Source organism: Neomonachus schauinslandi, chromosome 16 (genome assembly GCF_002201575.2).
Source record: "Neomonachus schauinslandi chromosome 16, ASM220157v2, whole genome shotgun sequence".
Taxonomy (NCBI): domain Eukaryota; kingdom Metazoa; phylum Chordata; class Mammalia; order Carnivora; family Phocidae; genus Neomonachus; species Neomonachus schauinslandi.
In genome coordinates, this window is record NC_058418.1 from 10,293,383 (window position 1) to 10,424,318 (window position 130,936).

Below are 130,936 nucleotides of genomic sequence, written 5' to 3' on the forward strand. Positions count from 1 at the left end.
ACCTGAGCAGAAGGCAGACGCTTAACGACAGCCACCCAGGCCCCCCAATACTGTCGTCATGAAGGTGGGGGTTGTATGAATCAAGTTTTAGAAGGACGTGGATGCAAAGAATCCCAAAGTAATGGTAGCTTGCACAAGAGAGAAGTCTTTCTCTCCCAGGTAACTTATCTAACCTGGCGTGGTGGCTCTGTCCCCGTTGCTGTCCCTGCCCCAGCTCCCTCTGACCTGGCCCTGTGCGCCCCTGTCCATGTGATCCGAGATGGCTCTCACCACCCCATCCTCAGCCTCTGGGAAGGGGGAATGCTCTCCCTTTAAGGGTGTGACTTGAGGACTGTGCGCAGCTATCACTTCTGCTCACATCCCATTGGCCGGGAGTTAGTCACATGGTTATCTCAAGCTGCAGGGCAAACTGGGAAATGTAGTTTTTCTGCTCAGCAGCCATGCTCTTGGTTCAAAACCCTATTACTGAGGAAAAGGAAAGAACAAATACTGGGGTTTGACGAGGGGTTGCTGGAAAAGAGGAGAGGAAGGCAGACACTCTGCACCAGAGTGGCCAGTGCTGGGGCCGACCCTGCCCATGCCTTGACCTGGTTGACCTTCTCGGAAGCAGGAGATCAGGGTGTCCCTAGAGGTCTGGGGATGGAGAAATCCTTACAGGGAGTATTCGAGTATTGAGTCAGCAGGAGATGCAACTTCCCTTCCTGCGAATTCGTCCTCATCCTCTACGTTAATTTCCCGTGGCAGCTGTAACAAGTTCCCACAAGTGTGTAGTGGCTTAAAATAACAGGAATTTATTCGATTCCAGTTCGGGAAGTCCGAAGTCCGAAATGGGTCTCACGGGGCCAAAATCAAGGTGTCGGCGGGGCTGGGTTGCCTTCTGGAGGTTCTGGGGGGGGGGGGGATATGGGTTCTTGTCCTTTCCAGCTTCTGGGCTCTGCTCGTGGCCTCTTTCTGTCTTCCACGCCAGCAAGGGCCCGTGAAGTCTTTCTCCCATCACGTCACTCTGACTCAGTGTGGCCTTGGGGCCCTTCCTCCATCTTTAGAGTCCGGTATCACTCCAATCTCTGTCTCCTTTCTTACAGCTCCTTCTCTCCCCCTGGGTCCCTTTCACAAAGACCCTTGTGATTATATTTCAGGCCCAGAGGGGTCATCCGGGATAATCTCCCCATCTCAGGATCCTTCACCCCATCACACCTGCTCAGTCCCTTCTGCCGTGTAAGGTAACATTCACAGGGCGTTAGCACATACAAGACTTTATTCAACCTGCCACATGGTCTTTTTAAAAAGATTTTATTAATTTATTTGTCAGAGAGAGAGAGAGAGAAAAAGAGCACAAGCAGGGTGGGGGCAGGCAGAGGGAGAAGCAAACTCCCCGCTGAGCAGGGAGCCAGATGTGGGGCTCGATCATGACCTGAGCCAAAGGCAGACACTTAACCGAATGAGCCACCCAGGCATCCCCGGCCACACGGTCTTTATTTTCAGCTCCCAGAGCAAAAGTGACAGTCTGCTGTGCCTTATGTGGGGGGACTCTGTGCCCTGAACTATCTGCTGCTCCCCATCTCCCTGACCTCACCTCCCACCCTTTCCCCCTTCCTTCCTCCGCTCCCACTACCCTGGCCTCTTGCTGCTCCTCGAACTCCCCAGGCATACTCCTGCCTCAGGGCCTTTGCACTTGCTGCTTCCTCTGCCTGGAATGCTCTCCCTCCAGATCCCTACGTGGCTTCCGTACGTTGGTTACTTTGATTGCTGACTCTCTCCTCTGCCACAGTGTTCCTCTAGGAGAACAGTTTTTGTCTCTTTTGTTCCCTGTCAAAGCTGCAGGATCCAGAACTGTGCATAACACATGGTTTATTTATTGCTGAATGAGTGAATAAATTAAGGGGCGACAGACTGGGCCCACATTTGGGATGGGGGTGCTGGGAGGGGGTAGGAAAGGGAGCTGTTGCCCTGAGGGCCTTGGTATGATTCAGGGTTGGGGGCAACAGGCAGAAATTGGCCACAGGTTCTGAGAGACTGACTCTCAAGCAGGGAAGGGGTTTCACAGCTGTGGTCACTGGTCAGGACTGTCATCGGGGGCCACGGGCCTGGGAGGCCAGACCTCCCTGCGCCTTATCCTTTGGGACCTGTGTGGTGGGGGGCTGCCTTGTCCCCAGGGGAAGGGGTTCCAAGGACAAGCAGGGAGCAGGGGTGGGGCGCTGTGGGCCGACAGGTAGAAGCCCAGAGAGTAGGAGCCTGTGAGGTCTGGCTTGAGGCAGGCCTGAGACCACTCTCCTCACCCCCAAATATCCAGTGTGTGTGTGTGTGTGGGGGGGTACTTTGGGTTAGGAGAAGGCAAGAGCCTGCCTTTCCCAGGCACGAGGCCCAGGCCAGCTTGCTGGATGGACCAGAGTTGAGGGCGGGTTATATACTCAGAGGGTCAGAGAGGCGCTGGGCCCATCATGATCTCTTGCCCGTGCCTGATGCTGTGCTGAGTCTTCATTTGAGTCCACCTTGTCAGCCTCTGGCCGTGGTGGCCTGGTCCTGTGGGGTCTCTGGTGTGGCTTCTCTGTGGGCACCAGGCCCCCAGGGGAGGGCTGAGGCTTTCGCTCTTCCAGGGGCCTCTTCAGGGGGTTGGCAAGAGTTGGCAGTAAGGGGCAGGGTCAGGGTTCAGCAGGTCCTGGGGGGGAGGGGAAGAGAGGGATTGTGGGTGGGGGTCAGGGGAGCCAGGCAGAGGCTGAGGGATGGGAGAGAGGGGGAGCAGAGAACACACCCAGAGAGAATGGTGGAAAGAGAGAGGCGTGCAGAGGCAGGAAGCACCAGGTACCGGGAGGGCCAGAGAAAGGGGTGGACACAGGGCGACGGGGATGGAGAGCCAGGAGGGACAGGAGCACAGAGAAGGAGAGAGAGTGAGAGAGACATCAAGAAACAAAGATGGGTGAAGAGATAGAGAGAGAGAGGGAAAGATAAAAGGACATGGGGAGCCAGAGAATGACAGCAAGAGCAGGAGATGCCCTGAGAGGTGTACAGAAATGCAGAGAAACATAGACAGACGCATGGACACAGAGATCCAGGGGCAGACAGGAGGGGATGGAGATGGGCTGGGACCTGCAGCCTTGGAATCCTTCTAAGAAGGAGGAAGGTACAACCCCAGAAGGGGAGAGACTGTGCTGTGCTTCCGGGGGAGCTACAGCTCAGAGAGCAGGTGGGCGGTTGGTGAGGATGCCCCCCCCATCGAGACCCCCTCCCTCATCCCGGCTCCACACCTGGTTGGGGTGGTTCTCCGGCTCTGGCTGCTGCTGGGGCAGGGGCTGCGAGGGAAGAGCATGGGTGAGCCAGGCCCCCAGCATCCTGACACCCTCCTACCTTGGACCTTTGCTGTGAGGACAGACCTGGCTTCCCAGTCCCAAGTCCCCATCGCCCCAGAGACTAATGCTCCTTATGTTGTGTCCTTCCAGTCCCTTTTCCCGGTGGTTTTAAAGTAGGGAGCATCCCAGGGTGAGCCACGTTCCTGCAGTGTGGGGACAAGGTGCCAGCGCCACAGCGAACTCCTGGGGGAAGCAGCAGGTGGGGCTTTGGGGAAGGGGGTGGGACTCACCATGGAGGTGTTCATGGACCTCATGTCACCGGGGGGAGACACCAGGAGGGTCGGAGATGACATCACTTCATAGATGTTCTGGTCACCTGAAACAGAGGACAAGGGCGGACCTGGCTGACGCGCGGCCCACAGGCCCATGCTAGCTGCTGTCAGTGGTCATTTATTCAGCTAACATTTGTGCAAATCCCTCTCCTTGCCCAGCCCTGTGCTGGGGACACAGCCGAGACTGAGGCAGCGCTGGCCCTGACCTCCCAGGGCTCAGAGTCCAGTGGGGGAGACAGATCTGTCCCCAGATAGGGATGACCCAGAGTGGGTAGGGCCAAGTGGGGGAGCCCAGAGGGCTCCTGGAGGGGAGTCAGGGATGGCTTCCTGGAGGAGGGGACATCTGAGACTGGAAAGAGAAGCGAGAACCATGCAAATGCAGGAGGGAGTGGCTGGCAGGAGATAGCCTGCCATGTTTGAGGAGCTGTGATATACTTGGTCTGTCTGGATTATATATAGTTTATTTTATATTGTTTTGTTTTTGAGGATGGGATTGTTACATGTGGGAAATGAAGCCAGGAAAGACAGTGGGGACCAGTTTATGGGAGTCTAGAGAGCCATGTTAAAGAGGCTGACTTTGTCCTAAGGACCCTGGGGAGCTATGGAGGGCCTCTGAGCAGAGGAGTGACAGGGTGAGAGTTCTAGAAGCACTCTGCCTGGGGATGGGGTGGAGGCCAGCCTGGAGGCGGGGAGCCCAGCAAAGAGTTGGGTGTGGGGACCCGGGAGTGGAACCATCGAGACTGGATGTGCCAGGCACTGAGAAGAGGAGGAAAAGCAGGTTTGGCGTGAGTGCTGATGTCCTCAGAGTCTGTGGGCTGAGTCTGGGGGGCCCCAGAGAGGTCTGGGTGGGGCAAGTGATTGGGAGACCCCTAGTGAGGGAGGGCAAGGGTGTGTGTGGCTGGTGGGGAGAAGAGGAAGAAGCCTGGAGGAGGGGCTTTAGCCACAGGGACCTCTGGCTTACTGGCATTGTGATTGGGGTGCACCTCTGGCTTCTCTGTGGGTGTCAACCTGGGGACATATGGAGAGAACCAATATTAGGGTAGTAAGCCGCTCAGGTGGGTGGAGAGAGACTCAGAGAAACTGGAAAGCCCATCAGTCCATCAGAGAGAGAGATGGTCCCTGCTTCAGAGTGAGCTAGGACAAGACCTGCCCCATCCCCGCCTCTTCTCCCACAATCTCCAGTCACAGAGCCCTTCCTCAGTTTCCCCAGCTGCCACCATATGCCAGTGAGTAATGTTTCCCTAATGTCACTATTTAGGCAGACCATCTAGATGATTCTGCTCCATCCACCTGTTTCACGATTTCCTTAATATTTCTCTTTGAATCAGCTCTTTTGAATACCTTTATTTAAAAAGTACACTCAGCATCACTGCAGCAAATTCATTATTTCACTGAACACATATTTACGGAACATGGACCATGGGCTGGATCCTGTTGAAGGCACTGGGGACACAGCTGGGAACAAGACAGACAAAGAGCCCTGGCCTCCTGGAGTGGGCACTCTAGGGGGGAGAGAGAGAGAGAGAGAGAGAGAGAGAGAGGTCCAGTAAATGACTGACAGTAGAATGTCAGGGAGTGAAAAATGCTATAGGAAAATGAAGATGGAAAGAGGCAGAGGGTGGAGGGGGTGTGTGTGCAATTTCAAGTAGGATGGTGTGGGGGTGCCTCACGGAGAAGGCGACATTTGAGCAAAGGCCTGATGCAGGCAAGGAGACCAGCTTTGCAGAAATCATGGGAAGAGAGCTCTAACAGCATGTGCAAAGGCCCTGGGGCAGGAACAGGAACAGCAAAGGGAGGCGTATGGCTGGGACAGAGAGTGAGGGGGAGAGGGGCTAGAGGTGAGGTCAGAGGGAGGCAGCAGGTCAAGCTAGGTCTTGTGTCCACGGTGAGGACTTTGGCCTCAACTCCGAGGGACCTAAGCTGACTGATTTTCACAAGATCTTTCTGGCTGCTGAATGGGGAACAGACTGTGGGGGTGGGAGTGGAAGCGGGACACAGTCAGATGCTGCCATATTGTAATGAAACCGGACGTAAATAGAAAGTGATGGGGAAAATGAAGAAAGGCCAAACAGTGGGTTAAATCTGTGTCTCGATAGGGTTGTTAGTTTTCTCTTGGGAAAAGCTAGCAAGTGTTAGAAGGGCATTAGAAGCTGACTAGAACCAGAATGAGATATTCTCTTGCCATAGTCAGAATGCTACAAAGAGAATAGGAAAAGGAATTTCTCTTTGGAAATATTTCAGACGTATAGAAAAGTTGCAAAAACGGCACAAAGAACATCTGTGTAATTTTTCTCACATTAAACAATTGTTTTTATTCCATTTGCTTCAGTGTCTGCTCTCTCTCTCCTTCTGTTTCTCCCATGCATATTTTGTTTTCCTGAACCATCTGAGGGTAAGGTGCATGCATCACGGCCCTTCATTTGTAAACATTTCCACGTATTGAAATATTTTCATTTTGCGGTTTTTTTTAAATTTTTATTTATTTTTTAATACTATGGCCCAGAATGCCACATCAAGTTGCCTCTGGCCCTGCCAGCACTTTGAGGATCTGTGAGATTCTCTGAGAATCACTGGCAGTAGCGGAAAGAAAGCCGGCCAGCAGGTCCGGACGAGTGGAGTCCAGTTTTGGTTCTTACAAGTCACTCAGGTGTGGGTTCCCATCTCAGGGACCTGCTGCCACTCACAGGCCAGTTCTAAGCCATTTGGCAAATGATTTCATGTCTCTAAGCCTTAGTTGTCTCTAGAGACCACGGCAAACTACCCACCGAGGGGGACAGGCATGAAAAAGATGTGACCCCTGATTGACCCGTGAACCAGACACGGGCACTCGGAGGCTTCTCACCACCTCCCCTGTCCCTGGAGTGTGGGTTCCTGCCTTTTCCGCTCCCAGAGGCTGTTCCAAGGACGTGGCCTTGAGATGGTGTATGATGCTGAGGACAGCTACATGGTGTGCCTGGCTGAGCCCAGTTGGGGCTTCTTTATAAACTTGTAAGATTTGGAGGGTCAGGCGCCTGGGTGGCTCAGTCGTTAAGCATCTGCCTTCGGCTCAGGTCATGATCCCAGGATCCTGGGATTGAGCCCCGCATCGGGCTCCCTGCTCGGCGGGAAGCCTGCTTCTCCCTCTCCCACTCCCCCTGCTTGTGTTCCCTCTCTCGCTGTGTCGCTCTCTGTCAAATAAATAAATAAAAAATAAAATCTTAAAAAAAAAAAAAAGATTTGGAGGGTCGGTGTGGGGATCCATTCATCTTGCTGCCCCCGGAGCCTAGTATGCAAGTTCCCTTTGCTTATTGAAACTACCATATGCCAACCTGGAGAGGCCTGCCTCTCCAGCCCTCTGTGTTTGGGGGCTGGTTTCAGACTACACCTGGGAAGCTCCCAGGAGGGTTATGGACCAGCATTGCCTCTTTTCATACCACCTGCAAGCTAAGAAAGAGGGCTAACAGGGATGGCTTAGGTTATTCCAATACCCTTGTTACAGCCGTGGCAGACATGATTAATCAATCACAGCATCCGTTCCCACTGCACTCAGACACCACCTCCAACTCCCTTTCCACCAAGCTCTCTAGGGCACATAGTAGGAAGTGAAAGCTGTTTGCCACCCCTAAATGGGAGCGTGTTGGGAGAAAGAGATCAAGAGACCACAGCACCTAAGGGAGAGAATAGGAAGAGGAATTTCTCTTTGGAAATATTTCAAACTTATAGAAAAGTTGCAAAAATGAAGGAGGCGGCGGAGGAGAAAAGGGTGCTGCCTTCATTTCCCCGGGATTAGAGAGAGCAGAAAAACTACACATTTGCAAACAGCTCAGAACCAAAGTCAGGAGACAAAGTTCTGAAGAGGCTGATCTCATAAGGAAGGAATTTTCCATGAATAGACTGTTTCCTGGGAAAAATAGGCCCCTGCCTCTCTCCCCCATACAGAAGTAGGCACCATCTGATGCTTTTGCCTGCCCACCATCCACTCTGCTTCTTTGGCAATAGTGTCTGTTTCCCCACCCTGCTTTGGGTCCAGGGGGTGGGGGTGGGTGGGGGTGGGTGGGGAACCCTCCCCACCCTGAATCCATTTAGTCATGTGGAGCTGGGTTGTTCTCTGACTCCAGAGCTGTGCAAATAGCCCAGGTTTGGCCAATCAGAATATTCCAGCACCTGGCCACAGTGGTTGGTCCACGTAAGGACATGTGATTTGAGTTAAGCCAGTGAGAAGCAGCCCTGGGGTTTTTGTTGGAGGTGTCAGGAGCCAGGTGTGGTCTTCCCTCTGTGGCTGCTGAGCTGGTGGGATATAAGCCTGGAGCCCCTAGGAGCTATCTTATCACACACAAGGGGAGGTTCTGACTGAGAATGAAGCCACCACAGAGAAAAGCAGAGTTGAGAGGTGTATGGAGGAGTCTCTTGACAAAATCGAGTCCCTGGATCCAGCCATACCTGAAGCTCATGCAGGACCAAAACATTTTCTAATTTTTTGTAAGCCCATTCAAAGGTGGGGTTTCTGTCCCTTGCAGTGCAGAATTCTGTCTAATACAGGATAGAAAGATCATTTTCACTTCAAGAGTTCCAAGATTTGATGAGATTGTGTATGAGTCAGATGACATGAATCATGGAAGAATCAGTCAGTGGGACCCAAGGGGTGGGGAAGAAGAGGAAGAAGAGAGGAGAGAGAGGCCTGGGGCCCCTGTACCTGTGGCTCTGGCCCCTCCAGTCTCTTGTTAACAGGAGATGGGCAATGCACCCAATGAAGAGGGACCCAGCAACAAGGAACCCAATTATGATGGCAGCCATGATCCCAGCACTCAGGGGCAGGTGTGTAATGGGCAGCTCCTTAAGCTTTTCTGAGGGTATGAGAGAGAAAGAGAGGTCTGTGAGATGTCCTGGAAGGATCTCCCCAATCCCCTCACCCCTGCATCAGTGACTGTCCATAGAGCACTGATGTGCAGTTTCCTTTCCCCAACCCAGAGCTTTCTCCTGCTTTTCAGAGCTGAGCATCCAACTATCCAGTTGATTCTGCTGCACATAAAACTCAACATCGCTGGCTGGAACTCCTCGGCTCACCCCACCTCAAAAATCTCTGCTTTCCTAAGATTTCCTACCATCTTCAGCACATCTAAAACCTACCTCCTGACCCACTCCCCCACCACACTCCACCTGCCTGCTTTTTCTCACCTCAGTTGATTGACACCTCCATCCTTTTAGGGAAAGAATTCGGTTCTGGGCCCTGTTTTGTGCAGGACATAGGGTCTTGATGCATGGGGTTCTGAAACACTACCTGCCAGGTTTGGGATGAAGCCTACCTGACTTCTTACCCCCACCATGAGGACCTCGAGCCTTTAATATCAAGCTGAACACCTGTTATATCCCAGACCTTCTTGGCAGCTAAGCTCATAGACTCTGAGGTCAGAATGCTGGGGGTTCAAGTCCTTGAGCAGATCACTCAACCTCTCTGTGCCTCTTCCCATTTGTGAAATGGGGACAATAAGAGTATCTACCTTGTAGGGTTGTTGTGAAGATTGAATGAGTTTATACACACACACACACACACACACACAGAGTTCTTTCAATTATCCAACAAAGTAGGATCTGTGCCATTTTAAGGTGAGTAAACTGGAACTTAGCAATTTTGCACCTTCTACCTTTTAATTATTTATTTATTTTTAAGTTGGCTTCACACCCAACATGGGGCTTGAACTCAAGACCCGGAGATCAAGAGTCACATGCTTTACCGACTGAGCCAGCCAGGTGCCCCCATCTTCTACCTTTTTGAATCCCCACAACAGCAAGTGGAAATTCAGTGGCTTCTGTGAGTGACTCAGGAGGTGGGGTGGGGCCGAGGCCAGGTCAGCTGACTCAAGGAACCCCCCCCCACTTCCTGTCCTCCCCACCCCGACCCTGTTGCCCTGTCTTCTTATAGCATCCAGAGCCCCTTCTCCTGGATCTGCTCACTCTGGCCCCTGCTGCCCCGTCCAGCCACGCAGTTCCATCACCCACAGCTCCCTTCCTCACTCTCTGGGCTGCCCAGCCTTTGTCCATGCTGTTCCCTCTGCCTGGCATGCTCTTCTCCACACACTATATATAACTCCTGCTCACTTTTTCATTCCCAGCTCCCTCTGGGAGGGAAGCCTTCTCTGACAATCCCAGGCCAAGGAGGTGCCTCATAGGCATTTCCTTCATAGCTTACTTGCTTAATTATGCAATTAGTTGATTCATGTTGGTAGACGGGACATGAAAGAACACTTCAGGGGCGCCTGGGTGGCTCCGTGGGTTAAGCATTGACTCTTGATTTCGACTCAGGTCACTATCTCAGGCTCATGAGATCGAGCCCTGTGCTAGGCTCCCTGCTCAGCAGGGGTCTGCTTGAGAGTTTCTCTCTCCCTCTGCCCCTCCCCCTGCTTGGGGGTTAAATAAATAAATCTTAAAAAGAAATAAATCTTTAAAAAAGAGCACTTCAGGGCGCCTGGGTGGCTCAGTTGGTTAAGCGACTGCCTTCGGCTCAGGTCATGATCCTGGAGTCCAAGGATCGAGTCCCGCATCAGGCTCCCTGCTCGGCAGGGAGTCTGCTTCTCCCTCTGACCCTCCCCTCTCTCATGTGCTCGCTCTCTCTCATTCTCTCTCTCTCAAATAAATAAAATCTTAAAAAAAAAAAAAGAGCACTTCAATCACCTCCATTCTGACCTCAGTCTGTACTTGCTAATTATTAAGTTCTTCTTTCCAGCTTTTCTCTTAACTCATGGAAAAGACGCTGTGCAAGGCATCCTGTGATGGGAGCCGAAACTACCCCCTCAAGCAGCAAGATCCCTCCCAACTGACCCCAAGACAATGACTGACCTGACGACCTTTACTGCCCATCTGCAGGTATCCACTGACCTGTGTCCCACATTTTCCTAATATAAACCTAGAAGTACTTTCAGCACTTTGGAAGCAGTGTTTGGGATGCTAGTCTGCTGTCTTCCCGGGGTTGGCTTCACTGAAATACATCCCTTTCTTGTTTCACCACCCCTCCTCTCTCTCCCTTTGGATTTTGTCTGCAGAATGGCCAAACCTGGTCTGTTTGGGATCCCAGGAGCCAGGTGCTTCTGCACCCCTGTGCCCCAGCTACAGACATGTACTGTCTCCTCAGCTCCTTCCATTCCTCCACCATTGTGAAGCCTCCAGACCTTCAGGAGGGATGGATCCCGCCTCCAGCAACCTGGGCGGGGTGGGGGTGGGGGGGCTCCCTTAGCTTATTCCCTTGTCACACTGACTGCATCAGGAAGGGCCGTCTTTCAGACCTAAGCCAATCAGCGTGCTGCATTCCTTTGGCCTTCCTGATTCGTTCAGGTTGGCCCAATCAGAGTGAAGTGAAGGGGTGTGGTTCAGAGTGGGTAGGAGAAGGGATCTCTTGTTCTGGAAGCTGAAAGCTAGAGGCTTGGCAACCGTGCAGTCATCTTGCTACCTTGAAGGCATTAATCATGTCTCCCTGAACTTGAGCTGGGCAGAAATAAAGACATTTCCCAGCCTCCTTTGCAGCCTCCGTACATGGACAGCTAGCTCATTCAAAGGTGCCTTTAGAGCATGGTGTTGAACATCGCTGCTAACATTGGAACCCCAGGCAAGTTTACATACATTCCAGTGATCTCATTTTAACTTGATTTCCTCTATAAAGATGCTATTTCTAAGTAAGGTTATATTCTGATGTGCTGAGGGTTCGGACTCAGTGTCTTTTTTTGAGGGGACAACATTCAACACACAACACCTCCAAAGCTCGGTTCCCTGCTATCCTGGAGAATCTTTGGGCTGTTCAGGATCCTTGAATCGATTTCTTTTCTGCTTAAATCAGCGAGAAGCAGTTTCTGTTGCTGTAGCAAGAACCCTGCCTGAATCACATGATTAAGTGTCCTCTTTTTAGAGCCTGTTATATTTTCTGCCTTTTATCATAGACCTGTGAATCACTGTCTTTTCCAAAGTTGATTGCGACAGGATCTCTTCTGTGATATGATCTTGCCATTCTCCTATCCAGTAGAAGGATCTAATACCCCTCCCTTAAATCTGGCTAATCTTAGTGGCTTAGTTGTAATCAAAAGAATACAATGTAAGTGATGCTGTGTGACTTCCAAGGCTAGGTCAGAAGAAGCCACGGAGTTTCTGCCTTGGTCTTTTGGAACACTCGCTCTCCACTTGGCCCTCCCCAAGAACCCAGTCTCCATGTTGTGAGGAAGACCGAGCAGTCACATTGGAGAGACCACCTGACAAAGATCTGGTGGATAGCCCCAGCTAAGTTTCCAGCTGACAGCCAGGGTGAGCCTCCACATATCTGAGTGAAGGCACCTCTGAATGATTCCAGCCTCCAGCATTTGAGCCAGTCTCAGCCTTTTGAGTCTTCTCATCTGAGGCCCCAGACATCATGAAGTAGACAAGCCATCTCTTTTGTGCCCTGTCTGAATTTCTGATCCCAGAAATCATGAACATAATAAAATGGTTGCTGTTCTATACCACTGAGTTTGCTCTGCACCAAGAATTAACTAGAACAGAGCCCCGCATTCTGTTTCTTCTTTCAGGACTGAAGGTTTTCTTTTTGGCTTTTCGCTTTCCTGGGCACTGGGATCATCTATCAGTTCTACCAACAAAGAATCATCTGGGTCTTCTTCTGTGGGTCAGATTTATCCACGTGTATTTTTGAGTAGATACAAACACATCTGAAAAAGTGCTTTGAGAGACCATTATAAAAGTGGACAATGGTCAGACTGTATACAAAAATAGAATTCCAATCCACAACCTGCAGCAAAGACCAACGTGCCTAGAAGACCAGTCGTCTTACAAACAGCCCACGACACCAACCTGCTTTGAGTCAGACTTGCAGGAAGCCAGATTGCTATCTCCAGTGACAATCCAGGAAGACAAACAGTGACTTCTGTAAGGATTGACCCTAAATGGCCAGGACTTGATTAATAACCAACAGCTTCCCTAATTCTTGTCCCTGCATCTAACTTAGGACCAGCTCCTAAGAAAGCCAAATATGCACTGTAACCAGTTGCCTCCAGCTTCCCCGTGCCAACAACCTCCAATCAGGGCACAGCTGAAGCCTTCTCTTTTTTCCACTATGAAGCTTTCCCATCCGTCTGCCTGTCTTTGAATCTCTGCCCAGATGCAAATGACAGGGGCTGACTCCCTTACTCCAGCAAGCTCTGAGTAAATGGCCTTTGCTTTTCTCATTGGAGGGACTTGGTTGATTTCCACAGCTTCACATGGATTTGTCAGCCAGTCCTCACAACGATCCATGTGGGAGGTGTGATTGCCCCCATCTTACAGATATTTTAGGGGAACAGAGGCTCTGAAAGGTTTGGCCATTTGACTAAAGGTCATATAAACCCATGACACCAGCCATTTAGTGGTTGTTAATGATGAGGCAGAATAAAGTCCTAAAAGTGTGGGCTCTGGAGCCCGCAGGCCAGACTTCAAGTCCTGCACCTGCTGCCCCTTAGCTCAGTGACCTGGGCCAGTTACTTAAACTCCCCGTGCCTCAGTTTCTCCAACGGTGTAAGAGGGATCATCTTGCTGTGGCAGGGAGGACACAAAGGAGAAATGTGTGTGAAGCACTCTGCACATGTTCAGTAAAGGGGTGCCGGGCTTGTAATTAACTGCCTTGGGTGTCAGAGGCCCCAGAAGGCTTTGGGGAGCCCGCACAGGGTTGCCTGAAGGCCCCCAAGTGCCCACCACTGGATTTACAGGAGAACAGACACCAGCTGTCAATGACCGTGATCCCGCTCTGGCTTCCAAGCCTGGTTTGGGCTGCTTACTGGCTGTGGGACCTCTCTGAGCCTCTGTTTCCTCATCGGTACACAGGGGACCTATGTGTCCTGGGCCTTTCTTGTGTTTTCAGTCTGCCCTGAGCTGTGAATCCTCCCCTTTGGGAGTTCTGCCAGAGACTGGCTTTCTTAGCTTCTTTTTCCATGGGACAGTGTCATGTGACCCAGGTCCCTGGGCAGGGACATGCCCACTAGCAGATAAACTTCATGAGGGCAGAGATCTCTGTCTGTACCTTTCGTACCCTCAGTGCCTGGCACACAGGAGGTGCTCAATAGATGTTTGTTGAATGAATGCAGCTTCCCAGTGCCCAGGCGGGGGTTCTGGACCCAGGGCTGACCCTTGGGCAATGCTGGCCCAGGCAGGAGAATTCTGCAAGTAGTTTACATCTTGTTTCCGGTTCCCAGCCTCCTTGGGGTCCTGCGAGCCTGCAATACCCTTCGTTAAGCCCTTTTCTGTACATGCCTGCTAGGGTTGGCTCCTGTTGCAGCCACTGAAGACATACCGAATCCCCTCATGATTGAGACAGGTAAAGTGTGGGAATTACCCGGGACACAGGAAGAGCTGCCAGCCAAGTCCATCCCCCCCACCTTGTGTCCCCACCGCCAGGGGCTGGATTTGGGGCCAAAGCTGTCCTCAAATAGAAATGCCCTGGCTGCTGAGGTGACCCAACCTGACATGAGGACGTGCCCAACCCTATGGCTCATCCCCTCCGCCTTTTCCTTTGCTCTTCCTTTTGCTGAATCATTTTGCTTCCCTGCTCCCTGTGTTCAGCCCTCGGGAAGCCAGGGCATTTCCCATGAGGGAGTGGATTCCACTGGGGCTGGGAAAAAGCCAGGTGGCAGAGGGCCAGGGACATGGACTCAGACCCAGCGGGGGCCTCGGTTCCTGCCTTCCCCGGCTGCGTGGTGGTGGGCCCTCTGTTTGCCCCTCTATAAAATGGGGATCATCCCAGGGCCTGACGGGGGTCTTGTGGGAATGCAATGAAGTGAGGTCAGCAAAGGGCTTCGCTTGGAGTTGCCTGGGAGTAAGTGCTCACAGCTGGGAGAAGGAGTTACAAGTATTTACGGAGTAACTAATGTGTGCTAAGCATTGCTCTGCACTGGGGGTTCAGTGGTGAACAAAACCATAATAGATATATATGTTATGATTATTATGAGGAGAGCAGGTGTTGAGTCCTTGCTCATCTTCCCCGCCCTGATCCCCGGCATCTGGCTCCCCATCTTGTTTGACCTACTTGATCCCACCCCCTTGGACAAAGGGTGGACCCTTCACTCAAGGCGAAGGAAACCTCAGGCCAGGTTGGACTAACCAGATTATTATTATTATTATTATTATTATTATTATTATTATTATTTTTTTTTAAGATTTTATTTATTCATTTACTTGAGAGAGAGCACGGGAGAGAGAGCATGAGCGCGGGGCGGGGGGCAGGGAGCAGAGAGAGAGGGACAAGTAGACTCCCCGCCGAGCCTGGAGCCCTATGCAGGGGGCTCAATCCCACAACCCCGAGATCAAGACCTGAGCTGAAACCAAGAGTCGAATGCTCAACTGACTGAGCCACTTTGGCGCCCTAGACCAACCAAATTCTATCTTGATCTGTCTGTCTATCTCTCCAGCTGTCTTTCTGTCTCTGCATTTTGGAAGAGGAGATTCAGAATATGCAAAGAAGCCTGGGCTGACACCCAGTTCAGGCCTGGCAGGAATCCCTGGTCATGAAGAGGAGAATGGAGCCCCTGAGCCAAGATGAGGCCAGAGGTGGCGCCCTCTGGAGGAGCAGGGGACACTTGCCTTTCTGACAACTTCTATTTCCCATCAGCTCTGAAGGGCTCCCCACCCATTCATTTATGCAACAGCGTGTCTGTCCCTGTTCTAGGCTTGGAGGAGACAGCTGTGAACCCAGGGCTCTTGGAGCCAACATCCCAGGAGGCTACCCTGGGGTCCTACAAGGCTCCCTACACTGTGAGTCAGTTGCAGAGAGCTTCTGTCCTTACAACGTGAGCCTTGGCTTGAATACATCCCGCTGCTCTGGCCTCCGAGGATGCCCCTCCTGTTCTTTTGCCTCAGTCATGCTGGCCTCCTGCCAGCTCAGTTCATGAGCCCTACAGCTTCCTGCCACAGGCCCTTTGCACAGACCAAGCCCTCTGTCCAAACACCTCCCAAAGCTCCTTTCCCTTCTACTTAGGACTGCTAGTCATCATTGAAGCTTTGTTGAAGGATCACCTTCCTAGGGCAACCTCCCTTATACCCCCCGATTTACACTCTCATCATCCCCGTATGTGCCTTTCCTTCACGGTCCCTGCACTGTGCATAATGATCTATTTTGTGTGTGTGATTATTAGTTAATATCAGTCTCCCCCACTGGGCTGTGAGCCCTGGAAGGGCAGGGCCAGGGCAGCCTCAGTCTGCACTGCGTCCCCAGCACAGCCCAGTACAGTCTGGACGCAGAGGCGGCCTTGAGGAAGAGGCACTGGGGGAAGCTTTGCTGAAGGAACAAGTGAATGAGCAGCTCAGCATCTGCAGAGGCAGCTATGTGTCTCATTCAGGCAGTCCTGCATTCGAATCTCAACCCTGCTGCTGATTCGATGGCTGGATGCCTAATATTCGGGGCATGCCTTAAACCACCCGAGCCTCAGCTTCTTTCTGGATAGAATGGAGATTCAGCCCACACTTAACCATGGCTGGGTTAAACTGGAGGAATCAGATCACTCCTCTGTTTAAAACCCTCTAGTGGCTTCTTTCAATCTCGCCACGGCCAACAAGCCTGGCCCCTGTGTGCCTCTCAGATCTCAACTCCTAACACCCAACTTGCTCACTGCTTTATAGCCATGGCATCCTTCCGTCTATATGCTTTGAACACACTAAGCTAGCCTTACCTCAGGGCCTTTGCACTTGCGGTTCCCTCTGCTAGGAACTCTGTCCCTCAGAAATCTTCAGGGCTCCCTTCCTTTCCTCTATTCAAATGTCACTCCTTCTTGATGACTTCCCATCCCATATCACATCATCCTGTTTAATTTTTTTTTAAACTGGGGAAATTATAACCTCTCTGTGCCTCAGTTTCCTCATCTGTAAAATGAGTCCAATAATATTACCCACTTCACAGGGCAGCAGTGAGGAGTAAATGAGTTATACATACAGTAGGCATGTAATAAACACTAAATAATGTTAGCGATAACTATTATTGTTAATGTCTCTGAAATATGATCTTAATTTATTATTTACATGCTCGTTATTGGCATCCCACATATGAATGAAGGCAAGGAGACTTTTTTTCCTTCTTTCTCTGCTTTGAGAGGAAGTAGTTAAGCTCCCAGACTCTGGTATTGTGACTTCATGGGATCAAATCCCAGCCATACCACGCTCTGTGCCTCAGTTTCCCCAACTGTAAAATGAAGACAATAATGGGGCTGCCTCATGGAGTTTTTGGTTTTGAAAGTTTTCATTCAGGGCCACCTGGGTGGCTCGGTCAGTTAAGCGTCTGCCTCTTGATTTCAGCTCAGGTCATGATCTCAGGGTCATGAGATCGAGCTCAAGTCAGTCTCCATGATCTGCTTGAGATTTTCTCTCTCCCTCTGGCCCCCTGACCAACTCTCTCTCTTCAAAAGAAAAGAGAAAGTTTTCATTTATTTCTTTATTCAACAAACATTAACTGAAAACCTACTGCGTGTCCCCCCCCCCGCATCCCCCCGCACCGTGGTAGATGCTGGACAAGTATGTTTTCACTCTCTCACTTGAAGAATTACTCTCCTAGTGAGACATGTTTGGAATGTGATGCATCAGAGCACATTATGAAAATCACAGAGGTAATGGGCTGATCAGAGTCCTCTGGGGACATGGATGGTTAATGACCAAGTCTGCCCGGGAGGGTTGAGAAGTTATTTTATTCCTGCAGCTCTATTGAGATGTAAATGACATATCACATTTCATAGGGTTTTAAAATTTAATTTAATTTTAAAGATTTTATTTATCTGAGAGAGAGAGAGTGTGTGTGCGCACAAGTGGGGGAGGGGCAGAGGGAGAAGCAGGCTCCCCACTGAGCAGGGAGCCTGACACAGGACTCGATCCCAGGACCCCAAGATCATGACCTGAGCTGGTCAGACACTTAACCGACTGAGCCCCCCAGGTGCCCCTAATTTAATTTTAAAGTTTATTTATTTGTTTATTTTTAAGTAAGCTCTGTACCCAGTGTGGGGTTCAAACTCACGACCCAGAGACCAAGAGCTACATGCTCTTCCGACTGAGCCAGCCAGGTGCCCCTCATACTTTTTGTTTGTTTGTTTTGTTTTTAAAGATACAAATGAGTTAATATAGGGCAGTGGTCCTGACCCATGGCAGGCGTCGGGGTGCATGAGCCTACCCACTTTCTCCCTCAGCAGCATAACACTCACCGTCCACCTGGACCTCGGTCTTGGCCCTCATGGTCCAGTCAGGATTGATGGTGACAGCTACCTGGTAGGTGCCGCTGTCTGTGGGCTGGATGCGACACAGCAGCATGGACCCACTGGGGAAGCCAACGATGTCACGTTGCCCCATGGCGCTGCCATCCCTCTGGGGCCGCTGGAGGTCAGGGAAGTAGGTGAATAACATCGTGCCACCATTGGCCTCCTTCCCCAGGTACCAATTGAAGTCCTGAAAGTTGCCTGGGATGCCCTGGACGGACAGGAGAAGGTTCTGGTCCTTTTGAGGATGCTCTGGAATCTTCTGGATGTGGAGGGCAGCCCAGGAGCTTTGGGGGATCCAGAGGGCCAGGAATGAGGCTGTGGGGAGTTACAGGGGTGGCCTGAGGTCAGAAGCATTGGGCAGGGACAAAAGCATTTTCTTCCCTATATGTCCTCATCTGGGGACAAGGACTCTGACCGCTGTCATTGGAAACAGGGCTGGGATTGATGAGTGATGTCTGCACTGGGTTCAGGAGTGGGAGCCCAGATAGGAAAGCCACACATTTCTCATCCCATTAGTCCAGCGGATCTTGGGGCAGCCGAGATGATGTGTGGTCTGCCTCTAAACAGTTGGGCTCTCTGAATTTATTCATTCATCCATCTAACCAGGACTTACAGACTTACATATTATTTATGCTACAGTACCAATTATATATGATATATCTAAAATTCCCTAGATTTCTAGGCACTTGGGATATAACAGGGAAACAAATACAGATAAATTCCTGTCCTCATGATGGTCTGGCTTTGTACCAGGCAGCCCGACCCTGACCTCAGTAAATTCCCGGGAAGAGTTTTCCTTGGAGTTTGAATTTGCAGTAATAGGTGTGAACATTGTAGCAGCAGTTTGATGATTATGTATGATATTGCAAATAAGACAAAAGAATAAAACACCCCTCCTCCAAAGAAACCCCACAAACAAACAACATTCTTATCTTCCTGGTCCTGATAGTCTAGAAAATTCCATAGGTAAAATTGGGTATGGGGCTGTGATTCTACAGCTCAAACCAGCACCCCCCCCCATTTTACTCTAATAATTTCATCTTCCCTGGCAATCTTTCCCTTCTTCTGAGAGGAGACCTCAACCCCTGGGCTGAGTCCCACCTTCCCCCCTCAGCCCTGGGGTGCTCCCCCTGAGAGCAGGAGGCCCTTTGAGAAGTGGCACTGGGCCCTCTCGGGAATCTCCATCTTGGTGTCCCGTGGAGATGCCAAGGGGCCACTGCGGACACTGATGGGGCTGGAGGGCTGGGCCCTGGCTGTCGGAAGTAGGCCAGCTCAGTGGGGGTCTTGGGGGTGCCTTCTAGACATGGCCGAGGCCGGCCAAGCCCCAGCACCCCCTTTCCACAGGCTCCAGAGGCTTCACCTGTGCTCTCTGGGATGGGCGCAGACACCAGTTGAACCAGTTTTCCAGGGTGACTGGGGACCTTCCTGGGGTTTCCCTGGACTCCTCCCTTAATCCCCTCAACCTCTTCTTCCCACTCGTGTGACTGTCAGGAACACTAGCAGTAATCACAATGGGAGGGAGTCGTGGCAGTCTCTGCTTGAGCAATCCCCCTGCGCCAGGCAGGTCCCTGCAGAGAGGCCCAACACAACTGCTTCATCCAACATCCAACCACACATAACTGCGTCCATTTCACAGATGAGGGAACAGAGGCTCGAGGAAGGAGGCAAGTCTACCAGTAGGTGGAGATGGGACTTGACCTTTGGCTGGCTCACTCTAAAGCTTTTAGCACAGTTTTTCAAAAGCATCCACCATTCATTCATTCATTCATTCATTCATTCATTCATTCATTCCAACAACACTCCCTATGCTCAACGCTGTGCTGGGTGGTGCTGCAGACACAGTGGTGATTGAGATAGTTCTTGCTTTGTCCTCAGTCCACAGCGGGGCTCACAGTTCTGTGTCTGTATTGCGGGGAGCAGACCGATCCCCAGGGCAATGATCCACAGTGATCAGCAGTGGGACGGAGGAGCCCAGGGGGCCGGGAGAGCCCAAAGGGGTGCCTCACTCAGCCTGAGGGGCAGGGAAGCCTTCCTGGAGGAAGAGACATCTGAACAGAGACCTGGAGTGGGAGTAGCAATGAGACAGATGGTGGGGCACAGGGGCGGGGGGTGAGGTTTGCCAAGCAACGTAAATAGGACATGCAAGGCTTGGAGGCTAAAAATCCTGGCTGAGGGGGCACTGAGTAGGAGGGGGTGAGGCTGGGGAAGAAGGAGGGATTAATTGGAATTTTGAGCTCTGTTGGGACAGGGTCTAGGTGATGGAGGGTTCAGGGTTGTGCTAATACTATAGACAGTCACCTAAGGTGACTGAAATAGACCCTTAAATTAATTAAAATTCAGCGCCTTCAAAATTAGTTTCTCGAGGGGCGCCTGGGTGGCTCAGTTGGTTAAGCGACTGCCTTCGGCTCAGGTCACGATCCTGGAGTCCCGGGATCGAGTCCCGCATCGGGCTCCCTGCTCGGCAGGGAGTCTGCTTCTCCCTCTGACCCTCCGCCCTCTCATGTGCTCTCTCTCTCTCTCTCATTCTCTCTGTCTCAAATAAATAAATAAAATCTTTTAAAAAAATAAACAAATAATAAACAATAAAAAAATAAAAAATAAATAAATAAGGGGCGCCTGGGTGGCTCAGTCGGTTAAGCATCTGCCTTCGGCTCAGGTCATGATCCCAGGGTCCTGGGATCGAGCCCCGCATTGGGCTCCCTGCTCAGCAGGGAGTCTGCTTCTCCCTCTGACCCCCTCCGCCCTCTCATGTGCTCTCTCTCTCTCATTCTCTCTCTCAAATAAATAAAATCTTTAAAACAAACAAACAAACAAGATTAGTTTCTCGACCTGATCACTTTCAAGTTAATCAATGATCCCATGTGGCTATCACATTTGATAGCGCAGCTACAGAACATTTCCTTCACCATCATGGAAATCTCTGTTGGACAGCGCTTGTCTACGGATCTGAAGGGGGCAGCGCCAGGGGAGGTTTCTGGGTCTATGGGAAGAACGCTAGGTTGGGGTGTCATAACTCAGTAGCAGTTTGCCTGTGTATGTCACCAGATTGCCGGAGGTGATGGCATTTACCAGGGTCCCCAGGTTGGAGTGAGAGAGAAGTCTTGACTTTGATCCACCTTGGGGTGGGGTGACGTGGCCCAGGAGGGCTGAACAATTGCAGAGTCCAGCCCAGCCGTGTGGCGAGCTGGTGAGCCTCACTCTCAGCCTGCCTCTGCTACGACTTGGCTGTGGGATCTTGGTAGCAAATGACTTCACCTCTCCTCTGGAGAATGGGGACAAGCATCCCCACCTCACAGGGCTGCTGGGAGGGGTAAGGAGATGCTCATGCCCCAACAGCTGTCTCCTGGTGGTAGTGCTGACTTTGTCTTTGGACCTGAGCTACCTCCTGAATTCTCCCTGCCCCTCTGGGACGCTGCTCAAGGGAAGTGCATTTTCTCTGGAGGAGTTACTGATCCCCCACCTCCTGAAAAGTCCCTAATGTCTGTAAGGTTTTGTACGATGTTTACTGTAGTGTTCACAGGGATTTACCTTCAGTCCTCTGGCAGCAGTTTGGAAATTTCCTCTATCTGCTTGAGGGAGAGAGAGATTTTTGCAAACCCAGCCATTGTTTCCAAGTGGAGCCGCCAAGGGGAGACAGTTCCAAGTTTGGGCTGCAACAAAATTGCCCAAACCAGCCTCATTCTGGTAGGAATTTGGTTGTGCAGCAGCAGTGGAGTTTAGGGGATCAGAGGGATTCTGATACATTATCACCACTAACCCCCTGGAGCAAAGGCTCTGTAAGCAGTGCTAGGCAGCGTATAAAGCAAAGCCAGTTATTCTGAATTTTCCAGGTGCTGAAGCTTCTCTCTCTGTCTGTCTCTATCTCAAATAATGACTTTGATTCCTTTCACATTATTAAAAGAAAAGTCAAGGTGTAATACAGGAAATTTAGACAGGATGATCTCCAAAAGAAGAGAGTAAAATTCACCCACCTTCCAACTACCCAGAGAGAGTCACCGCTAATAAATACCAGAGGTCCAGACTTCCGTCCTCCGTTCGGCAGCCTTCCTCTGGGTTTTTCCCCAGCCCCAGAGGACAGGTCCTGATTGGTCCAAGCCTCCCTGGCAGTCTCCTCCTTTTGGCTAGGGATTGGTTGAGCAGTGGGCGATGCTGGCCAATGACAGCTGAGAGAAGGCTGCTGGGAAAGTTCACGCAGCACAAGGTGGTCTGTTTTTCCAGGTCTGGGTCTGGTTGCAATGGCAGGAATGCAGCAGCCATCTTGGCGCCAGCCTGAGGGTGATGCCAATATATGGTGGAAAACGGAACAAACAGCAGAGCAGCAGAGCTGAACTCCACACATGGTGCCTGGAATAGAAACAGACACTTTGGTTCCTTGTTTTTAAATCCCAGCCTGGGGAGTGTCGGAGAGAGAGGGCACTCTCTGCTCTTGGCGCCTGAAGCATCCTCACCATCACATTTTTATATACTGATGGAGATTCTCTCATTGGCTGGACTCGACCTAGGCTCCCATGCACTCTTCCTACGAAGCCTGAGTTTTGGACTTCTGTGTTCATGTCTGTTTTGCCCAGTTTTGGCAAGTATCCTCCTAAGTCAGTTTAATTGGACAGTTAACCCAACTTTCATAGCTGCTTGCTCTCCATGTCTGATCAGGTTCCTCATCCTCCACCCCCCACCCCCCACTCTCCGGGTGATGTCTGATCACCCTGGCCTGCCTTCAGCAAGAATCTTGTCAGGTCAGGTTAGCCAGGATCCCCCTTATCCCTGATGTTACCTCTTAGTAAAGTCCCACCCGCTGCACCCCCACCCCCTGCTCCTTGGTTATAAAGTCCCACTTGCCCCTGCTGTGTTCAGAGCTGAGTCTAATCCCCTGCCAGTCCCCCACAAGATCCCATTGCTGTGATCCTATTGCAATAGCCCCTCCCCTTGAAGAAAGTCTGCCTTATTGTGCTTTAACGGGGGTCATTAAATAACTGTTTTCTTTAAAATTTAGGTTACGGGATGCCTGGGTGGCTCAGTTGGTTAAGCGGCTGCATTCAGCTCAGGTCATGATCCCAGGGTCCTGGGATCAAGTTCCCCATCATGCTCCTTGCTCAGCGGAGCAACCCTCTCCCACTCCCCCTGCTTCTCCTTCTGTCTGCCACTCCCCTGCTTGTGCGCTCTCTTTAACAAATAAATAAATAAAATCTTTTTAAAAAGTTAAGATACTATTTTTTTTCTTTACAATTCACCCATCCTTCACTTCATGAATTTAATTGGTTCCTAAAAATTCTGCCCCTAAGAGCTGGGAAATGGAAACATTTTTTTTCTATAAAAATTTAAAGTTTTTTTTAAATTGTGGTAAATTAACACATAAAATTGATCACTTTAACCGTTATATTTTATATTATATATTATATTATATTATATTATATTATTATTATATTTTTTAGTTTTAGAGAGAGGGAAAGAGCAGAGGGACAGGGAGAGAATCTCAAGCAGACTCCCCACTGAGCATGGAGCCCCACATGGGGCTCGATCTCACGACCCTGAGATCATGACCTGAGCCAAAATCAAGAGTCAGATGCTTAACTGACTGAGCCACCTAGGCGCCCCTCATTTTAACCATTTTATTTTTTTAAAAGATTTTATTTATTTATTTGACAGAGACAGCGAGAGAGGGAACACAAGCAGGGGGAGTGGGAGAGGGAGAAGCAGGCTTCCCGTAGAGCACGGAGCCCAATACAGGGCTCCATCCCAGGACCCTGGGATCATGACCTGAGCTGAAGGTGGACGCTTAACAACTGAGCCACCCAGGTGCCCCTCATTTTAACCATTTTAAAGTGTGCAGTTCAGTGGCATTTAGTACATTCACAGTGTTGTGCAACCATCACCTCTATTTCCAGACATTTTTTTTTATCATGCCAAAGGGTAACCTTGAACCCGTTAAGTGGTCGCTCCTTGTCACCTCCTTCCCCCAGGCCCTGGCAACCGCTAATCTCTCTTCTGTCTCCATGGGTTTGCCTGCTCTGAACAGTTCCTATAGATGGAATCCTACACTCTGCAGCCTTTCGTGTCTGGCTTCTTTCACTCTTTCAGGGTTCATTCCTCTTGTAGCGTGTGTGTGTGCTTCCCTCCTTTTCTCGTGGATGACATTCCACTGTGTGAATAGATCACATTTGGTTTCCCATCCATCTGTTGACAGGCATTTGGGGTGTCTCCACTGTTGGCCATTGGGAACAGTGCTGCTGTGAACATTCGTGTGCAGGTATTTGTTTGATGACCTAGCTTCAATTTTTCTGGGTACCTGCCTGGAAGTGAAATTCACTCAAATTTAAATAGCCCAGCATCCTCAGCCTGAGCTGTCTGCCACCCAGAGGTTTCCAGAACCTTGAAGCTCCTCGAGGTGGGGTAGTATTGGCTTGGAACTCCTCTTCTTCCAAGTCCAAGCAGTGCCCATGGAGGGTTTGGGCTGTTTTAGTCTCTCCATCAGACCCCCTCCCCTTCCTTGTCCAGTATTGATGATCGTGGTTCTCTCAATCGTGTGTGAAGTTTATACAACTCCTACACCAAAATTCAGGGTCCACTCTCGACTCCCGGCTCTTGTGGAATCCACAGATGTTTCCCCCACTGAAACAAGTGGTCGCATCCATCACTGCCGGGAACAGAGACTTTTTTTTTTTTTAAAGATTTTATTTATTTGACAGAGAGACACAGCGAGAGAGGGAACACAAGCAGAGGGAGTGGGAGAGGGAGAAGCAGGCTTCCCGCTGAGCAGGGAGCCGATGCGGGGCTCGATCCCAGGACCCTGGGATCATGACCTGAGCCGAAGGCAGACGCTTAACGACTGAGCCACCCAGGCGCCCCGGGAACAGAGACTTCTACAGGGACAAGTTGTTAGTATCTATTGCAACAACAGAGGCACATGCTCTTTGACTAGCAATTTCACCTCCAGGGGTAAAGGGGCAGAAATACTACAAACACCTGTCCAATAAGGGGTTGGTTGAAAAATTCCTGGATGTCCCCCTGTGGAGTACTTACTATGTGGCTTAAAAATTTTTTAAAAAATATTTTATTTATTTGACAGTGAGAGAGAGAGCGAGAGCGAGCAAGTGTGCGCCCATAAGCAGGGGGAATAGGAGAGGGAAAAGCAGGCTCCCTGTTTCGCAGGGAGCCCGATGTGGGACTCGATCCCAGGACCCTGGAATCATGACCTGAGCCGAAGGCAGCTGCCTAACTGACTGAGCCACCCAGGTGTCCAACTATGTGGCTTAAAAAAGAGATTTTATTTATTTGGGAGAGAGAGAGCACAAGTGGAGGGGGGAGGGGCAGAGGGAGAAGAAAACTCCTCAATGAGCAGGGGTCTGATGTAGGACTCGATCACAGGATCCTGGGATCATGACCTGAGCTGAAGGCAGACACTTAACCGACTGAGCCACCCAGGCGCCCCACTATGTGGCTTTTTGTAAAAAGACAGAAGACACTCTCTCAGAATTTCCAGAAACCCTAGTAATAAAAGTAAGGTGCAGAACGGTGTGTCTGAGATGTTACCTAGTATGGAAAAAAGAATATATATTTGTTCTCTGTGCAATAACCTCACCTGACAAGCAATGCCATGGTTATCCTGGTGGGAGTGGTAGATAAGATATGTTCACTTATATGGCGAAAGGACTTTGCGGGTGTGATTAAGTTCAGGACCTTGAGATGGGGAGCTTATTCTGGATGACCCGAGTGGGCCCGGTGTAATCACAAGGTTCTTTAAAGGGAAGAGGGAGGCAAGGACGTCAGAGGAGGAAGGAGCGAGGAGGGAGCAGGAGGAGGAAAGGCACGTGATGGGCTGTATGCTAAGGAATGCTGGCAGCACCTCTAGAAGCTGGAAAGGCAGGGAACGGATTCTCACCCGGAGCCTCCAGAGGAACCAGCCCTGCTGACACCTTGATTTTAGCCCAGTCAGACTCTGGACTTCTGACCTCCAGAGCTGTAAGAGAAGAATTTTGTGTCTGAAGCCACTAAGCTTGTGGTGACATAACTCCCCCTCTAAAATGTACTATTCGGGGGGGCGCGTGGGTGGCTTAGTTGGTTGGATGTCTGCTTTCGCCTCAGGGTCTGAGATCGAGTCCCGCATCGGGCTCCCTGCTCAGCGGGGAGCCTGCTTCTCCCTCTCCCACTCCCTGCTGCTCCCCCTGCTTGTGCGCTAACAAATAAATAAATAAGATCTTTAAAAAAATAAGATGTATTTTTGGTGGGTTTTGGTATGTTACATTATTTTTAAAAATTGTAGGAAAATAGAGATGACAAAAATTGGCCATTTCCGGCATTTTTAAGTGTACAGTTTTGTGGCCTTAATCACATTCACAAGGTTGTGCAAAACTGGATATCCGTAAGCAAAAGAATGAAGCTGGACCCTCACCTTATTCTCTATGTGCAAAACTCAAAGTGGACCCCTGATGCTTTTTATAACTTTGGATTTGGGGATGTTTATATAGGACCTAGTTAAAAATATTAAGAGAGAAATAAGATGAGCTCTCCCCAGGGCATCTGAGAAACCTGGGGGCTCACGTCCCTGGGGTCTTCTTTTGCCTTTTTCTAAGTGGGCTCCATGCCCAGTGTGGGGCTTGAACTCATGACCCTGAGATCAAGACCTGAGCTGAGATCAAGACTCAGTCACTTAAGTGGCTGAGCCACCCAGGCGCCCCCCCCCCCCGCCCAATTCACGTTCTTGCTCCCACACCTCTGGTTCTGTCCCACATGCTGGAAATCCACACAAAACTCAGCCCCTCCCCAATTCCTACAAAAGTCCTCCCTTGCACACAGCCACTCAAGGTGTAATAAATTAAGTTTAATAAAGTATTTGTGGCTGGGGATGGACAAGGGTTTATGTAGCAGCATCTCCCTGACACTGTGGAGCCTGATGGGCCTTGCCACACCCTTGCCCCTCACTCCTCCCATTCTTCTCTGTTCACACTCTCCCTTCTGTCCAGAACAGATCCCAAGGACTTGTTTTCTCTTGCACAGCAGCTCATGCCTCATGCTCTAGTTTAGCATCCTGGCCCACGGTCTTATTTCCTGCCAAGTACTTCCCCAACAGATGGGTCTTGCTGTAAGAGGAATTCTGGTGCCTGATCCTGAGATCAGAGTCTGTTATAAAGGAAACGGGTCCGTTGCATCTGAGCAGCTCTGCTTCCGGAACCTTAGGCTGTATCCTCCCTGGTCTGAGGGCCGTCCATTGTCTTGCACAGCTGTGGCTTCTGCTCCTCCAGGACCTCTTCCTCCTTGCTTTGCTTTCCTTGGTGGGTGACTGGCTCCCATTCTCCGGGGTCCTGCCAAGCCCAGCACGCTGGCTACAGATGCTCTTCCGGGACCTGAGTCTTGGCAGAAGGTGCCAGGACCTCACATCCTTCAAGTTCATGTCCACCATTTTTCCTGCTCCTTGAACAGCCCTGAGCAGCTGAGCTCCAGCCTCGGGTTCTCTTCTGGACAAGGGTCGGTGGCTCTTTCTTGTAACCACAGGGATGCCACGGATACACAGATTTAGAAGCTCAAGGCCAGAAAATCAAATTCTTACAAAAATTCTCTGGCAGTTGGAATAGTCTGTGGGGCCCCACCTGGAAACCAAGGCTCAGGTGAGCATCTCTGGTTAGCGAGACTCTGTGTGCTGTCACACATCATTGCTGGGAGAAATCAGCACTGTCTGTGTAACTGATAGCTGGTGGCGGGACTCTCCTGGATGGTGCCCCATGTGGCTTTTCACAGGTTAAGGCTTTTCACCTTAACCTCATCTGTTCATTGTAATAAACCGTAACCGTGAGCACAACGGCTTTCCTGAGTGCTGCGATTCCTTCTAGCGCATGACTGCACCCGAGAGGGGTCATGCGGGCACTTGAACTTGCACCTGCCACTGCAATGCAGGGCGGAGGGGACATTCTTGAGGTCTGGCATGAGAAGGGTGGCCAGTCTCTTTGGAGGGAGACTTCATCCCCTGGGGCCAGGGGCCAGCTGCGAGGTCCAGGTCCGCCCCAGCCACAGTGTCTCTCTCCAACAGTCCTGACGCTGTCACCTTGTGCTCTCTGTCGGTGGATCCTGGGTAGACCTGGCATCGATGTCCACAGCCGTGTAGGAGGCATACTAGAAGGCAGATATTCAGACTTTAGCCTCAGGGCCCTTCCAAACAGAATCTGCCCACTGGAGCCCAGCGTGCAGGCCTGTCCCCTCCCCTCTCCCTGGAAGTCAGGGCAGCGCCTCCTCAGTTGATCTTAGCCAAAAGGCCAAGAAGTGATTGGGGCAGCATTTCTTAAGGTGTGGTCATGAGTGGGGAGGGGGAGGGGCACCTATGGAAATGCAGATCCCCAGGCCCCAGCACAGACCCACCAGACCAGATGCTCACGGGACAGGGCCTGGGAACCTGCATTTTTTAAGCAAACTTTTCAGGGGAGTCTGCCCAGCAGGAAAGGTTGGGAAGTACGGCTCGAGGCATCGGGAGAAAAGATCCGGGACCTGGCTCCTGATACCATGCTGGCTTTTGACTAAGCAATGCAGGTGCCCAGAGATGACTGTCCCCTCCTTGGGAATGTCCATGCACTTAGTCTGGGGTTCGTGCAGACCCCCACACCCTCCTCAGCCCCACCACCACACTTACGCCATTAGCAGAAGAGCTGCGTTGGTCCCGACCTAGGGAAAGAGGAGGAGAAGTTGTCAGGAAGGAATGACAATGCTGGACAGCATGGCGAGAGGACACATGTGGGTGGCAGAGCCCCTTGAATGCTCAGTCCCAGCTCTGCTGTTGACATGGGGGAGCCACTCTCCACAGTGGTTATTTGTAAAACAGGACTGGGGTATGTGCCTCACCCAGCTATGCATGCAGTTATCAAGTATAAATGAATATTTAGGGCACCTGGGTGGCTCAGTTGGTTAAGCGACTGCCTTCGGCTCAGGTCATGATCCTGGAGTCCCAGGATCGAGTCCCGCATCGGGCTCCCTGCTCGGCAGGGAGTCTGCTTCTCCCTCTGACCCTCCTCCCTCTCATGCTCTCTCTATCTCATTCTCTCTGTCTCAAATAAATAAAATCTTAAAAAAAAATTTTTTTAAATGAATATTTATTTATTCAGCATGGGTTCTGGAACCTGATAGAAGGTTTCAAATCCCAGCTCTGTCCTTGAGGAGCTGTGTGACCTTGGGCAATTGACACTTTGTGCCTCAGTTTCCTCAACCATCAAACAGGGATTTATTCAGCAAATAGGAAATGTCTACTTTGCGCCAGGTGCATTCTAGGTGCTGGAGATGTAGCTGCGAGCAAAACAGCCCCGAATCCCTGTTCTCACGGAGCTCCTATTAACCATGGTGATCATACTGGAGGCAACAGGAATCTGAGCCTACATGCACCTAGTGCGTGGCTTACAATGTGCCAAATGCTGCGCTAACTGCTTCACCTGCATGATCAGGGATGCTTACTCCCATTTCACAGAGGAGGAAAGAGATTAGGTCATTTGCCCTTGATGACAAAATAAAGCAGTAGAATGCGGGCCCAGACACAGGCAGTCTGGCTCCGGAGCTGCCACGCTTGGCACTTCCTCAAGTGGTAGGCGGGGCTGGGGACATAGCTGTGACCATGACAGTTCTAGCTCTGTCCTCCTGGGGATCACAGTTCACTGGAGAGACAGATGAGCCCCCACACAGTGGCATGTCCCAGAGTGGGCAAGGGCTGGGGCTGGGAAGCCCAGAGCAGGTGCTTGGCTCACTCTGGGAAATTGGGGAGGGCTTCCTGGAGGAGGCGGCCTCCAGCTGGGACGTGAGGAGGCAGTTTGGTTTAGTGGCTGAGGGAACGAGCTTTGTAGTCCACAGAACTGCCCTCCCACTGGCACACCTCCTCTCTCCAAGCAAACATTTCCTCATCTATACAGCAGGGCTCGGCGCTTGGCACGCAGAAAGTCCTCTGCAAAACGTAGCTCTTCTGCAGCTCTTCTTATGAAGCCAAAGGGCTTCACCAGAAGGAGCCGTGGGGAGGGTGGTCCAGGCAGGGGAACCGCCTGTGCGGAGCCCTTCAGTCAAGAGCATCGGGCCCTTAAGAGCTGGGATCAGGGCGCCAGCTGCGGCCCCTCTTCCCTAAACATTTGTAAAAAGGAATCAACGATCCAATGAACAGGAGTCTCTGAACTTGGTGTCCTCCTGTGTCAGATGGGGGAAGCTCACGGTACTGAGGATTCAGCGGGGGGCTGCCGTACTCGGGGCTGAGTCTAGATCATAGTAGGTGGCCAAGCATGGCGGCTGTGGTGACGCTCATTCACGGCCGACAGGCAGGAGATATGCCAAAGAGGAGGGACTCACGGGGGCGTCGGAATAGCCGGAAATAAATCAGGAACCCCAGCAGGGCCAGACCGACCACGACTCCCACAGTCAGGATAATGATGTTCTCGATGGACAAGCCTTGTTGTAGCGTCTGGTTGGGAGGTTCTTCTGGAAAAGAAGGAAGCAGGGTTAGGTTCAGAGGCTCCTGGGGTCTTCACCTGCCCCCAAAACATGACTCCTCATCCTTTAAGTAAGTTACCGCTCGGCCTCTCCTGGTCACGGTTCAGGAGGACTTGACTCCACCCTCTGGTTCCTAGGATGGGACTTTGACCCAGGCCTGGCCGATCGGAGCATTCTATTCTCCTTGGCTGTTGTGATAGATTCACGGGAGTGCCGGGACCCCAGCTAAGCCAATGACACTCAGCCCTGGGACTTTGGCTAGAGCTAATGAAAGTGGTGTATTCTTTCCCCTGGGATTACTAAACTGGTAAGACGGGAGGCTGTAACTGCCGAGGGACATCTCACCTCCCTGAGAACACAGAGAAAAGCAGAGACAAGAGATGGAAAGGGAAGTTCCTGGGATTCATGGCTGGAGCATCTGGATCCAACCCTACCTGAAGGTGCATTTTCAATAAAGTCCCGTTTTTTGCTTAGATCATTTTGAGTTGTGCTTCTATCATTTGCAGTTGATAGAGAGTCCTGCCTCAGATGCTTGGAAAGGCCTTTCTGAGTCCCTGGGGACAAGCCTCACACAGCTACCCAAGCCTGGGTTTGCAGAGGGGGTGTATCCAGGGGGCTGTACAATAGTTCTAATGGTATAGATGGTGAGTTAACAGAGAGTAGAGCTGGTCTTTTCATGGTCCTTTCACTGGTCCTTTCATGAGGGGGGTTAGGGGAAGGATGGGAATCAGAAAGCATTCTTGTGTCTGAGGACTCCCTTAATCAGGAACCACCTCCTAACTCCTCCCTCAGAGGGAATCCTGCTGTGACCTCCTCCTTCGGTCCCTCTATTCTCGCCACCCAAAGGGCTCCTCACCTCTGACCAGGATGGTCAGTTCTGCCTGGCCAGTCCCTAGGGCGTTGGTGACATGGCAGATGAACGTCGTGTTGATGGACTCGTCCACGGTCTGGATCAGGAGCTGAGAGCCCTGGGCCACAGCAGAGGGTGGCAGGGGCCCGTTGGTCCTGGGAGAGACAGATGGGGGAGGAAGTGGCAGGTGTGAACTCTCACTGTACACTCATGCCATCTCCGATCTCAGCTGAGAGCAACCCTGGAATTTCCCGACTCTTCCTCTCATACCCACATCCCACTTATCAGCAGGTGCCATCCACCCCAACTCCAAAACCTCTCCAGACTCTGACCGCTCTGCAAGGCCTCCCCGGCCACCAACCCGGGCTGATCCCCCTGCTCCTGGGCCTCCGCGGCCACCTTCTCACAGGGCTCCCTGCCTCCACGCCACCCCACAGCCCCCTCTGTTCCCGCATGCAGCGGCTGGAGAGATCTTGTTAGAACTAACTTGTTCACATCCCTTCACTGTTCAGAGCCCTCCCGTGGCTCCCACCTCACTCAGCGTAAACCCAAAGTGCTTATGCAGCCACAGACCCCGTGCGCTGGCTGCAGATACCACCAACCACAGTCTGTGACTCTCCCCTCTCCTCTGTGTCCACGGTGGCCTCCTTGTTGATCTTCGAACACTCCAGTTAGGCTCCCACCTCAGCTTCCTCTGCACATGCTGTTCCCTCTGCCTGGAATGCTCTTCCCCTGGGTATGCACCCAGCTCATTCTCCCTTCCTTCAGGCCTCTGCTCAGACGTTACCTTAGCGACACCTTTCTTGGCCACCCGATTTTAACTGCAATGCGCCCCCACCCTCTGCTTTACCTCTCCCGCAGCCTTTATCCCTTTATCCCCATCTGACGCACCATGGACTTCACAGCGTTGTTTTGTTTCTTGTTTCCCTCTCCCACTAGAGTGGAAGCACCAGGAGGGGAGGGAACTTGGTCTGTTTTATTTACCGGGGCACGCTGGCCCGTGCGATCTGGCACACAGCACACAGTCAAAAACGCTTCGGTTTAGTGGACAGAGAAGACGCAAGGATTCTGGGCGTCCTGCAGAGCCGGCCTGGAAACCCAGCCCCGTGGCGCACGAGCCTGGATCACGGTGCTTTGAGGCAGGACAAGGAGAGGCGTCTGCCAACGCCACTGGAAAACCTTTGACCGCGATTCCTTTGACTGACTGTAGAGACACGGCTGTGGCTATCCACAGAGGTGGCCGGTGGGGGATGGGCGCCACCATGCCATCTGCGTGGTTGCAAGTGGGGACAAGCGAGCCCCGTATCCCACGTCCGGGGTTAGTTAAGTAACTGATGGCATGCACATCGGATGGAATGGGATCCCAGCAGCACCAAAAAGGGGGCTGTGGGGACTCTGACGTGCATAACAGGTAGAAGACAGATGGATGGGGAGAGGGACAGACTGATGGATGCGACTGGGCAAATCCAGTAAAAGGTGAGCAGGAGAATCCATGGGGTGGGTTCTTGAGTGCTCGCTGGGAAAGTCTTACATCCTTTCTGTACATCTACAGATTCGCCTGACGAACTGTTGGGGGAAATGGGGGTGGGGACCTACGTGCCGTGATGCGGGAAGGCGATCCTGAGACCAAGGCAAAGTTTCAAAACGGTGCCTACGGCAGTTTTTGTTGAGAAGCGTAGAGAATAAAAGGTGGGAGGGGTATATAACAAAGGGTAACGGTGGGTATTTCTGGACACTTTGTCTTATTTTCTTCTTTTTGCTTATAACTGGATTGTCTTAAGTTTCTACAATGGCCACAAGTTATTTTGTAATAAGAACAAAAGCCTGATACGAATTACGTAAAACAATCAATCCCTTTGCCTTTTTCTTTCCCCATTCTTCAGCCTAGTCTTGCTATGAATTTGAGGAAATCTGAGTGCTCTGCGCCTCAGCTTCCTCATCTAGAGAATGGGGACAGCACCTGCTCCGTCAGAAGTGATTGAGTGGGTTACATGAGGTGACCGAGGAGGTGGAGGTGGCACAGCTCAGAGGTTAAGAGGATCAATTTGGAGCTGCTTGGGTGCCCTTGCGGCAGTCGGACCCGTGCAGAGCGGTCCCTACTGGGGCCCAACTTATCTTCGACCCCAGGCACGGTGATGGTGCTGCCTGTGCCCGGAGTGTGGGGGTCACACGGGATGAGGTGACCACCGACCCGCACACAGCAGACAACTGAAAAGAGCAGGTGTGACGGTGAACCTGAACTAAACCTCCTCATAAACTGTGCATACAAGACAGAAATTTTACTGGGGCCTAACGTCGACTTCTCTCTTTTCACTTTCTTGTACCTGTCTCCTCCCTCAGACCCAAGAGTCTGGGCCCCCAGCCCCTCCTCCCTCAGACCTGGGAGTCCGGGACCACCCAGGACTCACGTGCTCCAGTCATAGCCCGTGGGCTCCGGTTTGCTGCGAACGTCACAGCTCAGGGTGGCCTCGCTGCGGCCAAGGTACCAGTTGTCATCGTAGCCGGAGATGGAGACCTCAGGGGGGTCTGGAGGAAACAGACACACAGGCTCAGAGACAGGGACCCCTCACAGGGGCCTGAAGATACGTGGGATCATGTCGTGATGAGAAAAGGCCTCAGTGGGTTTTCAGGAACAGCCCAAGACAGAGAGGCCCGTGAGGAGTCTGGGGCAATGGATTCCCCCAGAGAACAGGCCAGAAGTCCTCGGCATGGTGGGAGGTAGCAGGGTGCTGAGAAGGCTTCTGGGGACCTGTTTCTCTCTAGCCATTTTTCTGGGTAGCCAGGTCCTGGCATGCCATGGGTGTCCTCTTAGAAAAGGCCTTTTAGACACCCATAACACACAGGAGCATATTCAAGGCTCTGACGAGTCCTGCTGGGAAGAACCCTGGATGGCCCTGCTTTAGCTGCTGTCGATCCATCCCAAATGTGATCGACAGGGAAGACTTTCCAAGGTCCTCACGGGGAAGGCCAATGAGACAGAGTGTTTTTTTTACGGAGAGGAGCCAGTGTTGATCCCCTCCTCCCTCAGACCCAGTGGCAACGTTGAGGGTGTCCAGGGTAGACAGTGCCGGAGGGAACTGCCCAGGAGGCAATATTCAGACACCCAGCGTAGACGATGGTGAGGCAGTGTAGCAAATGGACAAGGGAGTTGTAGACAATGCAGGAAACAGCGTAGCGATGTGGGCAAGGCCAGTGTAGACAGCTGCCTAGGGAAGCAGGTGGAGGCAGTGTGTGTAGGCCATGTTCAAGGGAGCCGGGAGAGACAGTGTGGGGTGTCAGTGTAGACAGAGGCCAGCAGGGCCAGGGGAGACAAGCCGGGCTACAGCATTGACTGTGGCCTCAGAAGCTGGTACAGACAATGAAGGACAGTATTTGTGGTCCAAGGGGGCCCCATGTAGACAATGTGGGGGTGGCGGTGGGGACAGTCGGGGAGCGGTCCTCGTCCTTGCTCACATTTGGGTGCACTCACAAGGCACGGCGAGAGTCACGCTCAGAGGGACGGGCTCCTTGAAGCTCTCATGTTCCACTGTGCAGATGACAGTCTTGCCATCTGTCTGGCTTGAGGGTGTTAGGGTCAAGAGGCTGATGACGGTGAACGTGCCAGGCAGGTGTCCTGGCACCTGACTCTCATTGGCCTGCCCATCCAGGTGTGACCAGGAGATCCGGGCGGGCGGGCGACCTTCACTGGAGACGCAGCGGGCCACAGGCACAGGATCTGGGCTGAGCGGGCTGAGCGGGACCTCCTGGGTCTCAGCCTTGTTCTCCGGCTGGGCTGTGGACAGGAGCAAAAGGGACCGGTCAGTCCCCGCCTGCAGTCTGTCAACAAACAGCGCAGCAGCAGAACGGGGCAGCCCGGAGGGCTGGGTTCAAATCCCAGCTCTGTCCCTGAGCCGTTGGGTGGCTTTGGGCACGTCCGTGCTCAGTTTCTTTGTCTGTCAATGGGAGATAATGATAGGATCCCAGGCAATGAGAATAGGCAGCTAAAACTCCTAAAATGGTACTTGGCACATAAGAAGTGCTCAGTAAATGCTATTATTATTATTGGGAATTGAGTACATTGCCTGGCTGGAGGATGGGCAATGTCGGGGACCCAGCAATGCCCAAGGCAGCCCCAGCCCTGCCGTCAGAGGGTATACAGTCCAAGGGGAAGACAGATTTCCCCAGAAAGTGGCAACCCAGAGCGGGCAAGGCTGGGATGGGGGAGGCCAGAAGGGGTGCCCCAGTGTTGGGGGAGTGATGAAGGAGGGCTTCATGGAGGAGAGGAGGTCTGAGCAGTGCTCTGGAAGTTGAGAAGGGGAGGCAGGCTTGAGGTCACAGTTCTTTGGGACAGAGCTGGGCTTTCACACGAGGTCTGACTCCAAACCCACCGTGTGACCATCTCTTCTTCATTCTTCTGGTGATTCCCAAACCTGGGGCTCCGCTTGGTTCCTTCCTCATTATTACTTGTTAGTGTAGTGTCATTATGGACTGGAGATTTCTCTTAAATTTGACTCACTGGTTGTGGGGTTTTTTTGGGGGGGGGGTAAAATCCTGGTAGTTTTAATTTTACATAAAATTTCCAAAACAATGATTACACAGTATAATAGGCATCTGCAATGAATAGGTTCTTCATGGAAATTTTAAGTTAAAATCAGCTTCTAAATTTAAATTAGTCATCTCTGGCTAATGAAGAGAAAAAGAAATCACAGGTGCTGGGAATAATCTAGTAGGTTATCTCATTTTCCACATCTGTTAAAGCAAATTCACTTGATCACTTGGGCTTAAGGTCAATTTATCTTGCTTTTCCTGACTTGTACTTCACTCGGCACGTCTGATGGATTTCACAGCTGAACTCAGTATTAAAACTACAGCCAAACGCGCTTTTCAACACATTATTTTATAATTTGTAAAACGCCATTCAATTTTATTCACAGTGTACCAGCAAGGAGGCAGCAGAGAACTTGACTCTCTGGGGTAGATACTCCCTCCCAGCCCTGCCTAACTGATGAATATTTTTAAAGGCATGGCATAAAATCTCAGCTTTCCCTTTCTTTGGGTCTCATCATCTTTCACAAAAATAAAACAAAAGACATAGGCAAGGCTTAAGGACTGGCTGCCATTCCACATCTTTCTTCCTAATTAATGTACAGTAGAGGAGGGTTGGTCCAGGTCTATCTATGTTGGCAAGGAATTGGGGAGGGATTCATTCCAGACATGAAAAGCTGTGTTTGCAGCTGCTTCTGATTCACCTAAGGGATCATGGTAGATGCTCCAGAATGTGGCCTACAGTCCAAGGGACGCTCTCACAAAGTAAGGAGGTAGATTAATTTTTTTCGTCTGCTGCTCCATATTTCCCAGTTGTTCCTAAGATACCCGGAATGCTGACATTCTGAGCCCCACCAACATCTCCTATCATAATGGTCTCCTCAGGTTCATGATGCCTCCAAAAGGACGTTTGCTCTGGTTCTCCCGCTCTGGTGGTCTTGGTGTCTGTGGCCTACTCTAAAGCAGTCAGGAACGGTCCAGGGCCCAGGGCTAGACCCTCTCTGCTCTTGTACTACCTGGCTGGGTAGATTGTTATCAGAGGCGCCCCGTCCGGGGGTAACCAGAATGCTCGATTCAGATTTTGATAATGAAATTGTTCTGGTGCCAATCCTCTGGCCACAGCGTTAGGATGACTTGTTCATATTCCTTTGAAATCAGGTAGCGTCTGATCATCTCCTAGTAGCATGGGCCCAACCTGTTTCTGCTCTACTAAAATTTTTTTTTTTTTTTGAGAGAGAGAATGGGCATGAGTGAGGGATGGGGCAGGGATGGGGCAGGGGCTGGGGGAAAGAGAGAATCCCAAGCAGGTTCCATGCCCAGCATGGAGCCCGACGCTGGGCTCAATCTCACGACCCTGAGAGCATGACCTGAGCCAAAATAAAGAGTCGGTCGCTCCACCAACTAAGCCACCCAGGTGCCCCTCTGCTCTACTAAATTTCTGGCGGCAGCCAGAGAAGATGATATCTCAGCTGCAGAGATCTCAAACTGCAATTTTTTCCACCTTTCCAATTGGTCTTGCTTGCTCTCTTGGGTGGTCCTGGTCACACATCTAACCACGATGGAAGTACCATGTAACCTTTTAAGAGCTCCCCCCGACCTGGGACAGCTGCACCTTCAGTGTGAAGTGGGCCACTGAGAGCCACCAAAACAGCTTTGAAGCCACGGTGAGCTGCCATCCTTCATTCCCCCGCTCCGTCCTCCGCAGAGGCCCCACTAACAGGAAAGTCAGCACAGCCTCCTCCAATCCAGCCCAGGGCGCCCGTGAGGCTAGATGCCGGGAGCTGGTCCCCCCGGGGCCAGTCACTGGTTCTGTGTTACTCTCATCCCGAAGCCCTGAAGTCCCAGATTTGCTGAAATGACAAGTGCTGCCTCTGGCTGGGTGCTGTGGGCACCATTCCAAGCACTTCACAGGGGAGTCATTCCTGTAAGGGCCTGGATCAGTTCCTGGCATGCACTCCAACGGTGAGTCAACTCTTACTAATCCTCAGAGGGATCTCCTCTTCACAGAGACTTAATTTCAAAGGGGAAATGTTCTTCTCAGGAACATGTACCATGCGTCCATGACAATGCCTGGGAGGGCATTTGGGCCCCCGCTGGGGAAAGCCTCCTCTGCTGGGTGTCAGAATCAGCCTCCTTCCCGTCTGTGTATTTCAACTCTCCCTTCCTCACCAAAGGGAGTAACAATGATTGACAGCCATCAGGAGCTCACAGGGGCCCCTGTTCTAAGGTTCAGCTGGATAAACTCCCGAGACCCTCGGGATAGCTTTCTGAGGGCAGCACTCGTGTTACTAACCATATTTTACAGGCGAGGAAAGGAGAATCTGAGATGAAAGCATTTGCCAAGCTGGTGGTAGCCACCTGGGAGGCAAACCCTGGCCTCCGTGCTTTCTAGGCCCCGGGGAGGACTCTCCCTGCCCCGCCCCCGCCCCATGCTCTGCCCTCAGTCTGCAAGATCTTAACCGTACTCTCCAGGATCCCAACTCTCTTCCTAGCCTCCAGCCCCTTCCGCCGCTATCTTTGCCCCATCTCCTCCTTTTGTCCCCACAGAATCTCCCCGCTCCATCCCTGCGCCTCCTCCTCCCCCAGCGCCCCCCCCCCCAGCAGCTCTCTTCTGTCCCCACTCCTCTGCTCACCGAGCACGCGGAGCCAGGTGCGGGCGCTCCTGCTGCCCTCGGGGAACATGGCGAAGCGGCAGGTGTAGTTGGCTTCATCATCGGCGCGCAAGCCCCGCAGGGCCAGCGACCCGTCCCGCAGCTCCTCGCCCGGCCTGGCGGCCACAAACTCTAAGCGGCCGGGCTCGGGGAAGCTGGGGCCCTGTGTGGGGTGGAAGACCGCCACGTTGAGGTCGGCCCCCGCCGCATCCCGCCGTGTCCACGTCACCTGCGTCACGCGCACCTCGTGCTCCAGCGGCTGCAGTTTGCAGGGCAGCTCGACCGTGCCGCCCAGGAGGCCGCGCATCTGCGCGGGTGCCACCACGCCGACCGTGCCGGGCCCTGCGGGGAAACGCGGGGCGGGTCAGACCCGGGCGTCTGCGGGGCGTCCGCGGGTCTGGATGCCAAGGGGCGCCCGGGAGGCCCTTCCGGGGCTGGACCGGGGCTGCTGCTACCCGTCCGCGTCCGCGCAGCTTGGCTGCGCTGTGATTACCGTATTTCCCCATTGCTGCTTTAAATTGTGGGCAATACTGTGGTTAAAAACTTGAATCTGCCATTTAAACCATTTTAAAGTGCACAGTTCCGTGGCATTACGTTGTGTATGTAAGTATCACCACTATCTAGTTCCAGAACGTTTTCATCAGCCCAGGGTCACCAATACCACTGTTACAGCACCTCCGACTGAGGGGTGGGAAAAGGGGCAGAAATTCTAAGCCTTAGGATCCATGAACTATGGGATGATGATGATGATGATGATGATGATGATGCACGGACCCCGATTGGGAGAAGGTTTGTAGGGGATCCTGGCACAAGAAGCGAGGCGATTATAACTCAAGGATTTTGGATCCCTTCCGACCTCTGCTGTGAGGCTTCAGGCAGGTTACTTAACCTCTCCGATTCTTTTTCCTAGTTTGTAACGCAGGACTAATAACAGTTAACACAGGCTGTTCTGAGTGCTTCACACATTTCCCAGCATTTAGTCCTTAAACAGCTCCTTGAAGCAAGCACTACCATCAGCTCCACTTTATAGATGGGGAGACCAAGGCGGAGGGTTGTTTGCCGGTTGTTTGCTCCAGGTCACAGAGAGGGTAAATGGCAGAAGAGGGATTTGAACCCTGCGGTCTGCACTCAGGAGTCCTGACCTCTAACCCACCAGGCTCCATATTAAAATCTTTCAGCCTCAGGCCTCAGCACATAGTAGGTCCTCAATATGTCCTGGCTCTTACTGCTATAAATAAACACAATGCTATCCATTCTTATTATTAATAATAAAGATAGTGGAGAAGGTGGGAAGGAGGTAAGTTCTTTGAACCCCGGTACTGCTATTCAGCAGCTTGAGTCTGGGTGTAGGTGGTTTCACTCCCCTGAGTCTCAGCTTTGCCATCTGTAAACTGCGGGTGGTTACAGCATAATAGGGTTGCTGGGTGGACCAGGCAATGAAATCTACGTAGAGGATTAGCGTGTGCCAATGACTCTGTCAAGGTGAATATTATTGTTATGAGGAAGAGGAAGCTGGGAGGTAACGGGCAGGGGTGCTAGGAGCGTGCTGTGTGGAGGAGGCAGGGTTTGGACACAGGCAATCGGGGAGTGGTGAGCATGCTAGCGTGGGTCTGAATGCTCACTCTGCCACTGATGTGCTGCGTGGCCCTAGGCATGTGGGGCTCCTTCTCTGGTGCTTTCATCCACCAGATGGCAGGTCTCCTCCCTGGCAAGGTTGCCATGAAGATGACATTGGGTGAAGTTTAACGGCCACACTCAGGTCCTTCTCTGTGCCAGACACTGAGCTGCTTCCTTACAAGTGGCCTCCTGCAACCCTCTCCACGGCCCCATGAGATGTGCACTCATATTTTCATCCCCACTGGACAGAGAGGTCAAGCGCACCTCTGAGGGTCAAGCCACTTGCCTAGGTCTACCCTGCACCCTGGCTCCTGGGCACCAGGCTCTCCTGTCCTGGTAGAGGGGGCTCTGTCCACTATTTTGGTTCACTCACTGGACCTGCTACTTCTTGCTGTTGCCTTGGGCAAGTCGCTTCCCTTCTCTGTGCCTCAGTCTCCTCATCTGTAAATGGAGATTACAGTGGGACTCATACTGGGAATCTCCTTGAGAGGTTTGAGTTGGTGGCCCTCCGTGAACTCCTCAAGCCTCAGGCCCCTCTTTTCTGGAGAAGTGCTTGGTGTTCTTGGAATCACCTTTTGGGAAACGATGAGATGAGCGACTGTGGCTTCCCCAAGTCTGCATTCAGTATTAATAATGTTCATATGAATTATCATTATCATTATTGTTCTGAGTGCATCCGACTTTGCTCAGCATCCTCCCAAGACACAGTCTTACAAGGTAGGTAGAATCTCCACCCCACCTCCCCCCACCATCCGCAACACATTTTAGGGACACAGAGAGCTTAGGAAGCTCTCCTGAGCTCACATAGGTATTAAATGCCAAAAGCTCACTTGAAACCAGGGCCATCTGACTTCAGAGCTCTATCCCCAGGGCCTGCAACACTGCCCAACACACAGTAAGCGCTCAGTAAACGAGTGTGGGATGAACGCATGCATGCATGAAGGAATGAATGGCCATGCTCTTAGAACCATACATTTGGGGTCAGAAGGGGGAACGGGTTGTGTGCCCCGCCCTCTTGACCCAGCCCCTTAAAGCACTCTCTGACGAGGTCAGCGGGCACAGCCTGTTCGGGTCTGGCCAAGGCGAGCAGGAGCGGGAGGTGAGGTGTCTGGGCATGAGTCATTCATTCTCGGCTGTGGGCTAGGACTTTCCTAGACTGATGGCTCTACTGTAAGGAACTCTGGCAGCTTTCTGGGAGGCTGAGCCCCCGCCCCGTTCGTTCCTCCAGCCCCGGGGGAGGCCGACCATCCCGCCAGTGCGGACGGAGAAGGGGAGCATCGGCCGCCGCGCCGCGGGGCGGGGGAGGGGGTGTCACTCACCGGCTTCCGCGGGCACCCAGGGCAGCGACAGCAGAATCAGCCACAGCAGCGGCGGCCACGCCATACTCGGTTCCTCCGGCGGCTGGGTCGCCGCTCCCGGCGAGCCTCCTCCCTGGTCTGCTGGGCTCGTTCTCCCTCGGCCGCCGCCGCCGCCTCCTGGGAGCGGCAGCCTAGAATCCGCAGCACCCCAGCCGCGGTAGCGAACAGGCGCGTGGGAAGTTCCCCGATTTTCACCACCAGACCCGGCCGGCCGGGGCAGAGGGCGGGGCGGGGCGGGGCGAGTGGGCGGGGCGGGGCTGCCTCCGCGCCTGCGCGCCGCCGCCGCCGCCGCCGGAGAGACCCGCCCAGGCTACCGGGGACTTGGCGGGGGCTTTCTTCTTTTTCCGTGAGGTATAAAGAAGCACAGAGTGTTGTATTAATTTCAGGAGTATAGTATAGGGATTCAGCACTTCTCGACATTTCTTGGTGCTCACCGCGACAAGTGTACTCTTAAACCCCCTCACCTGTTTTCCCCATTCCCCCTCCACCCACCTCCCCTCTGACAGCCCCCAGTTCCTTCTCTGTATTTAAGAGCCTGTCGCTTCCCTCCCCGCTACCTGCGTTCTGTTTCTTAAATTCCACCGAAGTGGAATAATTTGGTGTTTGTCTTTCTCTGACTGACTTCACTTTTTATTTTATTTATTTTTTTTAAAGATTTTATTTATTTATTCATGAGAGAGAGAGAGGCAGAGGGAGAAGCAGGCTCCCAAGGAGCAGGGAGCCCGATGCGGGACTCGATCCCAGGACCCTGAGATCATGACCTGAGCCGAAGGCAGACGCTTAACCATCTGAGCCACCCAGGCGCCCCTGACTTCACTTTTTAAAGGTCAAGGCGGCTAAGTGCCACAGCTGACATTCCAACCTACAATCAGGACAGATCCCAGAGTTCTTTTTTTTTTTTTTTAACTTAATTTATTTGTTTGTCAGAGCGAGAGAGAGCACAATAGGGGGAGCTGCAGGAAGAGGGAGAAGCAGGCTTCCCGCTGAGCAGGGAGCCCCATGTGGGACTGCATCCCAGGACCCTGGGATCATGACCCGAGCCGAGGACAGGCGCCTAACTGACTGGGCCACCCAGGCATCTGCAGATCCCGAGTTCTTAACCAACAGGCCTAAACCCTCTGGACTCTGAAGGCAGACAAGGCCTGGGCTCATACTGGGCAAACTGCTTCCCCTCGCTTTCCTCCTCGGAGAAATGGACATGATAACAGTACTCTCCTCACGGGAGGGTTTGTAAGGCTTAAGCAAGTAACTGCTTCGCCCAATTCCAGGTATTACAGTCTGTACTCAATAGACAGTAGCTGTAACAATAACAACTAGTATCAATGTTTTCACAGATTATCACTGAATAATAATGTTGGTGAGAATGATGATTCACCCATTCTCCATTCAACATAAATTTATTGAACCAGGCACTATTCCCGGCACAGGGAAGGCAGCAGAAAATAACACAGACAAAAATCTCTGCCTCTGTGAAGCCCACTTTCTACTGGAGGGAAACAGATGTTAACAGATTAATGCAGAGAACACCATCCTGTCTGGTGATGATGATGGTCCTAGAGCCACATACAACAGAGAGAAGGATGAGAGAGAGATGGAGGGAAAGAGAGAGAGAGAGAGGGAAATAGAGACACTCAGAGGCAGTGATTGGGAGGTAGGGAGAGAGAGAGAAACAGATACAAAGAAAGAGATGCGTATGAGGGACCAAGAGAGGAGAGGAAGACAAGCATAGAGAGAGTGAGATGTGAGAGAATTGAGAGGTGACAGAGAGACCCAGAGCGCCAAGTACTCAGACACAGAGCTTGGGAGACTGCCTGCTCCCCAGCTGTGCCCATCCTGGCTATGGTCCCCACCAGTACCCCCTAGCAGCTCTGACCCTTGTTCTGTGACATCCCTCTATCTTTCTAGACAGTTCCCCTTTTAGGCTTTGGTCAGTTTGGAGGGTTTTGTCTCCCGCTGACGTCTCTGACTTGGAGCTGGTGCCCACTCATGGCGCATGGCTGTGGGAGGGTGGTTCTGATGCCTGGTGTCTCTCGCCCTGGATGTAGGTGAATTTCTGAATGGAAACATAGACACTAGTCTCTGGGAAATCTCTGAATTTTCTGGCACTCTCGTTCTGGTGTGCTGAGTTCTCTCTGAATCTGGAACCTGTGGCCCCTGCTCTGTTCTTCCTCTGGACCATGCTGTCTCTCTCTGGGGTTCCCCCTCCTCCAGGGCTCCCCAGCTACTGCACATGGGGAGCCTCCTCTCAGAGCTCTGGATGGTCAGAGGCTGCCCCCTCCTCCACTGATGTTTGAGCTTCAGATTTGGGGCCCACCCTACTTCCCATACTCATCCCATACTCTTCTCCACTGGACATCTGACTCCTCTTTGACAGGAACGGAGCCTTGGTCTGAAAACAAGCCATCAGAGCCCTGGTCTTAAACAAAGTCATGTAAAGGGAATGATACAGGCCCTCAGAAGCTCAAAAGTGGGGTCAAGGCAGAGCCCGGGGTCAGGGATGGGGTGAAGGTTAAGGATGCAGCAAGAGATAGGGTCAAGAAAAGGAAGGGTTTCAGGGATGGGGCTAGGATGAGTGGAGGGTCAGTGGGAGGGGGAGGGCCTTCGGTGGCTAGTATTCCTCGCCTTCCTTTGCCCCCCCCCAAAAAAGTTGGGTCAATAAATACTTGGGCAGGCCAAAAGCACCATGCTATCAAAATCGCTGAATTCAAGTAAATGCCTTCTTTCAGGTCTCGATGAACCTCAGTGAGGGCATGATGGGGGGAGACTGTTGCCAGTTGGAATGGGTGGGTTGAGGCAAGATGTTCTACCATTCCCTAGAGAGCCCCTCCTGGAACCCCTCCCCACCTCTGAGCCCTGGGGGCGGTCTGGGATCTCCTTGAAACCACTCTCCTTTAGTCAAAGTGTTCCTGTGCATGAACACACCATCAGTTTTGAACCTATCCTCAGTGCATGGGCCTTTTGGGCATTTCCAATGCTTTGCCTGTGCAGAGGGTGGCTCCCCGAGTAACCACGTCCACGCCATTTGCCTGGTGTGGGACTGTGGGACGGAATCAGTTCCACGCATTCCTAGAAGCTGATTGGCTGGGTCCAAGGGCATGCACATTTGTGGTTTGGGAGGATATTGCCAAATTGTTAGCCAGTGCTCTTGCCAGCAAGGTAGAGGGTTGCGGTGCAGTGCTTACTCCCCGGAGACCCTCAAGGCAGTAAACTGGAGCCTCTACAATTTCAGATGCGAAGCTTTGTCCCAAGGGTCTGATCTAGGAACTGGAGGCTGGGGAGGGGGGGAGGGGGAGGGAGGGGGCAGAAAGAGTGGGCAGGGGAGAGAAGAGGGAGGGGAGAGGGGAGGAGTTGGGGAAGGGAAAGAGAGCATGGAGAGGGAAGGGAGGGGAGGGAGTGGGGGTCCGGAGTGTGACTCTTTTGCTTCAAATTCTCGTTTCACCAATTAGGAGTAGCTGGTGATTCTCAACAACCCGGATCATTTCTCTTGCCTCCTTTCTTCTCATCCGTAAAACAGGGGAATCTAAAAACCACGTGGTGATGGTTAAATAAGTTATTTGAAAGTAAGTTATATGGTTAAACAAGTAAATTTGTTCAGGTGTTCCACAAACGGCAGAAACTATTCTTGGTGTCCCGGGGCAGACTTTTCATCTTCTACACTCTGAGGTTAGGAGGGAAAAAAGATGGAAAGAAACCCCCAAACCGCCACCACCCTGCCTGTCCTTCCCCAAGAACAGGCTGGCCACCAGAGTGGGCATTTCCTCTCTGTCATCTCCGGCCAGCTCCCACCCCCACGTCCACTGAGGTGCAGGCGGGTAGTGGTACCTCTCCCCAAGGGGGTTCCCTCTTTCTTCCCTTCCAAATCCCGCAGGCCTCTCACAGCCCACGGTAGGATATGAAACCTGCCCTCCCCAGCCTACTTCTACCACTGGTGACTGATCAGAGCCGTACCCTCTGAGAGGCAGCTCTCTGTTGTACGAAAGACAAGGTCTGGATTGTAGCTCCCACATGACCTGGCCCCTGATGACAGCATGATGTCACTTCTTCTTCCACTTTACAAGTCAGCCAGACCAAAGCCCTTGCCATCCCTCTAAATATATGTGTTTGCTCACCTTCAGACCGGGACACGTTTCCTCTGTTCTCCACCTGGCAATGGCTACTCACACTTCAGTTCACAACTGAGCTGGTGCCTCCTCCTAGAAGCCTTCCTGGTGCCCCATGCTGAGCAATCTCTCCTCTGGTGTTCCTGAGCCTCCTAAGCTGTAAGTTCCATGGAGGCAGGGCCCAGGATAGTGAGAATTCAATTTCCTCATTTCTATTTTTTTTTAAAGATGTATTTATTTATTTGAGAGAGAGAGAGAGAGGAGCGCGAGCTCGGGGCAGGGAGGGGCAGAGGGAGAGGGAGAGAATCTGAAGCAAACTCCCCGCTGAGCTCAGAGCCCCAGATGCAGGGCTTGATCCCACGACCCTGAGATTATGACCTGAGCCAAAATCAAGGATTGAACACTTAACTGACTGAGCCACCCAGGCGCCCCAACTTCCTCATTTCTAAAATGGACCTAATAATAGCATCCACTTTCCAGGGTTTGGGTTAATAAACAGAAATGATGCATTAAAACCCTTTAGCATAAATAATACCTTCTGAGGGACATGGTTGCTCTTGTTTATCATCTTAATGTGTTCTGCAGCACAGCCGACCCCTTCCCCAGGAAGCCCTCTTGGACCCCCAGGCTGGATCTGGAGGCCCCTCTGGGCTCCCACATCCCAGCCTGAACTACTCTGGGTTGTCACTGCTGGGGATAGTTCTGTCTCCCCCACTGTATGGTGAGCCCTGGGAGGGCAGGGCTGCAGCTGCTGTGGTCAGCCCTGGGTCCCCAGTGCTACCCAGCACAGGGCTCTACATGGACCAGGGGCCGGAGGAAGGCATGTTGAATGAATGAATGCATGAATGAATGAATGAATGGCTTTAGCAATTATTTGATCTGTTATTTGTCTGTTAGTCCTCTTTCCCACCTTAGCACATACAATTATGTTTTCTGTCAATACTGGAATTTAGAGGAAACTTACTTATAAAGTTGTGTGTGTATGTGTGTGTGTGTGTGTGAGAGAGAGAGAGAGAGAGAGAGGGACAGTGCAAGCTTGAGAGCTTGAGGAAGAGAGTTTGGTGTGTTCCAAGAGGGAAGAGATGGTGGGGGGAAGCAGGGAGGGCTGAGGACTTCAGCAAGGAATGGGCTGGAGTTTTGGATTTTGGAGATGCAGTCTTTGAACTCTGTGAGGGCAAGAGGCCATGTCTGTCTTGTTCTGGGCCATGTCCAGCATCTAGTCACACAGAAGATCCTCAATAAATATTTGTTGGGTTAATGAATGAACAAGATGTTGTTAAAGTAGCCTAGGAATCTTGCTGTGCCTCTATAATTGTGGATCATGGTATACTTTGGGCAGGTCTTGAACCGGAAGTAAGTTCTTTTTGTCCCTTTCTGGGTGACAGAGAGTCTGACTCATTGCTGGTAAGCATGGGAGACAAATATGAGACTGCCGTCACCACTCTATTCCAGGCTCCCGGGAACATCAGTCTTGATACTTGATACCAGCACTCCTTCCTGGGGAGCATGGGTGGGTTTCCAGAACTCTCAGTATACTTAGAGTAGCCACTCCAATCTATCAAAAATGGTAGTTGAGGGCGCCTGGGTGGCTCAGTCGGTTAATTGTCTGCCTTCGGCTCAGGTCATGATCCCAGGGTCCTGGGATTGAGCCCCACGTCGGGCTCCCTGCTCCACGGGAGGCCTGCTTCTCCCTCTCCCACTCCCCCTGCTTGTGTTCCCTCTCTCGCTGTGTCTCTCTCTGTCAAATAAAATAATTTTCTTATCCTGCATCTCCTACTTTTGACAGCACTTTCCACCCCCCTGGGGGGACGTTGGGGTATGATTTTGCTTGTTCTCGGCTCACATTTTCACTGTGGCCCAATTCCTCCACACCTACGTGTGGTCCAGGCTCCCTCCTAGTCATGCAAGCTTTGTTTTACCAAGTGTCATTTAAATCCTTGACTTTATTGCTTAAATCTTAGGGTTAGATGTATCCACGGGTATTAGACGGGCTGCAAGGAACCACGGAATTAAGGCAACAGTGGCTTAAATAAGAAAGAGGGGTGTTTCTTCTTTCATGTACAAAGAATCCAGAGGTATTCAAACAGGGCTAGCTGGATGGCTTCATGAAGTCTCTGGGCACCCATTTTTCAGTGCGGTGTTGGTAAATTGGCTCTCTCCAAAAACCCCCCCCAAACCCCCCAAAAAACAACACAAAACCTGATTTCCATGGTGAGCCTGCTGTAGCAAGGCATACCATGTAACAGATACAGATCTTGCTATCGCAGAGCTGACAATCTAGTGGATGGGATAAATATTAAATATTCACACCAATAAATATTTAACAACATAATATGGTTAAATGCCATTAAGCAGAACAGTGCTCGGACAGAGTTCCACCAGCAGACTGAATTTATAACAGGGGTCGTCAGGAGGTCTCTTTGAGGAAATTTGCCCAGTTTATCTTTAGGAGTGGGGAGGGACTTCACAAAAATTCTCAGTTGTTCCAGCGGGCAAGGGAAACAGACTTGCTATAGGCTTGGCTGGAGGACAGCTTGTTTGGGGGGTGGTTGCCGTGTCATTGCTGAGACCTGGCCAGATTTGGTGCTGCAAGATCCTGTCACCCTGCAAGCAGGAAATGACTGACTTCTTTAACAGTGGAGGGAAAAGGGAGGAGAGAAGGGGGTACAGCAGGATGTGTTAGGTGACAAAGGAACTGGTTAGATATTAGGGATTTCCAAGCAAATCTGAAGCCTTGGACAGACCAGGGCAAGGACCCCAGAGTCAGTGATCTACACATATGGGTGCTGGGGGGGCTTATTTATTTTTATCAATGAGGAGTTAGAGTTGCACTGTCCAGTACAATAGCCCCTAGCCACAGGTGGCAATATAAATTAAAATTAAATTGAGTAAAAAACAAGTAAAAATTTTAGTTCCTCAGTTACGCTATCCACATTGCAAGGGCTCAATAGCCACATGTATTGGACGGTGCAGATATAGAACATTTCCATTACCACAGAGACTTCTATTGGACAGCACCGGTCTAAGGCACGTGTTTTGGAATTGGGTAGACTCAAGTTGGCATCACGCATGGTTGTGTTACCTCAAGTGAGTCACTTGCCCTTTCTGAGCATCACTTTTATTCTGTGTACGCGAGCAAAATGACCACTACCTGATACAGTAGGTGGGAGCTCATGAAAGAAGGGGAAGGGGGCTCTGGCCACAAGGAGCAAGCAACAGGAAAGTGCAGTGATTGGAAACAGAGCCAGGCAACCTGGCTTGGAGAACAGCTCCCCACCTTTTGCTACCCATGTGACCCTGGGCAAGTCACTTACCCTCTCTCTGAGCCTCCCCTGCTTTGTCAGGAAAATGGGGGTGGATTCTCCTTTCCTCAGTGGGTTCGGTGAAGATGATATGACCCATGAATCACCTAAGGTATGTAGTGTAGGGGCTGACACAGAGACAGCCCTTGGCAGACAACGTTTGAACTCAGGTCTGCTCCTATTACTGCTAATCATCATGACGTGATAGGTGGCTTTTTGTTGGTCACAAAAGCACTGATGTTCCTCAGATGTTAGATGCATCCACAGCGGAGCTTCATCCATACGCCTTTCCCCTCAGCCTGCCATCTACCAGGATTCTCCAACAGCTCAAAATCAAGTGGTCAATCTTATTTACAAATGGGCCATGGACTTCTGAGGGTTGTAACCACCTCCCCCACTTCTCTGCTCTAGTTTATTATTTTTTTCTTTTTTGAAAAGTAGCAAAAATAAGCTGCATGTGTAGAAGACATTTTGGGGTGTCCAGTTTACAAGGCAAAACCTCTCCTGTTTTCTGGGCAACGAGCCCCCACAGACAGGGCTAAGCCCCTCGAACTCTGCTTATACGAATCCTCCTGGCCCCCATCCCAGCCACAGGAATGGGACCACGGTTGACACCTGACCCGAGTGAGACAATCAGATGCCTTCTCCAGGGGTTTTGGGGACAAGGCGAAGGGATTCTGTGGACTTAGAAGTTATGGGATTGAGTCTTTTCCCACGCGGATGGAGAAACACTGAGCACTCACATGCAGAGAGAGACAGAGAGAGAACTGTGGAATCCCATGTACCCAGAGAAGAGGATGACAAGGGGCGAGGGCTGGGGGCCGAGAGGGGCAGCAGGCTACTGCCCTGCCCTGGTTCCAGCAGCGTTCCTGTTTTCTGATCACACACTGGCTTCGGTGGGAGCTTGAAAAAAATGGCCACGGATTCTTTCCTTTTCATCAAGAAGTGTTGTCCATTTCCCACCCCTCAAATCTGGGCTGGCCACGTGACTGGCTTTGGCCAGCAGAATGTGGCAGAAATGATGATGTGCCATTCTTCTTCTTCTTCTTCTTCTTCTTCTTTTTTAAAGATTTTATTTATTTGAGACACAGAGAGAGCACAAGTGCGGGGAGAGCAGAGGGAGAGGGAGAAGCAGACTCCCTGCCGAGCAGGGACCACCCCCCCACCAACATGGGGCTTGATCCCAGGACCCCGGGATCATGACCTGAGCTGAAGGTAGCTGCTCAACCAACTGAGCCACGCAGGTGCCCCAGAAATGATGATGTGCCATTCTTAACCTTGGCCCTAAAAGGCATTGCCCCTCTGCTCTCACTCCTGGAATCCTACCTCTGTCATGTGAACAAGGTTGGGTCGGCCTGCTATGAATGATAGATGATGTGGAGGACAGGTTAATTGTTCCAGACAACTGTCCTAGTCCAGACAGCCCCTGGGTAACTGCCAACTCATCACAGGTGCATGAGTGGGCCCAGCAGAGACCAGAAGAACGGCCCAGCTGAGCCCAGCCCAAACTGATAACCCTGCAGAATTGTAAGCTAAATCCATGGCTGTCTTTTCAAGCCATTAAATTTGGTGGGGGATAGTTTGTTACACAGCAGGTGCTAACTGATACACCCTTGGAGTTTTGGAAGTCTTCCTGGATCCTTGAATTAAATTCCTCCTTTTGTTTTTATTGACCCACTTAAGTGAGTATCCTTTGCTCTCAGCCCACAAATTCTATGAAATATGGACTGCTTGTGTAGGTGGTTTCCAGGCATTTGGTGAGCTGGGCAGGTGGGACACTGGCAGCTGGGGAGAGGGAGAGAAAGGCAGTCTTTGGGACTCTCAGCAAGATGAGAACATCCCAAAGACAAATGATCAGGAGGGAGGAGGTCTCATCTGGAGCCCCCAGGAACTTCATCTTGTCCCAGCCCCAGGATTCTCTTGCTGCCCTTCCCAGCATCACCTCTGAGGCTGACAGACAAGTGCCCACTTCAGCAGCATATCCGTATTCTTTGTCTGTTAGTCCTATAATGAGAGAGAGAGAGAGAGAGAAATCGTCATCATCATCATCACCATCATCATCATCATCATCATCATCATCATGTTGATGGCTGACATTTTTTGAAGGTTTACCATTGCCAGGTACTATTTGCAGTGCTTTACTCCGGCTATGTATGTAATCTGCACACTTTCCCTTTGAGGTAGGAATTACCATTATCCTTGTTTTACAGATAGGGTAGGAGGTTAGTAAGCCTGGCTTCAGGGCCCAGGGCCTTAACTGCAAACAACAGGGATCTCTTTTGGCCCTTGGTGGGTGTGGTGGATGTGTGTGGGGCTTCCCCTCAGCCCACACCCCTCTTTCCCGAGGACTGCTCCTCCCCACTGGGAGGGACAAGACAGCCACGCCTGTCCTCATGACCTCATCTCCAAGGTTGCCATGATTGGAAAAGGCTGGTTCCTCCTGGCTGCCGTCAGCGTCTGTCCGTCATCATACGTCTTGGCCAAAATTGTGGGAGGACAGGAAATGACCCCTCCTGCCTGCTCGTGGAGGCAGGGACTGGATGTCTCATCCTTCCCCTCTAAGAACATGATTTTGGATTTGAATCTGGGTTTGGTTCAGGGTCAGCCATTTGTCAGCTGTGTCCCTGGGCAAGGTGAGTTTCTCTGGTTTACTCACTTGGAAAATGAGGACAAGAACGTACCCATCCCTTGGAGTAGCTGTGACTTGAAGGCTCTTGGCACTTACTGAGGGCCCAGGAAGTTGCAGCTGCTACAGTGAGGAGGAGGATGCAGGGGATTCAGGCAGTAGCCTGGCCCTGCCTCACCCCTGGAAGGTTCCACATGGGACTCAGGGACTGGAGACTTGGCCCCAGCCTCTGCCAGTTGATCCACAAGGCCTTTGCAAACCGTGTCAGCTTGCAGTACATAAGCTATGAAGGCTTGTGTTGTTATGGCAGGAGAAGAGGCAGTTGAGGTTAGGGGCGAGAACTAGGAATGAGGCAGGGTTCTGGGTTTGAATTCCTCTCTAGCTGTGGGGTCTGGGGCTAGTCACTTCTCTCTGAGCCTTAGTTTCCTCTTGGACAAAAACAAGATTTTCTTTCTTATCCACCACCGCCCCTCCCCCTTCCCCCCAACACCTGCAGAGCTCTTGTGGACATTAAATAGAATAATGTTTAGCAAGCACATAATAGGTGCTCAATACATGGTAAGATATTATAGTATTACAGTAATAGCTAATACATCTAGGAATGAAATGCAAGTCGGATATAAGTCAGATCCCGTCCCTCCTCTGCTCTAAACCCTCCATGGCTCTCATGTCACTCAGAACAAAAGCCAAGTCCTTATATGGCCCGCAAGACCTTACACTTTCTGTCCACCCCCACCCCCATTCCCTCCCTGATCTCATGCCCTATTTCTCTTTCCATTCCTCACAGCACTCCAGGCACGCTGCCCTCCTTGCTATTGCTTGAACACACCAGGGAAGTCCTACCTCAGGGCCTTTTGCCCTGGCTATTTTCCCTGCTGGCTATGCCCTTCTGCCAGGCATCCACTGACATCCATCCCTCCTTTGCTCAGTGTCTTTGCTCAGATGTCACTTTCTTGGGGAGGCCTTCACTGACTTAATTAAACCCTACCCCACCCCAACCCTGGCCTTACTTCCCAGCCTTACTCCACTGCTTAGCACTCATCATTATCCAACATGCTATCTATATTTTACTTGGTCGGGGCACCTGGGTGGCTCAGATGGTTAAGCGTCTGCCTTCGGCTCAGGTCATGATCCCAGGGTCCTGGGATCGAGCCCCGCATCGGGCTCCCTGCTCGGCGGGGAACCTGCTTCTCCCTCTCCCTCAACTGTTCCCCCTGCTTGTGCTCTCTCACTCTCTCTGTCAAATAAATAAATAAAATCTTTAAAAAAATAAAATAAAAAAAATATTTTACTTGGTCATCACGTGAATTGCTGGTGTCTCTGACTAGGATGCAAGTTCCTGAGGTCCAGGACTCCGGCTGCTATTCCCAGGGTTTTCCCAGCGCCGGCAGGGTGTGCACTGGATTGATATGTGTAGAAGGACTGAATACAGCACTGACCACATGCCGGGCACAGGTGTGGATGCTTTAGAAATAGTAGCTTGTTTCATCCTCACAACAGCCCCAAGGATGGCATTTTGCAGATGGGCAAACTGAGGCACAGACAGCGGGAGCAACTTGCCCATGGCCTCACTGCGGGTAGGGAATAGAGCCAGGATTCGAAGCTAGGCAGATGAGCTCCGGAATCCTTTCCTGTCTCTTTGTTCCCCGGTGTCACTTCGGGTGCATGCATCAGGGGTAGGTATCCTCCTCCCTGAGTCTAAAGCTTCTTGGATGAGGCTGCTGGTTGGGTTTCTGTCTTGCTGCAGAGTGAGCTGTGTCTTGTGGGGGCTGAGCGGATGTCAGGCAATGGACAGAGGTGAAGGGCAGCACATACCTTATGCTCTGGACGATGGTGAGGCTTATGCCCCCTATCAGCATCATGGCCCCTATATTTCCAGCCACGAGGAGGCCGATAGCAGCTCCTCCTGACACGGTGAGAATGGGGTCTGGCTCGATGGGCTCAGCGTCTGTGGGATCCACATTGTCTTCTGGGGACCAAGAAGGGGCGAGACTGGAGGAGCCATCCTCCCTCCACACCGCCGCCTCCCACCATTTCCCCTCCTGAGCATGTCTTCAGTCTACCCCCTCCTTCCCATCCTCTGGCCTCCACCCCAGCCTCCTCCTGGATCTCCTGCCCCAGTCCCTTCCCCTCCCACCTCCCCACCCCTAGAAGCCAGAGGGGTCTGTGGAAAGCTCAAACTTGACCCTGTTCGCCCCCGGCTCAGAACCTTGCTGTGGCTTCCCAGGACCTGGGGAGGAAGCATCCTTCATTTTGGCCTTTGAGGCCCTGCCACTCGGCCAGCCTCAGCTCTCTCTCTCTCTCCCTACCTTATTAACTTAGTTCCATGGGACTCTACTCAATTTCTGAGCTCACCTCTCTCTTCTACCTCCTGGCCTTTGAACCCCCTAGAATGCTATTTATGCCATTTTCCTCCCCTTGGCCTGGATAATTCCTATGTATCCTAGTACCAGCTCAGATGTCCCCTCCTCCAGGAAGCCCTCCCTGACCGGCTTGCTGGGTCAGGTGGCCCCTTGGCTCCCCCACCCCAGTCTTGCCCACTCTGGTCATTACTGTTTGTGGACGGGTCTGTCCCCCACCAGTCTGTCCCCCACTCAAACATTACTGTTTGGGGACAAGGCCCGGGCTGTCTCCAGAATGTCCCCAACACCACCCAGCACGGGCTGGTCATGTAGTAGGCAGCCAATAAACATTTCCAGAATAGTTGATGGACGAATAAAGGGGGACCTGAAAGTCATTCTCAATGAACATATCAGAGTCACCTGCTGCTACAGGATTTAAACTTTTTTCTCCCAGTGAATCACCCCCAAACCAAATCCTGAAGCTCCTACTAGAGCCTGGCTGGGAAGAAATGGCAGCTCTCTGGGACCCAGCCAAGCCAGACTTTCCATCACCCTTGCCTTTTCCATGCTCTGGACCTTTGCTCATGTGTTCCCTGCTGCCCAAGTCCCTCCCCTACTTCTCTACCGGCCAGGTCCTCTGTACCATTTTAGCTGGTTCCAGGCCTCTCGTCCTCCATGCATAAATACACGAAAAATAATATTCGTGAGGATAGCTGCTATTTAAAGGACCTGCTTTCTTTCTTCTTCTTCTTTTTCGGTAGGCTCCACGCCCACCGTGGGGCTTGAGTTCACGACCCCAAGATCAAGAGTCTCACGCTCCCCCGACAGAACAAGCCAGGTGCCCTTTAAGCACCTCCTTTCCAACAGGTGTTCTGCTGGCCTCATTCATGTATTATTTCTGCTCCTTATGACAATCTTGCAGAGGTATACACAGTCACCCCCATTATACACAGGAAGAAACAGAGGCTCAGAGGAGGGATGTCACTTATCTTAAGTCACCTGGCCAGGAAGGCACAAGGGCGGGAATTGAATCCAGGTTTAACCAGCTCCCAGACCACTTTCCTGATCCCAACAGGCTGTTCTTGTTACTGCCCCCTGGGGCTCCACACGTGCCACCGCATACAGTAATAGTCACAAAATTAATAATAATATGGATAATGGTAATTGCAGCCACAATACTAGCTCATGCTTTCTGAGCACTCACTCGTGTCCAGTAACACTGGGCTCTATTATTATTTATTTATTTATTTTTAAAGATTTTATTTATTTATTTGAGACAGAGAGAATGAGAGAGAGAGAGAGAGAGCACATGAGAGGGGGGAGGGTCAGAGGGAGAAGCAGGCTCCCTGCCGAGCAGGGAGCCCGATGCAGGACTCGATCCAGGGACTCCAGGATCATGACCTGAGCCGAAGGCAGTCGCTTAACCAACTGAGCCACCCAGGCGCCCTGGGCTCTATTATTTTAAGCTGTTCACCTCCTTATCTCATTGAATGCTCACAACTATACTTCAGGGTGGGCACTATTATTTTCCCAATTTACAGATGAGGACACTTGAGACACAGAGAAGTCAAGGCAGTGGTCTAAAGTCACACAGCTAGGAAGTGGTGAAGCCAGAATTCAAACTCCAAAGCCTGTGCTCAGAACCACTCATTATCACCTGCATTTTTTTTTTTTTTTTTTTTTTTTTGCAGGTATGTGCTGAGACCTAGAGAGGTTAAGTTCACACAGCCAGGCAATAGTTGGAGCCGGAATCCAGATCGCTGGCTCTAGATCCTGAGCTGAGCTTTTGTTCGAGCTCATCTCTGTCAGCTGCAGCCTCTGTAAAATGGGCTAATAATCCCCACTCTGCCAGGCAGATGGAAGGACGGGTTGACATCTTGGCTGGAGAGGGGCTCAGAGTGGACCGCTCTGTAGGTGGCTCAATGCAACCAAGGAAGCAGAAGTCTGGGGTGGGGGCGGGGGGACTCACGTGGCAGCGAGAGGGTCACAGGATAGGAGGAACACTGTCCCTGGCTGTTCTTGGCCGTGCACACGTAGGTGCCCAGATGTTCCAGGGACAACCTCCGGATGATCAGCATAGCCCCAATCTTGTAGGGCTTCCCGTTGAAGGTCCAGTGCAGCGTGGGCTTGGGGGTGATAGAAGGAGCCAGGCACTCCAGGATCACTGAGTAGTTGAGGTCACTCTGGATAACGCCCTCGAAGACATAAGGGAATGTCAGCAGCATCACTCCGTTGGAGCTGGCTGTGCAAACAGAGAGCAAGGCCACATGGATGGAGGCCCCTCAAAGAGGCTGAGCACTCCTTTTGTCCAACACAGGGACATTCATTCATTCATTCATTCATTCATCAACAAATGTGTTTGGAGTTCCTGATGGGTGCCCAGTGCTGCTCCAGACACGGGGCGTGGAAGGGCTGTTGGTGCCCCCACCCCAGCCCCTTACCCTCACCCTCACCGCTTCCAACTGCCACATTGCACCTGTTGCCTGGGGACTTTCTCCGGCTGCCAGAGCCTGCTCTGGCCAAGGTGGAAGCAGGCCAGGGCGCTACGCGATGACTGGCATGGGCTGGTATATAAATATCCCAGCTGCCCAGCCCTCAGCTGACCCAGGGTGAGGCCGAAGAGCTGGGAGAAGTGGCTGGATTCTGGATTAGTTTGAAAGCAGAGCCCACAGGATTTGCTGATGGATTGGAGAGAAAGAGAGGAGTCAAGAGGGGGTCTCCAAAGGCTCGGGGCCTGCGCCTGGCTGCTGGGAACCCTCTTTACAGAGATGGGGCATCCATAATAGTTCTCTTCCCAGGTTAAAGACTTGAGGTCCAGGGGTTCTTAGGCTCAGGCTTCATGGTCAGAGAGAGGCACAGCGAGTATTTGAGCCTGGAAGTCTGATGTCGTGGTGAGTACCTGGAGCCTCCACACTGAGCTGATTTCCAATTTCAATGCAATATGATAAAGTGAAAAGAACTTTAGCTCAAACCAAGAACCCATGGAAGGCTTCCTGGAGGAGGTGGTGAATCAGCTAAGCCTGGCAGGAGGAGAAAGAGCCCACCAGGTGTAGAAACAAGAATCAATGTAATATCCACTTGGATCTGGCTCTTACTAGAAGCCAAACACCATTCCAAACACATGCTAACTCATGGCCGGTTATGAGTGAGTGAGACCCATCCATGCTTGGACGAAATCATTTGGAAAGTTGTAATCAGGGGCTCCTGGGTGGCTCAGTCGTTAAGCGTCTGCTTCGGCTCAGGTCATGGTCCCAGGGTCCTGGGATCGAGCCCTGCGTCGGGCTCTCTGCTCCGCGGGAAGCCCGCTTCTCCCTCTCCCACTCCCCCTGCTTGTGTTTCCTCTCTTGCTGTCTTTCACTCTGTCAAATAAATAACTGAAATCTTTAAAAAAAAAGTTGTAATCAGCACTTGAAATGTGACATGAACTATAATATGATAGAAAATATCAGAATGCATTGCTCGTAGCAATAACTGTTATTTTATGACATGTGTCTTACGCGCGCACGCGCACGCGCGTGTGTGTGTGTATACAAGTACACACCAGGTCATGATGTGAAGTTCATTTCTCACTGTGGGTCATGACTGAAAAAGCTTGAAAAACACCAGATTTGCTCACTGAAATCCTCAACACAACCCTATGGGGTAGGTTCTACCATGAGTCCATTTTACAGATGAAGACACTGAAGTACACAGATGGGAAGTACCTTTGCAAGGACATAAGTCACTGGTGGGGCAGCCACGTCTTTGCAAGGCTGTCCTGGTCTCAGAGGCTGCACAAGCTCCGGGCTGAGCATGGCTTGGGCACGGGAGGTGGGGGAACTCTCCCCACCTTTGGTACCCTGAAGATGGTGCTGGGCTAGAGAGGCCATGGGAAAGGAGATAAGCTCCAGGACCATAGAGAGTCCTGTAGAATCCCAGCTTGGCCTTTTGCTTCTAGGTGACCACAGGCCATTGACATCACCTCTCGGTCTTAGTTCCCCACCTGTGCAGTGGGGTTGGTGCTCGGAGCATCTACTTTCTTGGGTCGTTGTGAAATCCCCTGTGTTTGGTGAGTAGCGAGGGCTCAGTAAGTTGCAGCCTGTCCTTCCTGCTTTTTGGTGTTGACTCCAGCTGGTCTCTCTAAAGGAGAACTTTCTCCCACTCTTCACGGGGCAAACTCCTGATTGGCTTTACAGGTCCCAGCTCGGATGGCCCCTCCTCTGGGGAGCCCTACCTGTCTCCTAGGCTAGGTTCTTGCGTGTCCCTGCCCACGAGCCCAGCCTCACCCAGGACAGAGAAGGCACTAAAAAAGGATTTGATGCATATGTAAGAATCAGCGTCGGTAAGTGTTTTGTTGAGTGGAAATCTCAGGCCCCGCGTGGTCAGCCCTGCATGGTCAGCCCCGCAGACCACCAGCTCTACCTGCCTTCCAAGTCACGCTGAAAAGCCAACGGCCTCGCATGGCCTGCACCCCCTATACGGTTCTGCGCACAATTTCTTGTGCTCTCCAGATCTCTCTTGCCCCTCTAGCCTTGCCCACGCTGCTCTCTCTGCCGGAGAACTCGGTCCCTCTCGGCCCCACTCACCCTGGCCAAGTATCTGCTCTGTCGCACTCCTGCGTCCTCTGCTGGTTTCCAGCACTGTGTCTTGAGCTGTTGCATTTCCGATGCTCAGTCTGCTTCGGGTATCCAGTGTCTCCTGGCCGATGTGGTTGGGCCCTGGGAAGCCCTCAGGGGAGAAGATCATGGTTTCTGGCCGGGCCTCGTGCCCTTGGAACCAAGAAGTGGAGAGAACACCATTCGGGCTTCTGGGGACAGGCAGGCGGGCACTGGCTCCTTTGGTCAAGGGGTGTGGAGATGCGGGGGCAGGCAGGTCCAAGGAGGCAGAACAGGTGCAGGATGCGATCAGGATGCCTTGGAGGATGTGGGAAAGGAGAGGAGAGAGCAGAGGGAGCAAATGGGACCAAAGGCGAGATGATGCCCCAGCAAATAAACCTTCCCGAGCTGGCGAGGAGTGTGGCACATCAAGAGCTGATAACAGTGATAATGACAGAAATAGTGTAGGGGGGGCGCCTGGGTAGCTCGGTTGGTTAAGTGTCTGACTACTGATTTCTGCTCAGGTCATGATCTCGGGGTCCTGGGCTCGAGCTCCATACACAGCGGGAAGTCTGCTTGAGGATTCTCTCTCTCTCCCTCTTCCTTTGCCCCTCCCCCTGCTTGCTCACTCTCTCTCTTTCTCTCTCTCTCAAATAAATAAATCTTAAAAAAAAAGAAATAAAAGGGAACATTCACTGAGCACCTCCTACAATCCAGACACTGTTCTAAGCAATGAACATATATTATCTTACTTACTCCTTCATCGACCCCACCAAGCACACATTATTCAGGGTATCCTGCAGATCCATTCTCTGACCTCTGCCCTGCTCTGCCTCCTGAAAGGCTGACTTCTTTGAGCTGCATCATCAGGTCCCCATGTCTTTTGCTTCGGGTTGGCTCCTGCCACTGGGAGTGACCTTGAAGTAGCTGGTCCCACAGCTCCCTCCCTGCTCCATCAACATGGGTCGGCTCTGTCCCTCTAATAAGGCTGCCGTTGGTGTCCCTCTCCATACACCACTGTCTTTGGGTTTTGGGGTTCTGCTCTTCCTCTTACACGGCTTCTAGCACAGAGGTAGTAACGGCTTTCTGCTGTGGCTAGTCCCTGGGTGTTGCACAATCTCAGGTGGGTTTACCTATGTCCTGCCTACACCTCTGCAAATAGTCCCTTTATTAACCCCCATCATTACTCCTTTTGAGTAGACCATTTCCTACCTCAACCCTGAGTGACACAATTATTATACCCCCAGGAGGACTGAGGAAATGGAAGCTCAGAGAACTGAAGACCATTGTCCAGGATGTCATAGGTGATAAACAGCAGGGCTGTGAGCCACACCCAGGCAGGCAAAATTCTGTCAGTAAAGTAGACTGGTGAGTGTGCCCCACCATCCCCAGTTGCTCTCACTTCCTTTAATTAAATTTCCACATGGCTTAGTGCTTGGAGTGAAATCCTCAGGGTCTGGCTCCAGACCCTATGCACTTACCCACCCCACTCTTCTGCCTCTCATTGGATTGATGGCTGTTGCAGTAAGAACACAAGGTCCAGCCATAAAAGACTGAAACACCTGAGATGCAAATGTAAAGAACTTCAGCCAAGTGGAAAAAAACAAATACCACCCACCAAGTCAGAAGAACAATGACATACCGGGAAAAATGATTTGCAACAGATCTCACAGACCAAGAGCTTATTTTGCTAATATGTAAAAAGCTCTGAGATATCAATAAGAAAAATATCAACAACCTAACAGAAACATATACAAAGGATATGGGTAGGCCATTCATAGAAAATAAAATAAAATAGAAATGTCAAATATTCAGCCGTGCTCATGGTAAGAGAAATGCAAATTATTATTATTATTTTTAAAGACTGTATTTTTATTTGACAGAGAGAGAGAGAGAGATCACAAGCAGGCAGAGCAGCAGACAGAGAGAGAAACAGACTCCCCGCTGGGCAGGGAGCCTGATACAGGACTCGATCCCAGCACCCTGAGATCATGACCTGAGCCGAAGTCAGACACTTAACTGACTGAACCACCTGGGTGCCCTCCATATCCTCTGACCCTGAAATTAAATGTCAGGGAATGTGTTCTACAGATACACTTTCTCAATATAAAATGACTAACGGGCAGGGTCATTTGTCACACCTTAGTTATAATGGCTAAAGATTGGAAATATCCAAGTGCCCGTCCATAGGGAACCAATTTAATAAATTATGGTCCATTCACACAGTGGAACGATACACCTGTACAAAAGGATGAGGAAGAACTCCGGAATGGCATGAACCGAGAGGTAAAGATCTCCAGAGTATGTAGTTAAGTTACAAATGCATGCTGCTGGATAATTCTTATGGTATGCTACCTTTGGTGTAAAAACAGGAGAAAAGTAACTATATATTTGCATTTCTTATAAACACACAAAGAAACCCTGGAAGGATACACAAAAACAGTGGTTCTCTGTGTGTGATGGTGGGGAGGGAAGGCTCAGAACTGGGTGGGTGGATAGGACAGAGACTTCCCTCAAGGTCTTTTCTATATCTTTGAGATTTAAACCGTGGCAATATACAACCCATTCAAAAATTAAGTAAAATTTGAATAAAGGAAATAAGAGAGCATAAATGTTCTCCATAGTCTTTCACACACACATGCACACACACACACGTGCACACACACACAAATGCACACACACCAGAATGTAAGATCCGGAATTGGACTGCCAGCGAGCAAGTCCCAAAACTTACTAGCTCTGGTGACTTTGGGAAAATTACTTATCCTCTCCGAGCGTCAGTTTCCTTATCTATAAAATGGGAATGATGATGCCTTCAGTGATTTTTCTTTTTTTTTTTTTAAAGCTTTTATTTATTTATTTGAGAGAGAGAGAATGAGAGACAGAGAGCATGAGAAGGAGGAAGGTCAGAGGGAGAAGCAGACTCCCCGCCGAGCAGGGAGCCCGATGCGGGACTCGATCCCGGGACTCCAGGATCATGACCTGAGCCGAAGGCAGTCGCTTAACCAACTGAGCCACCCAGGCGCCCGAGACCGGGTTGTTTTTTTTGTTTTGTTTTTAATTTTTTTTTAAAGATTTTATTTATTTATTTGAGAGAGAGAGACTGAGAGAGAGAGAGCATGAAAGGGGGGAGGGTCAGAGGGAGAAGCAGACTCCCTGCCGAGCAGGGAGCCCGATGCAGGACTCGATCCTGGGACTCCAGGATCATGAGCCTGGAGGCAGTCGCCCAACCAACTGAGCCGCCCAGGCGCCCCTCCCTGAAGTTTTATAAGCAGACCACATCTCGTAAAGGCCCCTCCCCTCCCCCAGTTTTATTCTCCAAAATGATTTTGGCTGGTCGTTTCCTCTCTAGTAGTGGATCATTTTTTTTAAATATATTTTTTTAAAGATTTTATTTATTTATTTGAGACAGAATGAGAGAGAGAGAGAGCACATGAGAGGGGGGAGGGTCAGAGGGAGAAGCAGGCTCCCCGCCGAGCAGGGAGCCCGATGTGGGACTCGATCCAGGGACTCCAGGATCATGACCTGAGCCGAAGGCAGTCGCTTAACCGACTGAGCCACCCAGGCGCCTACTTTCTTCTTTTTCATATATTTAAATATAAATTTCCCTCTCAGTGTTACTTTATTTTATTATTATTATTATTTTTAAAGATTTTATTTATTCATTTATTTGAGAGAGAGAGCACATGAGATGGGGGAGGGTCAGAGGGAGAAGCAGGCTCCCTGCCGAGCAGGGAGCCCCATGCGGGACTCGATCCCGGGACTCCAGGATCACAGCCTGAGCCGAAGGCAGACGCTTAACCGACTGAGCCACCCAGGCGCCCGCCTTCAGTGATTTTTCAACTGGGGATGATTTGCTCCCCTCGGGGGACATTGGCAATGTCTAGAAGTCTTTCTGGTTGTCATGACGTGGGGTGGGGGAGGTGCTACTGGCACACAGTGGGTGGAGGTCAAGGAGACTGATCAGCCTCCTACCATGCTCAGGACAGCTCCAGCAACAAGGAAGCATTGGACCCCAAATGTGAGCAGTGCCGATGTTGAGAAGTCCTGGCCTAATGCTTATAAAGGGCGCTTAGAACAGTGTACCAACAAGGTGACTGCCAAATCAATGCTTGACATTACATTTATAATTATCATCACTGTTACCATTCTTGCTTCTGTAATTGCAAGTCCTTGGGGTGCTGTAAATATGTCTTTTAAAGATTAAAAACAAAAGCAATACAGTAAGTGGTTACATTCTAAGGATCAGAAATACCCACTTACAGAACAAACGTGAAAACATCAGCTCTCTCCTGGAATGAGAAGTGGTAGCGAGGGTAATGACTCCCAGGGCAGCAGCACCAGATACAGACAGTGCTGGGCTCTGGAACCGGGTGTGACAGGTCGCAGAAGGGCAGCTTCTGGGGGAGGGGGTCAGCTGACACCCCATGCTGGCTGTGTGCCAGGGACTGTGCCAGATTCTCCCAACCACAACCTCACTGGTCCCCTCTACAACTCTGAGGTCAGCACTAGTCTGTTTTATAGGCAGGGAAACTGAGGCACAGCGAGCTTGAGTCTCAGAGCCAAGGTCAAAAGTGGAGAGCTGGGAGTTGTCCCATTACAGGGCCTTCTGGGTGGGTGAGGGGGGCTCACTGCCCTCCTCGTACCTCCACTGGTTTTATCTCTGAGTCGGCAGCTGGTGTCATTGTTCTTTTTAAAAAGATTTATGTATTTATTTGAGAGAGAGTTGGGGGGAGGGGCAAGGGGAGAGAGAGAATCTCAAGTGGCCTCCCCGCTGAGCATGGAGCCCCACAGGGGGCTCGATCTCACGACCCTGAGATCATGACCTGAGCCAAAATCAAGAGTCAGACACTTAACCGACTGAGCCACCCAGGCGCCCCTGGTGTGACTTTTCTATTCCCCTGTCCATAAGCCTTCTGTGGCTCCCCAGTGCTCTCAGGACACAGCGCAGATCCCCTTGCCTGGCACCCTCCTACATCTCCACGCTCTTCTCACCACTCTTCCCTCATTGTCTGCATCAGGCAGACCGAACTCCGTGCAGTTGCCCTGGCCTCTGGGCCTTTGCACATGCGGGTCCCCCTACCTAGAATGCTGTTCCCCCTAACTCTTCATCTAGCTGTGATTCCAGTTTCAGCTCAGGCACCCCCCTTCTGAAGCCTTCCCTGACCCTCAGGGATGCTTGGTGATAGACACTACACTTGTGTCTGGGCAGGGACCTCAGGAGATGGAGTGATGGAAGCTCTAGCCGCAAAGTGATGGGAATAAACAGGACCTGCTCAGGGTGTTGCTTTTTTATCTTGATGGAAAAAAAATTTGCATTCTTCCCCTTTTATGAAACAAAGGGCACAGGGATGCAATTTGCATAAGCGACGCCACCGTTCTCTGAGCTCTTACTTAGATTTTGACAGCTTTGAAAAGGGCCTTCCCTGGGCAGCACCTCCCCAGCTTCAGACTCAGCCCTCTTCTTTGGGCCCCCACATTCCTGCCCTACCCACTGGGGGATGGGTCTGTCTTCTCCCTGGCCTGTGAGCCCCAAGAGAGCAGGGCTGGGGCTGTCTTGGTCACCGCTCTGTCCCCAGCACCACCCTGCACAAGCTGGGCCCCCAGCAGGCGCTCAGGAGTGTTTGTTGAATCAGTGATTGAAGTAGAAGATCTTGGGTCACCCAGTCTGCATTTGGGGATGGAGTTCTGATTCTGACACCATTGCAGGTGCCTGGTGATTCAACGAGTGTCCCCAAGGCACCTTAAGAAGACCTCACGTCTTGGCAACCCTTCCTCCAGCTGCTGTAGAATCACGGTTTCACTTGGAGACTTTGAGGCCACTAGACCCGGGTTCATAACCCAGACTCTGCCACTTATTATTTCTGGGCTCCGAGCCTCAGTTTCCCCGCTCATCAAGGAGGGTGGTTGATAGCAATCATTTCACAAGAGTGCCTGAGATTCAATGAGATCATGAATTTTCAGGGCTGAGGACAGTCTCATTTAGGTATTATATAGATTTTATATATATGTGTGTGTGTGTGTATGTGCACATATATTTTAAGCCTGTGGGATGAAGGATGGAATTTCAGAGCTGGAACCATAGAGATAATTCAGAACTCTTAGGTTTTGGGAGCGTGGCTATTTCAGTCAGGGACGCTTCCTGAATCAGCAGTTATATATATACAGACACATGCCAGATGTTATACTTGACTTCTCCCATGCTCTCAAAATTTCCACAGAGGTACCAGAGGCTGAGAACAGAACAGCGGCTGCCAAGAACCTTCATGCCCAACTGAGGTCTCGAAAACGGATTATAGGTCACCAGCTCTGCCAGCACCAGCCTCTCGACCCCCCCGCCAGGCTGTGGGAAGGGAGAAGAGGGGGAGGCTCAGAGTGAGGTTTTCTGGGGCAGAGTTGAGAATGAACTGCGAGTCCCCGCCCCCCCCAGGGGGAGGAGAGGGGAGGCCTGGGGCTTTCTTCCTCCCCAGGCCAAGTGAGGGCAGCTCCAAGGGAACCTCTCCCAGAGAGCTAGAAATGTGTCCCCTGGAATTTGCGGGAACTTAGACCTCTAGGTGTCCAAGTGAGGGATGGAGTGGAAAGGGCCTGTGGGGCAGAGGGAATAGAGGCTGGAGTGGAAATGACCCATGCCTCTAGCATTCCGTGTGATGACAAAGGTGTCCTCGTGTTTCCCATGAGGCAGTGGTGGATGCCACGCCAGGGAGCTGGCTGGAGGCTGTCTGGCAAGGCCCCTCATGGGACAGGGCTCCCAAGGGCAGACCTTGGCAGAAAGAGGCTGGAGGGAGCCAGGAGATGCTGGTGAGCCTCTAGGGGGGCCCAGTTCATGGAGCCACAACAACATACTCTGCAGTGACGAGGGTCCTCAAAGTGCCCCCCACCCAGATGAATCCAGCAATGGTGCCTCAACCACACAGAAGGGCTTGACTCCACCCTACAAGTAAAATAGCCAAGTAGAAACTTTCCTGCCCCCTTCCTGGCCTTCCTCCCCTCTGCCCGTGGCCCTGAGAGGGCCACAGACCACATCTCTGGGTGGGGAGGAAGGACACAAAGAGAAACAGGCCGAGGCCCACCATGTCCCCCTAGAATCTTACTGCAGTTGGACATGGTCCTCAGCTGGGGATGAGGCGAAGCTTTAAACCAGGTGGAGTTTGGGGTTTTGAAACTACACGGAAACTGACCTTTTTAAGACCTGGAAAAGGAGGCAATTCATTTACTTTCTGAGAGGTGCATGTGTGTCATCTTTGGAAAGTGTGGTCTTGGTGGTCAGACCATCTGGGTTCAAATTCTCCCTCTGCCATTTCTAAGCTGTGTGGCCTGGGGGAGGCACATAACCTCTCTGTGCCTCAGTTTCCTCCACTATGAAGTGGGGATCATATAGCCCTTACCTCATAGAGTTAAGAATTAAATGTTACTACATGAAAGCTCTTAGAACAGCCTGGCATGTAGAAGAAGTCAGTCATATGACCTCTTGATATTATGACTTGTTATTTTATAATCATTATTATTATTATTTAAGATTTTATTTATTTATTTGAGAGAGAGAGAGAGCATGAGCAGGGGGAGGGGCAGGGAGAGAGGGAGAATCTCAAGCAGACTCCCCACTGAGCAGGGAGCCCGTCCCAGGGCTCCATCCTAGGACCCCGGGATCATGACCCAAGCTGAAGGCAGATGCTTAACTGACTGAGCCACCCAGGCACCCCTATTATTATTTTTTAAAAAAAGATTTATTTATTTATTTGAGAGAGAGAGAGAGAGAGTGCATGCGAGTGGAGGGAGTGGCAGAGGGAGAGAAAGAATCCTCAAGCAGACTCTGCGATGAGAGTGGTGCCCCAGGCGGGGCTCCATCCCACAACCCATGAAATTGTGACCTGCTCTAAAACCAAGAGTCCCACACTCAACCGACTGAGCCAGCCAGGCGCCCCTATCTTATTATTATTTTTTAAAAAATTATTATTAGATGTAGATAGCTGGGGTGAGCCAGGGAGCTCGGTGAAAAAGGGCTGGCGGGGGGTGGGGGGTGGTCCTGGTCCTGAATTCTGATTCTACCCTCACCAGCCAGCGATCTTGGACAGGTGACTCTCCCTCTCTGAGCCTCCCTTCCTTGGTAAAAAGGGTCAATAGCACGGCCTCTTGGGGGCACTTCAGGAGCTCTTGTGCATCTTTCAACTGACTAGAGGCAGAGCTCTGAGAGGGGCAACTCTGACTTGGATAGAGACTCTCCCTGGGGGTGTCCTCTCCCTGTCCCCAACCTGTGGGTGAAGCCACTGTTCCTTACGCACCTGTTAAAAGTAGCCTCTTCCAGGCAGGGCTGTGGCCGGGTCCGGCGTCCAGAGGACACCTCATGCCTCGTTTTGTCCAGGCGCTGCGCAGGGGAGGTGGCCCTGTCGGGAGTGGGGCCTCCTAGACCTCAAAGTCAAGTACGCAGCTTTGGCCCCGCCCCCCGTCCTGGCCACACCCCCCGCTTCCCTGCCTGGCTCCCGCTCTTGGCTGGGAATTCACCTCCCCGACCTGCACTCTTCCCTAGCACCGGGTTTATGGTAGTGGTGGGTGGGGAGCACGCAGGGGCGGGATTCTGGGAGAAGGGGTTCTAGGGTTTCGCTTGTTCCCTCTTTGCCCCCGCCCCTTTCCAGCCCTCCTGGCCTGGAGAATGATGAAGATGGAGGGTGGGGCAGAATTGTTCTGCTTCTGTCACTTCACATCAGAGGAGAGGAATGGCCAAAGGTCATCAGGTAGGAGGTGGCTGGGGCCTCGCTTGCCTCCTGACTTGGCTCCAGACTCCCTGACTATCAGCTCTGAGACTCCACGTTTCTCCTCTTTAAAATGGGGGTGTTGATAATAGTGCCTGCCTCAGAGTCAGAGGGTCCCATGGACATCAGATGCCCAGCAGAGTGCCTGGCATAGAGTAGGTGCTCGATGAATGGCAGTAGTTATTAAAATAATGCGAAGTATTGTTATAGGTATCCAGGATGTCCTGGAGGCATGTTCAGAAGCCCTTTCTCAGGGCCTTGCTCCTACTATATCCTGAATTTTGGATTCTGGAAGAATAAGCCACAAAAACTTCTTTCTCTCATCCTTTGGACCCATTCTTTCCTCCTCAATAATTGTATTGCTCAAACAAACAGCTGGCGTTTATTGAACACCTACCATATGCCAGGCACAGCACTTGACCTTTAAGGATTGTTGTTTAATTGAATCCTCATAGCAACCCTGCGGGGTCAGTATGATTATCTTTTTCCAGTGGCTCACAGAGGCTAAGTAGTTCACCTAACCTCATACAGCTATTCACAATGGCTTTTGTCAATTCTTGGAGAGAGTCACCTCAGGGCCTTAGCACTTGCTGCTCCCTTTTCTTAGCACCTTACACAAGTCAACTTATGGCTGATTGCATCTCATTGTTCCAGTCTCAAATCAAATAGCAACTCCTCCAAAGGGCCTTCCCTAATGCCTGCTACAGGTGAAGCCCCAGCTTCTTGCTAGCAAAGCACACTGTTTTCTTTTCTTTCCAATATTTACTACTGTCTGAAATTATTCATTTCTTTGTCCATTTCTTTATTATCTGTCTCCCCATTCCCACACCCACCTCTCTAGAACATCAGGAGGGAAGGATTTTGTCTGGCTGTGTCCACAGTGTCTAGAACAGTGCCGGGCATATCATGGGTGCTCAATAATTTTTTTTTTAAGATTTTTAAAAAATTTATTTGACAGAGAGAGAGATAGTGAGAGCAGGAACACAAGCAGGGGGAGTGGGAGAGGGAAAAGCAGGCTTCCCACGGAGCAGGGAGCCTGATGTGGGGCTCGATCCCAGGACCCTGGGATCATGACCTGAGCCGAAGGTAGATGCTTAACGACTGAGCCACCCAGGCGCCCCTCAATAATTTTTTTTTTATAGTGAATGAACAATGTGTAAGTGTGAGTGTCATGGGAGTGTTGGAACTTGAACTCCTATCTGACTCAGCAGCTCATGCTTTTCCCTCCCAAAGATGTCCAGGTTTCTACCCTGGGGCAAAGTTTCACACACAAGTCTTTGAAAATAGTCGTTATCAAGTGACTTGGTAATATCTTTATTAACATTACCCACACTGCCTTTTTTTTTTTTTTTTAATGATTTTTGTGAAGGCTTGCTGGGGCAATTAACCAGGCCAGGGGACTACCAGTGGGTGATAAGCAAATATTTGCAACACGATTAATAACCGTCTGTGGATGAGGAGTCTGGTGTTTCAGCTTATCCAGCTTTCAGGCTCTTTTATTGGGGCAACAGCATCTGGAGTTTGCTTTGAGAAACCAGCCTTCTCACGGTTCCAGATCAGAGCACTTCATCCTCCAACCACAGTGATTGGGGGAGGGTTGGGCACGTGACCCTAGCCTAGCAATAAAATCATTTCAACCGCGTGCTTCAGTGATAGCTAGACACACCACCAACACAGGCCCAGGAAAAGCAAACAGAGGTCTTCTATTGGAACTCTGGGGAATAAAGCATTTTCTGGGGCGCCTGGGTGGCTCAGTTGGTTAAGCGACTGCTTTCGGCTCAGGTCATGATCCTGGAGTCCTGGGATCGAGTCCCACATCGGGCTCCCTGCTCAGCAGGGAGTCTGCTTCTCCCTCTGACCCTCCCCCCTCTCATGCTCTCTCCATCTCAGTCTCTCTCTCAAATAAATAAATAAAATCTTTAAAAAAAAAAAAAAGCATTTTCTTTCTGTCTGGCTTGCAAAGCTGAAGGGACCTAAGTGTGGAGCACCTGGGGGCCCTCTTTCTACCATGAATAGAAAAGCAGCCTAGAATGAGGCCAACGCATAAGAAAGCATGGCAGAGTAGATGGACAGATTTCTGATGACATCATTTAAACACCTAGACCCATCTGTGCCTGAAGCTGGCCCTAATATTTCAGCTTTTGTGTCATCTGAGTCTATATGTTCCCCTTGATCTTTCTGGAAGTTTGATTTGCGATTTAGTTACTTGCTTCCCAAAGAACTCTGATGGAAAGGAAAGGTGAAAACAGAGCTTTTTGAGAGCATATGATTCAGGATCTAGTGGAGACTGAGGATGGGTAAGGGATGCCTTGGGGGAGGAGGATTTAGCAGGTCTTCGTATCCCAAACCTCAGCCTTTCTCATACCACATCTTAATTCCTTCCATATGTACACCACATCTGCACTTTTATTTATTTATTCAATATTTTACTTAAAAACAACTCATCTAAAATAAGCTTGACTCAGTTTTTAAATAATAACACCCACAAAAGTACCTCCTAATAGGCTACTTGCATCAATGCAGATGACAGCAAAAATATAATGATGAAAATGAAACATATCTGTCCACATAACTGTGCAAAAAATTTTGGTGTGTCACTGAAAGAACATGAGCCCTGATCTGCAGCACAACAATGTGAAGATACTTACTGCTGAACTGTACCTTAAAAATGGTTAAGACGGTAAATTTTGTGTCCTGAGCTTTTTTTATTTTTTTTATTTTTTAAAGATTTTTATTTATTTATTTGAGACAGAGAGAATGAGATACAGAGAGCATGAGAGGGAGGAGGGTCAGAGGGAGAAGCAGACTCCCTGCCGAGCAGGGAGCCCAATGCGGGACTCGATCCAGGGACTCCAGGATCATGACCTGAGCCGAAGGCAGTCGCTTAAGCAACTGAGCCACCCAGGCGCCCCTGTCCTGAGCTTTTTTTAAAACCACCATTAAAATTTTAAAAAATTATTTAAAGAAGAAGAAGAGAGAGAAGAAGAAGACAAGGAGCAATGATGTACATAGCTTGCCTTTATGGTCCAGTCAAGGTAGGATGGAGTTGAAATCAACCCTTGCTGATACTCCAAGAAATAGCTAAGTTACATTTGCAGAAATCATAACAAACCATCATCAAGCCCATAGATAACTTGGGGAAGGGATTAACTAAGTAGGAAAACAGAATACAAATGGCAGATATAACATCTAATGAGTCACTTCTCTTTCATTAGAGTCAGATAGCTTAACCAATGGAGCAAGTTCAACCTGGCTAGTGATGTCATGTGGATATTATGTAGGCCCTGAAATGATATGATAAGAAGGGCACTTCAGGGAGAAGAAGAAGAAGAAGAAGAAGAAGAAGAAGAAGAAGAAGAAGAAGAAGAAGGAGAAGAAAGAAGAAGAACAACAACAACAAGAAGGAGGAAGAGGAGGAGGAGAAGAAGAAGGAGGAGGAGGAGGAGGAAGAGGAGGAGGAGGAGAAGAAGAAGAACAACAACAACTACAACAGCAACAACAACAACGAGGAGGAGGAAGAAGGGGGGAGGGGGTGTTGGAGGAAGAGGAGAAGAAGAAGGAGGAGGAGGAGGAAAAGGAGGAGGGGGAGGAGAAGGAGAACAAGGATGGGGAGGAGGAGGAGAAGAAAAAGGAGGAGGAGAAGGAGAGGGGGAAGGGGAAGAAGGAGAAGAAGAAGAGGAAGAGCTCCTTCAGCTCTATGGTATTCTCCCCCACCCCCAAACCCAGAACCCCAGTCTAAGTATGAGAAAAACTTAGCCAAATCCAAATTGAGGGACATTCTACAAAATACCCTGTGTTCCTTAAAATGATCATGGCCATGAAAAAACGAGGTAGGACTGAGAAATTGTCACAAAGGAGATTCAGGAGACATGAAAACTAAATGCAACGTAGGATCCTGGATTGGATCCTGGAACAGGAGAAGGACATTAATGGAAAGATTGGTGAGATGTGAATAATGTCTAGAGTTAAAAAAAAAAAGAACATGAGTCCCACTTGGAGGAGAGAATCATGACAATTGCTAGCATTTACAAAAGAAAAGCAGTCCCGCTTAGAGGAGACAGTCATGACACTGACAATGACAAATGCTAGCATTTATGGAGAACTTGACTCTGAGTGGGGCACAGAGCCGTATGGCAGGGGTTGCCATTCTCCAATTACAGAGGAGGAGAATGAGGCACAGAGAGGGTAGCTAGCTTATCCGAGGCCACGCAGCTGGTACATGACTGGGCAGACCCAGGTGCTGGTTTCCAGAGTCCGTGATCTTAAGCATCATATACACCAATCTTTTAGTCGCTTGAGCTTCCTAACATCCATAGGTATTAGATATTGTTTCCACTTCTTCACACGAGGAAACAGAAATACAATGAGTGTGGTTAAATACATTGTCTAAGGCCAAACCCTGTAAGGCACACTCACTCCAAGCCAGCCTCACGTCCTCCGGTCCTGGGATGATGAGTTTCCTGAGACACTGGTCAGGTCCTCCGTTACTGGCTCCGTGAGCCCTCACAACATCATCATTCATGTCTCCTGGTGCGCGTTGTGCATGCGCATGCGCACATGTGCAAGGGCTCGGTGTGTTGGAGGGGAGCAGTAAAGCATCATTTCACTTATAACAGGACAGATAGCCAGTGCTGGGCGGCTCGGGACAAAGCAGAATTGTAAAAGGCGGCTGGAAGGCCAAAAGGACCCCCTGTCCCGCCAGGGGCTAGGTTTGGATAGGGAGAGGTCTTATCCCACGTGTTTCATGTTTCCATGGAAAGACTGGTCAGAGGCAACCCCTGCTCCTCCCAGGGGGTTTGGAAATATCTGCCTACAAACGTAGGTTATCACCATGCCTGAGGACAGAACAGTACTGCTGTTTAACTGGGCTAAACGTCCTGCAATAATAGGCGGGACTGTCCTCTGCGACACAGACTCATCTCACTTAAAATGCCAATAGTGCCCCAGTTAGAAACCTGGAGTTGAATAAGGCTACGGCTTTTGGCCCACTTCCTTGTTATGAAATTGATGAGTCTGGGAGAGGATACTGATTCTTCCCTCCGTTTTTGGATTTGCCTGTCTCTTGAAAGAATCCATTGTAGCCTGCTACCTCCTGCCATGTGATAAAGGGCCTCCCAGAAGTATGATTATATGGAAGAGAAACTAGTGGTGCCCTCACCCCTGATCTATTAGCCCCTTCTTTCACAGTTAAAGAAGTTTTCCCTGGGCACATGGTTGCCTGGAATAAAGACTACATTTCCCAGCCTCCCTTGCAGCAAGTGTGGCCCAGAGGCCACGTTCTGATCAATGAGATATGAGCAGAAGTGCAGTTTTGGGGTCCTGCCCTTAAAGGAATGGGCCCTTCCTTTCTTGTTTTCTCTTCCTTCAGGCTAGGGTGGGGACATGGTGGCATGGCATCTTGGACCATGGGGACAAGCACAACACCATAGGGGTGGCCAAGAACAGGATGGAAGAGCCCAGGCTCCTGACACCTTCACAAAGCAGAGCTGAACACCAGCTTGCACTGTTACAGCAGAGAGAAATACATTTACATATATTTATATGTAATTAAAGCTATTCTTATTTTGAATCTGTTACACACAGCCAAATTTATATCCTAAATTAAGCTGCTCAATTTAAGGGAGCAGAAAAGAGGGGGAGGTGATGTCTAACCCATTGGGCCACACAGCTCAGTCATGTTTCCTGATACTCTTTATTGTTTGGGTAATTAAGCCAACATGTTGCCTCCTCTCTCTCTTTTACTTCTGCATCTCACTCTATTGGTTCTGCCTTTAGGCTAGGATGAAGGGTGATATTCATTGAGAGCTTAAGTCTCCACCCAGCTGATGCTAGAAAAGCAGTTGCAAAGAAACCAGAGATTATCTGGACCTTTTTCTGCAAAGCAGGCCCTATTATGCAGGGGAAAGGCCAGATATGGGTTTCCCCCTGGATGCAGGAAGCTGAAGAGAAAATGTCCCAGGGGTTTTAGATTGTGAATTTGTTTGCTCAAGCCTTCTTTCTTCTGGTGTGACTTTCCATGCTACAGAGGCCAGGAAACTAAAGCCACACTTCCTCACTTCCCTCGAAGCCAGGGTTCTGCCAACGTGACATACTTCATGAGATTTGGAAAGGAGAAGTGAAATGGGGGTGCTTATGGTGCTTCTGCCATGGATTCTGACAAGCACAGTCATGGAGAGGCTGGTGTCTTTTTCTGGGGCACCACCAGTGACTGGCTTTGTGCATTTTGAGAGGCTCTTATCTGTGTGAATCTAGCAAGTGTGGCATGGTTCTGGAGCCAACAACTCCATAGTAGCAACTTTTTGATTCCCCACTTTTCTACGATGGTGGCGGTAGCAGCTCCCCCAGTGGGTCAGTTCAGCAGCTTCAGATCTTCAGCCTGCGGGGCCTGATGGAATCGGCTTCCTTTTCCTTCCCATCAGAGAACACCCAGCTAGCTCTCTTTCCCTGGGCTGGCTCTGTCCCCTTTGAGCCTCTCAGAATTGGAATCACTCCAGTCCTAAATCAAATCAGATGCACAAGAATGTCACAGCACCAGACCTACTCTCCCAACATTTAGAAAATACAGGTGCGCCAGCATTTCCCATGTGAAAGCAATTTTCTTGTGTTGCTATTTCAGCCACAGCCCATAGATCAATAGGAGGAAAACATGAATTAAACTATTTGCTTGAATAAGAAGGTTTAGCAGAATTATGATGCTCTTTTTAGCTCCACGAGGGTGGGAGAAGAAAGAAGTGACAATGAAAACTCCCAAGTCTTTGTACTTTTCAGGAAAAGGGAGTGTTGGTGTACATATTATTAGCAAGGGCAACAGATTATTAAGACAAGCAGTCCAGGTTTTAGAGGTGTTATGAACTAAATTGTGGTGCCCCCCATTCATATGTCGAAGCCCTAAATTTCAATGTGACTGTATTGAAGACAGGACCTTTAAAGAAGTAATTAACTTTTTTTTTTTTTAAGATTTTATTTATATGACAGAGAGACACAGCGAGAACAGGAACACAAGCAGGGGGAGTGGGAGAGGGAGAAGCAGGCTTCCCGCTGAGCAGGGAGCCCGATGCGGGGCTCCATCCCAGGACCCTGGGATCACGACCTGAGTCGAAGGCAGACGCTTAACGACTGAGCCACCCAGGCGCCCCATATTTTAAAACATTTTAATGAACATTCTATCTTGCCACCTGTGTCCCTGCTCCTCACTCCATCCCATGCTTAACTGAGTGTGGGCTATGATCAGATGAGCAAAGCAGCCTTCAAAATAACAGTTTGGATGCTTCTGGCTGCATAAAATGGGTGTCCGAACTCAAAAGAGTTTGGAAACTCTGACATGTAATATCCTATGTAGCAGGGATTCCTATGATGGGGCAGTTCCTGGGCTGTCAACACGGTGGCTCAGTGGCTCAGAAACCCCAGCTTCTGCATTTCCTTTGCCCGCTCTCAGCACGCTGCACCCCGAGGCCGACTCCCTACACAGACCAAGATGTGACCACCACGTGCGCCATCAATGTAGGCCTAAAGGCGGAAAACGCGAAGTGCTGTTCCATTCCTAGCTCTCTTCAAGATCCAATAAAATCTTTCCCATCACCACCCAGGAGACTTCCTCTCACTCGGCATTGGCCAGAGCCATGTCACATGACTGTTCCCAGGACCGGAAGCATCTGATTGGCTCAGCCTTCGGCCAATCAGGATTTGTCCTTTCTGAGCGGGCTTTTGTCTGGAAGCCATGGCCCAGAAAGGGAGGGAAGAGGCTTTCACGCAGGGCTAGGGCTCGTCCCACGAAGAAAGCAGGGAGGAGGGGGGGTGCTGCCGAGGCTCCCCGACAGCGGCCGCCAGCCTCCCAGCTCTGCCGCATCCGAGGCGGCTCCCGGCCCTCCGAGCCTTGTTCACAGCCTCTCTTCCCGCGGCCCAGCCTCAGGCTCTTCTGTCCGCACTTCCTCACCCCTAAATGCAGCCCCATGAAGAGAGGGTTCTGCTGGTGGGGACTGGCGCCTCCTGCCACCAGCCACGGGAATGAGCCATCCTGAAAGTGGGTCTTCTACCGCAAACACACCTTCGGTTAAGTTAACTGCAGCTTCGGCCCTCGTCCTGCCTGAAAACTCGAGAGGCTCTGAGCCAGCACTGCCCAGGTAAGCGGCCCCCAAATTCCCGACACAGAAACGGTGTGCCATCATAGCTTTTTAAACCGTGAATATTCGGAGTAATCTGTTACACAGCAGTGGATACACCCCTACACAAGGACACCAGGCAGGTTCAGTGAAGTAATATGGACGCATATGTGCTTGGCGTATGGGACACACTCATTTTCAATGCTACCCATTACTATTTTAATTTTTACCATGGTTTATCAAACTCTCCCCCCCCACCTCCCCCGCAAAAGTTTAAAATCAATCTCATATGTGTACGCTTAGGCTGAACTGAGGCATTTGTCAGCCTTTGGGAAGTGGGAAGCAACACTGAACAATGAAAATATAATGTGAGCCATGTGTGTTTTAAAATTGTCTAGTAGTGGGGCGCCTGGGTGGCTCAGTTCAGTAAGAATCTGCCTTCGGCTCAGGTCATGGTCCCAGGGTCCCGGGATGGAGCCGTGCATTGGGCTCCCTGCTCAGCGGGGAGCCTGCTTCTCCCTCTCCCTCTGCCTGCCGCTCCCCCTGCTTGTACTCTCTGGGGCGTGCTCTCTGTCAAATAAAATCTTACAAAAAATAAAAATAAGGGGCGCCTGGGTGGCTCAGTCGTTAAGCGTCTGCCTTCGGCTCAGGTCCTAATCCCAGGGTCCTGGGATCGAGCCCCGCAACGGGCTCCCTGCTCTGCAGGAAGCCTGCTTCTCCCTCTCCCCCCCCCGCCCTGCTTGTGTTCCCTCTCTCGCTGTCTCTCTCTGTCAAATAAGTAAAATCTTTAAAAAAATAAAATAAAATAAAATAAAATTGTCTAGTAGTTACATTAAAAAGCAAAAAAGACAAGATAATTATTTTCACCTGTTTGGCACTCCGTCTATAAAGTGGATTTCAGGTGGTCATCATTTTGGTGGATTTGGATTAGTAATTGAAGCTAAATGTAATATATATTTAGTTGGGAGGATCCTTGGAAATTGTATCTTGAAACTTGGGTATTATGAGCTATTGTAAGAAAAACTAGGTGGGAAGATAATATTCTTATATACATGGAGAGTCACTGTTTTAGTGTTCCTTACCAAAAATGGATTGTCTTGACACGCTATTATTTTTTTTTAAGTTTTTATTTAAATTCCATTACTTAATGTACAGTATAATATTAGTTTCAGGTGTACAATATAGTGATTCAACACATCCATACAACACCTGATGTTCATCACAACAGGTGCACTCCTTAATCTCCATCTCCTGTTTGACCCCCACCCCCCTCCCCTCCAGTAACCATCAGTTTGCTCTCTATAGTTAAGAGTCTGTTTCTTGTTTTGCCTCTTCCTTTCATTTTCCTCTGCTAGTTTTCTTTCTTAAATTCCACATATGATTGAAATAATATGGTATTTGTCTTTCTCTGACATGTCGCTTAGCATAATATTCTCTAATTCCATCTATATCGTTGCAAATGGCAAGATTTCATTCTTTTAAAAGGCTGACTTACACTCCATTGCATATATATGCCACATCTTCCCCCCCCCCCCCCTCTTTTCTAGGGTTAGAGTCAGGATGAGGGTGAGGGTATGTGCCTGGTATCCTGCAGTTCACAGACTTCTCCAGGAAGTTAAGGTTAGGAGTTAGGGGTTTGAGGTAAGAGGTAGGGTTAGGGTATTTGCCTGGCATCCTGTAGTTTGAGACCTTTCCAGTAAACAAATCCTCAGACTTCCGCTGGGGTGAGTGTATAGGCATGGCTCCTATCTACCCAGCGGAAGCAAGGAAGGGATTTGGGACTCTAAATACTTTTTATTATTTTATTTTTTAAAAGTTTTATTTTCTTAGAGGAAGTGTGAGTGGGGGGTGGGGAGTGGGAAGGGCAGAGGGAGAGGAGCAGACCCCACCCTGAGTGCAGGGCCTGACTCAGGGCTCAGTCTCACAACCCTGAGACCATGACTTGAGCAGAAATCAAGAGTCGGCCGCTTAACCAACTGAGCCACCCAAATACTTTTTAAATAGGTATTCAGTTGGTTGTTGTGTTTTTATCTCTACTCTCACATCATTTTCAGAAATATTTCTAATTCTTTAATATTTGGGATCTTCTTTAGAATAACTAGCCGCCTTCTCTCTCTTTTTAAATTGTCTGTTGAGGAACCCATTTTCTCAGATCTAGGGTGAGGGTGAGTGTATGTTCTTGATATACTGCACTTCAAAGACCTCTCCAGAGGGTTAGGGTTTAGGACTTAGGGGTAGGGTTACGGTTAGGGCATGTGACACACTGCTATTAATAAAAATGTGTGGGTGCTCATAGAAATTCATACTCAGAGATTTCTATCCTATGAATCAATGCCGGAAAACAACTATATTGAATGCTTCTTCCTTAAATTATTTTCTTTTGTCCAGAGGAAAACGGTGACATCTTTAGCCTGGTATTTGAAGTTCTTTGTATCCTGACCTCTGCTGACCTTTCCATTCTGACTTTCTGCCAGGGTATACGGAGGCATATACTCTGTATGTGGCCACAACCACAATACCCTAATTACTGAGCAGGCAAAATCCAGTTCTTCAGGGGCTCCCTCAACTTCCTCTACCATCCCTTTGATAACCATCCACCACCTGCCCCTGCTCCCAGAGCATTCCGCTCCTGCTTTTGTGGTGCTCGTCACATTTAGTTGAGGGAACGCCTCCACAGCTACTCTGAGCTACCCAGAGTAAGGATGCTGCTGTGTTCTGTGCATCCCAAAGCCCCCAAGCAAGGGCCCACAGGAAGCACTGAGCACATACTTTGATTGGTATAGGACGTGCATCATATGTCAGAGATACTTTCTGCTCCTGTGTATCAGAATCCTCAGCAGAGCTTTGTGAACCTGCAGGTAGTATCTAAATCAGTATCTTGCAGGGGTAGGTCTAGGTTTGTGCATCTGGGAGCAGAAGCTCCACAGATGATTCTAATGTGGGAACAGCTGAGTTGGTAAAAAGGTCAGAATAGACTGGAACTGCCAGGGAAAGTTGGTAGAGGAGGGGCCATGTACCAAACTTTGAAGTTTGGGGAGAGATATATCAGTCCAAGAAAAACAACAACAACAAAAAAAGCCGAAGTATAGACATGAAAGTAAAGATGACAGTAAGGAGATCAATTTTTTGAATAGGCTTATGTGAGAGTAATACTTGGTAACTGTGGGTAAGCATGCTAGGCCCTGATCACGGGGCCTTTGAACATCTGCGCACACTCAAGCAGTCAGCAGAGCCTGACCATCTTAGAGATGGATGGGCACATGGCTGAATCTTGTTGTCATGGCAAATGGGTGCTCAGGAAGAGGAGAGCTTGCTTAGGAAAAGAATGAGAAAGGCCTCATTGGCAAGAGAATATTTCTTTGAAGGTCTTTCTTCAGAAATCTACCAATTAAAGAATCATAGCATTTTAGAACTAAAAATACATATTTATCCTCTGCTTAAGTAGAATTCTATAGAATATGAGTTCCCTATTGAAAAAGAAGATAGTTTCACAGTTAAATTTTGGGATTAAAAAAGCGAAAGAAACAGGTAAAATTAATTTAAATAATTTAACACAGTGTGTATCTAATACATTGTCATTTCAACATATATTCGATAGAAAAAATTACTGAGATGCTTTATAATCTTTTTTTTCATGCAGTCATTTCATACAGTCATTTTGCATCCCAAATCCCAAATTTTATACTTGCAGCATGTCTCAGAGCAGACCACCTGCATTTCAAATGCCCACTAGCCACACGTGGCCACTAGCTAGTGGCCACTGTTGTGAACTGTGGTGAGTTCTCAAGTGTGCACAGTAAAGCAGGATCAGAGAGGTTTGGAGTCTGGCTCAAGGGCATACAGCAGGGCCCAGCTCTGCACTCTTCTCAGCCCCTGGCTTTCCCTGGGGGTGGGGTCTGCCCCACAGCACAATCTAAGTCAGTGGCGCTCAAATTCTACATTCAAGAATCATCTGGGGGGCGCCTGGGTGGCTCAGTTGGTTAAGCAACTGCCTTCGGCTCAGGTCATGATCCTGGAGTCCCGGGATCGAGTCCCGCATCGGGCTCCCTGCTCGGCGGGGAGTCTGCTTCTCCCTCTGACCCTTCCCCTCTCATGCTCTCTGTCTCCCATTCTCTCTCTCAGATAAATAAATAAAAAATCTTAAAAAAAAAAAAATCATCTGGGGAGCTTGTCAAAATGAGAGTTCCAGCCCCACCCCAGACGTACAGCACCAGAACCTCTGGGGACAGAAGCCAGGAATCTGCATGAACAAACTCCTCATGACTCTGACGCATGTTTGCTGGGTATACCTGGAGGATCACCTGCTGGCAGCACATTGGAACCACTTGGAAAGCTTATCAGAATTCCAGTGCCCAGGCTACACCCCTAAGCAACCAGACCATCATCTCTGAGGGGGGACCATATACTTTATCCATATACTTTAAAAATCAACTTTATTGGGGCGCCTGGGTGGCTCAGTTGGTTGGGCGACTGCCTTCGGCTCAGGTCATGATCCTGGAGTCCCGGGATCGAGTCCCGCATCGGGCTCGGCGAGGAGCCTGCTTCTCCCTCTAACCCTCCCCCCTCTCATGTACTCTCTCTCTCATTCTCGCTCTCTCAAATAAATAAATAAATCTTTAAAAAAAAATCAACTTTATTGAAGTATAATTTACATCCATTAAAATGCACCCATTTTAAGTGTAAATTATGGTCTATTTTGACCCATGTAACCACGACTATAGCCAAGATACAGAACATTTTTGTGACCCCAGAGGATTCCTTTGTGCCTCTTTGCAGTTAATTCTCTCCCCCCCTCCCCCCGCCGCCCCCGCCCCAGGGCAGGCATTGAATTCTTTTTTAATCTTTTAAAAAAAGATTAGATTTGCCTCCCTCAGTATTTTTTTTATCAATGGAATCACCTGAATGCATTCTTGTGCATTTTGAGCACTCATTTCACTCAGCATAATGTTTTTGAATTTCAACCACGTGCCTTCCAAAAGGCAGTTCTAGCCGTGTGCCTGCCTGATGGTTTAGGGATACCATGAGAAGGGTACAGCCACGCCTTTGCCCCTGCTCTTCCCTTTGCCTGGAGCACCCTTCCCCTTTCTCCAGGTGTCCAAAAGATACCTGATGCTTTCTGCTCTCACCCACCCATTCCTCCTCCCTACAGAACTGGTCAGAACACTAACAAATGTGGCCAAGGGACTAGTTAATTCTGGTAGTTCAGGAGGTGCTGCTTGGGTCAGGGCCCCCCTCTATTCTCCCAGAGGCTCAGAGAGGGCCTCCAGCTCATCTTCCTATCCCTGCATCCCTGTCCATCCTCCACACGCCACCAGATGCTTCTTGTTGCTTGGCTCCGACCCTGTTGTTCTGGCTGTAACAGTAGCAATCTTTTGTTATTCGGCCACCCCATCCTGCGCCACCTTACCAAGCTCTTCTCTGGAAGCTGATACGGGGATACACCTTCTCAATCTAGTTCTTATGCCCCCGCTTCTCACCACATGACTCTGTGGACCAGGATGCCACTGCATTGTGGAACCCCATTGGATGGGCTCTGTGTAAATGGCGCCTCCTGGGGGTGTATATTTTGGGGGATCACAGGTAACCGCTCACTGTGGCTGCCACATGGGAAGACTGGGTTATTGATTAGTGTTGGCTCCCAGCCAGTCAGGAAGGGACCTTGCCCTGGGTGGGACTGGGATGGTTTCTCTCTTGAGAAGGAGAGAGAAGGCTGGCCTCTAACCAGGTTAACAAGACAGGAGAGAAGGACCTAGCATGAGATCCTTGGCTTTGTGCTAGCTCCCCAGGCCATCACCTGCCCCAGGTGAGCTATATCCTCTGGCCCACTGTTGATGATTTCTTTTTGGTGGAATCAGTTCTCCAGATATCTGTCCGGAAACTTCTCAGTTTAGAGGGCCTGAGGGGCTGAAGGTTCAGGATGCCCTGCACCTCTGCAGAAGGAATAAGATTTTGGAAGATTTTCCTCTGATATCCATGCCCTTTTCTTCCTTGATAACACAGACCTTGACACATTGGAGCCCAGCAAAAATTACATTGTCTATGTTCCCCTGGGCTAACTGTGGCCATGTGACTACATTTTGACCAATAGAAGTAAAAGTGTTGTATGGGCTTCCAGGAATTGCCCTTAAAGAAAGTTTTTCTAACCCCTGCTTCCTTTTCACTACTGACTGGAATATAGATGTGATGGCTGGAGCTCCAGCAGCCATTTTGGGTCACAAGTTATGGACTGAAGATGACAGCAATAATATGAAAGACTGGGTCCCCATGATTATGAGGTGCCACATTAGCCCTGGGCACTCCACCTCGAGACCCCATTTATGTAAAAGCAAATTAAACTTCTGTCTTGTTTAGGGTATTTGATTTTGGGGTTTTCTTTTATTTAGAGCTGAATCTAGTCATGACTGAACACTCTGTCAGGAAGGAGAAATGCAGGGGGCATCTTGTCAAGGCAGGTGTATGCCTTAAGATTCTTTTGGGTCCACAGGACAGGAAGCCACCTTGAGGTAGTTTAAGGAAACTGAGAAATTTGTTATAAGGGGATTCCAAGATAGGACTGAGTCTGTGCCTCAGGGACACCCAGAACCAGAGGCTCAAACTGCTACAAGAATTTTTTCTCTTTCTCTCCCATCTTCCTTTGTGCCCTGGATTCATTCTTTTCTCTTACAGACTGGCTTTCTCCACAGAGGCCAGAGCATGGCTCCTCATAGCCCTCAGGTTGTCTGAGGCTCACAGTTTTGGCCACTTGGAGGGAGATGGATTCCCTAGGGCTCACCTGACTGAATCTCGAGTGAGCAAGGTGCAGTCCTTTGTTTCAGCAGGGCCTGTGGTGTGCTGGAGGGGTCCTGACCCGGGAAGGTCGGAGTTTCCCCGAATCAAGATCTCTGGAGACACACCCACTGCCACCTCCCCCAGCCTCCACCCCCCCTTCCCTTTTGCCAGTGTCCCTTGTCCTGATTGTCCCAACTGGAATAGTCACTCCTCCATTAAAATCCGAGGCTCCTGGAAGAATCGAACAATGTGAGGAAACGTTGGTGATGTAATAGGCACTGGAATAAAAGCCTGATAAAACTGTTTGTTCCTGAAACCACTGAGCTCTGCAGTGTGTCTGGGTTTGAATCCCAGACTCTCCACTTGCTGCTTGGTGGCTGTGGCCTTGAGCGAAGCACCACTCAGGCTTCCTTTTGTCCTTTGAGTGGAGGAGAGCCTGTTGTGAGGGCTGAATGGGACAGGGCACATGGTGCCCTTGCGACAGGGGAGGTGCTTGTCAATTGTTAATTATCAGGGTTCAGACTCCACCCCTTGCAGTGGCTTCTGGAGCCTGCTCCTACTAGCTTGGTGAGCTCTTAACTATTCCTCAATGAACAAGCCATTCATAGCTTGAAATCAGCCATGGTGGGCATATGCACACCACGGGGATTGACAAGAATGACACATGAGGGCTTTTACTTTTTTTCAGAAAACTACAGTTGACCTCCAACAACACAGGCTTGAACAGCAGGGGTCCACTTATATGCCTATTTTTTTTTTTACAGTACATAGTTTACCAGCACACCACTCCCTTCTCCGTGTTTCCTGAATGTTCTTCTCTTATGCCCACCTCACTTCTGAGACCTGGAACAATCCATTCACCTGTCTCCTGCAAGTTGCCATGTGCAGACCCACAGGCCCCTGAAGCCCCCATGTGGGAATTCAACTTTGTCACCTCCACTCTGTGCACCTCTGTGGTGACCCCTTTCTCCCCCATTTACCCCGTCACCCACATGTTGGGATTGAAGGGAAGGAAATATTCTTCTCTACCCTCAAGATCTTCCAGCTGGACTAAGAATTAAATTGACATGAGACAGGTTCACAGGAGAAAAAAAAACTCCAAAGTGTTAATTACGAGCCCACAGAGGCCCAATGATGAAATTGAGACCTGAAGAAATGACCAAGGCACACAGTTTTTATATTTTTTTTAGACAAAGAGACAGTAAACCTGTGAAGAATTGATAGGAAAAAGAAAGCTTATCTTTGGGAGCTTCAATTAGTAAGGAATTCTAAACAGAATTTGCCCTGGGGTAGTAAATTAATAAAAAGTAACAAGCATTGTTTAAACAGCCTTCTTGGTCCTGAATTTCCTATATCTGGTGATAATAAGGATGTCTTTACCTCTTGGTACAGGGAGGGCACCTATCACACGGGACATTTATTTTCTGCTTTCAGGGGCCAGGGGAGGGGCTGAGTGTCCTTCTTACGTAGGCCGATTCTTAAGTAACTTTAAAATCAATATGCCAGGGGTGCCTGGGTGGCTCAGTCAGTTAAATGTCTGACTCCTGATTTTGGCTCACATCATGATCTCAGGGTCGTGAGATTGAGCCCCATGTTGCCTGCTTAGGATTCTCTCACTTCCTCTCCCTCTGCACCCCCCAAAATAAAAATAAAATCAAGGGGCACCTGGGTGGTTCAGTCAGCTAAGCATCTGACTTTGGCTTAGGTCATGATCTCGGGGTCCTGGGATTGAGCCCAGAGCTGGGCTCCCTGCTCAGCAGGGAGTCTGCTTCTCCCCCTCCTTCTGCCCCTCCCCCTACTTGTGCCTGTGCTCTCTCTCTCTCTAAATAAAATCTTAGAATCAATATGCCAAAGTGGCATATTTTAGGGCCACCTGCCCTTGGCCCCTATAGGGTCATTTGCAGCTCTTCTCACACCCCCATCCAATCTGTCAAAGATTCCATTAGCTCTCCCTCCAGAATTTCTCCAGAATCTCCCATTGCTTTCCTTGCTCCCCGCCACCCCCAGCCCAATCCCCAGGCAACTGCTGGTCCGCTTTCTGTCACTATAGGTTAGTTTGCATTTTCCCATCTTTTATATAAATGGAATCACTCTGCAGGTACTCTTTGCTTTTGTCTGGCTGCTTTTACTTAGCATAATTACTGTGAGCTTTCTCCACATTGTTGCATCAGCAGCAGCTCCTTCATTGTTCTCACTGTGTGGTAATCCTTTTTATGTTTACAAACAAAGTTTATCTGGTCTCCTGTTGTTGTTTTTTTTTAAGATTTTATTTATTTGAGAGAGTGAGAGCACAAGTGGTGGGGTGGGGGCGGTGCTCAGAGGCAGAGGGAGAAGCAGACTCCCCACTGAACAAGGAGCCCCATGTGAGGCTCGATCCCCGGACCCTGGGATCATGACCTGAGCCGAAGGCAGATACTTAACCGACTGAGCCACCCAGGTGCCCTCTGTTCCCCTGTTGACGGACATCTGGGCTGTCCCAGTTTCGAGAAACTAGGACTACCCTGGTCAGAGTGCTGGCACCTGTGATCTGGGTCATGGCAGTCACGTCTCCCTGTTCCGGCTCTGGTCCCTCTTCGTCTTTCCCCCACTCACAGTCACAGGGATCCCATTAAAACCTAAGTCACATCTTGTCCCTTCTCTGTGGCGGGCAGGGTAAGACGCAGGTCCTCACCACGCCCACATGCCACCCCCTCCCTCCGGGTTAGCTTTCTGCCCTCACCTCCTCTCTGTCCTCACTCAGTCCCGGCATACCTTCCTTGCTCTTTGGTCCTCCACACCTGCACCATGGCCCCTGTGTGGGCAGGTGCAAGTCCAGCTCCTGTCTGGCTGCTCCCTATGTCTGGACACTCCGCCCGGAGATCTGCATTCAGATCCTTCTCTCACCTCCTTCAGGTCTCCGTGCAAGTGTCTCCTCCCCAGAGAGACCTCCTGACACCTCCTGAGGGCAAGCCCTTTGTCTTGTTCACTGCCACAGCCCCAGGACCCAGCGCAGTGCCCTGCACACAGTAGGTGCTCACTAAGTAGCTGTAGAATGCCCAGGTCTGACTGGCTATGCCAGTTCTTCCGTGCCACTCAAAGCCCCATCCAAATCTTCCTTGCCTTCCCCAAAGGCAGTCCTTTCTTCCCCTGGTGATCACTCCCTCACCCATCACCACTCAACACCAGTGACCTCTCCTGAAAGCGCTCCTGGGCACCCAGTTGCTGGCACTCCACACTGTTTTGTTAATACTCTCATTACGGCATATTTTTCACACCGTCAAAAAGCAAGTGGCAAAGCTGCCTTGCCAGGTAACCTGGGCCAGTAGAAGGTGCACCTGTTCCTCGGTGGCTCAGACTTCCAGGTCCTGGGCTCACCTTCTCCGCCGTGGGCGAGTTGCTTTGTGCACAGACACCTGCTTCTTCCTCCAAGGTGTTGTGATGATGACTCATACCCCACTCTGTTGTGAGATGATTCAAGGCGCATAAAGGGTATTTATTCAAGGATAAAGTCCCCGGCATGGAGAAGAAATTTAATAAAAGTCCGTCCATTCCCTCTGGGATGGGGGCCATCCGGATGTGTCAGGCCCGGTGTTTGTGTTTGGGCAATTTATGGTCCTGAAAAGGAGACAAGGCCAGTGCTGTCAGGCCCTAAGGGAGGGGAACCGACGCTCTGGGACTCCTGGGGGTGGGGGGTGCCTCCTGCTTGGTGCAGAAAGATGGGTCTTCGTTCCTTCCTTCGTGCGTTCATTCACCATCCAACCACGAAGTGTCAGCTGCCTTCCAGCTGGCAGGAGTGGGTGGGGAGTGGCCATGGGAGGAAGGGGCATCCTGGTGGAGGGAGCAGAGGGGGCACAGGGTCAGTGTCAGGGCCACTTTGGGAGGGACAGTATCACATGGATCTCCATGAGGAGGTCTGACTTTATCCCTGCCAAAATGCAGAACTCATTGTCTCACTTTTCTACTTAAAACCCTTCAGTGGCTCATCTTTGCTCCTGAATCAGAATCAGGTCTGTGTGTCCCCGTGTGGCTTCTGTGATCCCACACCATCCTCTCTTTGGGCCACGTCGCCCCTGTACTTGGGACACCCGATTGCCCACACTTCCTGCATTTTCACACAGATTCTGTTCTTTCCCCCCAGGGCCTGGTTCCCACACTCCTCTGGCTGTGACTTCCATCTCAAAGCCTTGCTTCAGCGCCAGGCGGGTCGGAGCCTCCACTCCACTCCCATGTCCTCTGTGGTTTTCACGCCTGTCCCAGCTCTCCTGAGCGTGTTCTGGATGGCGAGTTTCTTACCACTGCCCCCACTTGGCTGTGAGAGTCTTTAGGGGGGAACTGGATCTTAGCCATCTTTGTACCCCCCGAGGTGCCAAGTGTGTCACTGGGAGGAGGGGGGCATTGTGGACCCAAAGAAGTGAGTCTGGCTGCTGGGAGGATCACGGTGCCTTCAACAAGAAACAGAATTACACATAGTTTCCACTCATTTTGTGCCTGTTGGAGGCCTCCACCCACAGCCTCGGTTCTGGCTCTTTCTGGTTCCTGGCACCCCCGCCCCTGCTCCTTCACGCCTCTTGGCTGTTGTTAGTCCGTTTGAGCCACCACATCCATGACTGGTTTCCTTAGCCCTGCCCATAGCTCCTCAAACCATTATGTGCTTTTCACATGGTCTGCAGGCCATCTGTTGCCTGCCACGACACTGACTGCAACACCCCGAGATGCACCCTCTCTGTGCCTCTCAACCCTAACCCGTGGTGTTCAGCGACATCTATGGGCATAATACAGACGCAGGAATGTGCACCCGTCGTAAGCGTAAAGCTTGATGAATTTTTGCAAACTGCACACACCGGGTTTAACCAGGACCCAGATCAAAGTCAGAACATTTGCCCCATTCCCAGCCCCCGTGCGCCCCCTCCCAGTCATTACCCCCCACAGGGAACCACCATCCTGACTCCCAGGACACGGGTTTGCTCTGCCTGCTCTTGTACTTTACGTATAAATGGAGTCCTCCATCGTGCGTTCTTGGGTCTGACTCCTTTTGCCCGACATCACGTCGGCAAGACTCATTCACACGGTTGCATTGTTGAATTGTGTTGTTGAACCCTGTGAAGATGCTGATGTTCAGTTTCCAGTCCACACAAACAGCACTTCGCACGGTTTCCCCTGCCAGAGTGCTTGTTCCCATCCTGTGTAGAATGCTGCCATCCGAACAGACCGAAGTGTGTGTAGCGATCCCCTTGGGCGGGCCTTCGCCTTGTGCCGTCCTCTTTGTGCTGTGCTCTCCTTGCCCCAGACTTAGGAGAGTGAACCATGTCTTACAGCTGTGTCTCTCTCAGTAGTGTGGAAATGGACCCCTGGAGCCAGAGGGCCGTGCATTTTATGAAAAAGTAGGGAGCGTGCTCAGATCATGGATTTGCGATCTTTGCTTCTTAATGGAGGGGTGACAGCAGGAAGACACCCACAGGCACTTCCTGCAGGTTACAGGACCAGTTGGGGCCCTGCTGCCCACGTGGGGGCTGCGCACTCCCCCCCAGAACGCCTCTGCAGGGTTGGCACGCCCACCTGGCTGCCCAACACGCCCTGCTGGCTCCCTCCCTGGGGATCACCCTCTTCCAGAGGGGACTGCCACAGTCCTGCCCCTCCCAGGTGGTCAGCCGTCGATCACTGCGGGGCACAGAAGCCAACCCCCCGCATTTCTTTCCTGGGCCTCCCATAGCGAAGTGCCACCAGCTGGAGGCTTGAGCAACAGAAATGTATTTCTTCACAGTTCTGGAGTCCAGAAGCCTGAAGCCCAGGCGTCAGCAGGGTTGGTTCCTTCTGAGGGCCGGGAGAGGCAGTCTGTTCCAAGGCCACTCTCTGGGCCTCTAGTAGCCTCAGGAGCTCCTTGCTTTGTAGATGGTGTTCTCCGTGTGTCTTCACTTCACGTTCCCTCTTTGCCTTTCGAGCCCTGGGTCCAAATTTCCCCTTTTTGTAAAGACAGTCATATTGGATCAGGGCCCGCCTTATTGACCTCATCTTAACTTACCATCTGCAAAGACCCTATTTCCAAATAAGGTCACACTCACAGGTACTGGGAATTATGACTTCATCTTTTTTGGGACACGGAATAACCCCTTTGCCTCAGTTTGGGCCAGCCCAACCTCAGGGCTCCCCAGGGGACTGGGGTGGGCTCAGCGGGGACAGAGGCCTCACTGTCTGTCCCCAGGCAGATGAGCTTCGCTCTCCACCAGGCCTGCCTTCCTTCCCACCTCATAGGCCTGGATCCAGGAGCACTCCCAGGTGGACTCCTGCACACAGCTCCCTGTCTCAGAGTCTGTTTCCAGGGAAACTGGAGATTCTGGGCAAACACAGGGACATGGAAACTCCCAGAATCAGCTTTGCTGGCAGTGAAGGCTGGTGATGTCCTCTGAAGGGCCGTCAACCTTAAAAGTCAAACCTCTGCCAATTTACCAACAAAAGATGGTTTTTTTTCGGGAATAAAAGAGGATTGCAATCTTGGACAAATGAGCTGTGGCCACACCAACCGTTGGGAAGTCCGGGGAACAAAGGGGAGTCATGCTTTTTTTAAGGAGAGGAGGAGTCCGTTGGGAAGGCTTGTTAGGAACCAAAGTCCATTGCAGTAAACTGGAAGTTCAAAGTGTGGTGGCTTCTCACTGGCTGAGCTGTTGCTGGTGGCAGGGTGGGGGAGGGAGAGGAGGAAAGAGTTCCTCAGGCTGGAGTAGCATCCACGTGCAAGGTCAAGTCCGCGGAAGGTCAAGTCGCTCTCCTCCTGTGGGGTCTGTAAGTTGACCACAGGTGGTGGAACGTGAGAGCTCCCCCTGCCCAAACCTCCTGCCTCCATTTTAGTGAGGTTTCCTGTTCTTCATTCTCATAGAGGCCCCGTCTTGTGACCACCACCTGAAGACAGGCCTGTGTCAGGCGCTGCTTCTGTAGCAGGAAAGGGCAGGAAAGACCTTGTGTGGGACGGCCGGGGTTCACATTCTCGTCTCGCCACACACTGGCTGTGTAAGCGTGGGAAGTGACTGAACCTCTCTGGGCTTCAGTTCCTTCATGTCTAGTGGGGTAATACTAATACCTTCTTCGTAAGGTTGATGTGAGGACTAAATGAACTCATCCAGTAAAGCTCTTATAACTGTGCCTGGCACACAGTAAGCACTCAATAAATGCTGACTTTCATTAGCCCAATTTATTTATTTATTTTTTATTTTTTTATTTTTTTAAAGATTTTATTTATTTATTTGACAGAGAGAGACACAGCGAGAGAGGGAACACAAGCAGGGGGAGTGGGAGAGGGAGAAGCAGGCCTCCCGTGGAGCAGGGAGCCCGATGCGAGGCTCGATCCCAGGACCCTGGGACCATGACCTGAGCCGAAGGCAGACGCTTAACGGCTGAGCCACCCAGGCGCCCCTCATTATCCCAATTTAGACTGAGCTGCCCTGCAGACTGTGCCTCAACATGCCCAAAGGAGGTAGGCTTCTGGCTCCTTACTTTCTGCTTCCAAGTCTTAGGTGACTCCTAACAAGCAGCCTATCTTGCCTTCATCCCCTCCGGGAATGCGTTTACATCGGTCTGAGTGTTGTAAAATTTCAATCACATCAGGTGGACCATGAAAATAAAACTTAGTTTTTGTTTTAGAAAGAAAAGGTGCTGGGGCGCCTGGGTGGCTCAGCCGGTTAAGTGTCTACCTTCAGCTCAGGTCATGATCCCAGGGTCCTGGGATCAAACCCCATACTCGGCTTCCTGCTCAGCTGGGAGTCTGCTCTCTACTTCTGCCGCTCCCCCTGCTTGTGCTTAATCTCCCTCTCTCTCTGTCTCTCAAATAAATAAATAAATAAATAAAATCTTAAAAAAAGAAAAGGTGCTTAGGTAAATGGCCTGGAAAGGCCACAAAGTCTTGCCAAAGTTGATAAACTAGAAGAGAGCCACAAGCGTACACCATAATCCCATCCTCTGAAAGGCTCGGCAGATTTTGAAAAAAAAACAAATGTTTGCTGTAAAGGCAAAATTAAATCCAAGCACCCTTCACATTGTTTTTTTTTAAATTGTAACTTTGCCTATTGAAATAGTTTAAGGCTCAAAAGGAGTTACAAAAACAGGACTGGGAGTTCCTGTGTACACCCTTCACCCAGTGGGATGTTTTTATTTCCAGCACTTCTGACAGCAAGCGTGTGCGTTTCTTTTCTCACACCAGCAACCAGTTGTCTGATTCTCCACCACTAACCGAGTGTCCTGCAATCCATCTCTGGCACTAAGCACCCGGAGTTCGCGTAAGACCCCACAGGTGAAGGGTTCAGTCCCACAAGACGGCCCCCACTTTAGATGCCAGTCCCAAGCACTGAGTCCCCAGGGTACCCACACTTCTGTCCAACTTGGCTACAAAGTTGGGGGCGGTTCACAGTCCTCTTCCCTTTCAGGTTCAGTAATTTGCTAGAATGATCACAAAACTCGGGGAAGCACTTACACATGCATTTTTCTGGTTTATTATAAAGGATGCGGCTCAGGAATAGCCAAATGGAAGAGATGCAGAGGGCAAGGTATGGGGGGCAGTGCACAGAGCTTCCGTGCCCTCTCTCAGTACCCCACCCTTCTGGAACCTCAGTGTGTTCACCAACCCTGAAGCTCTCCAAACCCTCGTGTTTAGGGTTTTTATGTAGGTTGCATTATGTAGGCACGATTGATTAAACCACTGGCCACTGGTGATGAAGTCAACCTCCAGCCCCTCTCTCCTCCCCGGATGTCCGGGGTGGGGCTGAAAGTTCCATCCCTCTGACCATGTCTTGGTCTTTCTGGCGACCAGCATCCTGAAGGCCCCCAGCCACATTATTGGCATGCAGGAGACACTCAAGCACTCTGGAGAGTCCCAACGCTTTTAGGACCTGTGTACCAGGAACCCAGAACAAAGACCAATATTTAGTTTTTATTGTATCACACCCAGCTTTCCCCAGTGATCATATTTTATATAACTATACTACCTTGTCAAAATCAGGAATTTTTTTTTTTTTTTTTTCTAAATAGACCTGTTAAGTCCATCTGGTCCAGTGTTAAAATCAGGAAATCGATGTTGGGACAATACTACTAATTCAGGACAGATCTTATCACACTGTTTTTTTTGTCTTTAAAATACTTAGAAGAACACAAAAATTAAGGAATGAAAAACCCCTTTCACGATGCGGTGAATTTTAAGTAAACTATTTTTGGAGGGGGGTTGTGGATCTTTCGCTAATCCATCCGGTGGGCGCCGGCTTTCAGCAAATTCCCCAGCAGCTGTGTGCTGCTTGACTTTAGTCTGAGCGCCAGATGGATGCGGTGTCTGTCACAGTCTAGACCTCTGGGTGCAGCCAGTCTGTCCCACCCTCACTTGCCTCTGAGAAACAAAACCTTGTGCCCGCAGATTGAGACGGAGGCCCACCGTGTGTTCCGTATCTCCGCCCAAGGGAGAAACGCAGAAGTAACTGCCAGAGGAGCCCCCTGCAGACCCCCATGAGACCCAGCTGGGTAGGAGCTGTCGGTGACCAGGCACTGCCTCAGAGTAATTGGTTTATGGTTTGTTTCTCAGACGCCGCTTGTTATTTCTGATTAATGCCTCCTCCCCAAATGAAGACCCAGAGACATGCCCAGAACAGGCAGCTTTTATACGCTATGGACAAAACAAATGTGTGAAGAACTGAGCACACACAGGTCAGCTGGGGCTAGGGGGAGTCAGTGGTGAAGAAGCCAGGAAGATAGGGGGGTGCATTAATAAGCTTTGTTTATGCAGATTTCTCGGCCCTGTCTCTGGTGATGAGACTGCCTTCTTTCCTCCTGGGAGGGGACCTTTCATGTGGGAGTTTTATGACCTGTTTCAGGGAAGAAGGGTGAGTGTGACCTTCCTGCTTCTGCCATTTCTTAAAATTCCTTCAGCTTAGCATATTTAATATGCCAAGGTGCCATATTTGGGTGGTGACATGTCCTGAACCCCATCAACACAGAGACAGCCTCGATTTCCAACCCAGGTTCAGAGCCTCTGATAAGGGATTTCTGGACTCAGTCTTGCACACTTAGCCTAATTTTGTAGCTTCTAAGGAAATGGGGCGCTGAGACCTCTTCACGGCCCAGACCTTATGAACCCCCTTCCTCGCAGCCCTGCCTTTCTCTTTGCCCATCAAAACACCCTGTCCTTTCAATATCACTTCCCTTCTGCCGTCCTCACATCTAGCCTTGTGTCTTTCCTTTGGAGGAGACTCCTGATGGGGATTCGAGCTCCCTTGCCGCCGCATCAATAAACCTCACTTGTCAGTTTGCAGGAAGTATTCCCCACATCTTTATCACATAAGCTTTCTCATGCCACCTGATTTTGCTATGAGGGCCAAAAGAACTAATCCACAGAAAGCACTTCGGAGAGTTTTTGGCTCGTGAATTGGATGAGCCACGTTCTTTATATTTCAATATTAGGAAGCATCTGGGGCCTTGCTGATCCTGGAGGGTTCCATCTCCCAGGGTTAAGTGATTCCTAGAGATGGCAAAAAGCTTGCCTGTTGCCTTTCCTACGCAAACTAATCAACCTGGACCAGTTTCTTTGTTTTTGGCCACTCTCCCTGCCTGAATCATCCCAGGGCCAGGTACCAGACAACTAGGGACTGAACCTACACCCCAGAGCCTGCTGAAATGATTCAAACTAGCCAATTTTAAACCCACTGAGCCTGCTTTACCCTACTCTGCCCATTTCCTCCTGTAAAAAGAAAAAAAAAAACCCACGATAAATACGCTCTCTCACTCCCCTCCCCTCCCCTCCCTTCCAACCTCCATGTTCTTTCATGTGGCCCTTCCTGGGAAGTGTGAGTAACAAACTGTTTCTTTAGTGGCAGTCTCCTGATCTGTTGGCCTGATCCTACCTGAATGAAAGTAAAATTTACATTTTAAAACGTCCCACGTGTGCTCACAACCTCATCTGTCATCACAGCCGCCTTTGCTTGCTCACAGCTGTTCCTGACACCACTGCCCACACGGATGGAATCTTGGAGACCAAGCTGCCATTCATGCAGAAGATGCTTCATCTGGGTGCTTGCATAGGGGAGCTGGAGAGAGGAGCTGGATTCCTGGGGAAGGAGGAGGCCCGGGATCCCTGGCCTGGCCTTGCGTCTTTCCCCGGGGCCCACACGCAGAGCTGCCTGAGCCCAGGGTCTCCCAGCAACCCCCACACCCCCCTCCACCCAGCTCCACCTGCTTGTGCTGTTGCCCAGATGAGCCTCAGGGCTGGGCATCTTTCCAAATCGAGTGCCAAATGTGGTGTGTGCCTGCATTTTCACCTTGGAGAGAGGCCTGAAGATCTTTTTTTTCTGACTCCAGGGAATCTGACCCTCCCCCATAGATGAACAATCTCATTTCAGATTTGCCTCATCAATATGGTATGACAGTCACACTGGTAGTTGCCTTGGGGGGGGGGTGGGGGTGGTGACTGGGAGGGACAAAAGGTCAGCCCCTGTCGCTGGTAGGTTTCTGGCTCATACTTATGTTGGTATTTGCAAGAATGTGGGCTGTGTATCTAGCTCTTGCATACTTTTCTCTAAATGCATTAGGAAAATTTGGGAGTGTAGTAAAGCAAATGTGGCAAAATGTTAATTGTGTATTTAGGTAAAGGGATATAGATGTTCATTTTACTTCTCTTGTCAGTAGGTTTGAAATTTTTCATAATTAAAAGTTGGGTAGAATTACCAAAAAGCCCAAACACACAAACACACACACACACAAATACTAAAACCGTTTACACACACACACACACACACACACACAAATACTAAAACCGAAAAGCTTTCCCAAGGAAACAGGCGGGAATCAGACTACCTTCTGTACTCTTGCGTGTCCATCTGTCTTGTTTCTATGGCTCAGGCTGGTTCACAAAACTTTTATCTTCCCCTTTCAGGAATTAAATCTGCTTTCCCACAACCATCACCTCCTGCAACACCCCCTGCCCACCCCGCTAAGTCTTCCCAGCCCTACCTGGGCCTGGAGCTTCAATGTTCTCTAAGGAAGAAGACACCAATCGCAGAGTCAGAGCTCAGTCCAAGTCCCAGCTCTGCTGCTTTCTAGGTGTGTTTGTTACCTATCGTTGGCCCCAAGCGTCGTGGCTTACACAACAAACGATTATCTCACCCACATGCGGGACCCTGAGCCCCTTCCTGAATTCCTGACCCATAGAGATTGGGAGACAGGATCGTGGTTGTTTTCAAGCTGCTCAGTGTGGGGATCATTCTTTAGGCACCAGTAGTGACTGGGACACCAACCAAGGACACTTTAAAGCAAAAAAAAAAAAAACCCCACCAAAACAAAACAAAAAAAATGTCGTAGGACACAGTGCATGTTTTGAGAGGGCTCAGAAGAGAAAGCAGACAGAGCCGGAGCCTCATTAAAGCCTCAGCTACTTCGCCTCTGCGTCTCTCTGCTCACCTTTCTCCTTTCCTGCAAATCTGCTTCCTCTCCGTCTTAGTGCCTAAAATGGGGAAAGGAGGCTGCCCCCAGTGCCCCTTTTCAGAGCCTTTCTTCAAGAGGCTTTTGGTTTCAACCCCAAATTCCCTGGGAAAGAGACTGTGGTATCCATACTGGGATTCTGAAGTTGCCCAGGCAGGCCCCACCCCTGGCCCCAAGGGACCCTGACATCAGGCCCCTCCTCTGCCTGCAGCTGGGCGCCCAGGCCAGGGCTGGAGTTGGGACACTTGGCGAGTTTGGGGCCCCAGCAGCAGCTCCTGTGACCAGGCTTCCAGTGCCCATGGCTGAGTTGGTTGTATACTCCCAGGAGGCACCTGTAGGGGGTGCGAAAGTGAGAGGGAGGGAGGCAACCCTGGGCGGGGGTTGACATGAGCAGGGTATGTCTGTGGGCAGTGGGCTGGGAGGTCCTGCTGGGGACCTCTAGGAACCACTTGCTGAAAATCATTGCCTCTGAGCTCCTGTCCTTGGGGACAAGGGAGCTGTTACAGCCCAAATCATGTCACCCCCAAATTCATATATTGAAACCATAACCCTCAATGTGATATTTTTGGAGATAGGGCCTCTTTAAAGGGTTCCCCTTTCCCACTTTGTAATGAATTAATAATTCACGGGGAGCTATTCTGAGACTGTAAATATCCTATTCCTTATCATACTTTCACTTTGTTAATTTTATCAATCAGTATTTATTTATATAGCAGTATGAACTCATGGCTTCCTATTTTATTCAGTGCCTTATATCTGTTACTATCTGTTGAGGGTTGAATTGTGTCCTGCCCCCTGCCCCAAGTTCGTCTGTGGAAGTCCTAACTCTCTCATGCCTCAAAATGTGACCTTATTTGGAAATAGCGTCATTGCAGATAGGATGAATTATGATGAGGTCATACTGGAGTGGGGTGGGTCCCTAACCCAGTATGACTGGTGTCCTTCTAAAAAGGGGAAATTTGGACACAGAAATGCCCATGGGAGAACGCCATGTGAAGATGAAGGTAGAGGTTGAGGGGATGCTTTTACACACCAAAGACTATCTTCAAGTCACCAGGAGCCAAGAGTGAGGCAGGGAACGGATTCTCCCTCACAGCCTCAGAAGGAATAGACCTTGATCTGGGCCAACCTGTTTCTGTTGTTTGAGTCCCTCAGTTAGTGGTCCTTTGTTACATCAGCCCTTAGCAATGAATATATGCTATTTATTTTGATGCTAAAACGATCCCTTATGTGCCCAGAAGAGTTCAGCTGGCTTCTGCATCCTGTCCATGTGGTCGCATCTCTCCTTGCGGATGTCTTTACTTTCTGGCACGATAAGATGTTCCAGGCTCACTTTGAACTTGCACTGCCCTGGCCTCAGAATGAGCCATATCCTCAGAGAGCCCCAGTTCCTTTGAGTGGTTAATGGTACTTGGAGGTGAGGGTCTGCTTGCTCTGGGTCACTTAGTACACATTTATGTCGGCCTTGACTTCTGTTACTCTGAGTACCTGTTGAAAACCTCTGGTTTACCCTGAAGCCTCTGGTCCCAGCCAGGGCCATGGTGTTCTGTCAGTTTTCTCTCTTGCTTCCTTTGTGCCTCCCTGCTCTGACGGCCAGGAACCCAGCTCCCAAATCCTGAATTCATTTGCGTACTTGATAGGCCCTCTTGTGTGTTGTCTGTAACCCTCCCCCATGCCTGTCCCCTGCTCCCACACGTGGATGCCCCCTTCATCCCTGACGGGCTCTAACTCCCTGCCCTGGGCCTCGAGGCTCCCCCTCAGCCCCTGCCTAGTTGATCTGTCCCACCTAATATTTCGGTGACGCCTGAAATATTCAGGGAGGGGGAGGGCCTCCACTCTTAACTGCGGAACTGCTATGTCTCCCAGGTGGAGGGGTCAGGACTCCAGGGACACAAGCCGACCCCACGTCTGTTCATTCCTCCCAGTCCACGTAGGCTGCTGTGACAGCCAATTCTTCCACGCCCCTTGGACTAAACGTTAGGCAGGGCTCTTTTGTTTCAGATCCTCTTTGGTAATAAAAGGGCTTGATGCTACCTTTTGTCCCAAGAGCTGTCTCGGTTTAGTAATAAAGGTATCTAGCCCTATTTCATCATGAAAACTCAGATTGTTTTAAAGATTCTTGCCTCCCCCAGTGACAAGAGCTCCAGGCTGGGAGCTGAGGTCAGAACAAAGAGCGTGGGGAATTCTCTCCTATTTTCCCTGCTTGTGCTTCTGACCCCTTTCCTTCTCACGCCCTCCTCCTTCATGACTGAGCCACTGGGGCCCCTGAAAAGCCCTCAGTGGGTTGGCCCAGGTGGGGCAGGCCCAAGCACTGTCGCTCTCCCCTCTGAGGGGGCTCTCATGCACTGAAACCGAACCCAGGCCCCCAGCCCCGGAATCTGTGTGCCTCTCTCTGCATAAAAATCACAATGATAAACCAATGCTTTCAGCACACTTACTGTTTGCTAGGTACTCTTTTAAGCACTTCACATGTGAGCCTTATGCTGGGTTCTCTAGAAAGCAGACATTGAGACGGAGTGAGCTGTGCAAGAGGTCTGGGCGGGAGACACACCTGTGACAGGAAAGGAACCGGGGGAGCAGACTACACGCAGCTGTGCTGACACCCCAGCCACCAGCGAGGAGCTCCGGAGCCAAGACAGCCCCTTAGAGAATCCTGTGTTGAGCAGAAATATCCAGACTCCAGGAGCCCCGACAAGCTCAGTCATTGATGGTGGGGCCGTCCCCCAAATAGCAGACCCACAGTTCAAAGCCAAGACTGAGCCTTCACACAGACCTGAGAATGAATGTTCGGGAGCATTATTTATGACAGCCCCCCTGGAAGTAATCCAAGTTCCATTAAAAGATGGAGAAACGAATTGTCAATCATCCACGCAGTGGAACACCACTTGGCGATAAAATATAAACCAGAGAGGGAGACAAACCCTGAGAGAGTCTTAACTCTAGGGAACGAACTGAGGGTTGCTGGAGGGGGATGGGGTAACTAGGTGACAGGCATTAAGGAGGGCACGTGATGTGATGAGCACTGGGTGTTATATGCAACTGATAAATCACTGAACTCTACCCCTGAAACTAATAATACACTATATGTTAATTAATTGATTTTAAATTAAAAAATTAGAATGAATTCTTGATCCACACAGCAATTGGGATGAATCTCAAATTCATGATGCTGAGCAAAAGAAGCTGAACACGAAAGACCACATAACATCTGATTCCATCTCCACGAACATTCCAGAAAAGAGACCTTGGAATGTCCAAGACTGGCACCAGCCGGCTTCAACCGGGAGAACTTGTTTCCGGGATTTGAAACCAGAGAGTTGGGCGCCCTCTGGCAGCTCGCTTTGAGACATGAAGTCAGGGACCTGTGACAGCCATTTTCTCCCTTGGGGGACAGAGCTGGAGAGAATGCTGATAATAAACATATAACATGTATAACTATATATTCTATCCATATGCAACATATGTACCGCGTGTGGAACAACACACACCAAGCCACACTTGGGCCAGGCAGCTTTCCTTCAGGAGGGAAAGTTAGTGTCATCACTCTTGTATATGAGAACCAGATGAGGAAGCAGTGCGAGGGAGGTCACACAATGTGTGGGTGTGAAGCGTGTGGGGTGTGAAGTAGTTCGTCTGACTTTAGGGAAAGGAGAGAAGCTACACCGAGGGCTTGGGGGCCCTGGCTACTCAGGCCCATGAGACCCAGCCCTGTCCTGCCTTTAATTTGGAGGCACCCTCTGATCTTCTGACAATAAATCCCTTTCCACTTGAACCACTTCACATTGGACATTCCCCCGCCTCTTGAGGCCGGCAGGGCGTTGGCAGTTCATCGGCCTCCTCGGGGGCCCTGACTTGCTTTGGCCACTGCCCACTGGGGCCTCTTTCATGCCTTATGGTCAAGGGGATGAGGTGGGGGTGACCCATGGCACAAAAGCTCCCTGCTGTCTTTGGGAGTCCCCTACCTCTGAAGGCTCAAGTGGCCTTGGCAGGCGCTCAGATTTGGGGGGCTGTGCCTTTAGCAACCCCAGCTGGATGTGACCACTCTCCTCCACGACCTCGGGTCACCTCACACAGCTCACATGAATTTTTATCCCATGTAGCTGGGTATAAACAGCTGCAGCTGGTGCTCTCACAGCCCTGCCCATGTCCTTCGGATGGTCTGTGGCACTCTAGTGGACTTCCAGCGTGCATCATGGTACCTGTGGGCTGTTTTCTGGAACCACAGAAGATCACTCTGCCTATATGGGCCAGACTGGGAGTGCCACTGAGCTAACACCCTACGGAAACAGCCCTCAGTAACGCCTGAGAGAAATTGGAGCACAAATATCCCAGCGCCCTCGCTCCTTGGGTGTGCGCCTGCCCTGCTTCCCAGAGTCTCCCTACAGGCTTGAGCTCTGGTTACCTGCCATGGCAGCTGGATAGCGGCCACCCTTTTTAATCTATCCTCCCTTCTCTGTATCAACCCCCCATCACTGTTCCTTGAACTTCCCAGATTAACTAGGAAGTCTCAGAGTCATCTTCTGGGGGATTCTAAACTAAGCCAACAGCTAATACTTCTGAGCCCTCTCTAGTGCCAGACCACCTCCAAGCACATATGATCTCATTTAATCATTGCAACAACCTCAGAGGTGGGTACGACTGTTATCCCCATTTCAAGGGCGAGAAGACTGAGGCATGGAGAGGCAGGCTGAATAATGCTCCCCTAAAGATGTCCACATCCTCACCCCTTGAACCAGTGAATATGTTACCTCATGTGGCAAGAGGGACTTTGCAGACGTGATTGAGTCAAGGATCCTGAGATGGAGCTACCCACTTGGATTATTTGGATGGGCCCATTGTAATCATAGGAGTTCTTACAAGAGGAAAGCAGGAGGATCAGAGAGAAGATGGGATGACAGAAGGGAAGTTGGAGCACCATGAGGAGGGACCATGAGCGAATCTAAAGGAACACAGGCACCTCTAGAAGCTGGAAAAAGCAAGGGGATGGATTCTCCCTGAGAGCCCAGAGGAATGTGGCTGTGCGAAGCCACATGAGCTTTCTGACTTGCAGAACTGTGAGGTAATACGTTCGCATTCTCTTAAGCTGCTAAGTTTGTAGAAATGTAGAGTGTAGAAGATGTGGGTGACCTAGGCTTCTGGAACCCCTTGTGACAACCAGAAACAAGAAATGAAGCCAGTTGGTAGCTGTATGACCTCTTTATGATCTCACCAGGGAAATCACGAGTCACTTCTGTCCTATGCTATTGTCAAAGCAGTCCCAAGCCAGCCCAGCTTCCAGGAGGGGTTGGTCGTTGTCCCATCCTCTCCGTGGAAGGAGCGACAAAGACTTTGCAGCCATTTTAATAGCCTAACAACCTTGTAATCAACATATATTGTTATATCCCCCTCTCAGATGAGTAGGAGGCTCAGAGAGATCTAGTAACTTGCCCAAGATCACTCAGCTAAAAAGTGGTCTGAGCCGGAATTCAAACCCAGAGTCCATACTTTGAAGTGTTTCCAATTCGTTCTTTGAACCCAGTGTGTTCGGAGCCCTCTGTTTCCAGAAGCCAGACTGTTGACATCTCTCACTTCCTTGATTCCTTCTGTGCTAGCTGATCTGGCCAGGCACTGATGACACACAGCTCTGGCGTCAGTTCAGACAGACTACCTTCAATTCCACATATATTTTAGGAAAACGAACACCGCAGAATAAAGAGTTAAGAGAGCTGAAAGCAGGTAATAAACAGAAGATGAATCCCCCATTCCAGACCCCAGAATAAATGGAGCAGACGGTACAGGAAGTGAAGATAAACCTGATGGCCTCCAGGAGAGGAAAGAGGATTGCCGGAAGTATGAAGCTGGAGGGACACATCACAAAAATGACCCAACCAGAGGCATTTGTTAGGAAAAATCTACTAGCTGAAATAGAAAGCCCAATGGAGGGGCTTAACAGACTCCAGGCAGCTGATGGATGAAAAGGGAGCTGCAGGGTCAGCCCAGAGAAACTTCCAGGAGACCTGACATGGTCTGGGAGCAGCAGTGAGGAGCAAGGGTGCCACCCACCCGCCACCCGGCACACTGGCCAAGAGCTGTGGGAGAGAAAACAGCTGCCCCTTGAGAGGGCTGTAAGGAAGGGATGCCCCAGGGGTGAGTAGGTCTACCTTGGAGCAAAGAAAGGGTGAAAGAGGTGCTGTTGGTGAGAGCCTAAGTTTCTGGGAGCACAGAGGGAAGGTTTTAGGAACTGTGATGAGAGGTGGGATTTAGGAACAGGAATATGGGGATTAGAGTGTAGAAGATGTGGGTGACCTGGCTTCTGGAATCCCTTGTGACAACCAGAAATTGGGGTGAAGGTCAGAGTTGGTTCGGAATTGTGGAGAGTGGTGGTGAGGCTGTGGGTGCTGGGGGCAGCCGCAGCTCAATGTTCCAGTGCTGGACCCTGTCTACACCAGTGTGCCTCTGCTTCCTACACAAGGGTTCATTGTCCTGTGTCTTTGCGTCACTAGCTCTCAGTTCAAAGTCCAGAGAGGGTGGGTTGCATTGCCTCAACCCAGAGCATATGACTATTTCCTAACTTGATGGAGGCTGGAAAAGTGGACATCAGAATTTTGGGGCTTCTGTTAGAAGGATGAGCTCAGTCACTGCCAAAATCCACATGGTTCCCCCTTCCTCCAAACACAGGAAAGAGTTTCAGATGCCAGACAGCTAAAAATCCCAACAGATGTACACTGTACCACATACTAGTTTGGTATGGATCTTTCTAGAGCTCTCAAAAATATGTTTACATGGGGCTGTTGTTTTTGTTGTTTTTCTCCAATTAATGGTATGTTTTGGGATCTATCTAAATATACCTTATTTTTATTTTTTATTTATTTATTTATTATTTTTTAAAAGATTTTATTTATTTATTTGACAGAGAGAGAGAGAGCGCGAGAGAGGGAACACAAGCAGGGGGAGTGGGAGAGGGAGAAGCAGGCTTCCTGCGGAGCAGGGAGCCCGATGCGGGACTCGATCCCAGGACCCTGGGATCAGGACCTGAGCCGAAGGCAGACGCTTAACGACTGAGCCATCCAGGCGCCCCTAAATATACCTTATTTTTAAAAAAGATTTTATTTGAGAGAGAGAGAGTGAGTGTGCAGGTGGAGGGGCAGAGGAAGAGGGAAAGAGAGAATCTCAAGCAGACTTCCCACTGAGCTCGGAGCCCATTGTAGGGCTCCATCTCACGACCTGAGCCGAAATCAAGAGTCAGACGCTCAACTGATTGAGCCACTCAGGCACCCCCATACCTTAGTTTTAATGACTTTCTATTGTTTTATAGTAAAATTTTACTACAGTTTATTTAATCACTGTTATCAGCATTTAACTTGTTTCTAATCCTCTGCAATTAAGAGCAATGCTTCAGCAAACATCCTGGTACCTATATTTTGTCCACATGTGCGACTATTTCTGTTGAATAGACTGTCTGAATTTGGAATTTCTGGGTACAAAGGGCTCATATGTGATGTGTTTTAATAAATACTGTCATCCCTGAGAGTTTATCAGTTTACTTTCTTTAACAGCGTTTGGATGAGCCTCTTTTCCCAGTGCTGGACATAATTAATATGCCCCTATTATTGCCCATCTGCATATGAACACTGGTACCTCAACAGAACATTGGTACCTCAACATTTTTTTGAAAGATTTTTAATTAATTAATTAATTAATTAAGCACGCAAGTGGGGGGAGGGGCAGAAGGAGAGGGAGAGTGAATCTCAAGCAGACTTCACACGGAGTGCCTGCAGCCCGAGATGGGGCTCAATCCCAGGACCCTGAGATCATGGCTTGAGCCAAAACCAAGAGTTGGATGCTTAACCAACTGTGCCACCTAGGTGCCCCTTCAACATTGTTTTAAATTGCATTTCCATCATTGGTGAAGCTGGGTATCTTTTCCTAAGTTTATTGATGCTTTGAGGATGGTGTCCTTGGGGAATTGCTTATTCGTGTGTTTTGCCCATTTAAAAAATTGTGCTGTTTTCCTTTTTCCTATTGCTTTTCAGGATGTCTTTGTATATTAGGGAATTTTTTGTTCATTTATTTATTTGAGAGAGAGAAACAGAGATAGTGGCAGAGATAGCTCTGTCCCCGCTGAACAGGGAGCCTGATGCGGGGCTGTTCCCAGGACCCTGGGATCATGACCTGAGCCGAAGGCAGACGCTTAACCAACTGAGCCACCCAGGTGCTGCATATTAGGGCATTTTAAGCATTTGCCTGTTAAGTGTTACCCTTGTTAATACTAGCGTCCTGGGACACCAATGGGGCAGTGCTGGTGAATGGCCACCAGGGGGCAGAGCTGCCCTCAGCTAAGAAGGAGATTTCATCTAGGTCTTGGGAGGGAGAGTCAAGGGATCTCCTTGCAGGAGGACTTGCTTTGGCTCCTTATATCCTTTGCTTCTTACCTTTGAGAGAGTCCTGGTTAATTTAGGAGACATCAATGGGGGTGACCACTGGCATGTTCTCTGGGCCTCGTCCCCACATCCAGGTGCAGTATTGCATGGTGGTTAAGAACATGGTCTTTAGCATCAGACAGACTTGGGTCCAAATCCCACCTCTTCCCCCTCGTGAGCTGTGTGGCTGGAAAGTGACCTGGCCTCTTTGAGCCTCCATTCCTGCTTTTGTGCCGTGGGGATGAAAACTCTCGCTTTGATTAGATAGACTACTTGGCACGGGAGCTCACACATTGATTCATTAAATATGTATTGAGCATCTACTATATACCAGGCACTGTCCTAGGCTCTGTGCATACAACAGTGAACAAAACAGACAGAACTCCCAGCCCTCATGGAGCTGACAGGGGGAGGCAAATAATCAGCAAACACAGGGCAGCAGAGAGTAAGTCAGACGGTGATGAGTGCTCTGGAGAGAAATAAGCCAGGGAAGTGGGAAACACAGAGAGCTGGGTGCACATAGAGTGGTCAGGGAAGGCCTCTGAAGAGGTGACATTTGAATAAGACCCTGAATGAGGTGAGGGAGGAGGCCTCATGGGTACTTTGGGAAGTGTTTGGAGCAGAAAGAAAGCAAGTGCAAAGGCCCTGAGGCAAGACTGGTATATTTACAGAACAATAGAGAGGCCAGTGTGGCTGGAGGGGAGGCAATGGGGGAAAGAAGTAGGGGATGAGAACAGTGATGGGGCCACATCATGGAGTGGTGGTGGGGGGTGGCTCTTATGGGCCACTGTGGGGATTTTGGCTTTATTCTGAGTGAGATGGGAGCCTGGGAGGCTTTTGAGCAGGGGAGGACATAGTTGACGTAGTGTTAATAGGACCCCTCTGGCTGGCTGTGTGTGGGGAACAGACTATGGAGGGTGAGGGCAGGAGCAGGGAGCCCCTTGAGGCAGCTGCAGTGGTCCCAGCAGGAGATGTTGATGGTGCTGGCAGAACCCTTGAGAAGTTGGATTCTGGGGAGATCTGAAAGCTGAGCCATGGGTTTTATGGGTTGTTCAGTAAAAATGAGTTTCCTTTTCCTCCTGACCAGCCCACCTCAGGCTCCTGAAGGTTTTCACTTCCCATCTCCCACCTGGGCCCTCAGACTGGCCCAGAAGCATGGGATCAGACTTCAGACTGCGGCTTCAGCCAGGGCCTGACTTCAGAGCCTTTGTGCTATCTGGGGAAATCGCTGGCTCTCTCTGGGCCTCTCTTTCCCATTGATATAGTGGGACGGGGAGCATCGGGCAGGCTTTCCTTGTATTTGCCTACTCTGGGGACGACCAGCCTAAGCAAAGGGCAGGAGTCCTGGGCCAGGGATATAGGCAAAGATGAAGAGATAATGGGACACTGAGCAGTTATAAACTGAGCAGGACTGTGCCAACCCCTCTCTAGGTCAGCCGCCAGTCACTTGGGCATGGCCCTCCTCAGGGGGACAGAAGGCTGGGCCATCTCCCCTATGGGAGGCCCAGGAGTTCTCACAGGCTGTTCTCTGCAGACCAAGTTCCCTTCAGGAGGAAGTACTTCTGGGGAATTTGAGAACTCATGACTTAACACCTGGGTGCTCCCCCTGGTTGGGCTGAGCCCTGGATGGGGGCACTGCAGATAGGGAGTGGCTGGGGGCTGAGGTGGGGGAGGGCATTTCTCAGGAGTCTGACCAGTCTTCAAGGCTGGCTGTCCCAACTTCCAAATCCCCAGATCCTACATACTTGAGAAATATTCATCATGTCAGATCTAGGGATAGAGTTTCTCTCTGCTAAGTGATTATGTCTGAAAGGGAAGCTCTGGGGCAAGGTGGCTTTGACTGAGACCAGTCAATTCTTACTTTACCTCTGTTAGCTCTGTGACCTGAGGTAAAGCACTCAACCTCTCCGATCCTCTCAATTTCCTCATTTGTGAAATAGGGTAACAATTGTATTCCCCCCTGAGGGCTGCTGCGAAGGTCAAATAGACACTGTTTTGAGTGCCTGGAAAATAGTAAGGGGAGGGGTTAGGCCGTGATTACTGGAAATGATGAAAAGATGAAGATAGGGAATGAGGATACAGTCCAGGGAGTGATGATAGTCCTCTGGGGTCACGGAGTGCTAGGACGGGCAGACGCTGTTCCAGGTGCCTTCATAATCCGCTCATATGGTCCTTGCAGATCTCTGTGCAGGAGCGCTGTTAATGTTAGCTCCACTTTCCAGATGAAGAGACTGAGGTCCGGAAGGAGCATAGTGTAGTCACTGACGCCCTTGATTCAGATCCAGCTCTGCTGTTTACATTGCAGGAGCTTTGACAAGCTTTCAGGGCCTCAGCCTCCTCATCCAGAAAATGGGTAGAAATAACCCCTGCCTCATAGGGTTGCTGTGAGATTGAATAGGTTGCTATTTGTAAAGTACACAGAACAGTCCCTGGTACACAGTAAGTGATTAATACATGTTTAAAAGAAAACTGTTGTCGCGCACTGAAATAAAGTTCTCCGCAATCTGAGCGGCCATGCAGGGCTGCTTCTGCAAGGGAGGGCAGCAGCAGCTGGATTCTGCACATAGCTTTTATTTTGTTTTTTTATCAGAAAAGCAAGTACGGACGTCTCAAAGCGTGGGAAAGGAGTACAAAGCGATGGCAAATATCCTGAAGCCGTAAAGCAGGCCTACACTCTCTCCTATGTGTAGGCATGCAGGGAGTCAGTCATGGGATAAGGGAGGAGTGGGATGTTCGGGCTAGCAATCGCCAGGTGCAAGTGGGGGGGACTGAGGGTTACATTCATTCATAGCTCCTAACCTATACCCTGCCCCTGGGGATCATGGGATCCTGCTCCTACCAGGCCATTGCATTCAATAGCCCAACAACAGGAATGCTGCTGATGTTTCAGCTGCTTCCACAATCACTCCTTAGGGCTTACAATATATTTTCTAAGAATAACTCCACAAAACTGCCAGAGATGTGGGTAACTTGCCCAGAGTCACACAATCATGTGAAGTGGGTGCTAGAATCTGAGACTGGCTCTAGAATGTTCCCTGTTAATCACTTGATGTTGCCTTTCAAGCACTAAGTGAGGGCACTTGGGGACCCGGAGGAGGCACCCAACCTGCTCCCGGGAGGTCAGGAAACTTCCTGGAGGAGGTGATGTCTGAATTCACTGTTGAAAGATGAGCAGGCAGGGGGACAACAGTATCTCCCTGACCCCCAACCTCCCACCCCCCCTTCAAAAAAAAAAAAAAAGGAAGGAAGGAGCTCAGGGGAAAGAAAGAAGAAAAAATATGCACATTCCCATGGTATGTCCTGGTTTATGGAGTTCAGTGGAGTGATCAGCAAAAGATGAAAAGACGGAGGTGGGGAGGGGGACAAGGGATAGATCAGGAGGAGTTGTATATATAAATCTGTTTTGCACATCACGATTTTTTTCTTAGGCCAAATTCCTGAAAGTAGAATAGTTGGGTCACATTTTAATTCTTGATACATGGCATAAAACCCTTCAAAATAATGTGTCCGTGTAGCCTGCCACTAAGTGCGTATGAGTGTCCATTTCTGAGTGTCTTTGCCCACATTGAGTGTTATTGTTTTAAGATGTTGTGGTGATTTCACATCATTAAATGTTTCCAAGGGGAGGAGTCACTCTGAGTTCATAAAGACCAAATTCAGAGACCTTGGGTCAGCTGATGCCAGTAGAAGTAAATCCATCTGTGCCCTGCCTTCCTCTGAGGGGATTTCCTTGTTTTCCCTGTAAAGAGATGCAAACTCTTTTGCCCATATATTATTTTTTTAAATTGTGGTAAGATACATATAACATGGAATTCACTATCTGAACCATTTTTAAGTGTATAGTTCAGCATGTAGTTCATAGTATAGCTATCATCATTGTCCAGTACCCATTAAGCACAAATTCCCCATTCTCCCTGCCCCCAGGCCCTGGCAACCACCATTCTACTTTCTGTTTCTACGAATGCGACTACTTTAGGAACCCCCACTCCCCCCCAAATGGAATAATACAGTAATTGTCCTTTTGTAACTAGCTTACTTCACTTGGGGTACTGTCCTCAGGGTTCATCCACGTTGTAGCCTGTGTCAAAATCTCCTTCCTCTTTAAGACTAAGTAATATTCTATCATATGGATAGACGACATTTTGTTTGTCCATTCATCCATTGGTGGACTGGGCTTGCTTCTACCTTTTGGCTATTGTGAATAATGCTGTTGCTGTGAACATTCTTGCCCATTTAAGAAACCAACCCAGACCACCTGTGGGCACTCCCTATGTGACCTTGATCTGGGGACTCCAGATTCCTTGGAATCATGTGACAGATCTGGAGGATGGTAGGAAATAGTTCATGGAATTTATGCTGGTTCTTCACGAGCTGTACACGGCATCACCAATATATTTTTTTTCCCTCTTCAGGTCCTTTATTCTATCAGCCATTTAAGTAAACTCTTCAAAGCATTTCACGCTGTCCTTTTTCCCAACAGAGAGGTTGGTCTTTAGAGGAAAGAAGTGATTAGTGAAGAGTGGCTCCTTCTGTAGTGACGTCCAGGTCATTGGTCTGGTACATGAGCCCCACCATCCTGTTCACCCTCCTCTTGCCCCATTCTTTGTGCCCAGACTCTACTCTCTGTCTTCCTGTCACATCTGCTTACTTGTTCTTTCCCGGACAAGCCATGTTCTTTCTCCCCTCTAGGACTTGGGCCAGGCTCTGCCTCCCCCACTGGACTGTGAGTCCCACAAAGGCATGAACTGGGGCTGGCTTGGTCCCTGCAGTGCTGCTCAGAAAATACCAGCTAAATGAAGTAACAAACCGATGATGGATGGACAGAAGGATGAATTAATGGTGGTTCCTTGATCCAGCAGATATGTTCCTTCCCCTTGTTCTATGCTTGCACAGGCCTACAGAGACATCTTTCCCAGAGATAATTTTTTAAAAAGTAGCTCATATTTTGAGTGCTTACTATTCCTTTCAGATCTCAGTTCAGGTAGCTCTCCTCTACAAAGCCTTTCTGACTCCATGTCCCTGGGTTAGATGCCTCTCCTGAGTTCCAAAGTTTCCACTCCCCTGACTACTCTGGGTCATCCCTATCTGAGGACTGTAAGGCCCATGAAGACAGGGCTGGGGCTGTTTTGGTCATTGCTGGGTCTCCAGTCTCCCTACAGTGGGCTGGACATTGGAGAGGTGTTCAAGGAATGTATATTAGATAAATATATGAGTGAAAGGAAGGATAGATGGCCTGGGTCCTCTTGCTGGCTACTCATCCCTTTGTTTCCTTCACCAGTTCCCTCTTCCAGGAAGCCTGCTCTGATCTCAATCTCGTAATTATTTAATGTCTCTTCCCCTTGATATGAGTTTGTGGAGGATGGGATCAACTCTCTTTTTGCCAGTGCATCCCCTCCAGGGCAGGGTCAGGTGCCCCCTTTGTGTTCCTCCAGCCCCTTGGGCTCCTCCATTCCAGCCCTACTCACTTTGGATCATACCTGTCTGGGGATGGGTCTGTCTTCCCCTCTATACCTTGAGCCCCAGGAGGGCAGGGCTGGGGATTTGTTGGTCATTACTGTGACCCTAACAATACTCAGCACAGGATGTGATCCAGAGCAGATGTCCAGTGCTTGTTAAATAAATGATAAATGAATAATCAACATTATCCATTGACTAATACTTTGTTTAACATTTGGTGTTTGCATCATTGACTCTGCATATACAATTGACCCTTGAACAACATGGGTTTGAGCCACACAGGTCCACTTATACACGATTTTTTTTTTCTTCAGTATAATATATCACTATAGATGTATTTTCTCTTTCTTATGATTTTCTTCTTTTTTGAAAAAGTAGGCTCCATGCCCAGCATGGAGCCCAACACAGTGCTTGAACCTACGACCCTTAGATTAAGACCTGAGCCGAGATCAAGGGTTGGAAGACTAACTGACTGACCTACCCAGGCACCCCAGTCTTCCTTATGATTTTCTTAATAACATTTTCTTTTCTCTAGCTTACTTTATTATAAGAATACAGTTTACAATACATATAACTTAGAAAATATGTGTTAATCAACTTTATGTTATTGGTAAGGCTTCATTCCACAGTAGGTTGTTAGTAGTTAAGTTTTTTGGGAGTCAAAAGTTACATGTGGATTTTTGACTGTGTGTGGGGGGGTCGATGCCCCTAACTTCCACATTGTTCAAGGGTCAACTGTACTGGGAAAAAAGCACGTATGTGTCTGAGAAAACAACTCATTCAGTCTACAGTTAGCAGGAACTAGGTGATCACTGAAGTCATGTGCAGAACATCCCCTTCCCCTCCCCCATCCCCAGGCTGCAGCCAAGGGCAAAGACCACGGGCACATCAGTGGACATTGTCTGCAGGATTCTGGGCTAAGGGCATCACATACATGAGCTTATGTCATCGTCACAACAGCCCTATGAGGCTGGCATTGTTGCCACCCCAGTTTTGAAGAACACTGAGGCCCAGAGGGACAGGTCAGTGTGGCTGAGCCAGGCAGTGGCTTTGCTGGGGTTCACGTTTCCTTCTGTATCCATCCCCCCTTCACAGAGAAGCTGGCCCACGCACCATCACAGCCTCCACCTTGGCTCCCCTGGAGCTGCGGGACTCCATTACCCTGAGCTGCCAGGCCCCAGGCAGCAATGCCACCTTCCAGTGGTGACATTGACAAGGAGCCTGTGGTGGGCGGTGAGCAGCTGGAGCTGTCCCTGGACCAGTGGGAGCTGACCATCCACCCAGTGTCCTGGAGTGATATGGGTCCTTAGTGGTGCGAGGCCAAGAACCCCGCCATCACCAGCCTCAGTGAGCCCCTGCCCCTCAGTGTCATCTGTGAGTGCCCATCTCATACCTCTTGCCTCCTTCAGGGTCACTCCCCAAACACCCACCTCGCCGGGCAGGTTGGGCTGTGGGGTGCTGGACCCAGGGACACATGGAGGGGTTATAAAGGCAGCAAGAGCTGTAGATGCCCATGTCTTTCTAAAGCATAAACTGGACCACAGCCCTGTCCTCCTCAAATCCCTTCCATGGCTCCCCAGTGTCCCCGGGAGGAAGTCCAGCCTCCTCAGCTTGGGCTACAAGGCTCTGCTGACCCTCAGAGCCTCGTTTCTCCTTACTCCCTGTATCCTACTAGCAGTTTCCCTGGCACACCATAATCTGATTGATCCCCAGGCTTTTGCACAGGTTGTTCCCTCCACTCCTGCTCTCATCCTTTGCCTGAATAACTCCTCCTCACTGTTCACGTTCCAGCTCAGGCATCCTTTTCTCCAGAAAGCCCTCCCTGACCCCCCCTCAGGCTGGGTCAGGTACTCCCATCCTTCTGAGCTCCCTCATCCCTACTCAGCGTACCCTAGATCATTGCTGTCAGGGATGGGTCTGTCTCCCTGACAGGAGTGGGGGCCCTGTGAAGTCAGGGCCAGGCCTGCCTTGGTCTCTAGTGTGTCCCCAAACCAAATCAGTACCTCGCACATGGCAAGTGCTCAAGAAACGTTTTCTGAAAAGATGGATAAATCTATTCTCAGATATGTGTCTGCCTCTCTCATGGGCAGAAATAGTGCTATGTTAATATTGGCTTATTTGTCCACTCCTCATAATCTCCACTCAACATAACTGTGAAACATCGAATATATGCTGGGCACTGACATAGACGTAGCCCCTTCCCTCAAAGAATGTAAAGACAAGGGCTGAGCCCACTGACCCAGAGAGAGGAGGTGAGTTTCTCAGGATCACTCAGCAAGTGAGAGCCCAGGGAAGGGACCAGGTTGAGGGGGAAGGACAGGGCCTGGCAGAGACCCCGGGTCCCTGTTGTGGCTCTCTCTGGGAATTTATTTTGGCTGCTACAGATGGTCCAGACATGCCCACAGTAACCACCACTGATGTCAGCTTCATAGCTGGGTTCAACCTCACCCTCTCCTGCTCCACCGCATGCAACCCTCTGGCCCAGATCATCCCATTGAGGATCAATGGGAACCTGGGGCCCATTGGACAGCAGCTTTTCTTGGCTACCATCCACCTGGGCACAGCTGGAGTCTACACATGTGAGGCCACCAACCCTGCCACAGGCAACCGCAGTGCTACAAACACACTGATTGTCATCCCTGGTGAGCAGGGGAGTCTGGAGGGAACTCTGTTCACTAACTGGATCTTGGGGAGACCACTCACTTCCACCCCAGGTCATTCCACAGAGATGGAAGGAGTGTGGTGGGAGGGGATTCTCACGGTCACAGAGAAAGGTAAGGGCTGGGACCACAGGCCTTTCTCCTAAGCCCTTGAGTTCTTGAATTTCATCCTTCATCTTAGGAAAATGCCCTTGATATCTCTGGATCTTGAGTTTCTGTCCCTCAAGGTTTTAGCTCCAGCCCAGAGCTGATTAATATCACCTCCTGATCAATTAGACCCCATTCATTTACTCTTTCACTTATTTATTAAGTACTTTAAAGTGTTCCAAACACTGTTCTAGGCACTCTTTGCTTATCTCTATTAGGGACAAGCAAAGAGTGATGTGTTCCCTGCCTTCCTGAAGCTTAAAGTCTAAAAGGAGAGAGAGATGATTGAAAGATTGTCACAGGTGACATTTAAACTGAGACCAACAGGATGAGCAGGACTGGGGTTATTGAAGAGTAAAATGGGAGTGAAAGCGAGACTGGCATGCGCAAAGGCCCTGTGGCAAGGAGAACTTTGGGGTGTTGCAGGAACAGAAAGAATGCCAGGCTGGGGCATAGTAAACAAGGAGACGATAGCAGGGCATGAGGTTGGAACAGTTAGCAAGGAACAGATCATTCAGAGCCTTTATTCTCAGGGCAGCCAGGAGCCAAGGATGGCCCTTAACCAAGAGAAAGACATGGTCCAATCTTTGACTTCAGAAAAGATCATGTTACTGCCATGTGGGCAGTATGTTGGATGAAGGCAGGAGAAGATTAGGAGGACAATTAGGAAGCTGTAGCTGTCATTACAATATTTGTGTATATATTAAATTTTTTTTATGAGGTGATGGTCCAATTATTTTATTAGAAGGACACGGAGGCAGGATTTAGTCATGGTAACTCATCAGTTGTGGAAGGAGTGAAGGAGTTGATTCAAACTCAGTCTGATGCTAGCTTCTGCATACATAGCTACTAGAGCAGCATTGTCTGATAGAAATATAAGGCAAGACATACAGGATTTTAAAATTTCTAGTAGCCACAATAAAAAATAAAACATAAGATGTGAAATTAATTTTAATAATTTTATTAATCTGATGTATTTTAAAAATATTTCTATATGTGATTAACATAAAACTTATTGAAATAGGTTACATTCTTTTTGTCTACATTTGAGAAATCCATTGTGTGTTTTATACTCTTAGCACATCTTAATTTGGGTCAGCCAGGCTTCAGGTCCTCAGTAGGCATGTATGGCTCCTGGCTACTAGACTGGACAGGGCGGATCTAGACTAGATCACGCTAAGAAGACTGCATAGGAGGGTATGGGTTTCCAAGCCGAGGGAGGAGAGGGTTTCAGGAAGGAGGCGAGATGTCTACACAGAGGAGATTCAGGATTGCAGAAGTCAGTGAATGTGACAGTGTAGAGGAGCCTCATTATCTCTGCCATTGCCCCCTGCTGTGTGTCCCAACAGAATCCAAGCCTCAGCCCAACATCCTGGCTGACAAGGTCGCCCCCGTGGAGAACATGGCCTCCTTACCCTGACATATGTCCAAAGAGATTTGCAGCCATCAGATGGCTGAAAGACAGTGATGTCCTTGCCGATAGGGGCCGAGGGGAGCTGTCCCCACACCACAGGGTCCTGACCTTCCGGGACATTACACGGAATGGCACTGGTCTCTACCAGTGTGCGCCCAGCCATTCAGCCACCTCAGCCCCTGAACGTGAACTGCGAGTCTCTTCTGCCTTGTGCCTGCCTTGGAGGCATCTTAGGGAGGGAACGGGGGAATGTCCAAGTTGTAATAATAGATACTGTTCATGTATTAACTGCCTTAATTCTCACTTACAACCTATGAGCTAGGCAGGTACTGTGACTATGGCCATTTCACAGATGAAAACGGGAGAATGTACTGGAAGGTCACAGAGGTGCTAGGTGGAAACCAAGGAATTCTGAATTTAGCCTGCTTAGCTTGCTTCTGTGGGGCTTTCATTCCAAGGGGTGGAAGGATGGCCCCTCCAGCTCACACACTCCACCCAGCCGGTAACCCTGGGAGAAAGAGCACCCATTCCCTCGATGGTTCTACTGAAGTCCGAAGGCTCACTCTCATTGGCCCACTTTGGGTCAAGTGCCCACTCCTGAACCAATCACTGTGGAGGGAGATACTGTGCTCTTATTGGACAATCACAGGTCATGTGTCTGCCCACGGCCTGTGGGAGTGGGCTGGAGGATCATTGCCACTGGAACCTGCAGATTGAGAGTGGGGGAGGGGTGCTTCCCAAAGGAACCCTGTGTGGGGTGGGGGGATTGGATGCTGGCCAGGCCAAATCTGCATATGGCCTCTTAGCTGGGCCCAGCCTGGGGTAGAAGGGTTTGGTCCTTCTTTATAGAGAAGGGTCATGGGCTGGAGCATCGCCACCAGCACAGGGTCAGTCTCAGAGCTCGGCGACACTTGGCACAGTGCTCATCCCCAGGCCACTACCCACCCACCTTGCCTCTTGCCGCTGGCATGGGGATGGGGGCGGGGTTAGTTGATGTTCAGCTTTCATGTTCTCCGTATCCAAGCTGCTTCTCCCACCTTAAGAAGAATTATATATTAACATCAATTAATTAGGTTAATTAATTAAGTCAGGAGCACATACCGAGTACTGACCACATACCAAACACACACAGGATGCAGTGAAGCCATACAATCCAGTGAGGCTACTCCCTTCCCTGATTTTCACAGATGAGGGAACAGGCTCAGAGCTAATACCTGAAATTGCTGGGATTTGGGACCCAATCCATCTGACTCTGAAATTGGGGTTCTTAATCTTCATGCTATAACATCTCCAATCGTGCCCGTTTAAGGAATGTGACTTAGAAGGCCCAGAGGTCCCGTAAACTTCCTTCTCCTTCCCTCTCTCCCTTCCTTCCTTTTTCACTTCCTTCCTTCTCTCACACTGTTCCTCCTCCTTCCCTCCTCCTTTCTGTCTCTCAAGTGTCACCGAGCCCTTCCCTCTATGGACACAAACAGGATCACCTTTGCATCCACTCCCACAGTCCCCTGACTCTGTGGCCCCACATGCTCTAATTCTGTAATTTCTCGCAAAGTTGCTCTTGTATGTGTTTGGAAGTCCCAGCTGTGACTGTGGGGCCCCCCTCTTCTGACTCCAGCTCCTCCCTATGTCCACTGGGCTGTCACCGTCTCCCACTTCTCACCCCCAGGCCTGCTGTGCCTTGGGACCATCGTGCCCCACTGTGAGCTGCCTCTGCACTCACAGCAACTTGGCAAAAGCCCTCAAGGGGCCCAAACACCACCTCCCCAGGCCAGAGCAAGCCAGATTCACCGCAGATGTGGAGTCAGGGCCTGCTCTCATTCTGTGTGGTTGTCTGGGCACCACAGTAGTGCAGGTGGCTTCAAAGAACACTGCTTGGAAAGAGGTCATGCAGCTCCTACCTGGGGCCCCATCATCATCGGTGCCCAAGAAGCAGCTGAGAGTCAGGGCTCCAGATGCCACCACATCCTTCGCTTATCCTCCTCCCACCCCTTCTCACTGCATCCCTGTGTATGCCCCTCTTCCTCCCTAAGTGCTTGCATCAACCATGTGACACCAGCTCATGCTTCATCAGACTTGCAAAGGGCTGTCTGAGTGCCAGTTGGGCTTCCCACGTGGCTGTACTTCCTGACACCTCCCCTGTGCTGAGTCATGCGTTGAGGGCTGTGTGTCTGGGGCTGGCCCAAGCCCTGTCCCCGCTGTTCAGGAATGTGGTTTGGTCATGGAAGCACAGAACAGAAGAGGGTCACCTAACTGTCTGGGGGCACTCTGGGAAAGCTTTCTGGAGGAGGAAACAGCTCAGCAGCCAATGGAAGGGCTGATAGGAACTGGGCAGGTTGACGCGAGGGGAGCAAGGACATGGGTGGAGGGGGTGGTGTATGTCAGGCACAAAGGTATGACCCAGCACAGGATCAGAGAGGGAAGTAGTGCCTTCAGGCTGAAGTGAAGTCTGTATGTGGGGAAGTACTGGGAAGTGGGAGGAGGAGAAAATGAATTTGATTTTCAGATGGGGATTAAGACTGTGGGCTCTGAATTCCAGCTCCTTTAGAACGAATTCTGGTTCCTCTCCTCAGCAGTTGTGTGACCTTGGAAAAGTGACTCAGCCTCTTTTTTCATTAATTTTCTTCATCTGTAAAATGGGGCTCTTAGTACTTCTAAAGTACTTTAGAAGTAGGTACTAATTAATTGCACCAAAAACCATAAGATACCTAGGAATAAACCTAACCAAAGAAGTAAAAGATCTGTACTCTGGAAACTATAGAACACTTATGAAAGAAATTGAGGAAGACACAAAGAAATGGAAAAACATTACATGCTCATGGATTGGAAGAACAAATACTGTTAAAATGTCTATGTTACCCAAAGCAATCTACACATTCAATGCAATCCCTGGCATAATACCATCAGCGTTTTTCACAGAGCTGGAACAAACAATTCTAAAATTTGTATGGAACAAGTGGTGCCTGGGTGGCTCAGTCGTTAAGCATCTGCCTTCGGCTCAGGTCATGATCCCAGGGTCCGGGGATGGAGCCCTGTATCGGGCTCCCTGCTCCGCGGGAAGCCTGCTTCTCCCTCTCCCACTCCCCCTGCTTGTGTTCCCTCTCTCGCTGTCTCTCTCTCTCTCTGTCAAATAAGCAAATAAAATCTTAAAAAAAAATAAAATAAAATTTGTATGGAACCAGAAAAGACCCTGAATAGCCAAAGTAATGTTGAAAAAGAAAACCAAAACTGGAGGCATCACAATTCTGGACTTCAAGCTCTATTACAAAGCTGTAATCATCAAGACAGAATGGTACTGTCACAAAAACAGACACATAGATCAATGGAACAGTATAGAGAATACAGAAATAGACCCTCAACTCTATGGTCAACTAATCTTCGACAAAGCAGGAAAGAATATCCAATGGAAATAAGACCGTCTCTTCAACAAATGGTGTTGGGAAAATTGGACAGCCACATGCAGAAGAATGAAACTGGACCACTTTCTTACACCACACACAAAAATAAATTCAAAATGGATGAAAGATCTAAATGTGAGACAGGAAACCATCAAAATCCTAGAGGAGAACACAGGCAGCAACCTCTTTGATCTCAGCCGCAGCAACTTCTTGCTAGACACGTCTCCAGAGGCAAGGGAAACAAAAGCCAAAATGAACTATTGGGACTTCATCAACATAGAAAGCTTCTGCACAGCAAAGGAAACAATCAACAAAACTAAAAGGCAACCTACGGAATGGGAGAAAATATTTGCAAATAACATATCAGATATAGGGGTAATATCCAAAATCTATAAAGAAGTTATGAAACTCAACACCCCGAAAAACAAAAAAATCCAGTCAAGAAATGGGCAGAAGACATGAACAGACATTTCTGCAAAGAAGACATACAAATGGCTAATAGACACATGAAAAAAAATGCTTAACATCACTTGACATGAAGGAAATACAAATCAAAACCACAGTGAGATACCACCTCACACCTGTCAGAATGACAAAAATTAACAAGTCAGGAAACAACAGATGTTGGCGAGAATGTGGAGAAAGGGGAACTCTCTCACACTGTTCGTGGGAATGCAAACTGGTGCAGCCACTCTGGAAAAGAGTATGGAGGTTCCTCAAGAAGTTAAAAATAGAACTACCCTACAACCCAGCAATTGCACTACTGGTATTTACCCCAAAGATACAAAAAATACTGATTAGAAGGGCACATGTACCCCAATGTTTATAGCAGCCATGTCCACAAATATAGAAAATATAGAAAGATATGGAAAATATCTTGGAAAGAGCCAAAATATGGGAAGAGCCCAGATGTCCATCAACAGATGAATGGATAAAGAAGATGTGGTATATATATATATATATAACGGAATATTACTCAGCCATCAAAAAGAATGAAATCTTGCCATTTGCAACGATGTGGATGGAACTAGAGGGTATTATGCTAAGCAAAATAAATCAGTCAGAGAAAGATAAATACCATATGATTTCACTCATATGTGGAATTTGAGAAACAAAACAGATGAACATGGAGAAAGGAAGGAAAAATAAGATAAAAACAGAGGGAGGCAAACCACCTAGAAAGGAATTTTTTTTAATTCAATTTAGTTAACATATAGTGTATTATTAGTTTCAGGGGTAGAATTTAGTGATTCATCACGTACATATAACACCCAGTGCTCATTATATCAAGTGCCCTCCTTAATGTCCATCACCCCACCCACCTCCAGGAACCTTCAATTTGTTCCCTATAGCTGCTTTTTCTGAATAGCTGGGTCATTGCCGGGTCTGGAGGAACCTAAGAACAGGTGAGACCCCAGCCTGGTGCTGGTGGACCCTGCCTCCAAACCTCAGGCCCTCTTCCCAGGTTCACCTCCAAGACCCTGGGCACTTCTTACCCTCATGGGCAATCTGGGCTGAATGGGGGTGGGATACAGAGGGGCAGGACTGAAGGGCTGTCTTTGAAGATGAGGAAAATACAAGGACTTTGCGGTGGGGAGGGGCTTCTCAGACACGCTTGCTCTTCCTCTAGGCCTAGACTCTAGTTGGGTGGAGGCAGAAAGACAACTAGACCGTCAGGTCATCATGAAAACATGGCGGTCCCTTGGAGGGTCCCTGCAGAGGTGGTGGGCTTTGGAAATTGCTGTCTCGCAGGTAACAGCTCTGTGCTCACAATTTCCTGGTTTTCTTCCCCCCACATCTTCGCATCTTGGGGAACAGCCCCTCCATCGTTCAGGTGCTCATGCCCCTGAACTCAGACTCTTCTCTCACTTCTCTCACACGCTCGCTCCCCACCTCGTATCAGCCAGCAAATCTTACTGGCCTCAGGATCTCAGATTTCACACTCCCTGTTTCCTTGCTGCAACCACGTTGGTTCAAGTCACTGACCTCTCTCGCCTTGACTGTTGCAGTCACCTCTTCACTGCCTTGCTTCTACCTTGCCTGGGGTTGCTGCAGGTAGCTGTACCTACAGCTGGGAGCACTGTGGGCGTTATGTAAAACGTGCAGGGCAGCTCAGGCCTTGGAGCTGAGCAATGTGGTGACTCTACCCTTGGACTCCAAAATCCATTCACTGTGCAGCCAGAACTAGCACTTCTGAGCATAAGGCACACATCGTGTTACCCCTTAGCTCAAGTCCTCCAGCGGTTCCATAACTCTCTCAAAACACAATCTCTGCGATGGTCTACAAGGGCCCACAGGAATTGTTCCCAACCAGGGCTAATTCTGCCCCCTAGCGGATATTTGGCAATATGTGGGGATGTTCGTTCTTTGTCTAGATGCCTGGAGGGAACTTCTAGTGTAGTGGAGGGCCAGACGTGCTAAACTACTTGCAATGCATAGGAGAGTCCCACATGATGAATAACTGTTAATAATAACAATAATTAATAATAATAATAATATAATTATTTAAATATTATTATTATTCTTACCATAGGTGCCAATAGCACCTGTGTGGTGTGCCTCCTTTCCCTCTCTAACGTTAGCTCCTACCTTTCTCCTTTTCACTCACTCAACTGCAGCCACACTGATCTTTCTGTTGTTCCCTTAAAACAATACCCTCACTCCTGCCACGGGGCCTTTGCACATGCTCTTTCCTCCTCCATTGTTGAACTCCTATGAATGAGAATCTAAAAGGGGCTAATTCCAGTGTTGAATGCTGCCAAGTGGCCCCTGTGATAGTGCTCCTTGCCTCCTCCCTCAGCCTTCTTCATGATTTCCTGCAGTGATCAGGTAGCTGCCCAGCTGGCCATAACCTCCATTCCTCCCCAGGCCACCGAGGGGAGCAGCGCCACCCTGTCTGTCCAGAGGCTCCCTCAGAGTCTCATCTCCTACAGGTGGTTCTGAGGAGCAGCCACCGCCCAGGTTACCTGGATCCTCATTTTTAGATTCATCAACCATGACCATACTCCAGGACCAGCTCACACTGGCTGGAGACAGGCAGTGCCGATGGTTCCCTGAGTCTCACAGATGTGTGAGTGTCACATGACAGCATCTACACCCTGCAACTCATCTCTTTTGGTGGGACCAGTGGCCATCATGCTATGCTACTTGTCTCTGGTAAGGGCACTCCTGGGGGGAGGGCTTTCTGGTGACATAACTTGCAATGGTTAGCATCTATGAAGTGCTATGTACCTGGTACTGTTCTACACCCTCTGCAGATGGGTTGTGATGGGCTCCTCACCACACATTTTAGACTAGATTAATGAATAGGGAAACTTAGGGTCAGAGGCTTAACGACATGGCCAGTGACACCTGTGGAACTGGGATTTGAGCCCAGTCTCTGCTGAACCCTAAAGTACTTTTTTTTTTAGGACAGCATCAGAGTGTTATTACATGAGTAAGATACTGTTACTCCCTCCCCTTTATTAAAGTAACACACTTGTCATTTGAGTTTTTGATAATAAGGGCTGTTATTTATATATTTTTTAAGTGTGATGCCATTCCATGTTGTCAGGGATGTGGGAAGTGAGCACTCCCAGGCATGGCTGGTGAGAGTGCAGGGATAAGCCTTTTCTGAGGGCTATTTGGCTTCTCTGTCACAAAACATTTCAATGTTTTATTTGGGAATAATTTAAAATTTAAAATTGTGGCAAAAATAAGGCTACAAAGAACATCCACGTCCCCTTTACCCAGATTCATTTATTGTTAATATTTACCCCTCTTTCTCCTTTTGTGCTCTCTGTCTCTTCCCATCCCCAACCCCCATCTGAGAGTAAGTTACAAACGTCATGACCCTTTACCCCTAAATACTCGAGTGTGTATTCCCTAGGATCAGGGATATTCTCTTACATAAACACACTAATGGACTTCATAAATTTACAGTGGTACAATACTTTTATCGAATCATCCCTCTGTATTCCAACTTTGTCAGTCAACACAACAAAAAGTCCTTTGTAGCGTATTTTCCCCCATCCAGCTCAGGACCCAGTCTACAGTCAGAAACTGCATTTTGTGTCCTGTCTCTTCAGCCTCCTCTAATCTGGAATTTTCCCACACTCTCTCTTTATTTTTAATAACATAGACTTTTTTTTTTTAAAGAATTTTACCCCCCCTTTACAAAATACATTTCTCATTCTATGTTTGTCTGATATTTCCTTGTGATTAGGTTGAGATTAAGCATTCTCAGCCAGACTACTGTGTGTATGATGTTGTGTCCTTCTTGGGGCATTGCATTGGGGGGGGGTACCATGTCCATCTGTCCATCATTGGTGATGTAATTTTGCCCAATTACTCCTCTGTATAATTACTGTTTTTCTCTTTCCTCCCTTGTAATAAATAAGCATTCTGTGTGAAGACACTTGAAGGCCATGTCCTACTCCTCACCAAAACTCCCTCTGAGGTTTAGCATCCACTGATGGTTCTTGCTTTGGAGGTCTTTACAAAGAGGGTTGCAAGTGATGATTTCCTGAGTCCAACACTATCAGCATTGACCAGTCAGCACTTGGGCTTCTTCAGTAAGCAAGATCCCTCCCCCAGCTCTCTTTTCTGTCATCTAATTTATTTTCTCCCTCCCTCCTTCTCATCTGTCACCTATCTGTCATCTATTGTCTGTCTGTCTATCTATCTATCTATCATCAGTATGCACTCATAAATTTCTTTTTTAATGGTTTATAACTCATTACTGTACTTAATATTTTGGTGCTTAAATTATTCCAGATTTGGCCAGTGAGAGTCTCTTTAATTTTCCTGTGACACAACCATTTTTTAAAAGCACTTCCTTGCTGGCATAGGATATTTCAGGCTCATGTTGTACCTATCCTGCTCCACTTCTGGGTATTTATGCAAAGAAAACAAAAACACTAACTTGAAAAGAGATCTGCACCCCTCACCATGTTCATTGCAGCATTATTTACAATACCCAAGATATGGAAACAACCCAAATGTCCACTAATGGATGAATGAATAAAGAAAGTGTGTAAATTATATTGCATTTAAAATTTCTGTTTCCATGTTTTTTATTGCTAGTATATAGGAATGCAGTTGAATTCTGTCTGTTGATCTTGTATCTTGAGACCTTACTGAACTCACTTGTTGGTTGTAGGAATATTTTGTTTTTGTTTTTTTGTATGTCATTTAGGATTTTCTTCATAGACCATCATGACACCTACAGATAGAGACAGTCTTATGTTTTCTTTTCTGATGTGTATGCCTTTTATTTCCTTTTCTTGACTTATTGCATTGGCTAGAACTTGCAGTACTCTGTTGAATAAGAGTAGTGAGACCAGACAGTATGATTTGTTTATAATTTTAGGAGGGAAGAATTCAATCTTCTACCATCAAGTATAATGTTAGCTGTAGTGTGTGTGTGTGTGTGTGTGTGTGTGTGTGTGTGTGTAGATATTCTTTTTTAAGTTGAGGAAATTCACCTCCATTCCTAGTTTTCTGAGAGTTTTTATCATGAACACATAATTAATTTTCTCAAATGCTCTTTCTGCATCAATTTATATTACTCTGTGATTTTTCCTTATTATTAATGTTAATATGTTGGATGACATTAATTGGTTTTCCAAACATAAAACCAGTCTTGGATCCCTGGAATAAACCCCACTTGGTGATGGTGTATGATTCTTTCTATATATTTCTAAAGTCTATTTGTTAATATTTTGTTAAGAATTTTTGTGTCTGTATTCATGTGGAGATATGGCCCGTAATGTTCTTTCTTTGTTTTTGTACTATCTTTGGTTTTGGTATCAGGGTAATATTGGCTTCATAAAATGGATAGAGAAGTATTTCTCCCCCTCTTCTATATTCTGGAAGAAATTGTGTAAAATTGCTACTGATTCTTTAAACAGTTGGTAGAACCCTCATGTAAAACCATCTGGGCCTGGAGATTTCTTTTTCTGGAGTTTAAAATTACAAAATCAGTTTCTTTAATTGTTATAGGGCTCTTCGAATAATCTGTTTCATATTGGGTTAGTGATGGTAGGTTGTGATCTTTGAGGAACTGGTTCATTTCCTCTAAATGGCTAAATTTATGTGTGTAGAGCTATTTGTCATATTCCCTTATTATCCCTCTGTTGTCAGTTGGACCTGATGACATTATAAATGTGCTGTTCAGTTTCCAAATGTTTGGAGAGTTTGCTGTTATCTTTCTGTTATTTCCAGTTTGAGTCCACTGTGTTCAGAGAACACACTACACTGTATGATTTCCATTTTGTTAAATTTATTGAGGTTTGTTTTATGGCCCAGGATGTGATTTATCTTGGTATGTGTTCCATGCATGTTTGAAAAGAATGTGCATTTTGCTGTTGTTGGGTAGTGTTCCATTAAGTATCAGTTAGATCTTGCTTGTCAATGGTGGTGTTGTGTCCTGCTCTATCCTTGTTGATTTCCTATCTAGTTGTTCTACCAGTTCTTGAGAGTAGTGCTGAGCTATCAAACTACAAGAGGGTTGTGGGAAAGGGAGGTGGGTGGGGGGATGGGGTAACTGGGTGATGGGCAGTAAGGAGGGCATGTGATGTGATGAGTACTGGGTGTTATACGCTACTAATGAATCATTGAACACTACATCAAAAACTAATGATGTTGGCTAATTGAATTTAGATAAAAAAACTACAATTGTGGATTTATCTATTTCTCAATTCAGTTCTATCAGTTTTTCTTCACATAGTTTTCGGCTTTGTTGTTTGGTGTGTACACATTTAAGGTTGCTGTGTCTTCTTGCTCTTTTATCATTATGTAATGTTCTTTTCTGTCCCTGGTAAATTTATTTACTCTAAAGTCCACTTTATCTGATAGTGATATAGCCACTCTGGCTTTCTTTTGAATAACATATGCAAGGTGTATCTTTTCCCATTCTTTTATTTTCAAGAAGACATTTTATTGTATTTGAAGTGAGTTTATTGTTATAAAGTTTATATATTATATAGTTGGCTCATTTAAAAAATAGTCTTGGGGCACCTGGGTAGCTCAGTTGGTTGAACATCTGACTCTTGACACTGGCTCAGGTCATGATCTCAGGGTCGTGAGATCAAGCCCCATGTTGGGCTCCATGCTCAGTGCAGAGTCTGCTTGGGATTCTCTCTCTCTCTGTCCCTCCCCCTGCTCTCTCTCTAAAATAAATAAATAAAATCTTAAAAAAATACAGTCTTCATTGTAAATTAAGACTCTTTCAGTTTGCCTTTTATAAACAGTGTTGTTCCAGATATCTGTACAGCTCATTCTTTGCACATGATTACGATAATTTCATTAGGAATAATTATAAAAAGTGGAACCACAAGGTCAAAAGGTATACATATTTTAAAGCTTTTGATCTGTTCTGCCAAACCGTCTTCAAAGAAGAGTTTCACTAATTTGTAACCTAGGTTTAAGAGTCTTCACCTGGGCTCTGCAGTTGGTCCTCAGAATAGCCCATAAGCACCTGAAATTAGATGCTAATGTGTGGATGTGTGTGTTTTCTGGGGAGAGGATCTGGGATCCACTCTTCAGTGGAGTGGGTGAGTCCTTGTTGTGTGTGTGAGTGTGTGTGTTCCCATCAGACTTGGGGCTGGTGCCAGGTATGCTCATTTTGGAATCCACAGAGTCAGCAGTGGGTGTTTTCAAGGTCCCAGGGCAGCATTTCTTGCCACTGGTAATTCCTGGGGCTCTAGATCCCCTCTGGCCCTATCACCCTCAGTTTCTCTTTTCTCCTCCCCAGAGAAGCGACACCAGCCCCGGGTGGCAGCCCAGAACCTGGCCCCATTGGAGCACATGGACTCCTTGAATTTGACACGTGTCTCCCCAAAACAAGGATATGATGATCCAGTGGTTTCTGAATGTCGAGCTGATTTGGGAAGGGGATGGACCAGTGAGCTCTATGGATGGCAGGGCCCTTACTATTCCCACAGTCACACACAGTGACTCTAGCACCTACCACTGTGAGACCAGGACCCACCTGGGGTCCAGGCTCAGTGGAGCCCTTGTGGTGGGTGTGGCCTGTGAGTATGGGTTTTCCTGCCCCATTACAGACCCACCTCTGAGACACAGGGTACCTCCCTCTCAACCATCCACTGGTTCATCCACTATTTATAGCTAAGAACTGGGGCTGTGTAGAGCAGGGGCTATACAGACTGACTGGATTCAAATCTGGGCTCTGCTCTTTCTTAGCTGGTGACCTTGGGCAAGTTACTCTACCTTTCTGTGCCTCAGTTTCCTCATCTGAAAAGTGGGACTCACAAGAGTATCTACCTCTGTGGGTCCTTGGGGGGTTAGAGTTAGTTCACATAAGAACAGTGCCTGGCACGTATGTCCTGTTCTCTCGCAAGTTCACTCACCATGTTTGTTTGTTTGTTTGTTTGTTTTTGAGGGGTGGGGGAGGCAGAGGGAGAGAGAGAATCTCAAGCAGGCTCCACGCCCAGCTCAGAGCCCGTCATGGGGCTCAATCTCATGACCCAGAGATCATGACCTGTGCCAAAATCAAGAGTCCAACACTCGACTGAGCCACCCAGGCGCCCCCACCATGTATTTATTTAACAGGCACTTACTGAGCCTTTATTATGTACCCAACTAGGGACTTGCAGACTCGTCCTACCTGAGGTCCAAAGTCAGATAGAGACCACGGACTTCAATCTCCCAGAAATTCCAGACCTTAGAACACCAGTATTTGCAGAACTGAGAGGACTTTAAGATACCCTTCATTCTACAAACAATAAAACCGAGAAAGGGGAGGGGCTCAGCCAAGATCTCATAGTGTTGGGAGTAAAGATGGGAACTTGAACCCAGCTTTCTCCCCCTCCCCATCCCTCTCTCTTAAAAAAATATGAGCTCCACTGGCTGCTGAAGGTTACTCTAGTCAATGCAGTGAACATAACAGACAAGCGTCCCTATCCTCATGGAGCTGAAGTTCCACAAGGGGCAGTGAGGGACACAGACACAACAGTGAGGGAGTTGCTGCAATAGTTGATTCATTCATTCATTCATTGGACAAACCTTCAGGTTGTGTCACTGCGTGCCCCCCTCAACGTGTGGGGCTTCCAGCCCTGAACTAAATGCACAGCCTGGTAGGAGGGGAGGATAGTGGTCCTTACTCTCCATCCTTTTCCCAATCAGAATGTTTTTCTCTTAGTCCAGGTGGCCCTGACACTCCCACTGTGACCTCACCAGACTGATGTGTGTTGTTCCAAATCAATATTTATGAAATTTTTTTAAATTAAAAAAAAATCTTTTAAAAAGATTTTATTTATTTATTTGACAGAGAGAAACACAGCGAGAGAGGGAACACAAGCAGGGGGAGTGGGAGAGGGAGAAGCAGGCTTACCGCTGAGCAGGGAGCCCGATGCGGGGCTCGATCCCAGGACCCTGGGATCATGACCTGAACCGAAGACAGACGCTTAACGACTAAGCCACCCAGGTGCCCCAAAGACCCAGATTCTGTGATTTGTTCCAACCTCACCCTAGTGTGCCAGGCTGACTCCAGCCCCCCTACCCAGTACATGTGGAGCATGTACTGATGGCTAGACCCTCTTTCTTCCCAGTCTCTCCAGGGCACATTCAGAGGTCTATACCCGCAAGGCCTCAAACTCCATTTCCAGCTTGCACAGCAGTGTGGATGCTGGCATCACTGTCTCAGGTATTGCTATGGTCTGAACGTTTGCGTCCCCTGCAAATTCAGATGTTGAAATCATAACCCCCAAAGTGATGGTGTGGGGAGGTGGGGCCTTTGGGAGGTAAAGAGGTCATGAGGACGGAGCCTCGTGAATGGGATAAGTGCTTTTTATAAAAGAGGCTCCAGAGAGATTCCCTAGCCCCTTCCGCCATGTGAGGACACAGTGGGAACCAGGAAGAGGGCCCTCTCTAGAACCTGGCCATGCTGGCCAGGACCATGAGATATAAATTTCTGTTGCTTGTAAGCTACCTAGTCTGTGTTTTCTTATAGCAGCTCAAATGGACTGAGACAAGTGTGATGCTAGGTTTGAGGGTTATTGGTTAAAAGTGAAATCCCCAAAATTAAAAATAGAGAAAGAAATCAAGAGAAAAATCATTCCCTGCCCCAGGACTTTATTGGTGGAGACTGGTTTTATTTTCTTTTTAGGATTCTCTTCTTGGCTGTTCCACGTCTCTATACATCCAGCAAGATTTTTCTAACCTGTGTTAGGCAAAATGAGTTTTTACATTCTTAAACCAACAAACTGACTCTTAGTTGTAGGGGTTGCTTTTTAAAATATTGTATGCCACCTTTTCATATATATATATATATATATATATATATATATTTAAAAGGTTTTATTTATTTATTTGACAGAGAGATAAAGAGCACAAATAGACAGTGCGGCAGGAAGAGGGAGAGGGAGAAGCAGGCTTCCTGCCGAGCAGGGAGCCGACGCAGGGCTTAATCCCAGGGCCCTGGGATCATGACCTGAGCTTAACCACCTGAGCCACCCAGGCACCCCTTTTCAAAAATTTTTAAAATATTTTATTTATTTATTTGAGAGAACGTGCGAGAGAGTGCACATGCAGTGGGGAGGGGCAGAGGGAGAGGGAGAAGCAGACTCCCCGCTGAGCAGAGAGCCCAACACTGACACAGCCACTTAACCCACTGAGCCACCCAGGCGCCCTCTACCTTTTCATATTTTAAATAAATTTCACAATAATTGTAGGAAAAGTAAAGTATACAGATAAGCAAGAAGGAGCAAAAACTTGTCTACAGTTAAGCCTCCCAAATACAATGATGTGGCTTTTCTAATTCCCTTATTTTAGTAACTATATTTAAATATATATATTTAAAGATTTTATTTATTTGAGAGAGAGTGAGAGAAAGAGAGAGTGAGCATGAGCAGGGGGGAGGGGCAGAGGGAGAGGGAGAAGCAGGCTCCCCACTGAGCAGGGTGCCTGATGCAGGACTTGATCCCAGGACCCTGGGATCATGACCTGAACTGAAGGCAGACGTTTAACCAACTGAGCCACCCAGGCACCCTAAATATATGTATTTTAAACAAAAATAGTACCATACTCTATTTGCCATTCTTTTACCTGTTTTTAAACTTTAATCTTCTAATCTTTAATATTCTTCTATGTTAATACAGAGCCACATTACATCCTACATTTGGAGTCTTTCTTTAATGAACACAGGCTGTATATTCAGTGTGGAAAAATTAGACAATGAAGATATTTTTTGAAAGGAAAATTTAAAAAAATCCCTATAATTCCAGAGATGACCACTGTTAATATTTTGGTATATGCTCTTATGGATTCATTCCTGTGCCTATTTATTATAAATTAATAAAAACACGTGTGCATTTTCTCTTACACAAGGAGAATGTACCATGCATGCTGTTTTGCAACCAGCTTTATCAATTTAACAAAATTTCATGAATATTGATTTGGAGCAACACACATCAATCCACAGTGCAGCCTTTAATGACCCCGTGTATCTGCTTTATGGATGTGCGTGCGGTAACCAGCTTGGCCAGTGTCCTGTGGCAGAGCATATAGGCCCCTCCTGTGGACTTTGTCTGGTCTTTCCCCATTCACGTGAAAAATATTCCAAATACCGAGTTTTAAAAGGGACTTTCCAGTGCTAAGACTCAAGCCTATTCTGCTTTACCTCCAATTTTGTGTTTATTCAATGTTTTTAAATTTCCAGAAAATATTCACTTCTAAGAGTCATACCACTCTGATCTCTTAAAATATTTACAATAGTAACATCGTGTGTCAACTATACTTCAATAAAAAAATGTAAAAAAAAGTATATAATTACATAAAATCTAGAAGAAATCATATCAGGTTCTAGGCCTCTGTCTTCTTTGTGGAGTGGGGTTGACCATGCGTATACCAGGGGAGGACTAGAAATTACCAGGAGATTTCTCTTATTTCCAGATCAGAAGTTTCCCATTCACCCTGTGGTTTTATGGGGAAAGAGATGGGGCATCTCAGACTTCTTGTAGGGTCAGCTGGTCTTGGAGTCTCTCTCTTTAGAAGGGAGGGACCCTAATTCAGAGCTGGGATTAGGGAAGGTAGCCAGGATTGTGATGGGCAGATTGGAGATGCAGAGTCCAGAGCCTGAGAGGCTGACACAGTTTCACAGGTGAGTTTCGCAGACAGGTGAGGCAGTGGGGACAGAGAGAAGGGACCAGAGAACAGAGTTAATTCAAACATGGAACCCACAGGATTTGGTGACTGACTGGGTGTTGGAGGTGAGTTAGGGAGAGGAGGACATCCAGATGTTTGAATTTTAGAGAGAAAAAAGAAAATGGAGGGAGGGAGGCCTGCTGACCCTGAGTGAGGAATTGGGTGTCTGTCCCACAGCCGGAGGAGGCTGAGGCATTTCTGGATTGTGGAAACTCCTTCTGTGGGTAGGGTTTACCAAGGTTTCATTTCATTTTTGTTTTCTTTTTCTTTTCGTTTTCATTTCTTTTTTTTTTTACAGTGAGGGCAAGGATTTTATTAATAAATGATACTGATTAATTAGATCTCTATATGAAAAAAATAATTTCATCTCTACCTCACTGCACACAAAATTTTCAATTCCAGATATATCATACATCCAAATGTGAAAGATAAAACAGGTAGCGACTTCTTTCTAGATATGTCTCCTGAGGCAAGGGGAACAAAAGCGAAAATAAACTACTGGGACTTCATCAAAATATTGTGTAATGTTTCTTACTTCTGGCCAGTAATCTCCTTTAAGGTTTCTTATTTTTCAGGGAGGTGGAGGTGTCATCCGCATTGTAACAGCCTTCAAGACCCTGCCCAGAGGTGCCACATCCTTCCAAATCCAAGAGGAGAAACTGAGGCTTGTGGCAAAGGTCAGCTATTTCAACAGATGTGAGGTTATTTGCATAGTAAAGTAGAGGATTGCAATCATTCCCCGATCACTTTCGTTTAAAAAAAAAATGCGTTAGAGAAAGTCAATTATCATATGGTTTCACTTATTTGTGGGACATAAGGAGTAGCATGGAGGACATTAGGAGAAGGAAGGGAAAAATGAAGGGGGGAAATCGGTGGGAGAGATGAACCATGAGAAACTATGGACTCTGAGAAACAAACTGAGGGTGTTAGAGGGGAGGGGGGTGGGGGAATGGTTTAGCCTGGTGATGGGTATTAAGAAGGGCACATACTGCATGGAGCACCGGGGGTTAATGAAAACAATGAAGCGTGGATCACTACATCGAAAACTAATGACGTATGGTGACTAACATACATAATAAAATAAAATTTTTTAAAAATAAAAAAATTTAAAAAATGCATTAGAGGTTTTCATGATGAGTAAGACTTACCATGTGGGTTAATAGACTACCTCCACAACATTTATCCAACAATTAAGATGTGTTATGGTGAAGAACACCCTCTTCTGGGTTTCATTCTTTCTTTCCATACCATGGGTTACCCTATAGAAACCATGGCTTGTGTGCCTTGGTTCCAGAGTGGAATTGCATTGAACAATTCACGGTCCAAATAGGAATTCCAGGCTTAATCCCCTTTCTCAAAGGACATACAGGGGTACGAACATGGTCCCTGGCAACTTTGGCCAATGTCCTCACGTCATCAGTTTGTCTCTAACATCCTACCATTCCTGAGGGCCTCTCGCTTTCCACCACAGGGCTCTCCCTCATCCATGCTTTCCTGTCTCCACCACCTCCGTCAGATGGAGTTTTCATGGCTGGCTTGATCATGGAAGACTGGGAACTCTTTTCTTCCTTGTTGCTGGATAAGAGCGAGGTAACTTACAAAATTGTTGATGCATGATCTGAAGGTGAACTTAAAGCATCCTGTAGGCAACAGGCTACATATAAAGAAGACCTGAAGCATTTTGCTATCTAATAGGTGGTGCCCCAGGTTCTAGAGGTCATGGCTCAGACTCAGTGTGGTGGGGTGCAGATTGTTATGGTGATAGAGGGGGTAGGACTGGGAGAGTGTTGGTGAGTTATCCTGGTGGCCAGGGGAGAATATCTCAGCTAGAGAAGCTACTGGGAAGGTTTCCTCCTTTGAACTGTGGCTGAGAAGTGATGTGTCTATTCCTACGTTGCCTGTGGGCATTGTAAGCTCAGTAAAATGCCTGAGTGTCTGTGGGCTAATCTTTTGTCTGTCTTCTCTGTTGTCCTAAAAATTTACAGTCATGGCAACAAGTATGGTGTAGTGGTCCTGGTGGTGCAGGATGATTGTGTGTGTGTGTGTGTGTGTGTGTGTAGAGGTTCTTGGTTATGGATTTTTCCAATCATGTCTTTGAGATGTTGGGATTATATCACCTGGGCCCTTGTATACACTATCCTTTCCCTTCTCATTTATACTTCTCCTGCTTTACCTACACCATGGGCCCAAAAAGTCAATGGTACAAAATTGAGTTTCCCAGGTGCTCCAAGAAGACTCAGCTTTATGACCCTGGAGAAAAACTTCACTTTCTCCTCTGGGCCTCAGTTTCTCCATGTAGAATAGAAGGGAACTAGATAGAAATCTCTTTTTAAATGGAGTAATAATGTTGAGTAGACTCCTTCTCAAAGTGAGTTTTACAAGTTTTACTATCCTTTAAGACAAAGGACACAAACCCCATAAACTCTAAGTTTCTAAAAGATCAGGGTTCTGATCCCAACGTAAGCAATTCAAATAAACATTTCTAATGGTGATGGAACAAGATACCAACTGGGGGGGCATTAAGCTACAAAAACCATAACTGTTACTTTACAAGGTGCCCCAGGCTTATTTCATGGCTCAATGAAATCTTTCTGCCCATCCCTCCATCCTTAGTTTATTGAATATCTTCCCCAGGATTCTACCTCATGGTCTCAAGATGGCTGCCTCAACTCTAGATACCCGGCCCTCGCACCACATCATGTTGAAAAGCAGAAGAGATGCCCACGCCCCAATCTGTAAATATGTTACAAATCTGTGGATATGTTACGTGACATAGCAAGAGGAACTTTGCAGATGTAATTAGGGTTACGTACTTCAAGATAGGCAGGTAGCCTAGATTGTCCAGGTGGGCCCAGTTGAACAACACCGCCCTTCAAAGCAAAGAACTTGTTCCTGCTGGGAGCAGTAGAGAGATGCAGCAGAAAGAGAAGCCAGAGAAATTCCAAGCATGAGAGAGATTTGTCGTGCGTTGCCGGCCCTGAGATGCAGGGCTCTTGTGCTAGGACTGGGTGGGGGGAGGCGGGAGCCAAGGGTGGCCCTCAACTGGGTCACCAACAAGGGACCAGGGACCTCAGTCTTACA

At 49.4% G+C, this 130,936-nt stretch overlaps 3 protein-coding genes, 1 non-coding gene and 1 pseudogene across 4 annotated transcripts; 1 reads left to right on the forward strand and 4 right to left on the reverse strand.

Moving 5' to 3' along the window:
- Positions 1 to 2,602: 2,602 nt before the first annotated feature.
- CEACAM19 (CEA cell adhesion molecule 19) lies at positions 2,603 to 19,011 on the reverse strand. Its single transcript, XM_021681064.1, has 8 exons — positions 18,960 to 19,011; positions 17,773 to 18,144; positions 8,289 to 8,439; positions 5,035 to 5,118; positions 4,578 to 4,624; positions 3,551 to 3,660; positions 3,243 to 3,275; positions 2,603 to 2,656 (listed from the first exon to the last, which is right to left on the reverse strand). Exons 1-8 carry the CDS (start codon positions 19,009 to 19,011, stop codon positions 2,603 to 2,605), a joined length of 903 nt encoding a protein of 300 aa, XP_021536739.1.
- On the forward strand, positions 18,560 to 18,701 carry LOC123323310. The gene has a single exon (XR_006539324.1).
- A 7,624-nt stretch (positions 19,012 to 26,635) lies between the features above and the next one.
- Positions 26,636 to 41,289, reverse strand: PVR (PVR cell adhesion molecule). The gene is made up of 8 exons (XM_021681140.1): positions 41,226 to 41,289; positions 38,272 to 38,631; positions 34,584 to 34,886; positions 33,523 to 33,640; positions 31,121 to 31,269; positions 30,124 to 30,252; positions 28,439 to 28,470; positions 26,636 to 27,927 (listed from the first exon to the last, which is right to left on the reverse strand). Exons 1-8 carry the CDS (start codon positions 41,287 to 41,289, stop codon positions 27,856 to 27,858), a joined length of 1,227 nt encoding a protein of 408 aa, XP_021536815.1. The 3' UTR covers positions 26,636 to 27,855.
- LOC110572753 lies at positions 36,409 to 37,314 on the reverse strand (annotated as a pseudogene).
- Positions 41,290 to 50,636: 9,347 nt separating the features above from the next.
- On the reverse strand, positions 50,637 to 71,477 carry IGSF23 (immunoglobulin superfamily member 23). Its single transcript, XM_021681063.1, is given in 7 exon segments — positions 50,637 to 50,670; positions 53,108 to 53,261; positions 55,604 to 55,876; positions 56,076 to 56,149; positions 66,488 to 66,570; positions 66,664 to 66,848; positions 71,372 to 71,477. Coding segments are annotated over 7 exon segments (909 nt in total).
- Between the last annotated feature and the right edge of the window lie 59,459 nt (positions 71,478 to 130,936).

What these genes read in the sequence shown, in the direction of transcription:
- CEACAM19 (XM_021681064.1), bottom strand. Translation starts at nt 19,011, where the DNA reads ATGGAGATTCCCGAGAGGGCCCAGTGCCACTTCTCAAAGGGCCTCCTG. An exon ending in CTCAAAGGGCCTCCTGCTCT is followed by an intron (nt 18,145 to 18,959) that starts CAGGGGGAGCAC and finishes TGTAACTCCCCA; the next exon opens with CAGCCTCATTCCTGGCCCTC. An exon ending in GACCGAGGTCCAGGTGGACG is followed by an intron (nt 8,440 to 17,772) that starts GTGAGTGTTATG and finishes TCATACCCTCAG; the next exon opens with AAAAGCTTAAGGAGCTGCCC.
- PVR (XM_021681140.1), bottom strand. Translation starts at nt 41,289, where the DNA reads ATGGCGTGGCCGCCGCTGCTGTGGCTGATTCTGCTGTCGCTGCCCTGG. An exon ending in CTGGGTGCCCGCGGAAGCCG is followed by an intron (nt 38,632 to 41,225) that starts GTGAGTGACACC and finishes GTTTCCCCGCAG; the next exon opens with GGCCCGGCACGGTCGGCGTG. An exon ending in CGTGACTCTCGCCGTGCCTT is followed by an intron (nt 33,641 to 34,583) that starts GTGAGTGCACCC and finishes TGTTTCCTCCAG; the next exon opens with ACCCCCCTGAGGTCTCCATC.